Source organism: Erinaceus europaeus, chromosome 7 (assembly GCF_950295315.1).
Source record: "Erinaceus europaeus chromosome 7, mEriEur2.1, whole genome shotgun sequence".
NCBI lineage: Eukaryota > Metazoa > Chordata > Mammalia > Eulipotyphla > Erinaceidae > Erinaceus > Erinaceus europaeus.
The window spans coordinates 108,513,526-108,657,704 of NC_080168.1; the positions used below are offsets into that span (position 1 = coordinate 108,513,526).

At 41.0% G+C, this 144,179-nt stretch overlaps 6 protein-coding genes and 2 pseudogenes across 6 annotated transcripts; 1 reads left to right on the plus strand and 7 right to left on the minus strand.

The window, feature by feature from the left end:
* The first annotated feature begins 17,448 nt into the window (after nt 1-17,448).
* On the plus strand, nt 17,449-18,387 carry LOC103109204 (olfactory receptor 10P22-like). Its single transcript, XM_007518250.1, has one exon. It carries the CDS (start codon nt 17,449-17,451, stop codon nt 18,385-18,387), a length of 939 nt encoding a protein of 312 aa, XP_007518312.1.
* Nucleotides 18,388-25,759: 7,372 nt separating this feature from the next.
* Nucleotides 25,760-26,698, minus strand: LOC103109205 (olfactory receptor 10P1). The gene has a single exon (XM_007518251.1). The coding sequence runs from the start codon at nt 26,696-26,698 to the stop codon at nt 25,760-25,762; it is 939 nt and encodes a 312-aa protein (XP_007518313.1).
* A 32,560-nt stretch (nt 26,699-59,258) lies between these two features.
* Nucleotides 59,259-63,961, minus strand: LOC103109207 (olfactory receptor 2AP1-like). Its single transcript, XM_007518252.1, has 2 exons — nt 63,047-63,961; nt 59,259-59,441 (listed from the first exon to the last, which is right to left on the minus strand). Exons 1-2 carry the CDS (start codon nt 63,959-63,961, stop codon nt 59,259-59,261), a joined length of 1,098 nt encoding a protein of 365 aa, XP_007518314.1.
* A 1,674-nt stretch (nt 63,962-65,635) lies between these two features.
* On the minus strand, nt 65,636-66,242 carry LOC103109077 (large ribosomal subunit protein uL13-like; annotated as a pseudogene).
* A 29,280-nt stretch (nt 66,243-95,522) lies between these two features.
* LOC103109208 (olfactory receptor 2AP1-like) lies at nt 95,523-96,458 on the minus strand. The gene has a single exon (XM_007518253.1). It carries the CDS (start codon nt 96,456-96,458, stop codon nt 95,523-95,525), a length of 936 nt encoding a protein of 311 aa, XP_007518315.1.
* Nucleotides 96,459-105,714: 9,256 nt separating this feature from the next.
* LOC103109078 (olfactory receptor 6C4-like) lies at nt 105,715-106,644 on the minus strand. The gene has a single exon (XM_007518084.3). The coding sequence runs from the start codon at nt 106,642-106,644 to the stop codon at nt 105,715-105,717; it is 930 nt and encodes a 309-aa protein (XP_007518146.2).
* A 9,158-nt stretch (nt 106,645-115,802) lies between these two features.
* On the minus strand, nt 115,803-116,732 carry LOC103109209 (olfactory receptor 6C4-like). Its single transcript, XM_060193466.1, has one exon. It carries the CDS (start codon nt 116,730-116,732, stop codon nt 115,803-115,805), a length of 930 nt encoding a protein of 309 aa, XP_060049449.1.
* Nucleotides 116,733-134,164: 17,432 nt separating this feature from the next.
* LOC103109079 (olfactory receptor 2AP1-like) lies at nt 134,165-135,152 on the minus strand (annotated as a pseudogene).
* Between the last annotated feature and the right edge of the window lie 9,027 nt (nt 135,153-144,179).

The window sequence follows — 144,179 nt, forward strand, 5'->3', positions numbered from 1 at the left end:
TTTAGTGCTCAGATATGGAAGGAAGGCAGTGTACAGTTGAACTTGTTTACAATCCCACTGCTTTTGATCTGTTTTTGACCCAACTTATGAAAATGTAGTAGGCAAAAAATCCTATGCTTCCTGCTATGTATCAGCATAGCTGTCATTCGTCCATTGTTTCTATGCTAACATAAATCCACTGTGGCCACTCAATAATGCTCTGAGATGTTAAGTTCAACATATTCATATTTATGACAATATGAAGCATGCCCTCACCCCATTGAATTTTCCCCCTGTTCTGTCTTGCGACTGAAATGTGGTCCTTCTGATTTTATTATACACTGAAACAAATTTTAAATGTTCTGTTCAGAGGAGGGTAGAGATAATCAGCTGAAGAAAGAAATGAGCTACCTCTTGGGACCCAAATTCAGAATTTGCTAATGATCCTTATTTGTCTAGAAGTCTGGCACTAAACTTTTAATAGGAGATTGGGGAGGAAGTCCAAAAGATATAGAGAAAGGAACTCTAATACACTGCTGGTGGGAATGCAAAATGGTACAACCATTATGAGAACAGTATGTAGAATCCTTAAGCAAATACAGATGGAAATACCTTACAACCCAACAACTCCACTCTTAGGCATTAATCTAAAAGAGATAATACCCCTAATTCAAAGGGATATATGTACCCCCACGTTCATAGCCACATTATCCACAATAGCAAAGCATTGGAAGCAACTGAAATACACTTGACAAATGATTGGAAACAAAAATTATGGGACAGATACTCAATGGAGTACTACTCAGCAATGAAAAGATGACCTTACATTCTTTGGGATAAAATGGATGGAACTTGAGAACTTTATGATTAGTGAAATAAGCAAAGAGGTAAAGGAAAACTACAGGATGGTCTCACTTATATGTGGAATTTAGAGAACACACATACTTAAACAAGCAGACACAATACAGCCTGTATTTAAATTGGAAAACTATAGTGGTTACCTGGGGGGTGGGGGGCACAGACTTGGTGTTGGGATAGATGTGAAATTTTAGTCCTATTACTGCCTAGTGAATTCTGCTTGAAGTTCTTCTTTTAAGCTTTGTAGCTTCTTATCACATCCTGTTGTGAGTTCCTGTTTTGTGTGTCTTAATTCCAAAGTAAAATGCTCTTTCAATTCTTGCTTAAGTTCTTGTAGAATTCTCATAAACTTTCTTTTTTAAAAATTTATTTTAATTATCTTTATTTACTTATTGGATAGAGACAGTCAGAAATTGAGAGGAAGGGGGAGAAAGGGAGAGAGACAGAAAGACACTTGTAACCCTGCTTCACTACCTGCAAAGCTTTCCCCCTGCAGGTGGGGACTGGGGGCTCGAACCTGGGTCCTTGCGCATTGCAACATGTGTGCTCAACCAGGTGTGCCACCACCTGGCCCTCTCATAAGCTTTCTATAGTCTGTCTCTGAGAGACTCTCCGTGTCTGGAATTTCTTGGATTTTGTCTGATTTGCTTGCCTCTATTTGTTGTGGCATATTAAGCTGCTTGCCTCAGTTTCCACAAGTATGGTGTTGGTTATTGTTGGCCAGCAGGTGGTGCTGTTTTGATCTCTGGGTTTCACTTATTTGTATAATTGGAGGCTGTGGGTGGGGGAGGGATGTTTTGAGTTATCTTGTGGACTGAGTTTTGTGTCCTTAAACTCAGACTGAGGGAAACAAGCAAACAAACAAGCAAACAAACAAAGAAACACACACCCTGAGCCAAAGATTGAGAGATATTAAACTCCAATTTCTTTTCTTCTGGGGAGGTCTGATAACTGTACTACTGTCCAAGATGGCTCAAGTTGGTACTGCACTTCTTCTTCTAGCGTTTGCCCTTCTTCCATAGCCAGTCAACAGCGTCAGGTTGAAAGCTGTCCGGAGCTGCTTGTTGCTGGTTTTGAAAGTGACTGGGATCCATGTGGATTCAGTGGGCTAGGAAGGATCGTCAGTTTCCCCAATGAATGGGTACTCACGGGATGCACCATGAGAAGGTCGATCCAATGCATCCGCACTACCTGCCGGGAGCTCTGGTTTTGACTGTGCCTTCCAACCCACTCCCCTATTTCCCCCCAAGTTTGCGTATTTGCACCCACCTGAGGCTGTAGTTTTTTTTCAGCTGTAGATTATGTGTCCAATTTGATTTCTTGTTGTGTTCAGTAGAGATGAGGTCGTTTGGCTGTCCCATAAGCCATGCCTCCTGGGATTCGATGGCGCAGGCTTTCTAGTCCTGGCTTTTAAAAAAATTATTATTCTCTCCCTTTCCTTCTTTCTTTCTTTCTTTCTTTCTTTCTTTCTTTCTTTCTTTCTTTCTTTCTTTCTTTCTTCCTTCCTTCCTTCCTTCCTTCCTTCCTTCCTTCCTTCCTTCCTTTATTGGATAGAGACAGCCAGAAATTGAGAGGAAAGGGTAGGATAGAGAGGCAGAGAGACAGAGAGACACCTACAGCACTGCCTCACCATTCATGAAGCTTTCCCCCTGTAGGTGGGCACTGGGAACTTGGGACTGGGGACTCAAACTGAGTCCTTGTGCATTATAACATGTGTGCTAAACCAGGTGCACCACCACTGGGCCCCTAGTCCTTGCTTTTAACCTACTTAAATCCCTGGATTTGAAGAGAGTTTTTAGTAGACAACACTAGGTAACATTTTTCTTTTGATTTTCATTAGTGATTTTACAAGTGTTTTATAGGAATGTAAGGTTTCAGTTATTAAATATAATTTCATACTCACCTGTGGTATGTGTAAGTCCCTGCACCCTCCACCAAAGTCCTAGGATCCATCCCCTGGTAAATGCCATGTCTCTCACAGAATATAAGACATAGTTTGGTTAGCATTTTTTGACTGACCAGCAATTAGGTAACTGAGGAAATATCTACCCAGTCAGTTGTATTTTAATGATGTGTTTGGACCCTTTTTATTTAATATAATCACTGATATGTTTGTATTTATGTTCAACATTGCTTACCGTTTCCTCCAATTTAGTTACTCTGTTTTCATGCCTGAATGGGGTCATTTTAAATTTGTAGATTTCCATAAATTTTACCTATTTATTTTTACTATGATTCTGCCCCTTTGTTAATTTTGAGTATCCTTTCTATAAGACTTAGAATATCTGTGCTTTGATTTTCTGAGTTCATTTAGCATGAATATTTTACCAATTTACCCTCCTCAGATATAGTTCTTTGCCTGCCCATTTTGATGACCTTTAAGAGAGCCATTCACAGATGTTTTGGATGCTATTTTCCAAGGTAACTTAGGCAGTCCTTTCATGTTGAGTCTCTTCAGGTTCAGCTTCAAAAATTTCTCTGGTGCTTAAGCACATGCTTCTAGGCTGGACTATTGTCTCTATGGCTTCAAGATTCTAGTTCTTCTGATTTTTTTCTTTTGGGTGTCTGTTCTGTTAGTTTTTTCCTTTCTGTTTCATGACTGGGAATGGAGTTTGTGTGGGAAATTCCAGTGCTGCAGTTAGAAATGCTTTTAATTTGCATGTGTAAGGAAGTGACAGTTTTAGCCTTGACAGAGCAAAAGCAAGGAAAATTGTCTCAGAGCCGAGCAAAGATGGCGTTTATTGAAAAAGGAAGTAACTCCATTCAGATGTTCCTTTCTAGCACTCACACTAACAACATTATCTAGCACTACTTGTCCCAAATTTTTTGTGGGGGGCCTATCTCTGCATTCTATTTTTACATATTAAAATCTAATTACAAATATAAAATCTATAGTTTATTTTGGATCAAAATACTATTTTCAACACAAATAGAATTAAAACTATATTTCAAAATAGCAATTAAGAATTTTTGAATTAAATTTGAGGCTCCACAGTTTCCAGGTTTAATCCCCTGCACTGCCAAAAGTAAGAAAGAGTGGAGCAGTGCTCTGGTAAAAAATAAAACACGAAAACAAATGAACAACCTTCTAGATTATTTGTTGCCAGGGATTGGAGAAGGACAGTTGAGGTGTGATTGCTGAGGAAATGGAGTTGCTTTTTGAACTGATGAAGATGTTCTGGTAGTCCTGGAGTTGGTGCAGTAGATAGGGCACTGGATTCTCAACCATGTGGTCCCAAGTTCAATCCCTGAAGCACATGTTCCAGAATGATGTCTGGTTCTTTTTCTCCTCCTATCTTTCTCATGAGTAAATAAATAAATTATAAAGAAGATGTTCTGAAATGAGACAGTGTCAGTGGTTATACAGCCCTGTGACTATAGGAGAACCCACAGAACTGCAAACATTTTTTCCCCTTTACTGGGGGGAGAGTAATGGTTTACATTCAATAGTAAAATACAGTAGTCTGTACATGTGTGATGTTTCTCAGTGTTCCACATAACAATTCAGCCTCCTCTGGGTCCTCCTCCGTCATCATGTTCCAGGACCTGAACCCTCTCTTACACAGAGTCTCTTACTTTGACACAGTACTTCAAACCCAGCCCAAATTCTGCTTTGTGTTTTCTTATTTTTCAACTTATTATTATTTTTATTGATTTACTAATGGTCAACAAGATTGTGGGATAAGAGGAGTACAATTCATACAATTCTCACCACCAATGTGCCATATCCCATCCCCTCCATTGGCAGGTTCTGTATTCTTTATCCCGTTGGGAGTATGGACCAAAGATCTCTATGGGGCACAGTGGGTTGGAGGTCTGGCTTCTGTAATTGCTTCTCTGCTGGACATGGGCATTGACAGGTTGAACCTTCCCCCCAGCCTGTCTCTACCTTTCTCTAGTGGGTCAGGGCTCTGGGGAGGTGGGGTTCCAGGACACATAGGTGAGTTCATCTGCTCAGGGAAGGCAGGTTGTCATCATTGTAGTATTTTTCAACTTCTGTCTATGAGTGAGAGTATCCCATATTCATCCTTCTCTTTTTGACTTATCTCACTTATTGTGATTCCTTCAAGTTTCATCCAAGATAAGGTAAAGAAAGTGAAATTAAAAATCACCATTTTTAATAGCTGAGTAGTACTCCATTGTTTATATAGACCACAAGTTTCATCTGCATGCTCAGCCACTCATCTGTTGTTGGACACCTGGGTTGCTTCCAGGTTTTGGCTATTACAAATTGTGCTGCTGTGAACATAGGTATACACAAATCTTTCTGGATGGGTGTATACACAAATCTTTTTGGATGGGTGTGTTGGTTCCTTAGGATATATCCCCAAGGAGAAGAATTGCAGGGTCATGGGTAGGTCCACTTCTAGCCTTCTGAGAGTCTCCAGACTGCTCTCCACAGGGGTTGGAGATTTACATTCCACCAGCAGTGCAGAAGGGTTCCTTTGTCCCTACACCCTCTCTGGCATTTGTTGCTGCTACCTTTTCTTTTTCCTCCCCCCCTTCTCTCTCTTTCTTTCAATTTTTAAAATATTATTCATAAAATAAAAAATTTCGACAAGACCATAGGATAAGAGGGGTATCCACCAACTTCCCACCACCAGAACTTTGTATCCCATCCCCTCCCTTGAAAGCTTTCCTATTCTTTATCCCTCTGGTAGTGCAGAAGATGGAAGGTCTGGCTACTGTAATTCCTTCTCTGCTGGACATGGGTGTTGGCAGGTTGGTCTACACTCCCAGCCTGTCCCTATCATTCCCTAATGGGGCAGGGCTCTGGAGAGGTGGGGTTCCAGGATATTTTGGTGAGGTCATCTGCCCAGTGAAGTCAGGTTGGCGTCATGGCAGCATCTGCAACTTGGTGGCTGAAAAAGAATTAAGATATAAAGCAGAACAAATTGTTTAATAATCAGGAACGTAAAGGCAGAAGTATAGCTACTGCCTTTTCTGATGTTATGACATTCTCACAGGAATAAAGTGGTATCTCATTGTTGTCTTTATTTGCATTTCTCTGACAGTCAATGACTTGGAACATTTTTTCATCTGTCTGTTGGCCTTTTGGATCTCTTCTGTGGTGAGTATTCAGTTCATATCCTCTCCCCATTTTTGGATGGGATCATTTGTTTTCTTGTTGCTGAGCTCTTTATATATTTTCGTTATTAGCCTCTTGTTTGGTGTATGGCATGTAAAGATCTTCTCCCATTCTGTGGGAGGCTTCTTTGTTTTGAGTGGTGTTTTCTTTTGCTATACAGAAGCTTTTTAATTTGATGTAGTCCCACCGCTTTGTTTTTGTTTTAGTCTTCTTTTAGCTGGATTTATATAATTGAGATGCCTTTAAAATTTAGATGGAAAATGGCTCTGCCAATATTTTCCTCTGGTTATTTGATAGTTTCTGGTCTAACATCCAAGTTCCTGATCTATTTGGAATTTACTTTTGTGTTTGGTGAAATGTAGTGGTTCAGTTTCATTCTTCTGCATGTTTTAACCCAATTTTTTCAGCACCATTTGTTGAAGAGACTCTCCTTTCACCATTTAATAGTCTGGGCACCTTTGTCAAAGATTAGATGTCCATAGGTGTGGGGAAGAACTGCAAACTTCAAAAGAGTGGATTTTATGTGCTGTAAGTTATATCTCAGTAAAGCTCCAAAAATAAAAATTGATATTATGTTCCTTCTTTGTCACATTAAAAAGACAGGAGAAATGATTTCCATCCTTGACTTTCAACTTGAGGGATTGTTATTGCCCAAGGACTAGTAGGGTATTTCTGGAGACATTTTGTTTGTGACAGTTGGGCAGAAGGGCAGACGGGTGTACTAGCATCAGGTGGGTAGAGGCCAAGGAGTCTGCTAGACACTCTACACCACACAGAACCCCCACAACAAAGAGTGATACTGCCCTCAAGGCCAAAAGTACTGAGCATGAGGAATCCTTTCCAAGAAGACAGAGCAGGGTGTGTGCACAGCTTATCTCTCCCTATGACCAAGCAGGTCCCTCACTTTGAGAGGCCCTAAGAAACTCGCTGTCAGGGCCAAGAAGGGGACATGAGCTCCTGTCAGCTCTTCAGGAGTGTGCTTGGGAGGAACTTCTGTCTGGTGGTAGCTCCCAGAGCAGCTGTGCTGCCTGAATCATCTGTCTGTTTTATTTTAGGGACTCTGTGAACTCTGGGGCTGACCACATTTTCCTTTCTGGGTTGAATTCTAAGCACATTGGAGCCAAACAAACTTCCACCCTTGGGAAAATGGTAGGTCATATGTTTAATGCTTCATTCTTGGCTTCACTTTATGTCCCCATCTTTTTAAGAAATATATATATGTTTTCTGGACTGGCAAAATAGCTCACTTGAATAGTGTGTTGCTTTGCCATAAGCACATCCCAGGCTGGAGCCCCGCCCCCAGCACACTGAGTGAAGCTTTGATGCTGTGGTTTCTTTCACTCTCTTTTGGCCTCCTTGAGTTCTCTTTCTTTATTTAAAAAAAAAACTTTTTTTTCTCTCTTTATCTTTATCCTTCTGTTTAGTCTTTGCTGTTTTGTATTATTTGATAAGTCTTATTATCCTGTTTTGCAACCAGAAATAAAGTAGTAAGTAGGCAAACATGAGCAATGAGTCCCTTAGCTCTGGGATAGAAGGGCTGGTAGAGGAAGGCAGATTTTCAGGTAGAGTTTGGGTGGTGTTTCAATGACTTGTGAGGCTGGTGTGCAGGGACTGACTAGACAGGCTAGTAATATGTACTGGCTTACCTCTAGAGATGAAGTGAGGAAGGGAATTGTGGTAGTGCTCTGCTCATTGCTAGGTTGCAAACTTTTTTTTTTAATGTTGAGAGAAAAAGAATTGGGGAATCATTGTGGCTGTGACTACTACTGTGCTCATGGTTACGTGTTCATTTGGAGCAGGTAATTACTGTTGCAGAGGCAGGAGGTGGTGGTGGTGGTGCTGTGGATCTTGGGAGCAGACTTGATTGGGCAACAGATTTGGCAAAGCCCTGGGGATCTAATTAAAGTTTACACAGAATCAGGGAGGTGAATGTTTTTGTTAATCATATAGTCGCACCCAGATGTATACAAGTTACTGCTTAGACTTTCAGAGTTAAAAAGATCTCAAGGGGTCCTCTGCCTCAGGGTATCTTGGGAGCTATTTGTATCCATGAGATGTTCACTCACCCATGTTTCCTACAAAGAGAAACCTTGGCCCTGGAGGGTCACGAGGCCTGTAACTCAGAGTCAGTTGGGCTTCCCAGACTTGTGTGAGGTTCATTTCATGGTTCCTGTGGAGGAGGACATCACAATTCTAGTTTCTGAGACTAATTGCAATGTCTTCAGCTACAGCATGAGACCAGTTTCATCTTCTGTACTGTGTGGAGCTAGACTGTCAGTCACTGAACCCTTTCTTTTGTTTTAATATTATTTTTCACTTCATTTTCATTCTATTTTGGGCTCTCCTCATGTTTTACCACCAAAACATACTGCAGATATTGCAGCCAACCAATCCCTATTTTCAACTGAATAAAAATGTTCTGTGAAATTTCATAGTGCATGAACAAATGTGTCCCTTTGCTCTAAGTCTTCTATTCACTGAAAGAAGAAAATTTCAGTCTGCTTTTCTGCCAATCCCATTCTTTCTCTGTTATTTTTTATTATCTTTATTTATTGGATAGAGACAGTCAGAAATAAAGAGAGAAGGGAGCTATAGAGAGGGAAAGAGACAGACAGACAGCAGCCCTGCTTCACCACTTGCAAAGCTTTCCCCCTGCAGGTGGGGACTGGGGGCTCAAACCCGGCTCCTTGCTCCCTGTAATGTGTGTGTGCCACCACCCGGCCCCTTCTCCATTCTTGATCTCCTTTAGATTTGAAGTTTTATTGCCTTTCCTCGTCAGAGTGGAAATGGCTATCATAAACTCACTTTTCCTAATATTTCCATATTTGTGTGAGAGAATGCTGATTTTCATCCTACTCCAGACACTGTGCTCATTGGTTTTCATAATTGTTAGTTACTAATTCCTGCATCAGCACTGTAAGGTGGGAGTTATCTTTGTTTTATAGGTGAGAAAAATGGAGTCTGTGAGAGGCTAAATAGTATGTGCAGAGTCACACAGCTTATAGGCAGCAAAACTAGGGCTCTAACTGGTCAGTAGCAGGCTTGAGGTAGAAAAAGCTTGGGTCTGAATCCTGTCTCTGTCACTGAGTACTGGGACCTCTACTAAGTGACAGTACCTCTCAACTTTAGCTTTTTCATCAGGAGAGGAAATAAAATGATTGTATCATGTGGTCCGGGAGGTGGTTCTGTGGATAAAGCACTGGTCTCTCAAGCATGAGGTCCCGAGTTTAATCCCTGGCAACATATGTACCAGAGTGATGTCTGGTTCTTTCTTGCTCTCCTCCTAGCTTTCTCATTAATACATAAATAAAAGGCTTTTTTAGAAAAGAAAATATAATGTCTGTTTCACTATGCATGATGGCATTTAACTAAGTGATTACTAAGCTTGGTGCTAGACTTTGTAGACGCTGGGACCACTGCCCACTGACAGAGGGGCAGCACAGCTGACCCTCAGTGCTCTCACCCTCTGGTGTTTGTGCTCACATAACTCCTACCACTTGAGCAGGAGACCCACCTCCATTGCCTCTCCCTAGCACAACTGCAAACATGGCAGATGCCCTCCTCTAAGTGAGGGAGGGGAAGAGCGAGAGAGAAGGAGGAAGACACAACTGTACTGGGGGAGATGGTGCGGCAGTTATGCAAAAAGACTTTTGTGCTTGAGGTTCTAAAGTTCAGTCCCCTGCATCACCATAGGCCAGAGCTGAACAGTGTTTTGGTAAAAAAAAAAAAGAAATTACGGGAGTACTTACTTACCCCTTAGGAAAAAAAAAGACACAAGGCACAGTATTTTTGGTGACCTGGGACTTTAGCAGTTAGAAATAGTGATTCATACTTAAGAGTGCACAGCAAAAATTGAGGTGATGTCACTTTTGAAACCGTGACGTGACATCCATCTTGTTTTCCTTCTTCAATCACTGGCTTGTTGGGGGTGGTGGCATGGTGAGGGTGCGGGGATGAAGGCAGCGCCATGGTGTGAGCTGTTTTATGGAGATGCCTACATTGGGCACCTGAGACCCATTAATAAATCTGTGAGTGAACTTAGAACAAGACCATTTTATAGAGGAATCCTGACATAAGAGCAGCTTGACAGACATCTTGCTTTGTTGTTTTGGGAGAATCACAGGTGCCCAGCTAAGCAACACCCAGATTTCTGACTCAGAAACTCTGAGATAGTAAGTGTTTAGTCTACATTATGAGATTATACAACGTGGGTGACTGGGGTCATGTGTCTTCTTGAGGGGACTAGTGGAGACTTTTCAGAGGAAGTGTGTCGGGCTGAGCTTCACTGACAAGAGACAGACATCTGGGACTCATGGTTGAGCTGTACACAGTATCTCTTTATTCATGCAGGACACAGCACAATCTAAGCTGAGCTAAGCTAAACTAAAAACTAAACTAAAACGAACAATGTTGTCTTTATATATACTTCCCAAGTAGGGTGTGAACAGGATGTGACATAGAGAGGGTGGAGAGAAAAGTGACTGGTGAAAATCAGGGTGTGACAAGGAGAGGGGGCGGAGCAGGTGAGAATTCTACCATTGAACCACCAATGCCTTGGAGGGAGGGTGGTGCTTTATGTAAATGTAAAAGTGATTTATGTAAATAGACCGCAGCTTTGAGTGGGATCAAACTAATCTCATACAGACATACTGGTGTTTAAGCCGGGGGAGCTGGCATACTATCCAACAGAGGTGTGCCTATGCTGGACCAGGAAGGGTGAACAGGAAGTAAATTTGAGGAGAAGGAGGAAAAAGATTCTACAGCAGGTGGATAGGAAACAGGACATTTCCAGCCTATGCTGGACCAGGAAGGGTGAACAGGAAGTAAATTTGAGGAGAAGGAGGAAAAAGATTCTACAGCAGGTGGATAGGAAACAGGACATTTCCTGGAAAGTGAAATCTGGTTTGGTGGAAATGGTCTCACCTGCATATGCCACTGGGTGGAAACTTCCTACATTAGGTGGGGTTGGGCTCATCCGTGCCAGGAGTACCTGTTTTCACAGGGCTGTGCCCCTTGTCTTATGTTGCCTCATGTCTTGCCCCTAGATGCTCTGGATGAGCTCACATGTATGGGGGTCGTGCCACCTCAGGGGCAGTAGAAAACCACTCCCTTATCTCTGACCATGCTTTCTCTTCTGCCACTGTTACTTCTTAAACCATTTCTGCCTACTTCTCACCCCAGCACCCATGAAGAGGCATTGAGTTCTGCTTCTAAGACAGATATATGGAAGAGGCTTCTTAGTGAGGGCAGGTCTTACTTCAGTTCCTTGTGTTTATCTTGGGAGCAGCAGGGAACTTGTGACTTGTGTTTATACCACAACACCCTAATGACCTCATTTATCCCTTTGAAAAGTGCACATTGGATTTCAGGGAAGTATGTTGCTGGATCCTTGGTCCCTGAGGGCCTCAGTTTTAGTACCTTACACTAAGGATGGACCCTTTCATCCTTTTCAAGGTACTATTTTTTTCCAGAGCATTGCTCAGCTCTTGTTTATGGTGGTATGGGGGTTTGAACCTGGGACCCTGGAGCCTCAGACATGAGAGTCTCTTTGTATAACCATCATGCTACTTATCCCTGCCCCTTTCATATTTTAAATGCTTAGATTTCTCACTTCGATCTTAGGTTCTGCAAAGAGGCAGGTAATGATTGAAGAAGCTTCTGTTACTGGTTAGGGTTGCTCTGGAGTTTTCCTGGGATCTCTTTTTTTTTTTCTTTCACTTTTTATAGTGCCACAGGGGTTATGCCTGGGGCTCGGTGCCAGCACTATAAATCCAATGTTTCCTGTGGCCATTCCCCCCCTTTTATCTATTTTTTTTCTAGATATGGCAGAGAGCAATTGAGTGAGGATGATAGTGAGGAGATAGAGAAAGGGAAAGACAAACACCTGCAGACCCTCTTTACCCTCTGCAGGTGGGGAGCAGGGGCTTGAGCCTGGGTCCTTGCACTTGATAATATGTGCTCTTTTTAAATTTTTAAAAATATTTATTTATTCCCTTTTTGTTGCCCTTGTTTTAGTGTTGTAGTTATTATTATTGTTGTTACTGATGTCATCATTGTTGGATAGAACAGAGAGAAATGGAGAGAGGAGGGGAAGGCAGAGGGGGGAGAGAAAGATAGACACCTGCAGACCTGCTTCACCACTTGTGAAGTGACTCCCCTGCAGGTGGGGAGCCTTGGGCTCGAACTGGGATCCTTATGCCAGTCCTTGTGCTTGGCGCCACCTGTGCTTAACCTGCTGCACTACTGCCTGACTCCCTGATAATATGTGCTCTTAACCAGGTGCGCCACCTCCCAGCCCCTCTGGGATATTTTTCTGTGTGTAGGATGATTTCTGCACCCATGTACTCCCCTCCCACATGAGTGTGTACTAAACACACACACACACACACACACACACACACACACACACACACACACACACACACACACACACACACAGAATTGTAGTAGATGGGTAGGTAGAATAGAGGCCTGGAGAGGGCTTTAGATGAGCAGCCTGGAGCTCTAGGTTCCTGCCCTCCTTCCCCTTGACTACTGAGAAGTCATAGCCTCTCCCCATCTCTGTCCTCTTTTGTGACTTAATGAAATTAGACCAACAATTTTCAGGGCTTCTTTCTGTCTAGATGTGGACACATGACAAAGATGTGAGGGGTGGCTTCTGGGCTTGTATTGTTCAGTTAGAATGGTTTTGGGATCAGGTAGACTGCTTGAGTTTTGACTCTGGTGTGTGAGTTTCACCCATTTATTTTATTTCTCTTGCTTGTTTCCTCATATGTATTGTGGAATTAATTAAACCCCGTTATGCCAGAATTAAGTGAGGTGATACATACATGTTATGCACTCTGACACATGTTACTATAGGTCTATTTATGTTTATAATCTGTATTTTAGCATACATTTTGTATTAGAACGTTACTGTTTTCAGCTCTGCCCTAAGTTCACAGAGCCATCTTGGGTAAATTGAATGAGTGTTTTTAGATCTCAGTTTCATCCTCTTGTCGACTGGAGTTTGGAAGAGCAGATGATCTTCAAGCCCCCTCCTGTAAGGTCTGCTCGCACATAGCTCAGGCATTGCAGGTAAATCTTTTGGAGATTCACCACACAAGGACAATGTGATTCCACTTAGAACAGATCTTAGAAAAATGTTGCTCTGAGACAGGCTGGGAGTATGGATCGAACTGCCAGTGCCCATGCTCAGCGGAGAAGCAATTACAGAAGCCAGACCTTCTACCTTCTGCACCCCACAATGATCCTGGGTCCATACTCCCAGAGGAGTAAAGAATAGGGAAGATATCAAGGGAGGGGATGGATATGGAGCTCTGGGGGTGGGCATTGTGTGGCAATGTACCCCTCTTATCCTGTATTCTTGTCAATATTTCCATTTTATAAATAAAAAAACAAAGAAAAATATTGCTCTTTTAGAAAGAATTTGCCTTCATGGGTCCAATTACTTTGCTTTTTCACTTATTAATTTTGAACATTTTTTCTTTCTTTCTTTCTCTTTTTATTAGTGATTTAATATTGATTTACACGATTGTAAGGGGTATAAGTATAATAGAGGTGTAATTCCATACAGTTCCTACCATCAGAGTTCTATATCCCATCCCCTTCATTGGAAGTTTCCCTATTTTTAAAAAAATTTTTAAATTTAATTTATTTATTCCCTATTTTTTTATCCCTCTGGGATTATGGACCAAAATTTTTTATGAGGTGCAGAAGGTGGGAGTTCTTGGTTCTGTAATGACTTCTCCACTGAATATGAATGTTGGCAAGTCGATCCATACCTCCAGCATGTTTCTGTCTTTCTCTAGTGGGATAGAACTCTGGAGAAGTGAGGTTCCAGGACACATTGGTGAGGTTGTTTGTCTAGGGAAGATAGAATGATGTCATGGTAGCATCTATAACTTGGTGGATGAAAGGTGGTAAAATATAGAGCAGGACAAATTGTTAAATAAACAAAAACTTAAAGGAAAGAATATAGCAGATGAAACTAAGGGTCTTCACGTGGAAAAAAGCTATGGAGTCTGTTTTAGGAGTTTTCCTAGGGGCCCATGTCTTTTATTTTATTTTACTGAATTAATAATGATCAAGAAGACTGTAGGATGAGAGGGGTACAATACCACACAATTTCCACCACCAGAGTTCCACATCCCATCCTCTTCATAGGAATTTTCCCTATTCTTTATGGGAGTATGGACCTAGGATTACTATGGAGTGTAGAAAGTGGGAGGTCTGGCTTCTGTAATTGCTTCTCGACTGGACGTGAGTCTTAGTAGGTTGATCCATACCCCCAGCCTGTTCTGTCTTTTCCTAGGTAGGCAGGGCTCTGGAGAGGTGGGTTATGTTGATGAGGTTGTCTTCCCAGGGAAGTCAGGTTGGTGTCATGGTAGCATCTGCAACTCGGTGGCTGAAAAGCATTAAGATGTAAGGCAGAACAAATTGTTTAATAATCAGGAATCTAAAGTTAAGAATGTAGCAGATGGGATTTGGGGTTTCCATTTTGGAAACAGCTAGGAAGTCTACTTTAGATATATTCCAAGTGGGCCAGGGCTTTACTAATTTTGCTTGAGCCTGACAGCTAACATGCAGGTGGGCTAAAGGTATTATCTGGAGAGATGGTGTCAGATAGGAAATAGGACTAGAAAGCCAGATCAGGGCAGAGAGTAGCTCCCAAATATGGGAAAGGTAAATAAATACTGTTAATTGTAACCCACAACGATCTGATCTGGAGCCCATGATCAGCACAGGAGCCTCTATAACCTCAGCATCCTTGTAAGTCTGAGCTTGCATTCTGTGGTCATAGCTAGGAACCTTCTAGGCTGCACTCATTGCAGGACCCGTCTTCCTCAGTGACAGAGTATGTTGACCCAGCCTCCCTTCAGAGTGGGGTGAGTCCCTACCATTGTTGTTCCACATTAAGGGCAAGGTCCTGTAGAGGCCCACAAGAGAGTCCACGATGCTGTTCCTGATGGAGATCACCACTGATGGTGGAGATAGGGATCTGCTGAAGGTCCAGGTCCATCATGTCTATGTGGGAATCCCAAGCTTTGGTGACTAGGGCCCCAGATGATGGGGTGGCCTGGTAGTGACCAAAAGAGTCATCATTAAAGTATTCCGGTCTCTTGCCCCTTTTGTAGTCCTTCTTTACTTTATCTGATAAGGTTAGCCTTAGGAAAGTTAGATAGAGGAAAGTTCTTTGCTTGAGCATGATAGCTAACATAGGGATGGACCAGATTGTCTGGGAAGATGGTATCTTCCCAGATTTGACAGTAGAACTTGGAAGCAGGATTAGGGCAGAGAGCTGCTCACAAACTTGAAGAAGATATATAAATGCAATTAACTACTTACCGTAATGATATAAGCTGGGACCCATATCTATTCATATTTAGACAGGAGCCAATACAACTTCTGAGTCCCTGTCAGACAGCTCCTAGTACATAGTCACAGCTGGGAACATTACAGGCTGCACTTATTTCAGAGTTAATCTTCCTCAAGTGGCAGAGTATGATGCCCCAGCTTCCCTTTGGAGAGTGGGGAAGTCCCTACCATTGTTATTTCCAAGTGAGGGTACAGTCCTGAAGAAGCTTACGAAAGGGTTTACAATGATATTCCCAGTGGGTGTGACCACTGATGGTAGAGAGAAGGATTTATAAGAGGTCTAGGCTCACATTATCCATGGGGGAGTTCAAGGACACCCTGTCTAGGACCCTGGGTAATAGGTTGACCTGATAGTGGCCAAAGAGGCCATGGTTAGTTGAGCCAGTCTCTTGCCCTTATCCAGCTTTTGTAGTCACTTTATCTGACATGCTTAGGCTTTCTTCCACTTTATAAAGCTTTGAGTGTAGTCTGTTGCATCTAAACCAATATTAGGCTTATGAGACCTGGCCTCAAGTTAGGGAGGAAATAGACTCAGGATATTTTTTTTAATATTTACTTATTTATTCCCTTTTGTTGTTCTTGTTGTTATTATTATTATTGTTGTCATTGTTGGATAGGACAGAGAGAAATGAAGAGAGGAGGGGAAGAGAGGGGGAGAGAAAGATAGACACCTACAGACTTGCTTCACCGCCTGTGAAGCGACTCCTGGGCAGGTGGGGAGCCGGGGGCTCGAACCGGGATCATTATGCCATTCCTTGCGCTTGGCGCCACATGCGCTTAACCTGCTGCGCTACCGCCTGTCTCCCGACTCAGGATTTTAATGGGGTCTCAGCCTCAAGCTTTTCTGCATTTGCTTGTTTGATGATTCTAACAAAGGCCATAGGGACAGTAATTGTCCTTTACTTGATGTGTAGTTTTTGCCAGTATGACTCTTGGCCAGTTGTATAGTGTTTCTTCTGAAGCTTATCAATAATACTGATGCTCTGTTAGAAGAGATTTAAAAAGATGGAAGAATATTTTTTACATAGTCCATTGAGAGAAGTGAAATATGGGCATGGTGGTGATGCACCTGGTTAAGTGCACATGTTACCATGCACAAGGACCTGAATTTGAGCCCCTGGTTCCCACCTGCAGGGGGAAAGCTTTGCGAATGGTGAAGCAGTGCTGCAGGTGCCTCTCTGTCTCTCTTCCTATCTTTCAACTCCTTCTCTCTCAATTTATGGCTGCCTCTATCTGATAAATAAATAAAGATGATACAGAAAAATAAAAAAAAATTCACTTCTCCCACTAAGACTGGGCACACTCAAGGTGGTATAGCAGCAGACAAGACTTAATTTCGCAGTCCAGCTTGCTGAGGGATCCAGATCCCTGTGCATTATGATGTCTTCTTGGCCTTGCAGTGCGGACTCCAGACTGTGGGTCTGACAGCAGGATGTTTAGAAAGACTTAGGCCACTGGTGGTACAGGTGTAAACTCCTCCCTTCCCCCTGGTCTCCAGACAAAACTCCCCTTTCCTTCTACATCTTCCTTACATTCCCTCCATCCAGTGCTCTGGGAATCAGTCTCTTGGGGGAAATGGAGCTACTGAGATGTGTTTGGTAGGGTTGGTGGGGGCGGGTGCCCTGAGAGCCTTGGGACCCATCTCTTTTTTGCAACTAAAAGCCCAACTGCCTTCTCTCCATGGCTTTTGATGCTGCATCACCTCTTTCTCTTTTTTTCTCTTGCTGTTACTCCAGCTTTCCTTCCTCTCTTAGTGGATCCATTTTTCTTCCAACCTCCTCTGCAGATTTATATATTCTGTCTGCTCACTCACCTTTCTGCCCTGATCTTTCTTCAACCACTTCCCCAAAGCGAGCTAGTTTTCTGGCCCCAGCTCTTTGCTCCTAGAACCCAGACCTCAGATGAGTGGGACAAAGCACCCTGGGGTCTTCCCAGGACCCTGTGTGAGGAAGGTCTATGTCTATGCCAGCTCCTCTCCCTCTTTCTCATCTGAAGGGCTTCTGGACAATATCACTAGAGTCCAGGTGCTCACCATCCAGGTCCTGATGCTGTGGGTGCTTGTGTGGACTCTTCCAAGCTTTTCCATGCAGTCTCCTGTGGCTGTGTGAGCCTTTTCCTGGCTCCTTCCATTCTAGCTCAGGGACATGGGGGGTGGCAATGGGACCACAGTAACTGAGTTTGTGTTACTGGGTTTCTCAGACATTGGTTCCCTCCTGGGCCTTCTGTTCTGGGGGGTGGTCTTCATTTACCTGGTCACCTTGATGGGCAACTCCCTGATTGTCCTCCTCACCCTGGCTGACCCAGCCCTGCACTCGCCCATGTACTTCTTCCTGCGCCACTTCTCCGTGGTGGAGCTGCTCTACACCTCAACCATCGTGCCCAGAATGCTGGCCGACCTCCGTTCCCCACGCCCCATCATCTCACCTGCAGGCTGCTTCACCCAGATGTATTTCTTTGCCCTGTTTGGAGTAGCTGAGTGCTGCCTGCTCACAGCCATGGCCTACGACCGCTATGCTGCCATCTGCCGGCCTCTGCATTACAACACCCTGATGAACAGGGGAGCCTGTGTGAGCATGGTGGGGGCCTCCTACCTCATGGGAGTGGTCACAGGCACCATCCACTCCATCTGCATCTTCACTTTGCCCTTCCAAGGTGACAACACCATTCAGCACTTCTTCTGTGACGTCTTGCCTGTACTGAGACTGACCACTGGGAGCACCTTGTGGGGTGAAGCAGGCAATCTTTTTGTCACGGTAGCTTTTATCCTGACCCCCTTCGTGCTGATCATTGTCTCCTATGCCTGTATCCTTGCCACCATCCTTGGAGTGGCAACATCTCAGGGCCGTTGGAAAGTCTTCTCTACCTGTTCCTCCCACCTGTTTGTTGTCGTGCTCTTCTTTGGGACTGCAACTGTCGCCTATATGAGACCTGGCTCAGACTCTACCCAGGACTCAGACCAGATCATTTCTTTTTTCTACACAGTTGTCACACCCATGTTTAATCCCTTTGTCTACACTCTGAGGAACGCGGAAGTCACAGGGGCAATGAGGAGACTTGTGAAAAGATACTTTGGGAGCCCTTGAACCTCTTGTGTTCTTGGAGAGGACTTGATTCTGCGACAGTTTAGATGAAGAAGGAGAAGCTGGGGACTTTAGGGTTGGTTTGTTCTGTGTGGCTGGGTATGGGGTCCCTGTCCTGTCCGAGGGTCCAAGACTCCTCCACACACCGAGAGCTCTGCTTAGGGCTTCTACTCTAATGGTGACTTGACTTGCTCATGGGTACAGACTTGGTGAGTAATCGACTTGAAGGAAAGCTGAGGAGAGAAGGCACATGTGGCCATCTTGTATGAAAACTGAGCAATCCCTGGTCTGTCCTGAGCTTCTGGGCACCTGCCTGGGGTCATAATTCCTGGAGACAGTTGACTTTCCTTCTTCTCCTCATTGCAGAGCACTTCTCTTTCACCTCAGTTGTTTCTGGTATCTTATAAGAGCTCCTTTACTCCAGGCATAAAGTCTGATGGGGAGACCTGGGGTCAGGGGACAGTTGGCAGCAGACTTTTAAAGCATGATTTTAATATTCACACAGTATCCTACTATATTGGATGTAATACTTTTAATATTCTATTTCTGGAATTATTCTTTCTTAGAACTTTTGCTGAGAATGATGATAGTACATTAATATTTTTGCACACATATATATATATATCTTATGCTTTTCTGTAGACAAAATTCTAGAAGTGGAATTGATAAGTCAAATCATTCTAAACTTGTAAGAAAAAGGATAACCAAACTATCTCTCAGACTTTGTGAGAACTATGATGTTTAGGGAGGGGGTGGAAACTTTGGTGATGGGCATGGTGAGGCTGTACCCCGAAAGTCTTATAATTTTGTAAACCAGTATCAACTCAACTCACTAAAATGCATACACACACACACACACACACACACACACACACACACACACACACTATTAGAGTTTTTGAAACACTGCTAAATTGACCATCAAGATTATTTTATACTGTTTTTTAGTCCAGCTGAGGGCAGTTCAATGTGGGTATTTAATATGAACATAATGCAGAAAAGATGTGACGAGAGGACACAGATTAACTTTTTCATATTCTACCAAGATCTGGGTGATACATAAGTCAGGCTGAAAGAGCAACTTTCAAAGCATCAAATCAAAGATCTAATAAAATGGCATCTGACCAAGACAAGAGAGAGGCTTTTACCTCACTGTCCTAAGCTGAAGTTTTGGAAGAGGAGGAGGACATGATGAGTTTGGACTGGCTTAACCTGCCTAGATTCATACTTCTCTCACCTGAGATGGTGATTGTCCATTCTGGATGCTGGGGTCCTCTTATGTTCCAGTCTGCACAGAGAGTTATAAGAAAAAACCCAAATACCTAGTTAAAATCGACTTTCAGATAAATAAAATATATATTTTAAAATTTTTTTATTACTGATTTGATGATGACTAACAAGATTATAAAAGATAACAGGGGTACAATTCCACACAATTCCCACCACCAGAGTTCTGTGTCCCATCATCTCTAATGGAAGCTTCCCTATTCTTTATCCCTCTGGGAGTATGGACCAAAATTCTTTTTTTTAAGTTTTTATTTTTCTTTTCTTTTATTTTGGCCTCCAGGGCTATCTCTGGAGCTCGGTGCTGGCACTGAGCCACTTCCGGCAGCCTTTTCTTTTCTTTTCTTTTCTTTTCTCTCCTTTTCTCTTCTTTTCCTTTCTCTCTTTCTTTTTATTCCTTTCTTCCTTTTCTTTTCATTTAATAGTACAGAAAAAGTTGAGCAAGGAGAGGGGGAGAGAGGAGAGTGAAAAGCAGACACCTGCAGACTTGTTTTACCACTTGTGAAGCGTCCCTGCTGCAGGTGGGGAGCAGGGGTTCAAACCAGGGTCTTTGCATGAATCCCTTGTGCATAGTACCATGTGCTCTTAACCAGGTGCACCACTGCCCACCCCCAGACCAAAATTCTTCAGTTTGTTTTTGTTTTTTACCAGAGCATTGCTCAGCTCTGGCTTATGGTGGTGCGGGGGATTGAATCTGAGACTTGGGAGCTTCAGGCATGAAAGTCTCTTTGCTATCTACCCCTGCCTAGACCAAAATTTTTTATGGAGTGCAGAAGGTAGAAGGTCTGGATTCTGTAACTGCTTCTCCACTGAACATGTATGTTGGCTGGTCGATCCATTCTCCCAGTCATATAACATAGTCTTTTAGTATCAGAATGTTTTTGACATATTTCACTAGAGGAACTTAGTATTACTTTTTTTTTTTTTATCAGAAAGCCAATTTTAACACAATGCCTTGTGTTTATATTTGCTAAATCTGTGAACTCTGTCCCCTAGTCCTTTTCAAGCAGACCATGAACTACAGATGGAGATAAGGAACTAAATGGAAAAGACCCACCATACTTATCAGGAGGAAGAAACTACTTGGGAAATAGAGTGATTTTTATCTTGTAGCAGTTCTTTATTTGACCAGAGATTCACTCTAAGTAGTTGTGTGAATGTTGACCCTCCTTAAATGCAGGAGAAGATTTGGAAGCCAGGGGGTAGAGGAGCCCAAGTCTGTGGGTGGGAATAGAGGCTAGAATAAAGGTCTGGGGAGATGTCTCAGTGTAGAACACTTGCCTCGTATGTGCAGGACTCTGAGTTTGATTCCTGCCATTGCAGAAAAACAAGGAAGACAAAACCAAAAGAGGGCTGGTAAAATAACTCACTTAGATAATACACTGTTTTGCCATGTGTGACACCCAGATCTGAGTTCGGTCTCCACTGCATTGGAGGACATTTTGGTGCTGTGGTTCCTCTTCTCCAACTATTGTCTGTCTGTCCGTCTGTCTGTCTGTCTGTCTCTCTCTCTCTCTCTCACTCCCTCCCTCTCTCTCTTTCTCTCTGCTGAGCCTGTAGTGGTGAAGCTCTAGAGGTGACCAAAAACCAGTGAATAAACAAACAGCATCTAAAATGGAGGAGTGGTACTCTGGTCTCTCTATCATTTAAAAAAAAGTATAGAGCTCTTTATTATTTATTTATTTGTCTCCAGGGTTTTTGCTGGGGCTTGGTGCCTTCACTATGAATCCACTGTTCCTGGAGGTTATTTTTTCCCTTTTGCTGCCCTTGTTATCATTGTTGTTATTATTATTGTTGTTATTGCTGTCATTGTTGTTGGATACAACAGAGAGAAATAAAGAGAGGAGGGGAAGACAGAGAGGGGGAGAGAAAGATAAACACCTGCAGACCTACTTCACCGCTTGTGAAGTGACCTTCTCATGCAGGTGGGGAGCCAGGGGCTTGAACCAGAATCTTTACGCCAGTCCTTGCACTTTGCATGTGCGTTTACCCCGCTGTGCTACCACCTAGCCCCCAGAGCACTTTATTTTATTGTAGAGTTTGAGAGGATATGGAGCTAGGTAAGGAAGGCTGACCAGAAAATTGGCTTACAGGCTGCTCTATGGCAAAGTAGTTTAATGTTAAGCAAGTCCAAGATCAAACACTGACTCATTTAATACCTCTAAGAACTTGGGAGGTTTCTTTATTTTAAAAAAGATTTATTCTATTTATTTTATGGCCTAAAGACACTATAAAGAGAGAAGTAGATGAGAGAGAGAGAGAGAGAGAGAGAGAGAGAGAGAGAGATATTGAGAAAGGGAGAATGTGGGAGACCAGAGCAGCACTCTAGTGCTAGGAAATGAACATGAGACTTCATGCAAGTCCAAACTCTTCTACTTCTTCATAATCAAATATTGATTATAATGATTTCTACCTTTCACAGGATTATTGTATTAAATGTATCCTTAGCCCGTCTTCCTATACCACATAATCTTTCAGCATTATCTGAAAATTTGCTTATAATTTTTCTTTCACTAGAATATATGTTCCATAAAGGTAGAGGTGCTGTCTGTGTTGTTCACCAGTGTTTCATCAGGGCTTTGAATAGTCCTGACACACAGTTTATGCAGGTAATATATTTGCTGAGTAGTGAAAAAAGTAAACAAATAAAATGTTTAAAAATATTTTCATTATTGGACAGAAACAGAATTTGAGAGGGGAGGGGAGACAGAGAGAGGGAAAGAGAGAGACACCTGCAGCCTTGCTTGTGAGGCTTTCCCCCTGCAGACAGGGAACTGGGACTTGAACCTGGATCCTTGCATGCTGTAATATGTGCACTTAACCAGATGTACCACTGCCTGGCCCCATAAATAAAACGTTTAGTAAAGTTCCTAGCAAATACTGAAGTGTAAACTAAACTATTTGGTTAGTACTACAGTTATTCTATGTTTTATAGAGAAAACACTGCTTGGTAAGACTTTTTTTTTTTTTTTTTTGTCCATGGATACCATTTTACATCTCCCCAGACAAATGCCAGTACACTAACCTACAGCCAAGTTGATGAGCATATTTTGATACTTTATCCACTGCATCACCTTCTGGTTATACACTTCTTTTTGAAAGAATTGAGAGAAAAATATAGATGAAAACAATGAAACATGAAACAAAAACAAAAAAATGAGGTAAATATAATTATTCCACATAGGGAAGTGAATTATAATAAGAATTCAAATTGTATTAAATATGTTAAAGATTTTGCATGTGGTCTAGGCACTTGGATTACTTGGTGACCTACTTATTATTATATATTCCAAAGATTCCAGCAATAACATCCCCCATCCCATATGAACTTCTGCAGTGAGGCCTCGCCATGTCCCTATAATAAGAAGTAGTGTCTAATTTCCTTTCCCCTTCAATCAGGTCTTAGTGACCCACTTGCAAGCAATCAGATCTAGTGGAAATGATGTTGTGTGATTTGCAAGGTTAGGTCAGAAGAAGCCTCACAGTTTTTATTGATCTCTTAGATTTTATTGATCTCTTAGATTTTATTGATCTCTTAGACTGCTTGCTTTTGAAATACTCCCTCTGGACTCCAGCTCTAATGCTGTGCAAAGCCTAAGTCACAGGGAAAGGACATGAATAAGTGGTCTGGTAAACAAACCTAGTTATTGTCAACATCTGACGAATGAAGGCATAGCTGATGACACAGTTGTCATGGAATGGAGACAAGCTATCTTTGTATCCTATCTAAATTCTAGATAAATAGAAATGTTTATGTGGGCCAGAGTAACCTGCTATTTTATGCAACTAGATCTGGGATGATTTTTCTTTTTTAAAATTTTTTACATTTATTTATTTATTCCCTTTTGTTGCCCTTGTTTTTTTATTGTTGTAGTTATTATTGTTGTCATCGTTGTTGGCTGGGGTGATTTTTCTGTGCAGCAATGATAACTTCAATACCACCCTGTTACAAAGAGGAGTAATTCACATAGACACATTTGAAAAAGATCTAGATTTCTTGACATCAAAGAAGGACACATTTTTTACAATCTTGGGGTTCACAGTCAACAATTTATACACCTTTCCCATATCTGAGAGCTATTCTCTTCTTCTTTCCAGCTTTCTGGTCCTTTTTCCAGCCATGACATTATCTCCCCAGACAATAACTTGGGTCCACCTGCATGTCAGATTTCAGGGTCAGGGGAAAGGAAAAAAAAAGGGAGGGAGGGAGGGAGAGAGAGAGAGAGAGAGAGAGAGAGAGAGAGAGAGAGAGAGAGGATATGGAAACTAGTATAGCCACAGGCCTTTGGAATATAACTAAAATATGCCTACCAGCTATCTACAAAATGGAGACCACCCACTCCCACTCTTCATCTGCACTATTCCAGCCGTTAGGTTCATCATTAGTTAACAATTTGTTTGGCTTTATATGTTAACTCTCTTTTCAGCCACCAGGTTCCAGATGCTAGCATGATGCTAACCAGACTTCCCTGGACAGACAACCCCATCAATGTGTCCTGGAGCTCCGCTTCCCCAGATCCCCACCCCACTAGGGAAAGAGAGGCAGGCTGGGAGTATGCAGTGACCAGTCAATGCCCATGTTCAGCAGGGAAAGCAATTACAGAAGCCAGACCTTCCATCTTCTGCAACCCACAATGACCTTGGGTCCATTCTCCCAGAGGGTTAAAGAATAGGAAAGCTATCAAGGGAGGGGTTGGGAGTTCTGGTGGTGGGAATTGTGTGGAGTTGTACCCCTCTAATCCTATGGTTTTGTCACATCCAATTAAGCACACATTGTACTAAGTGCAAGGACCTGTGCAAGGATCTGGGTTTGAGTCCTGGCTTTCCACCTGCAGGAAGGTTTGCTTCACAAGCCGTGAAGCTTGTTTGCAGGTGTCTATCTTTTTCTCTTATCTTCCCCTCCCCTCTCAATTTCTCTCCTATCCAATAAAAATGGAAAAAATGGCTGCCAGGAGCAGTGGATTGATAGCTGGCACCAAACCCCAGTGAGAACTCTGGATGCAAAACAAAACAAAACAGAAAACATCCAGTGCAGAAGACTAGTGGTATTTCTGGGAGAAAACTAGATAAAAGGTGTGGGTAGAGTCTTCTGTGGTTTCTGTATGGGTCACTTAGATGACAAGTTCATCAACATCTGCCATCCAGACTGATAAGGACCTCTGTCTAAAGGTATAGCCACAACAATCACCTTGCTCACCTTGGATTCAGAACAATCTAGAAGATGCTGGATGTCCTTCCCCACAGACAGCATTCTCTCTCATTCAAACTTGTCCTAACAACACATGCTCCAGTACTGAGTCTGGGGTGTTAGATAGGAGGTAAGAGAGTGATCTGCATGCATCTTTATTAAGCACTAATATTTTCTTTATTTTTTAATCTCATTTATTTACTTATTTTTTCACCACTCCTGTCACCAAATGTCTGTGTCCCCAACCACACTCCAATAGATAACCACTGTAGTTCTACCATGATCTTGAAAGTACGCTGATATTTTTTGTTTTCACATTTTTTGTAATTTTTAAAAAATATTTATTTATTTATTTATTCCCTTTTGTTGCCCTTGTTTTATTGTTGTAATTGTTGTTGGATAGGACAGAGAGAAATGGAGAGAGGAAGGGAAGACAGAGAGGGGGAGAGAAAGATAGACACCTGCAGACCTGCTTCACCACCTGTGAAGCAACTCCCCTACAGGTGGGGGACTGGGGGCTCGAACCGGGATCTTTATGCCAGTTCTTGTGCTTTGCACCACCTGTGCTTAACCTGCTGTGCTACCGCCCGGCTCTCTGTTTTCACATTTTTATATTCAGTTGTTTATATTCCATATATGAGTGAAATCATTCTGTAGCTGTCCTTCACCTCCTTGCTTCACTGAGCATAATCTCCTCCAATTCCACTTTATCCCAAAGGACACAATGTCATCCTTTTTACTGCTGCATAATACTCTGTTGAGCACTAACATTTTCTATTGGGACATCTTATTTCTTTGAAGACCTGTGTGGTTTGTCTTAGGCTGAGGTCAGTTTCAGCACCTGAAGGGTGGGAAGAGAAGTTAGCAAGAAAGCAGAGATTCCTCCAAGCGGAGATTGCTCCTTTAGGGCGAAGAGATCTGCCTTTTCACTAAATGCCTCAGTGCCCCTGTCACCTCCTTGTTCCGGAGTGTGTATATGATGGGGTTGAGCATGGGTGTGACGACTGTATAGAAAAGACTGAGGATGCGGTCTGTGATGACAGAGGAACCTGCGTGGGGCTGGATGTAGGTGATGCTGGCTGTTCCAAAGAAGAGGAAGACCACAAGAAGGTGTGAGGAGCAGGTTGAGAAGACCTTTCGGCGGCTCTGGGTGGAGGCCATTGCCAGGATGGCACTCAAGATTCGGGCATATGAGGTGACAATCAGAGAGAAAGGGATCATGATGAAGACGACAGTGGCTGTCATAACAGAAATCTCACTCCTGTGCTTCCCAGCACTTGCCAGCCTTAGGACTGGCAGGATGTCGCAGAGGAAGTGTGGGATAACTGGGTGGCTGGGAAAAGGCAAAGTGAAGATAAGGGAAGAATGAGTGGTGGCTGTGATGATGCCCATAAGCCAGGAGGTGCCCACCATGGTTGCACAAGCCCGCCAGTTCATGAGGGTGGAATAGTGCAATGGCCGGCAGATGGCAGCATAGCGGTCATAGGCCATGGCTGTGAGCAGGCAGCACTCTGAGATGCCCAGGACAATGAAGATGTACATCTGGGCTGCACAACCCTGGAATGAGATGGCCCGGGGGTGTAAGGAGGCCAGGTCAATCAAGGTTCTGGGCACAATGTCGGTGGTGTAGAGCAGCTCCACCACTGAGAGGTGGCGTAGGAAGAAGTACATGGGGGAGTGCAGGGTAGGACTGGCCTGTGTGAGGAGAATGATTAGGGAGTTGCCCAGCAAAGTGACCAGGTAGACCAGAAGTACCAGCCAGAATAGGGGTCCCTGGAGTGTCCTGAGGTCGGAGAATCCCAGAAGGAGGAATTCAGGCAGAGACTGATTTTCCTTACCCATTATGCCACATGGGAACCTGTGGCACAAACAAGAAAGAGAAGTTCATATAGAAATAATCAGGAAAAAAAAAGAAATAATCAGGAGCCAGCTGATGGCACACCCAAGTGAGCGCACATATTTACATGTGCAAGGACCTGGGTTCAAGTCCTCAGTCTCTACCTGCAGGGGGGAACATTAATGAATGGTGAAGCAGTATTGTAGGTATCCTTTTCTCTCTCTCAACTTCCCCTTCTCTCAGTTTCTTTCTGTCTTACCAAATGAAATAAACATTTCCTTTAAAGAAAGAGACAATCAGCATTATATCCTGGGAGGTGGTACAGTGGATAAAATATTGGATTCTCAAACAGGGAGCTCCGACTTTGATTGTTGGCATTGAATGTGCCAGAATGGTGCTCTGGTTCTTTCCTGTTTCTCTTTTTCACAAACAAACAAACACAATATTAAAAAGAGACAATCTGGGGGCTGAGTGGTGGTGCACCTGGTTGATATCACATATCACTATGTACAAGACCTGGGTTCAAGTCCCCTAATCTCCACCTGCAGGGGGAAAGCTTCACTAGTGGTGAAGTAGTGCTGTACGTCTCTCTCTCTCTCTCCTTTTCTATCTCCTTCTTCCTTCTAAATTTCTCTGTCTCTATCCAATAATTAAGAAAAATGACAATCAGCACCTGTCATTTAGTAAAGTAATGCTCATCCAGACCCTTTCTTATCAGTTGAGACAGAGTCCCTACTTCACGGATGAACTCATAGATCCTAGCTCATAAATCATCAAGTTATGGTGGGGCTGACTCTTGAGTCTAGGTTTCTTGACTCCTAATTCCATCCCGTTTTCACTGTCCCCTATGCTCTGGCCCTATGTCCAGGGCTTTTTCCTGTGTTGAGACTCCAGCTCTATACTTTAGTCTTTCTCCAGAAGAGAGATGGAACAGTTATGATATCTTGGTTCCCTTTATATCCCCTGGATTGAAGCCCCAGCCTGGTGTCTAGTGATCATGAATTCAGAACTATCTGTCTCATGTCCAATTGTGTCTTATTTTGAGTTGCTACAGAAACTTTTTGTTTAATGGATATGGAATGGGCAGAGAGTGGCAATACTGTATTTTGTTCTTCTCTCATCTGGGATCAGCTATTCCAGCTGCTCTGTTTCAGCGTTGTTTACCCAGGTCCCTGCAGTTCCCTATAATGTGCCCTCTGCTGGGAGTGTTTTCATTTATACTATCAAGATGACACTCATGGCTGGAGACCTAGCTCACCTGGCAGGTCATAGGTCATATCCCTTGACTTATGTAAGGTCTGGATTTGACCCCACATGAGAGTTCTGTGGCACCATGGAGAAGTTCTTGTGCTGTGATCTTTCGGTCTCTCTACCTGTCTTCTCTCTTTTTCTATCTAAATGTAAAAATGACCTGGGAGCAGTGAACTTGTGCATGAGCAAGGCACCAACTCAACAAAAGAAAAACATATTCCACCCACTCAAAGTTTCCTTCAATCCTGGACTCAAATTCCAGTTCTCCAAATGGTAATTTACCTGTTCTTCATGGTCAGAAAGAAATACCCATGGCATTTCAAGATCAAAAGTGACCTTCAGGGTCATATATTTCAGACTGACAGTGCTGTGTAGCACCTGTTTGAACATCTGTGGTGATAGGGAACTCACTATTGAAGAAGTCCCATCTAGTTTTGCCTACTTCTAACTGATGAAAGGTGACTATTACATTGGTTTTGGCTAAATTCTTAGTGTTTAGTAGGCTGTTTGACCCTTCTTATATCAGATAGACTGCAAGTGTTTGAAGAATCACCTTCATCAGTCTACCATAAGACTTCATTTGTGCCCCATTCCCAACTTTTTAGAGAAGCCTTTTCACTAGAACAAACAGTTGCAGGACAAGTTAGAGAAGTGGTGGTGTGGAGCTGTCTGTTCTAAAATCTGCTGGTGTTCCCTAAGTGCTTCATTTCTCCCAGATTCCAGAAAGCTTATAATTCATTAAACTACAGACTCTTCATAGTTATTTTATAACAAAGACTTTATATTTCCTTCAGATGAGGAAATGGGAGACCTGATAGGATTAGAAAAGTTCTCAGTCACTGGGAGAGTTTGGACTCAAATCCAGCCTCTTTTTTCTCAAATAAGTCTGTGCTCTTATTAAAAAAATTACCACTTGTCTTAGAGACTCGTTTAATCACTAGAGCAGTTAGAATGAAACTTGAGGATACCAAATGTTCAACTAAATGTTTATTAGATAAATGATGACTGAATCCCAGGAACTAATGTAACAATAATTCTCTTTCCTTTTTTTTTACTTTTTAAAAATAATTTTTAAATATTTATTTATTCATTTGTTCCCTTTTGTTGCCCTTGTTTTTTATGTTATAGTTACTATTGTTGTTGTTATTGATATCATTGTTGTTAGATAGGGCAGAGAGAAATGGAGAGAGGAGGGGAAGACAGAGAGAGGGAGAGAAAGATAGACATCTGCAGACCTGTTTCACCGCCTGTGAAGCGACTCCCCTGCAGTTGGGGAGCTGGGGGCTCGAACCGGGATCCTTACGCTGGTCCTTGCTCCCTTCCCTTTTTAATGATTGCTTGAAACCTTTTGCCATGAGATCACACTATATTTGGAGTGATCCTTTTAAACTTTGTGTACCTCATTGAGTTTTTCTACTATTTCACAAATACTCTTCATACTTTTGCAATGTAAGTTCTCCCTTTTTTATTGTGATTTGAGATAATGATGCAAGTAATGTCATTGTGTAGGTCTTGCTTTGCGTCTGTTATCTTATTCCCTTAGGAGAAAGTTCCAGGAATGAGCTAACTGGCTAAGCTATGGGCATTTTTTTTCTTTATTGGGGGGGGGGATTAATGGTTTATAGCCAACAGTAAAATACAGTAGAGCTATGGACATTTTTTATGGGTTTTGCTACACATCTGTATGTGTTTTTGGATTTCCTTTAAAGGAACACAAATAGTTAAGTGCATCTATTACTATAAACAGGGACCCAGGTTCAGACCCTTGGTTCCCATCTGTAGATGACTTTCTGTCTCTCTCCCTCTCTATCTTCTCCACCCCTTTCAATTTCTCTCTATCCTATCACATGAAAACATATAACATATTGAAAAAAGGAACACAAATGACAATCCCAATGTTCCTTTCCTGAATGAAGAAGTTTTCACCAAGTCTTCTCTGTATTCTTCACACATCATCTTTACCCTTCTTTACTCAATCTTCACATGAAAATTAGCCCTATTCAGCAGAGAAGGAATTACAGAAGCCAAACCTTTCACTCTGCAACCATAATGACCCTGGGTCTATGCTCCCAGAGGGCTAATGAATAGGAAAGCTTTCAAGGGAAAGGGTGGGGTATGAAAATCCAGTGGTGGAAATTGTGTGGAATTGTACCCCTCTTATTCTGCGGTCTTGTTGATATTCTTTATTTATTAATAAAAAGAACTAGACCTAAGACTCTGAACTCTAGCTCCACTGGGACCCAGAGAGAGAGAGAGGAGGAAAAAAGGAGGGACATATGGATATAATAATAGGGCTATATGTGGCTTGAAGGGCAAGAGAGGACTGGATCTGGAAGAAAAAAGGGCAATTATATACAAATGTAGACAGATAGTTGTGGAGATAATAGTTAACCTATGTCTTGGGAGAACTGTGGTGGCTTACAATGGAGGGATTGGACATTCAGAACTCTGTGGTGGGAATGGCTGGAATTATGCCCACGCCATTTTGTAATTTTGTAAATCAATATGAAATCATTAGTAAAATAAAAAAATAAAATTATCCCTAAGAAATCATTTGCGAGGGTAAAGAGAGATGCCTCTCCTCAATTCTTCACTCCTTCCTGTATTTCTAATGTGCTTCTTTTATTTCCATTGTCTGTTGCTCTCTCTTCCACATTTTGAGAAACACTGGCAAAGAGAAAGACAGAGGCAAAGAGAAAGACAGAGCACCCATCTGGGTCATAGAGAGGGGCTGAAGTTTTTTAAAGTAATATTTTTATTGTCACTGGTCTCACTACTCAATACTGACTTTTTCAGATGTGGAATTAGAGATAGAAAGAGACAGAGTGAGAGGGAAAGACACTATGTCACCAGAGTTTCCTCCAGTGTGGTGGGGTCCTAGCTAAAACTGTGTCAGTCACATGGCAAAGCAGCACACTATCCACGTGAGCTATCTTGCTGGCCTTTTAAATTAAAAATTATGGTAAAAACACAATGTAAGATTTACCAACTTAACTATCTCAGTGTATAGTTTATCAGTTTTAGTTATATTCATGCTCTTGCAAAATTAAAACTCTTTATCTGTTTTTTTCTGCCAAGTCATTTAAAATTACGATTAATAGTGGTTTATGAGATTATCAGATTACATGGTATAGTTAGTTCCACATTGTGCCCACCACCAAAATTCTGTGCTTCACCCTTCCATAGAAACCACTATCATTTTCACAAAGTTTTAGAAACAGTTTGTTTACTTCTGAAAACTCTCTATCTGCTAAGTGACTCCCTTATTCCCCCTTTCCATGACCTAAAAAAAGATTTACTTATTAGGCTGGCAAGGTAGTTCACTTGGGCAGGTGCCTGCTTTGCAGTGCATTTGACCTAGGTTTGAGTCTAGTCCTCATTACACTGGGGGAAGCTTCCATGCTGTGATGTCCTCCTCTCTCTGTGTCTCTGTCTTTGTCTGTGTCTCCCTCTTTCCATTTGAAAAAATTGTCCCATAGTGGTGAAACTCTAGAAATAACAACAAAAAATATATTTTTTAATTTATTCATTTTGAAAGAGTGGTACATGGAGGGATGAAGGGAGGGAGGAGCATTATTCTGGTAGATAGATCATGGATTGTGGGGAAATCAAACCTGGGACCTCATGCCTGTAAGTTCTGTACTTTACATACTGAGTCATCTTCCCAGCTGCATCCAGAACTTTAAAACAAAACTAAAGACAGAGTAAAACCCTACCACTTTCGTAAGTCTTAGTCAGACCGATGGATAAACCGATCAGCTAGTGGGCATATATAGATGTATGGCTCATAGATATAGGTAGTGTTTAGGTGGAGGAAGGATGAGGATATGGAACAGGCAGCAGATCTTGAGGGATAAGCCTGTCATTTGGAGGGAAGGGGGATGGATTCTGGAGCATCATAGTAGATGTGAGAAATGGTGGTGGTGGTGATGGTGGTGCAGAGGACAGCCTTAGAGAAGTCTGGGGGAGCAAGGTCTGAAAACTGGACATTCTGTCAAACTTTTTCTTTCTTTCTTTCTTCCTTTCTTTCTTTCTTTCTTTCTTTCTTTCTTTCTTTCTTTCTCCTTTTCTTTCTTCTTTCTTTCTTTCTTTCTTTCTTTTGTTGTTGCTAAAGGTATGAATGGGAGTTGTGTATAGGTGTGTGTGTGTGTGTGTGTGTGTGTGTGTGTGTGTGTCTGTGTCTTTCAGTCTGGGAAGGTAGGCAGCAGCAAAGGGCTGTGGGCTCTGAGGTGGGAACCATTGACTGGATCCCATTAAAGACTGTCCTAAGTTCCCATCAGACACCAGACACTGGCCAGAGACAGTATAGAGGCTACAAGGGCCCACCTGACTTATAGGCCACTTGTAAATGTACAGACCTGCACATGTGACCTGCTTTATCCCTACATCACTCTTTACTCAGATCTCCTATTAGGCACACTGCAGATATGAAAGTCACTTGATGACATGGTACACGACACATCCCATAACACATCTACTCATACCACATATTCAAAGGTCTGTGGAGTCTTTGCATGTCTGTTCTTGCCTTGCTGGATTGTGTACTTTCATCTGGAAGAAACTGTCCATAGTTCCTGTCTCCTCCTCCCTTCTCCCTGCTCATCCAGATTGGTAGCATCTCAATTACTTACCTCTGTAAGTGCAGTAGTAGACATCTGTACATTCTGATGGACCATTTTCATGAGAGATTGTAAGGCTCAGAGTAGGTCCTGAAATTCTCACTATCCCCCTTCTGTTTCTGCTCTTGTTGGTCAAAGACTCAGGGCTGTTCAGATCTATGTGGAGGTACTTACCAAGGGAGATAGAAGCAGTCACCTCACTGGGGTAGGGGCTCTTGGCCACTGGTATGGACTTTGCTGTTCTGTCTTCCTCACTGCAAATCTCAGCCTCTGGGGTGCCCACAGTTATTCTCCACTTGGTGGTGTGCTTCCACTCCTTGGGGACTTGGGAGGCCCTGAGTCTTGGGGTTTCCCTGGGTAACCTTGAGCTGAGTAGCATCATGGGCTAGGTGATTCCATCTGGGTCCCTAATGCCTGCTGCATCCTCTGCCCTCTTTAGTTTCATTTCTCTTGGCCAATCTGTGTCCCTTGTCCTTTTGCTTCCTCACTGCAGTTTCTTTAGTTACAAATGGCCATAGGCGAGGCTTGAGAGTCTCCCTTTTTCCTGTTTAGCATCTCATTGTGGGCTTCATTTCTCTGCCTGGAATCTTGATTTATTGTTAAATGTAGATGCTTCTGGAAAATTCTAGAAGTTAATAAAATGAGTATGCCTTAGTCCTATTGATATCCTGTCGATGTTTTAGAAGCATCTCAAGCTTACATGTCTTCACTTGGTGGTGTGCCTCGCTCAAGCTTCTCCTACATAGTTGCTAGACAGTTTAGATAAAAAAGCTGTCTAATTCTCTTAACACCCTCATGCTGAATTTATTTTTCTTTTTCAAGGATGTAATTTTATTGCTACAAGTTCTTTATTATTATTATTATTTTATTTAACCAGAGCACTGCTCAGCTCTGGCTTATGGTGGTGTTGGGGATAGGACCAGGGACTTTGGAGTCTTAGGCATGAGAGTCTCTTTGCATAACCATTATGCTATCTACCCCTGCCCAGACAATAATACTTTTATATTGCATTAAACATACAGAGATCAACACAGAAGTGTTATTTTCATATTCCTAAACTATGTAGGACTGAAATCCATACATTAAATATTCAATTTTTTCTTTTTAATTAATTAATAAAAAGACATTAACAAAACATAGGATAAGAGGGGTACAACTCCACACAGTTCCCACCACCAGCTCTGCATATCCCCTCCACTCCCCTGATTGCTTTCCTATTCTCTAACCCTCTGGGAGTATGGACCCAAGGTCATTGTGGGATGCAGAAGATGGAAGGTCTGGCTTCTGTATTTGCTTCCCCGCTGAACACAGGCATTGAAGGTCAATCCATATTCCCAGTCTGCCTCTCTCCTTCCCTAGTAGGGTGGGTCTCTGGGGAAGTGGAGCTCCAAGACACATTGGTGGGGTTGTCTGTCCAGGGAAGTCTGGTTGGCTTCATGCTAGCATCTGGAACCTGGTGGCTGAAAAGAGAGTTAACATACAAAGCCAAACAAATTGTTGAACAATCTTGGACCTAAAGGCTGGAATAGTGCAGATGAAGTGTTGGAGGGGCCCTCCATTTTGTAGATAGTTAGTAGGCATATTTTAGTTAAATTCCAAAAGGCCTGTGTCTATAGTTTTTTTTTTTTTTCCTGAGCCTGAAATCTGATATGCAGGTGGATCCAAGTTATTATCTGGGGAGATGACGTCATGGATGGAAAAGGAACAGAAAGCTGGATCAGGGAAGAGAGTAGCTCCCTAATATGGGAAAGGGGTATAAGTATTGTTGACTGTAAACCCCATCGATTTGATTTGGTCTGGGGTCCATACTCAGCTTAGGAGCCTATGTTGTTGTTAAAATTCGGAGGCTCTTGCCGGGCTGGCTTGCTTCACGGGCGGGTAACAGAGACGCGGAGACAACGGCTGGGCAGGGAAGCTGTATTTCTTTATTCAGGAACAACGATTCATAAACTAAGACAAACTAATCACCAAACAGAACTCGGCTGTCTCTTTGCGGCGGCACAAGCACTCCCTCTTACTCTGTAACTCGGGAACTCAGGAACCCTCCAACTCTGGCACTCTGAAACTCTTCAACTGTGGAACTTTCTCTTACTCTGTCACTCTGAAACTCTCGAACTCAGGAACTCAGGAACCCTCTCTCGGGGTTCCTTGGGGCGGGGCCAAGCAGGCCCGCAAAATTAATTGGACTGATCCAATTCTCTTGGCAGGGGAGGGCTAGAACAAACCAATGTAAAGCATACGACACTATGTGACCTCTGAATCCCTTAGATCTGAGCTCACATTCTGTGGTCATGAGTAGGAACCTTCCAAGCTGCCCCAATATCGACCTATCTTCCTCAGGTATAGCATAGAGGATGGAACATTCTCTACTATTGTTGATCCAAGTTGAAGGCAAGGTCCTATAGGAGGCCCACAAAGGGGCCTCATGCTGAATTTCTTAGCAAATTCTGTCATAGATGCCTCAAGAAAACAAGCTTAAATGAGTACTTCTCCTCATGTTTCTCACCACCTCACCCTCAGGATCCAATCCAGGGCTTCATGTAAAGCATGTGCACCAACACTAAGTGACATTCCCCAGCCTTCCTGTCATCTTTACTGTTGAAGCCACAGTCCAAACTTTATATTTGCTATTTTCAATTCACAATGGGTACATCAGGAGGTAACATCATTGTAAGTTAACGAAGACCTGTGGTTTGCTGTTGGTACCATCTACATGATATATAAGACTGGATCTTCTTAACGTTTTTCTTTTTCGTTCTAGCTTACAGTGGTGACAGAGATCAAAACCTGGAATCTTGGAACTTTAGACATATAAACCTTTAAAGGTTGTAATAGATGAGTATGATTTCCTCATCTTGTAGCTGCCAAGACAAACGTGGTAAATAAAGTTTTTTGTTTGTTAAACTAGCCACCTGCCAACCTAGAGTGACATTTATTTTTTTATTATTTATTTTTATTATTATTGGAGACAGAGGTAACTGAGAGGGGAGGGGGAGATAAAGAGGGAGAAAGACAGAGAGACACCTGCAGACCTGCTTCACCACTAGTGAAGCTTTCCCCCTGCAGGTGGGGACCAGGGGCTTGAACCCAGGTCCTTGTGCACTATAATGTGTATGCTTACCTAGGTGCACCACCACCTGGCCCCAACTGACATTTCTTTGATCTCAGTTTATAGGAGCCAGTTTGTGAATCCGTACCATTTCAGTGGTTCCTTTGCTTGGGTTGATTGACAAGCCTCCCCAATTCCAGGCTGTGGGAACCCTGGGAGCTCATTATCTGATATCCATTACTGTGCATTTGTCCTGGAGACCTCAGGACAGAGACACTGGACCAGGTTTTATGCTCTTGAGATAGCACCCTTGTCTCATTTACAGAGCTATGAAATTGAAAGAGTTATGAAAGAAAGTTATGTCAAATTTCCCTGTCAATTAGTATGATTGTTAACAAATAGTTATATGCAAGAATAGAAACTCTTCTAGCCAGCAAGATGTACACTCATTTTCCCATTTCAAGTAATTCTTGTGTATTTACTTAATTTTATTAGTGACTTAATATTGATTTACAAAACTATGTCATGACAGGGGTATAATTTTTGCACCATTCCCACCACCAAAGTTTTGTATTCCGTTTCCTTCATCAGAAACATCAGTAGTTCTCCCAAGGTCACAGGGGATGGCTCTTATTTCTATAACTGTCTGTCTATATTTATGCACATTTACCTATTTTTAGATTTATTTATTCCCTTTTTTTGACCTTGTTTTTTTATTGTTGTAGTTATTATTGTTATTGATTTTGTCATTGTTGTATAAGACAGAGAGAAATCGAGAGAGGAGGGGATGACAGAGGGGGAGAGAAAGATAGACACCTGCAGACCTGCTTCATGCTTGTGAAGTGGTGCCCCTGCAGGTGGGGAGCCGGAGGCTCAAACCAGGATCCTTTTGCCGGTCCTAGTGCTTTGTGCCATGTGCGCTTAACCCACTGCGCTACTGCCCAACTCCCTTTTACCTATTCCCCCCCCCCCCCGTGGTCCTGCCTTTTCTTCCTTCATAGATCACTATTACTACTTCTGAGTGTCTTTCCTTTTTCCCTCTTCTGTCTTTGGATCCTGGTGGAATTGGAATTTAGAGCTCCCTCGTCATCTTCCCTAAACATTTCTCCCTCTCTGAGAGTATGGACCAAAATTCTTTTTTTTTAAAGAAAGGCATATTACCACATGCAGTGCCTCATTTGGATGTGTTTGGAGTCTTAGAAGCTTGACTACCCTACATTCTCCTACAAATGGACCTTGAGAGCTTGTTTGGAGGTTCTAGCAGGGGAGTGCAGCTCCTCCTATACCCTTGACTGAAGACCGATCCGTCTCTATTCGGAGACAGCCATCCTCTTAGACTGAGCATGCAGCTTTGGGAGGGACACACATGGAGCCATGAGGGAGGAAGGGGGACACCCGAGTAGGCAGCCAGATCAGCCAAATCAACCCTGGCGATTAATGGGGTGACAGATGTCACAGCCAGATCGCCCTTACATTCCCAAAATACTTTATAGGGTACAGAAGGTGGCAGTTCTGGCTTCTTTAGTTGCTTTTCTGCTAGGCATGGACATTGACAGGTCAATCCATACCCCCAGGCTGTTTCTATCTTTCCATAGTGGGGTAGGACTTTGGAGAGGTGAGGTTCCAGGATACATTGACAAAGTCATCACCCAGGGAGCTAGGATGGAATCATGATAACATCTGCAACTTGATGGCTTAAAGGCAGTAAGATATAAAGCAGGACAGAATGTTTAATAAACAGGAACCAAAAGGTAGGCAAAGAGATGAGAATAGGGATCTTTGGGTGAAAGGAAGCTAGGGATTCTATTTTAGGTGTGTTCCTTCTTCTTCTTCTAGCGTTTGCCCTTCTTCCGTAGCCAGTCAACAGCGTCAGGTTGAGCCTGATGTCTGCTTGTTGCTGGCTTTGAAAGTGACTGGGATCCATGTGGATTCAGTCGGCTAGGAAGGATTGTCAGTTTCCCCAATGAATGGGTACTCATGGGTTGCACCACGAGAAGGTCGATCCAATGCATCCTAAGGGTCCCTGACATTAGAATTTTTGCTTGAGCTTGATAGCTAACAAGGAGGTGGACTAAAAATATTGTCTGGGTTGTTATGTATTTACCATCTAAGTTAATACTTTTTATTTTGTTAAGTCAAGACTTTTACTACAATATGTTTTGCTAAAATGTTTGCAATTTTAGGATTGTATATGTGAAGTTACCACCTTTTGAATATGAAGTTTTATGTTTTTTTTTTTTGCCTCTAGGGTTATTGCTGGGGCTCAGTACAAGCACCACAAATTCACTGCTCCTGGAGGCCACCCCCCATTTTATTGTCCTTGTTGTTGCCATCATTATTTTTGTTGTTGCTGTTCTTGTTGGATAGGACAGAGAGAAATCAAGAGAGGAAGGGAAGACAAAGAGAGGGAAAGAAAGATAGACACCTGCAGACCTGCTTCACCACCTGTGAAGTGACTCCCTTACAGGTGGGGAGCTGGGGGCTTGATCTGGGATCCTTATACCAGTCCTTGCGCTTGGCGCCATGTGCGCTTAATTTGCTGCACTACCACCAGGCCCCCTAATATGAAGTTTTTATGTAGAAACACTAGGAATGGCAAACTAGAATGGTAAGAACTGTCCCACTCTCAGAAGGGAGGCTGGGTCATTCTATTCTGCCACTTGAGGATGATTAGTCCTATAATGAGTGCCTAGAGTGTTCCCAACCGTGAACTCAGACTGACAGGGATACGGAGGTTATACAGGCTCCTGTATTAAATATGGGTCCCAGGTCAGATCAATGTGGTGAACAGTTAATTGTTTTCATACATTTTCTTCAAATTTGGGAGCCACTCTCTGCTCTAACTCAGCTCTCAAGTTTTATTCTGTATTCTTTAAAAAAATTAATTAATTAATTAATTGATTTAAAAAAGGAAACATTAACAAAACCGTAGGATAGGAGGGGTACAACTCCACACAATTCCCACCACCAGAACTCCATATTCTAAGCCCTCCCTTGATAGCTTTCCTGTTCTTTATCCCTCTGGGAATATGGACCCAAGGTCATTGTGGGATGCAGAAGATGGAATATCAGGGTTCTGTAATTGCTTCCCTGATGAACATGGGCATTGACTGGTTGATCCATACTCCCAGCCTGCCTCTCTCTCTTTCCCTAGTAGGGAGGGTCTCTGGGGAAGCGGAGCTCCAGGACACATTGGTGGGGTTGTCTGTCCAGGGAAGTCTGGTTGGCATCATGCTGGCATCTGGAACCTGGTGGCTGAAAAGAGAGTTAAATACAAAGCCAAACAAATTGTTGAACGATTATGGACCTAAAGGCTGGAATAGTGCAGATGAAGTGTTGGGGGGTACTCACTGCAGACTATTGTGTATTTTTGCTTTCAGGTATATATTTTCCCCTAGTTTATGGGCACGTGTGAACATATGCTCTATCTCAGGGGACCTGGTCTACATCTAGGTTTTGGGACTTTGTTAGGAAGTGAACCACCTGGAATGGAATTAGAGAATACTATGAAAGGAAAGGTCTTACCTGAGTAATGAAGCTGAAGGGTTGTCATTCCACACCTGAAGTCTCTGGACACAGTCTGAAGTGAAGCATGCTGAGGTGGCACTCCTTGCATTGATAAGGTTGGGATCTGCAGATGCAGTATTATTTAATATGAAATGAGAGAAGCATGCAGGAAAGTGCGCCCCACCCTGAGGTTCCAGGACTGGGGGGAAATAAAAGCTTTATATTGGAAATGTGAGGTTCCTGCTGTCTTAGGGCTCAAAAAGACAATGGATAGTTATTGTTATCATCACATTATTTGGTAATTGGGTTAACTTTGAAAAATCCCTTTGTTAGGATTTGTTGTATAATACCCAGCATCTTGTATATAGTTGTGCCATTATTCTGTATTCTAATACCATCCTCCCAGACAATATTTCTAGTTGAACACCTTCTTGTTACCTATCAAACTCAAAGCAAAATTACTAAAGTCCTGGGGTCCTAGGAATATACTTAAAATAAACATCCCCCACCCTAGGGTTCCTATTCTCATTTGCTCTATTTCTACTTTTTGGTTCCTGTTTATTAAACATTTTGTCCTGTTTTATGTCTCACTGCCTTTCAGCTACTAAGTTCCAGATGCTACTATGATTCTGCCCTGGACCTTCCTGGGCAGGTGACCTCATCAGTGTGTCTCAGAACCTCAGTTCTAGAGTCCTACCCTATGAGGAAATGATACAGAGGCTGGGGAAGGGTATGGATTGACTGGTCAATGTCCATGGCCAGCAGAGAAGCAATCACAGAAGCCAGAATGCCTTCCTTCTGCACCACCGAATTTTGGTCTATACTTCCAGAGGGGGAAATGTTAGAGGAAGATTACTGAAGGCTCTGAATCCCAGTTCCACTGGGAGTCAGAACTTTTGTGACCTTTGTTTTTGTACCATCACTGAAAGGGAATAGAACACCTGAGGAAGTTAAGTGCTATTTCTCTTAACTGAGAGGGAAGAGGAAAAAGCAAGGGCACCAGGAATTGTAATAGGTTTAGGTCTGGCTTAGAAAGGAAGTGAAAGTAGTGCCTTAAAAGTGAGTAAAAATGGGCATTGGCTTCCATATGGGGTCAATGGTTTTTTTGCCCAAATGTCCTGCATGCTTCTCTGGTGCATGCCCTTTTCATTTTCCTGATTAAAACTTTAAAATATTGGGGGGAGAAACCCTGTGAGGGATACTTGGAGTAAGGGGGAAATAAAAAAGCCTTTAACAGGGGAATAAAAATCAGAAATTTGAGTCTTTTAAGTAAAAAAAGTCACGAGACATATATTCAATGGAGTGCTACTTAGCAGTTAAAAAGAATATAATATGTCCTTTGGTACCAAATGGATGGGACTGGCAGTGATTATGATTAGCAAAATAAGTAAAGAAGTGAAGGACAACTATGAGGTGATTTCACTCATAAGTGGAACATGGAGAATTGAAGCACATAAACTTGTAAAACAATAGTGGCAGCAATGTAGAACCAAAACCAAAAACAAACAAACAAACAAACAAAAAACTGTCAACCCAAATAGATGTCCTTGGGAGAATTATGGTGGCTACTGTTGGAGAGGGGTGGTGGTGGGAGTCATGTGGACTTATACCCCTCTTATCTTATAAATCTCTATTAAGTCACTAATAAAATCTTTGTTAAAAATGAACACTAAGAGTGTGCAACTATTTACGATTAAAAATTACTTCTGATGTGTTACTAAAAATTCCTTAATTACTTTTTTTAATATTTTACTTTATTTATTTATTCCCTTTTGTTGCCCTTGTTTTTTTTTTATTGTTGTAGTTATTATTGTTGTTGTCGTCGCTGTTGGATAGGACAGAGAGAAATGGAGAGAGGAGGGGAAGACAGAGAGGAGGAGAGAAAGATAGACACCTGCAGACCTGCTTCACTGCCTGTGAAGCGACTCCCCTGCAGGTGGGGAGCCGGGATTCGAACCGGGATCCTTATGCCGGTCCTTGTGCTTTGCGCCACCTGCGCTTAACCTGCTGCGCTACAGCCCGACTCCCCCTTAATTACTTTTTAAAAAAGATTTATCTATTTATGAGGCAGGGAGGGAGGAAGAGAGAGAGAGAAAACACAAGAGCATCAGTAAGGTGTATGCACTGCCAGGGACTGAACTCAGGGTCTTTTACATGAGAGTGTAACCTTTTATTCATTGAACCATCTCTCAGGACATAATTTTTTTTAAAAATTATTTTATTAGTGATTTAATGGTGACTAACAAGATTGTAAAATGACAGGGGTACAATTCCCACCATGAAAGTTCCTTAGCCCTTTTCCTATTCTTTTTTTAAAAACAGATTTAAAACATTTTTTTAATATTTATTTATTTGTTGTATAGAGACAGTCAGAAATTGAGAGGGAAGGGGGTGACAGAGAGACAGAGAGACACCTGCAGCACTGCTTCACCACTTGTGAAGCTTTCCCCCTGCAGGTGGGGACTGGGAGCTTGAACTTGGGTCCTCGCACAGTGTAACACCACGTGGCCCCCTCTCCTATTCTTTATTCCTATATATCTTTTGAACAAAATTCTTTTTTTTTTTTTTGCCTCCAGGGTTATCACTGGGGCTCAATGTCTGCAGTATGAATCCACTGCTCCTGGAGGCTATTTTTCCTATTTTGTTGCCTTTGTTACTGTTACTGCTATTGTTGCCATTGCTATTGTTGTTGGATAGGATAGAGTGAAACTGAAAGAGGAGGAGAAGACAGAGAAGGAGAGAGAAAGTCAAACACCTGCAGACTTTCACCTGTGAAGCAACCCCCCCTGCAGGTGGGGAGCCAGAAGCTCGAACCCGGATCCTTATGCCAGTCCTTGTGCTTTGCTCCATATGTGTTTAACCCGGTGTGCTACCACCTGGCCCTCAAAGGACCAAAATTCTTTATGGGGTGCAGAAGGTGGAAGGTCTGGTTTCTGTAATTGCTTCTCTGCTGAACATGGGCAGAGAACATTGATAGTTGATCCATACCTCCAGCCTGTTTCTATCTTTCCCTAGTGGGGTAGGTCTCTGGGGAGGTGAGGTTCCTGGACACATTGGAGAGGTCGTCTGTCCAGGGAATTCAAGATGGCATCATGGTAGTATCTGTAATTTGGTGGCTGAAAGGCATTAAGATATAAAGAAGGACAAATTGTTTATAAACAGCAATCTAAAGGTAAGAATAGAGCAGATGAAACTAAAGGTTTTCATGTGGGAAAAAGCTAGGAAGTCTATTTTAGGTATATTCCAAGGGGCTAATGACTTTAGTAATTTTTGCCTGAGCTTGATACACAAGAATCAGGAGTACAGTGCTAGGGAGTGAACCTCACAGGACCTCACATAGGCACAATACAGCCAAATGGCCTCCCCAGCCCAAATGCTTTTTATCTGTACACTTCAAAAGACACACACACACACACACACACTTCAGAGAGACATCAAAACACCACTGCTTAGATACTTACATATATTGTCAGGAAATGGACTAGTCTCATGCATACATAGTAAGGTTTCTCCCAGCCTGCAATCTCCTTAAATGCCTTTTTTTAAAAAAATCAAATTCTTAAAGGAATTTATCACAGTGATTTTTGTTGTTGTTGTTTGTTTAGAAGCTGCTGAAAAGTTTTCTCAACTCTGTAGTCTTATAACTACTGTTTTCAAAGAGATTTAAAGTTGTTTAAGGTTCTCAGAAGTTCTGTTCTATTTGGAGATTTAAGTATAAATTCTTTAGCAGCATGTGTGCTCAACCAGGTGCGCCACCACCCAGCCCCCAAGTATAAATTTTTAAAACGTACTTTATGAGGGGTCAGGCAATGGTGCTCTCCATTGAGCATACACATTACCATGTGTAAGGTGGTTCGAGTCCTTGCTCCCCTACAGGAAGGAAGCTTCTCAAGTGGTGTGTTGGTCTGCTTCTAAATTCTGCTTCTAAGACCCCTTCTGTTTCATTGGTTTAATTCCCCCCTGCTTAACACTGTATTCTATTTACATAACCACTGTTAACTAAGCACCGCCCTGCCTCCAGGGCATTGGTTTAATCCTCAGTTTTGCATGCTTTTTCCTTCTCCCCACCCCCTATCCTACTTACATCCTCTTCAGACCTCACACTTCCGCCTCAGGATATATAAGGACAGGATTGTTATTAGAGATAGCTGAGATTGCAATGCATTCCACATGAATAAAGACTGAACTGCATACCACTCAGCCATGAGTCCTTGGTCATCTGTCTCCCGCCTGTGAAGCTAGACTGGAAACTGGGAGCAGTGTGGCAGGTGTCTCTATTTCTTTCTCTCTTTACCCCCCCCTTTTCAACTGTTTCTCTCTGTCTTATCAAATGACATAACTAAATAAACTGGAAAAAATATATACTTTACAAAGCATTCATGAAGGTGCAATAAACATTTGTGCATTTTTTTTTCTCTGCAGGAGTGGACTGAGGGCTTGAACCCAGGTCCTTTTGCATGATAACATGTGCACTTAACCAGGTGTATCACCTCCTGGCCCCATATACTTTTCTTTTTATTGGGGGGATTAATGGTTTACAGTCAACAGTAAAATACAGTAGTTTGTACATGTGTAATGTGCATTTCTATTAAAAAGATGACTGTGGGGTCAAGTTCAATGTGATGAGCACAGGTGTCTGTAGATTAAAAAGTATTTATTTACAACTGAGGACTGTTAGGCATGTACAAATTATTGTATTTACTGTCGAATGTAAAACGTTAATCCCCCAGTAAAGGGAAAAAATAAATGAAAAAATATTTATTTACACTGTAAACCGAGGCAGTGAATAGAGAGAGAAACCGAGAGAGAACGGGAAGCTGAGTGAGCCAGACTTGCAGTACTGCTCCACCACTTGTGAAGTTTCCCCCAGACAGGTGGGGGCCAGAAACTTGAACCCGGATCCTTGGCCACTGTAAAAAGTGTACACTCCAGATATGCCACTACATGCCATTCCATCTGTCGATTTTTGCCTCTAAGACTAAAAAGACTTAGCTTAAATGCCATTGAAAACAATCAATCTGAACGTGGTCTCTCTAGTGGGCTGGGCGGGTGGAGGGCAGAGGGAGGTCCCTGAGGAAGGCGGGTACCGGAACTCCCCCAGGTCTCCACCCACTGACCCGAGGCCTTGCACCCTGGTCGCTGTGCTGCCTGTGACTTGAGTTGTTCCCACCCGCTGTTCCACAGACCCTCGCCCCCAAGGATCTTCCTGGAGCAGCAGAGAACCTGCAGCAGGAGCGCAGCCTCCACGCGGAGCCGTGCAGGTGCCAGGCCGCCTTGCTCCTCCCTGCTTTGGGGCGCTGGAGCCGTGAGTGCGCGCAGACCGGCCTGTCCGCTGGCCCTCGCTGCCTCCAGTGACCTCTGCTATTATTACCCGACTCCTTCCAAGTTTGTTATTGTGGGAACAGATATGTGAAGTTGCAGCGCCTGAATAACTGGTATGAGGGTTTACCATTACTGTTTCTGTCCTTAGAGAAACAGAGCACTTTATTATTTTTAAAGTTGGGATTAATGACTTACAGTACATACAGTTGTTGGTACCTGTGTAAAATTTCTCAGTTTTCTGCAAAACACTCTCACTCCCAGCCTAGGTCCTCCCTCGCCGTCATGCACCACACCTTTTTCTTTTATCTTTATTTAAAATAATTCTTTAAAAAACTATTGGATAGAGACAGAAATCTCGAGGGAAGGGGGAGATAGAGAGACAGAGACACCTACAGTACTGCTTCACTGCTGGTGAAGCTTTCTCCCTGCAGGCGGGGACCAGGGCCTGTAACCCTGGTCCCTGCACCCTGTAATGTGAGCACTTAACAGCTTGCACCACTGCCTAATTCCAGCACATTTCTAGTATTTTTTTTTTAACCAGAGCACTGCTCAGCTCTGGTTTATGGTGGTGCAGGGGATTGAACCTGGGACTTTGGAGCCTTGGGCACGAGAGTCTGTTTGTATAACCGTTATTCTATCTACCTTCACTCCAGCACATTTCTTTGTAAAGTCTGTTTTGTTTTGGTACCAGACTTGATACCTTTCTAAACGAAAAAAGCAGGTCGTTTTCATGATCCTGCCACTTAGAGGAACTACAGACCAAAGTCAAAGATCTTTGAACGGCCATCAGTAGTTGCCGATGTTGTTTTAGTGTTAATTCTCTCTATATTTTTTTGCCTCCAGGGTTATTGGTGGGGCTCAGTGCCTGCACTATGAATCCACTGCTCCTGTGGCCATTTTTTCCCCATTGTTGCTGCTGTTGTTGTTCCATAGGACAGAGAGAAGTTGAAAGATAAAGGGAAGATAGGGAAGGAGAAAGACACCAGCAGACCTGCTTCACTGCTTGTGAAGCAACCCCTCTCTAGGTGAGGAGCTGGGGGCTTGAACTGGGGTCCTTGTGTTTTGTGCCATATGCTCTTAACCGGGTGCATTAATAGCTCAGCCGTTAATTCTGTTTATTTATGTATGTATTTGTTTATGAGAGAGGGAGAGATACCACAGTCCCAAAGCTTCCTTCAATGTCTAGCACTCTCACACTCTGGGTGAACAATCTTGCATAACTTCAGCTTACTTCTAGAGAAAAGTTCAAGCCTGTAAAGCAAATTTGGCTTGAGATCCTGGCTCTTATATTAAGTATACAGAAAAAAATCCTGGGTGGTCTTAGTACAACTATTTTTAGCCAATCTAATTTGTCGCAAGCATCTAATATGACCAGAAACCAACTATATGTTCATTTCTTTTTTTCATGTACCAGGGTTGCCTCTGGCCCCCAGTGTACACATGAACTTCAGTTTCAGTGACCATTTTTTTCTGCCTGGATAGAGATTGAGGGATGGATAGAGGTTGAGAGACAGAGGGGAGATACCTGTAGCACTGTTCCACCACTCTGAAGCTTCCCCTACTACAGCAGGGACCAGGGACTTGAACTCAGGATCCTTGTGCATTCTGCCAGGTGCACCATCCTTGGCCCCCATACATTCATTAAATTAAAAAATTTTTTTTTTACAATTTATTTATTTAAATAAAATAACAATGACATTTATTATTTTATTAGTGATTTAATATTGGTTTAAAAATTGCAAGATAGCAGGACTACAACCCACACCATTCCCACTACCAGAGTTCTGTATCCCCATTCCCTCTATTGAAAATTGCAGTGGTTCTCCCAAGGTCACAGATATGGGCTGATTATTATTTCTATAATTATCTATCTATCTATCTATCTTTTTGCCCATTTTCTTCCCCTATGGTTTTGCCTTCTATTCCTTTCTAAGTCACACCTACACCTACTACTACTTCTGGAGGTCTTTCTTTTTACTTCTTCTCTTTCTGGGTCCTGATGAAATTGGGTTTCAGAGTCCTCCAGTCATCTTCCCTTAACATTTCTCTTCCTCCCAACCCCCACAAGGAAGTATGGACCAAAATTCTTTTTGGGGAGCGGAAGGTGGGAGTTATGGTTTCTGTAATTGCTTCTCTCCTGGTCATGGGCATTGGTTGGCAGGTTGATCCATACCCCCAGCCTATTTCTGACTTTCCCTGGTGGGGTAGGGCTCTGGAGAGGTGAGGTTCTAGGACACATTGGTGAGGTCATCTGACATACATTCATCTTTTAAATAGAATTAAACCTTTTTGGGAACTGGGCAGTAGCACAGTGGGTTATGCGCACATGGCACAAAGCTCAAGGGCTGACGTTAGGAACCCAGTTCAAGTTCACAGCTCCCCACCTGCAGGGGATTCGCTTCACAAGCGGTGAAGCAGATCTGCAGGTGTCTGTCTTTCTCTCCCCCTCTTTGTCTTCCCCTCCTCTCTCGATTTCTCTCTGTCCTATCCAACAACAACAGTTATGATAACAGTAACAACTACAGCAAGGGCAACAAAACGGGAAAAATGGCCTCCAGGAGCTAGTGCAGGCACCGAGCCCCAGTGATAACCGTGGAGAAAAAAAAAAAAAAAAAGAACTAAACCTTTTTATTAACACAGAGGCAGAGAAAGCACAGAGAGAGATACCACAGCACCTAAGCTTCCTTCATTGTGGTGGGGGCAGGGCTTGAAACAGGGTCTTGCACACTGCTTTTGGTCTTTTTTCAAAAAAGAAGTAGGATAAGATAATTAGCAAGAGAAAAGAAAGATTATTTCAGGCTAAGGTGCATGTGGTTGTGGTAGTATACAGATTCACCATTATTATCTGGGAAACTTCACATTAATTGATTAGTTAAAATTTCCACTTTTTTTTTTCTTGGTGTCTGGGATCAAATTTCTGACCTTGGATTTACAAAGCATGAGCCCAATCACTGAGCTATGTCCTTTTTGCTTTTGAGAGTGGTTACAACTGCATTTAAGTTAGGTATTAAGTCTAGATGGGACTTGGCATGAAAACTCCATTTTGGGTCTCTTGTTTCTTTTTCAAATAAAAAAAGAATCAGAAGTTCTGAGTGTCACTCTCACTCTGAGCCTTGGAGGATGCCTTGACACCTGTTGTCATGAAAAGAGGACAAAATATTTCATACTAGGGAATGAGGTAAGAGCTGATATCTAGTCAGTTGTGACTATTTTAAAATTTATTTTTATTTTATTTTTTTGCCTCCAGGGTTGTCGCTGGGGCTTGGTGCCTGCACTATGAATCCACTGCTCCTTTGGCCATTTTCCCCCATTGTTGTTGCTGCTATTGTTGTTGGATAGGACAGAGAGAAATCTAGAGAACAAGGGAAATGGAGAGAGGAAAGGAAGACAGAGAGGGGAGAGAAAGATAGACACCTGCAGACCTGTATCACCACTTGTGAAGAGACCCCTTTGCAGGTGGGGAGCCAGGGGCTCCACCCGGGATCCTTGGTACTTTGCACCATGTGTGCTTAAGCCGCTGTGCTACCCACCCGGTCCCCAGTTATGACTATTTATTTTTACAGATTTTATCGTGAAGGAATAATAATTTATAACTAGCTGTAGAATTAACATATGTACCCTCTTTTTACTTTTTTGGTTTTAGTATTTATTTATTTAGGAGAGGTAGAAATTGAGAGTGAAAGGAAGATGGGGATGTATGGAAACCCATAGTACTTATTTCATTACGTGTGAAACTTACACCCTTGGGACGTAGGGGCCTGAACCTGGGCCCTTGCAGGTGTGCCGCCTCTCAGCCATCAGGTGTAGTTTCTTCCCAATTGTATGTATCATGCCACTCTACCACCAAATGGTCAATCATCACCTGTCATTAATTAATGGATCTGCACCAGGACTCGAAAGTTCTCCCTTCCCCCAGAGCCCTTTAATTTAGTTCACTATACCAAACCCAGGCCAAGTTCTGCTTTGTGTTTCCCTCTGTTCTTATTTCTTTACTTCTGTTCATGAGTGAGATCATCCCATATTCATTCTTCTCTTTCTGTCTTATCTCACTTAACTTGGCTCCTTCAAGCTCCATCCAAAATTTGAGGATTTATTATGAGTCCTAAAGACTCCTAGGGGAAATTGCATCCTAGCAGATTTCCTTACTCTGTGAGTACTCAGTACACTTCAGTTTTGGATAATGTATTTCCTAAATCAAAATCTAATCAGAGTGAAATGTCTGCCAGAGGGAGGTGCTTGCTTGGATTATGCAGGGGATAATGAATGGTTTCTATTGAACATTTAAATCTGTTCAAAGCGTTTTAACCTGTAGTGTATGCAACATTATAGAAACAGAGAATTCCTCTAGAGGGTGATATTTATCCAGTTTTTTCCCCTCAAATATAGCTTCTATGTGTTGACAAATTAGTTTCTTGTACATACAGTACATATTACAAGTCATGTCCTGTTATGTAAATCCTTTTCCCCTAGTCCTTAATTTATGAGTGGACTGGGATCTCACAGGAATTAACTTCATATTCTAATAGCTTGTGAAGGCAGAATTAATTTGCAAGTCATCCTGCATATTAGTGCTTGACCTGGGGTTGTTTGTTGTGAACACACAAAGCATCTGTCTTTTTTTAAATTTATTTTTTTATTTAAGAAAGGATAAATTAACAAAACCATAGGGTAGGAGGGGTACAACTCCACACAATTCCCACCACACTATCTCCATATCCCATCCCCTCCCCTGATAGCTTTCCCATTCTCTATCCCTCTGCAAGAATGGACCCAGGGTCCTTGTGGGTTGCAGAAGGTGGAAGGTCTGGCTTCTGTAATTACTTCCCCGCTGAAGATGGACGTTGACTGGTCGATCCATACTCCCAGTCTGCCTCTCTGTTTCCCTAGTAGGGTGAGTCTCTGGGGAAGTGGAGCTCCAGGACACATTGGTGGGGTCTTCAGTCCAGGGAAGCCTGGCCAACATCCTGATGGCATCTGGAACCTGGTGGCTGAAAAGAGAGTTAACATACAAAGCCAAACAAATTGTTGAACAATCGTGGATCCAAAGGTTGGAATAGTGGAGAGAAAGTGTTGGGGGAGTACTCACTGCAAACTCTAGTGTACTTCTGCTTTCAGGTATATATTTTGCACTAGTTTATGGATACGTGTGAACATATACTCTCTTTCTCACAGAACCTGGTCTATATCTAGGCTTTGGGACTTTGTTAGAAAGTGAACCACCTGGGATGGAATTAGAGAATACTATGAAAGGAAAGGTCTCAGCCGAGTAATGAAGCTGAAGGGTTGTCATTCCAAACGTGAAGTCTCTGGACAGAGTCTGAGCTGAAGCATGTTGAGGTGGCAGTCGTTGCGTTGATTAGGTTGTGATCGGCAGATGCAATATTATTTGATATGGATTGGGAGAGGCATGCGGGAAAGTGGGCCCTATCCTAAGGTTCCAGGACTTGGGGAATTTTAGGCTCTATAGTGGAGATATGAGGTTCCTGATGTCTTAGGGTTCAAAAAGACAATGGATAGTTAATGTTATCATCATATTATTTGGTAATTGGGTTAACTTTGAAAAGTCCTTTTGTTAGGGTTTGCTGTCTAGTACCCAGTATATTGTATATACCTGTGTCACTGGTTGCTTCTGATCTACTTGGTCTAGGCTTTTGAGAGAGTCCGCATATCAAATATACAGCCTATATATTAAAAAGACTCAGTCTGTGTTTTAAAAACTTTGAGACATACAATTAATTTTCCCCCTCTCATATTAATTAACTAGTGATTTATATGACTACACTTTCCTAGGAGTATACATAAACACCATTCCCACCAGCAAAAGACTGTGTCCCATCCCATCCACTCACCTCCACCCCCCACCGGCCCAGGAAGCCTCATGTCTGCCTCTCACCACAGGGTTTTTACTTTGGTGCCCTACTTTCGATTTAGTCAGATCCTGCTTTTAGTTTCCCTTTCAGATCTTCTTTCTCAACTTCTGTTGAAGAATGGGATCGTCTCATACTCATCTTTATCTTTCTGACTTAGCTCACTTAACATAATTCCTTCTAGCTCTGTCCAAGATGGGCCAGAGAAGGGGGTTCATTGTTCTTGATAGCTGTATAGTATTCCATTGTGTATATATACCACAGGTTTCTTTTCTTTTTTTTTTTCTTTTTTTTTTTTTTTCCTCCTCCAGGGTTATTGCTGGGCTCGGTACCTGCACCATGAATCCACCGCTCCTGGAGCCATTTTTCCCCCCTTTTGTTGCCCTTGTTGTAGCTTCGTTGTGATTATTATTATTGCCCTTGTTGACGCAATTCGTTGTTGGATAGGACAGAGAGAAATGGAGAGAGGAGGGGAAGACAGAGAAGGGGAGAGAAAGATAGACACCTGCAGACCTGCTTCACCACCTGTGAAGCGACTCCCCTGCAGGTGGGGAGCCGGGGGCTCGAACCGGGATCCTTACTCCGGTCCCTGCGCTTTGCGCCACATGCGCTTAACCCACTGCGCCACCGCCCGACCCCCAATACCACAGCTTTCTCAGCCACTCATCTGTTGCTGGGCACCTGGGTTGCTTCCAGGTTTTAGCTATTATGAATTGTGCTGCTATGAACATAGGAGTACACACCTCTTTTTGCTTGGGTGTTATGGAGTCCTTGGGGTATAACCCTAGGAGAGGAATTACTGGATCATATGGAAGGTCCATGTCTAGCCTTGTGAGAGTTTTCCAGACTGCTCTCCATAGAGGCTGGACCAATTTACATTCCCACCAGCAATGCAAAAGGGTTCCTGTGTCCCCACAGTCCCTCCAGCATTTGTTGCTGCTGTCCTTTTTGATGTATGCCATTCTTACAGGAGTGAGGTGGTATCTTTGTGTTGTCTTAATTTGCATTTTTCTGACAATCACTGACCTGGAGCAGTTTTTCATATGTTTGTTAGCCTTTTGGATCTCCTCTGAGGTGAATGTTTTGTTCATATCTTCTGCCCATTTTTGGATGGGGTCATTTGCTTTTTTAGTGCTAAGTTTGCTGAGCTCTTTGTATATTTTGGTGATTCGTTTCTTGTCTGATATATGGCATATGAAGATCTTCTCCCATTCTGTGAAGGGTCTCTTTGTTTGTTTAATAGTTTCTTTGGATGTGCAGAAGCTTTTCAATTTGATGTAGTCCCATTGGTTTGTTTCTGCTTTAGTCTTTCTTGCAATTGGGTTTATTTCATCAAAGATATCCTTGAGATGTAGGTGGGAAAGTGTTTTACCAATGTTTTCCTCTAAGTATTTGATTGTTTCTGGTCTAACATCAAGGTCTTTGATCCATTTGGAGTTGATTTTTGTTTCTGGTGAGATAAAGTGGTTCAATTTCATTCTTCTGCATGTTTCAAACCAGTTTTCCCAGCACCATTTATTGAAGAGAGCCTCCTTCATCCATTTAATACTCTGGGCCCCCTTATCACAGATTAGATGTCCATAGGTGTGGGGATTTATTTCTGGGCTTTCAGTTCTGTTCCACTGGTGCCTATTTTTGTTCCGGTACCATGCTGTTTTGATGATGATAGCTTTATAATATAGTTTGAGATCTGGGAGTGTGATGCCTCCTTTTCTGTTTCTTTTCCTTAAGATAGTTTTGGCAATTCTAGGTGTTTTCAGGTTACAGATCAATGACTGTAGTGTTTGTTCTATTCTCTTAAAGAAGCTTGGTGGAACTTTGATGGGTGTTGCATTAAATTTGTATATGGCTCTGGGGAGAATATTCATTTTGATGACATTTATTCTTCCAATCCATGAGCATGGGATGTCTTTCCATTTCTTGGTATCAGTTTCTATTTCCTTGAGTAGTGACTCATATTTTTCAGTATACAAGGCTTTCACTTCTTTGGTCAACTGTATTCCTAGGTATTTGATTGATTTTGCAACAGTAAATGGGAGTGATTTCTGGAGGTTTTCTTCAGATTTAGTGTTTCCATAAAGAAATGCGACTGATTTTTGTACATTGATTTTGTAGCCTGACACCTTGATATATTGCCTAATAACTTCCAGTAGTTTTCTTCTGGATTCTTTAGGTTTTTCTATGTGTACTATCATATCATCTGCAAATAGTGTGAGCTTGACTTCTTCCCTTCCAATCTGTATTCCTTTGATTTCTTTCTCTTGCCTGATTGCTATGGCAAGAACTTCCAATGCTATGTTGAAGAATAACGTTGACTGTGGACAGCCCTGTCTAGTCCCCAATCTGAGGGGGAATGCTTTCAGCTTCTGTCCATTGAGTATGATGTTGGCTGTAGGTTTGCTATATATGGATTCCACTATCTTGAGGAATTTCCCATCTATTCCCATTTTTTTGTAGAGTTTTGAGCATGAATGGGTGTTGGATTTTGTCAAAGGCTTTCTCTGCATCTATTGAGATAATCATGTGGTTTTTGGCTTTGCGTTTATTGATGTGGTGAATGACATTGATTGACTTACGGATGTTGAACCAGCCTTGCATTCCTGGGATGAATCCCACTTGGTCGTGATGAACAATTTTTTTGATGCGTTGCTATATCCGGTTGGCCAAAATCTTGTTCAATATTTTGGAATCTATGTTCATTAGACATATTGCTCTGTAGTTTTCATTTTTTGTTGTCTCCCTATCTGCTTTTGGTATCAGGGTGATGTTGGCTTCATAGAAGGTGGAAGGGAGTATTCCTGTTTCTTCAGTCTTATGGAAAAGCTTAAGAAGTATGGGTACTAACTGTTTCCTGAAAGTTTAGCAGAATTTGTTTGTGAAGCCATCTGGTCCAGGACTTTTGTGGTTGGGGAGATTCTTGGTAACAGTTTCAATTTCTTTGTCTGTGATTGGTACATTTAGGTTTTGTAGTTCTTCTTGGTTCAGTTTTGGAAGGGCATATGTTTCTAGGAATTGTTCCATTTTTTCCAGATTCTCTAGCTTGGTGGCATATAGTTCTTCATAGAAGTTTCACATGATTTTCTGGATTTCTGTGGTGTCAGTTGTGATATCTCCTCCATCATTTACAATTCTATTAATTTGAGTATTCTCTCTTTTTTGTTTGGTGTGTCTGGATAGGGGTTTGTCAGTTTTGTTTAATCTTTCAAAGAAGCAACATTTGGCTTCATTGATCTTTTGTATGGTTGTCTTATTTTCGATGTTGTTTATTTCTTCTCTAATTTTAGTGATTTATGTCCTTCTGGTTGCTTTAGGGTTCCTTTGTTCCTCTTCCTCTAAGTCCATGAGGTGTACAGTACGGTCTTTTATTTGAGCTTTTTCTTGTTGTTTAATATGTGATTGTATGGCTATAAATTTCCCTCTCAGTACTGCTTTAGCTGTGTCCCAAATATTTTGATATGTTGTGTCTTCATTTTCATTTGTTTCCGGGAACATTTGAGTTTCTTGCTTGAGTGACTCTCTGACCCAGTGGTTCTTAAGGAGTATGTTGTTTAGTTTCCAAATTCTGTGACTTTTAATAATTTTCTGTTTGTTGCTAAGTGTTAGTTTTACTCCATTGTGGTCTGAGAAGATACTTGGGATGATTTCAATGTTCTTGAATTTATTGATCCTGTCTTTGTAGCCGAACATGTGGTCTATCCTTGAGTGTGTGTTATGTGGATTTGAAAACAATGTGTCTTCCAGTTTTTTTTGGGTGAAGGACTCTGAAAATTTCCAAGAGGTCTAGTCTGTCAGTCTCTTCATTTAATTCTCTTGTATCTTTGTTGATTCTCTGCTATGTAATGTCCTTACCTATGTTTTATTACTTTATTTAATTTAAAATCTATTGTGTCTGAGATGAGAATGGCTGTTCCTGCCTTTTTTGTGGTCCGTTAGCCTGTATGATAGTTTTCTACCCTTTCAGTTTAAGCCTGTGTTTATCTTTTTGTGTCAGATGGGATTCTTGCAAGTAGCATATGGTTGGGTTATGTTTTCTGATCCATCCCCCTCACTCTTTGCCTTTTGATGGGTGAGTTTAAGCCATTGACATTTATTGGTATTATGGATTTAATCTATTGTAGTGCCATCATTCAACAAATTTTTATTTGCTCTGATATATTGCAAGTATTACAGTGATGTTCTTGTTTATAAGAGGTCTTTTAGAACTTATTTCAGGGCCGGTTTGGTGATGGTTGCCTCCTTTAACTGTTGTTTGTCTAAGAAGGTTTTGATCCCTCCATCTAGTTTGAATTAAAGTCTAGCAGGATATATTATCCATGGTTGAAACCCTTTTTCATTCAGGGCTCGATAGATATCTTGCAATTCTCTTCTGGCTTTTAGTGTTTGAGTGGAGAAGTCTGCTGATAGTCTTATGGGTTTTCCCCTGTATGTGATTTTTTGTTTTTCTTGCAGCCTTTAGGATCCTTTCTTTACCCTTACTTCTTCTCTTTGTGACTATGATGTGCCTTGGTGTCTTCAGGTCTGTGTTGATTCTGTTTGGAACTCTCTGGGCCTCTTGAATCTTGATGTCCTTTCTGTTATTCAGCTCTTGGACGTTTTCTTCTATAATTTCCTCTAGAAGGTTTCCTTTCCCTTCCTCTGATTTTTCCTCTGGCAGGCCAATTATGTGACTGTTACTTCTTTTGATATCATCCCATATGTCTCTGTTGTTGTTTTCAGTGTCTCAATCTTTTTGGGGGCTCTTTCACCTCTTTCTTAGTTTTCTCTAACTCATCCTCTGTCTGACTAATTCTGTTTTCTGCTTCTGTTAGTCTTCTTTCCCTTGCCTCAGCTTCTTTCCTCAGATCAACTGTTTCAGCTTTCAGTTCTCTAATTGCCTCAAGATAATCAGTATTTTCCTTGGGGGTCTCAACTGTTGTTTCCCTAATACTGCCATTCCTTTCCTTCAACGTTGTTTTCATTTCTGTGATGAATAAGTTTATTATTGCTTGCATACTTTTCTTATCTATGGCTGATTTGTAGTTTCTTCTGGGCTCTTGTCTTCATTCATTGTAGTAGCAGTTTTATTTGCTCTTGATCTACCCATTTTTTTGATTTATGTGTTTCTTCTTTTTATGTTCTGTTGTTCCTCAGTTCTTGTGTTTTGAGTACAAGCAACAGTGTACTAAATAAATACCTTTATGACAAATGCAATCACCAACCTCAGGAATTACAATAGCAACTGAAGCAAGGATTGAAGCAGTTTAATTACTACCAGTTAGTCAAACAATGTCTCCAGTCTGTGAAAAAATAGCAGCCAAGTCCAAGTGAAGAAGAAAGAGAAATGAAAGAAGGGATAGCAAGAATAGACAATTATGCAAATCTACTATCCACTATATATTCTAGGGGTAGCAAGAGGAGAAAGAGAAGTAGAATAGAGATACACACATAGAGAGTCCACTCTGATTCAGATTTCTTCCCCCAAATAATTCACAAATGAATATCAGTGAATTCAAAAACCCAAAGAAGAAGGAACGAAGAAAGGAAGACAAGATAAAAAAGAGAAACAAGAGAGAGAAAAGAAAAAAGACAAGAAAAAGTGCTGTAATAAAATATCAGTGAAAGGATAGTTTTTAAATTGATTAATTTATTTTTTATTTTATTTTTTTTTAATTAGCTAGGAGGAGGGAGAATGGGAGAGTGGGTGAGGAGGTCGGAGTAGTGAAACAAGTTCCTCTTGCAATGGATAAGACGCCCAGTCCCCTAGCAATGGAAGATACCCTAAGAGTTAATTCTGGTTAACCTAAAGGATGGGGGGAAAGAGATGATCCACCTTTATATAATATTAATAATAAGATAGAGTAGGGTAAAAAGCCTGTTCCAGGTTGCCTCAAGCCTCCTGAGCAGAGGCAGCTGATTATTAAGATAGTAAAACAAACAAACAACAACAACAACAAAAACCGGAATAAAAACACCTCAGGAATAGACAAGAATAGGAAGAATAGACAAGAATAGCAAGAATAGACAGTTATGAAAATCTACTATCCACTGTATATTCTAGGGGTAGCTAGAGGAGAAAGGAAGTAGAGCAGAAATACACGCAGAGAGAGTCCACTCTGAGTCAGATTTCTTCCCCCAAATAATTCCCAATCGTGTATCAGTGAATTCAGAAAGCTGAAGGAGGAAGGAAGAAAGGATGACAAGAATGAGAAAAAGAAGAAAAAAAAAGGGAGAAAAGAAAAAAGATAAGAAAAAGAACAGTGGGAGTCGGGCTGTAGTGCAGCGGGTTAAGCGCAGGTGGCGCAAAGCACAAGGACCGGCATAAGGATCCCGGTTCGAGCCCCGGCTCCCCACCTGCAGGGGAGTCACTTCACAGGCGGTGTAGCAGGTCTGCAGGTGTCTGTCTTTCTCTCCTCCTCTCTGTCTTCCCCTCCTCTCTCCATTTCTCTCTGTCCTATCCAAAAATGACGACAACAACAATAATAATAACTACAACAATAAAAAAACAACAAGGGCAACAAAAGGGAATAAATAAAATAAAATAAAAAAAGAAAAAGAACAGTAATAAAAGAGCAGTGAAAGGAAAGTTTATTTATTTATTATTTAATTAGCTAGGCGGGGAGGGAGAGTGTGTAGGGGAGGTAGAAAGAGTGAAACAGGTTACTTTAGCAGTGGATAAGACATCCAGTACCCTAGCAATGGAAAATACACTAAGAGTTAATTCTGGTCAACCTGAAGGAGAGGGGCAAAGGGATACTCGTTTATCTAGTATTGATAATAAAATAGAACAGAGTAAAAAACCTGTCCTGTCTTTAGCTTGAATGGCTCCAGCTTGCCTCAGGCCCCCTGAGCAGAGGTAGCTGATTGTTGAGAAGATGAAGCAAACAAAAACCAACCAACCAAACAAACAACCTCTGGCAGTCTTTCCCTGTCTGAGTAAGGCTCTGCTTGGTGGAATATTTGTAGCTGGAATTGACCATTTAGAAAGAAAATAGGCCAAGGGTTTCAGAAAGGAATAGAATTGTAATTAGGAATGACACCCCCTGGTGGGACAGGAATCTTGGTAAAGAAAGAAGCTCCTCTGGGGAAACTGCTAGGAGCAGATCTCTGCCCCCCAGGGACTGGTTATGGGGGGGGAGGGGGCCAGGGTTGCGCTTCTGGGAATAATAATTAAAAAAATTTTTTTCCTTTCTTTTTACTCTATTTTCTAACCCAAACTGAGTTATAATAACCTTCTTGGTGTCACCGCTAGGACCCCTTATTGACTGTCCTGCTAAGGGCAAAAATCCTACTGTTTCCAGTAGATGTGGTCGGACCTCAAGCCATTAGCAGCTTCTCAGTCTGCCATCTTCCGGAATCCTCAGCATCTGTCTTATTTGAATCTGATCCACAAATTGTGTGTTATTGCTAGGTTTGGAGTAAGGAAAGAGATATATTTGATTCTCATGCCCGAGGCTCTGAAGTCCTAGGTTCAATTCACACCACCATAAACCAGAGGTAAGCAGCACTGTGGTAAAGAGAAAAAAAAGAGGGAAGACTGGTTTGGCTTTGATGTATAGAGGTACAGGGTGGAACTGTACCCCTGTAACCTTCGACTCTTGTAAACCACTAGTAAATCCTTAGTAATAATTTTAAAAGATCTGTTCAGGGTGAAAGGGAAGTGGCTCAGTGTTAAGAGTTGCATGTATAAGGTCCCAACATGCTGATTTTCATTCTTTTTTATTAATAAGTAAATACTTCTAAAAAAAAAAGGTGTCCTCCTACCTGACTTTGTCTACAACTTTAGAGAAATCCGTACTCAGAATGTATAGTGCTGTGTCTCTGTTGTGTGGACTATCACTTTCATCTGAGAATTTTACTTCTCTAGGGACAAAGTCCCTGGAAAGCGATGCCCCAGAAATATTCCTGACAAGAATGGGGAGACTTGAGGTCACAAGTAACTTCTGGGCCTTCTAGGAAACTTTAAAACTTCATTTTACATAGACATTATGTAAAAAATTTTTTACATATGACATTATGTCAGGCTTATTGGGAGAAGACTTTCAGAATCTGTCAGCCAGCTTCTCTACCTGGGTCTTTCTTCAGGGACCATATTTACCAATAAGGAAGGTGCTAAGTGCCTCCTCTCTCCCAAGACAAACAGTTCTGAAGCCTAGTCTACCTCTTGTGTAGGGTCCATTTCTTGATAACATCCTGAAATTCCTACGACCTGTGACAGTTGTTTGAGAAGCGAGCAAGCTCTCTTTCCTGACTCAATTAAATAATCTTTAGCTCATTTGGGTAAAAAATCTGTCCCTTATGTCCTAGGCCTAGATTCTTAGCAGGGAACATCTTGTGTTTACTGTATGTGCTTATTTTTGATATAATGTTTAATTTTTGTGGAGAAATACACTACGCACTATTTAATATATTTTTATTTTAATGAGGGAGAGACACAGAGAAAGATCAGAACACTGTTAAACTCTAGCTTATGGTGATGTGGGAGATTGGACATGAGACTTCAGAGTCTCAGGCGTGAAAGTCTTTTTTAATAATCATCATGCTATCTCCCTCACTCCCATTCACTATTTGGTGGCTAAAAACAACCACATTTATTTAGTTTTTGGCTCTGTGAGTCGGCCTGTTTTGTTGCCTCTTTTGGGCTAACAGATGTGGAGATAGCTTCCTCTATTTGAGGGGTGGCATGGTTGAGAAAGTGGATACAGGGTCATGGGTATGCTGAGTAGAAGAGAGTGGGTAATTTTGAATTTTGCTCTTTTCTTAAAAGTAGGTGAGAAGCTCACAATAGAGGGGAAAAAAGTGGGAAAGGATAGGGGTTTTGCTGAGATCATTAAGGTGGTTCTTTTTTGGTCTTTGATTTGTGTCTACAGCTGGTTACTGTTCATCTATAAATTTCTGTCTTAGAGCCAGCATGTGTTTGTGTGTGTCTATGTATCTCTTATGTTTAGTATTCTATCCCAGACTTGTTGATGTGTCAGTCAGAAGGTTTCAAGATTTTTCTTTCTTTCATTATATCATTAGTTTCAGGTGGTGTGAAGCAAAGCTCATTGTTGAACCTCAAGTGGATGTCTGAGGGCGCAGTTAGAATGACTACAGGGGGAACAAAGAATGTGCCATCGTTGGCAGTTTCTGATAGTCCATCATGTTTGACACTTGACTGCAATGAGTATTGAAATACAGGGGTAAACATAATCCAAGAGAGATTTTAAAAAAGGAACAGACAGGGAGTCGGGCAGTAGCACAGCGGGTTAAGCGCAGGTGGCGTGAAGCACAAGGACTGGTGTAAGGATCCGGGTTTGAGACCTTGCTCCTCACCTATAGGGGGGTCGCTTCACGAGTGGTGAAGCAGGTCTGCAGGTGTCTCTCTTTCTCTCCCCCTCTCTGTCTTCCCCTCCTCTCTCCATTTCTCTCTGTCCTATCCAACAACAATGAGATCAACAACAATAATAATAACTACCACAATAAGGGCAACAAAAGGGAAAATAAAAAAAAAAAAAGGAACAGACAACAGGGCTAAGTGACAGATTACAAGCAAGGGTTAAAGATGATACCAGGATGCACCAGAGAATGAAAGGATGGTGATGTCTGGGCATAAATGGTAATGTTGTGGAGCTGGTTTGAGGAGAGGCATCTCTGTACTCCTGTTACATTCAAAGAGATAACATGGTGGAGAACAAGGGCACAAAGGCAATATGGGCTTACCTCCTTGAAAGAGGGGCTTTTCTCTGGGGTGGGAGAACAAGAGACATTCTAAAGGCACAGACTTTTTTTTTAAGTTCCCAGTACTCAAAGAAAGGAAGTGTCTTTCCACACAAGTATGAAGTAAGGGAAGTTGGATTTGAACTAAGCCCTGCTTGACTCAGTGTGTGTGTGTGTGTGTGTGTGTGTGTGTGTGTGTGTGTGTGTGTGTGTGTGTGTGTGTGTGTGTGTAATCTTATGTGTTGTCTCTTTTGGGCTAACAGATGTACAAACAGCTTCCTCTCTGAGAGGGTAATCATAGTTGAGAAAGTAGATGCAGGCTCATGGATATGCTGAGTGCAAGGGAGTGGGTAATTCTGAAATTTGCCATTTTCAGAAGAGTAGGCGAGAAACTCACAGTAGAGGGAAAACAGTGGAAAAGGATAAATGTTAAGTGGCTCTTGAGAGAAATAATATCTGTGCAATAGGGGAGGAGCATATTTGACAGGAAGTAAAAAGGTGACTAATAGATTTCTATACTAATCTATACCAATCAGCTGTTAAGAGTGGTGAATTCACTCCTTCTTCACCTCACTTTGACTGGAACTTCAAGCAATCACATTAAGTTAGATAAGCCAAAAAGAGATGGATGAATATGGAATGATCTCATTCATTGGCAGAACTTAAAAAAAGGAAGGGAAAACACAAAGTAGAACTTGGACTGGCTTTAGTGTATTGCACTAAAGTAAAAGACTCTGGGAGATGGGTGGTGGAGTGATTCAAAGGCAGGAAACTTATAAGAGGAATGTTGAATATGGTTTTGCTGGGAAGAACTCTCACTTGGAATATGAGACTTTGGAGAAAAGTTGGTGGAAGAGACAAAAGACAGTGTAAAGATTACATCCTCTTGGGGCTTCGGTCATGGCACACCGGGTTAAGTGCACATATTATGAAGCGAAAGGAACTACGCAAGGATCCTGGTTTGAGCTCCCAATTTCCACCTGCAGGAGGGTTGTTTCACAGGTGGTGAAGCAGGTCAACAGGTGTGTATCTTTTTCTCCCCCTCTCTGTTATCATCTCCCCTCTCAATTTCTCTCTGTCCTGTCCAATAAAAATGGGGGAAAATGGCCACCAGGAGCAGTGGATTCATAGTGCCTGCACTGAGCCCCAGTGATAATACTGGAGGCAAAAAAAAAAAAAAAGATTACATTCTTCCTTGGGTTCATTCCCCTGTAGAGAGTCCATAGGATTCTGAGAGCTGAGGAGGACTGTGGACTTTGTTATTAGTGGGTTGGGAAGTAGCAATGGGGTTCTTACTGATTTTCTGAAAGGTGAACTTTTAAAAAATATTTTTTTGTGTATTCACTCATTTATTGAATAGAAACAGAAAGAAATGGGTGGAAGAAGGAGATGGAGCAGGAGAGAGAAAGAGGGACACTTGCAGCACTGCTTTACCACTCATGAAGCTTCCTCTCTGTTGGTGGGGCCTGGGGGCTTGAACCTAGGTCCTTGCACATGGTTACATGTGCACTTATCTGAGTGTACCACTGGCTGCCCCCTGAAGGGTGAACTAGCAACTTTATCTTAAGAGATTCTGGGGGCTGCAAGTGGCTGTCTTCTGTGGACTAGGTCTGCTTATGAGCATGGAAGGGACCAAAAAGAAGATGCCAGCAAGGCAGGTCTCCAACCCCATGGGACACCTTTTCTACCATTTCACACATTTCATTTATCTCCAAGTGAGCAAGTCAGATGTAGGTTCCTATATTTAGAATTGTTTTCATCCATTGAGTTTTTCTTTTTGGTTTCTTGGCTATAATAGAAAGAAGCATTTTTTGATAATTTGACATATCTCATTATGCTTAAATGTTCTCAACTCTGGGTGTTAATTGCATGTTGAGTCACTCAGGATTGCTTTTAAAAAACATGTACTTACACTGTTAATTAATTGTAATGGATATGATAATTTATACTGCTTATACTGAACAGCTCTCTTGTGGAGTGCCATGGGATCTTGACCTCAGTTTTCTTTTGTAAACTAAAGAGGTTAAGTCAGTAGGGTAGGTAGCCTCAGTAAAGCTCACCTGACTCATGCCCTTGCATATTCCCTCTTCTTTAGTGTGGGTTGGACCTAGTGAATTACTTCTAAGAAATGAAATCTACACAGTGGTCTGGATTCTGAGATTTAGTTATACAAAGACGCTAGGAGCAGTGGATTTGTCATATACTGAGCCCCAACAATAACCCTGGTGACAACAACAACAACAACAACAAAAACAAGTGGCTTCTATCTTGGGTACTCCTTTGCTCACTTAGTTTTATAGGCTCTAGTTACCATGTTATGAATTGCCTTGAGGAGGAGCCCATGTGGTATGGCACTGAGGGAGGTCTCTGGACATTGGCCTGTAAGGAAGTTAATTCTGCCAACAAAGAAGTGTGTGAACTCGATAGCACCCCATCAGCCTCATCATGATTTCTGGTGAGGCCACAGTCCTAGCTGAGAACTGCCTGACTGTGACCTCATGAGGTATCTATCTCCCTCAGAGTTATCCAGGTAACTGGCAGATTCCTAGCTCATGGAGCTCTGCGATAACAATTGTCATTTTTAGCCATTAGGTTTTGGGAGTTACTCATTAAGAACAATAGATAGCTGATAGAGATTTTAGTATCTGGACCTGGGGTGCTTCCACAAAAAATAAAATATGTGAGTGGCTTTGAGACCAGGGAATGGATAGAAGCTGGAGAAGCTTCAAGAATTTTGAAGAAATTATTAGTGAAACTTTCACCTGGAAAAATCCTTTTTTTTTGCCCATTTTTTTCTGCTGTCCTGCCTTCAATTCCTTTTTTAAATTTTTCTAAATTAAAAAAAAATTTTACCAGAGCACTGTTCAGCTCTGGCTTATGGTGGTACAGGGGCTTGAACCTGGGACTTTGGGGCCTCAGGCTTGAGGGTCTGTTTGCATAATCATTGTGCTATCTACCCTTTGGGCCCCCCCCCCTTTTTAAAAGAAATTTCAGACTGTGGGGAGGGCATTCATATCGCCCTGGAAGGTGACTTAGAAACTATTATTTATTTTGGAACCATACCATTTTTCGAACCAGGTCTTTCACTACTAGCTTAACTTGTTGGTTCCTAAGAGTGTAAATGAAGGGGTTCAAGAGGGGGGCAATGATTGTGTTGATTAGAGACACTCCTTTGTTGAGATCAACCCCCTTGCCTGGAGAGGGTTTGACATACATGAAGAAGCAGCTGCCATAACACACAGTAACCACAATGACATGGGAGGAGCAGGTGGAGAAAGCTTTCTTTCTCTCCTGGGCGGAGGGGATCTTGACAATTGTCCGGATGATCTGAATGTAGGACAAGGTTATCAGCACCAGAGTGCTGAGTAGCGCCACTAAAGCCAGGGTGAAATCCACCATCTCCAGCACTTTCGGCCCACTGCAGACCACCTCCATGAGGGGTGTGTAGTCACAGAAAAAGTGGTTGATGTGAGTGTCACAGAACGGAAGCTGGCTAGTCAGGATGACAGGCACGATGATGAAGGAGAACCCTGCCAGCCAGCAAGTTAGGATGAGCTGAGTGCAGACCCTGCTGCTCATGAGTACGTGGTAGCGGAGGGGCTTACAGATGGCGACGTATCGGTCGTAGGCCATTGCTGTGAGGAGGAAGAACTCTGTGGCCCCCAGGAAGATGTGGAAAAAATCCTGGGCGATGCAGCCAGCAAAGCTGATGGTCTTGGTCCCTGTGGCAATGTTGAGCAGCATCTTGGGCACAATGACGGTCTGGAACCAAATTTCTAAGCAGGACAGATTTCGGAGAAAAAAATACATTGGTGTCTGTAGGCGGGAGTCCAGCAAGGTCAGGCTGATGATGGCCAGGTTTCCAGAGACAGTCACAAGGTAGGCAAGCAGCAGGAGTAAGAAAACTGCCACCTGAAGCTCTTTGGTGTCTGTCAAGCCTTGGAGGAAGAACTCAGTCACTATAGTCTGATTGGCCATAGTAGGTCTCAGGCCTTTTCCACAAATGTAGGAATCTGGGCAAACAAGCATTAGGCATTAAGATGGAAAAGAGGAAAATTTCTCCCTTAACTTGCCTCCTGCTTTCTCTTAGATTCAGGAGAACAGAGCAGAAGCCTCAGGAGGTACTTCCCGTCACCAGGAAAGTCACCTCTTTGAGAATCTTTAGGGAATTTTTGAATGAATAACTTTTTTTTGGTGTGTTAATTTAATCATACAAATATTCATTTGTACAGTAAGGAAAAAAACCTCCTTATTTTCATTTCCTCCCAGACACTGTGAATTCTCAACACAAAAACCCACCCAGCTTTCTTTCTTTCTTTTTTATTAATGATTTAGTGATTAATAAGATTGTAGGAGAAGAGGGGGTACAGCTCCACATAATTCCCACTACCAGAGTTCTGTAACCCATTCCCTCCATTGGAAGGTTTCCTATTCTTTATCCCTTGGGAGTATGGACCAACATTCTTTATGGGTTGCAGAAGGTGGGAGATCTGGCTTCTGTAATGGCTTCTCCACTGGACATGGGTAGTGGCATGTTGATCCATACCCCCTTCCTGTTTCTATCTTTCCCTGACCCACCTAGCTTTCTCGCTGTACACCAATGTCCAGGTGGAGGGAGCAGTCACTCCTGCTCCATCGATCACTCAAGAAAACAAAGGAAGGGGCGCACCTGCTTAAGTGCACACATTACAGTGTGCAAGGACCCAGGTTCAAGCCTCTGGTCCCCACCTGCAGGGCGAAAGCTTCACAAATGGTGAAGCAGCTGCGAGTATCTTTGTCTCTCTCTTTCTCCCTCTCTCCCCGCCCCTCTCAATTTCTCTCTGTCTCTATCCAATAATAAAATTTAAAAAAAAAGGAAAAAGAAAAAGGAAGGCAGGGGTGAGCTGGGGCGTCGGTTTGCAATTCTGAACATTGGCACACCTACTACCCTCTCCTGCTGGGGCTCATACCGAATTTGGGGAAATATTGATTCTTCTGCTCACTTCCACTCTGGCCATCAGACCATACCACCGGCTGTCTTGGTGAGGGTCTCTCTAGACTGGAAGTATCTTTGATTAAGGTTATAGGCTGTCCTTACTGGGTGAGAGAGGCTGTTTCTTGTAGAAAAATGTACCGAATTTAACTGTCCCCATGACAAAAGGAAAAGTAAAAGAACTATCATGCATATGTGCACACATATCCACACATACCTCACTGCACACAGATTCTTCCCAAGTCTGAGACCCTTTTTCTCTTCCTCCACTGGGCTCAGTCCTCTAAAGGATGGGGCCTGCTGACCTTGTGGGTGTCAAACACAGGTGGTCTTGCCCAGAGAAAGCCCGTCATTTTGAGGAGTCTAGAGGAGCAGGGTCTACTGAGATTGAAAGGTAGCCTCAGCCACTCCACTAGACAGGGGAAGAGAGGGACCCTGGACATCGCTCAGAACTCAAATTACGGAGGGGGGTGTAATGAATGAGTGGTAGTGATACGCTCCTGACCCTGGGGAAGCCACAGACCACCCCTACTCCATAGCTTATTGATGCTTGCTGTGGCACTCGGCAAAGAGCTTGCCTCTATCAGTCTCTCTCTCTCTCTCTCTTTCTCTCTCTCTCTCTCTCTCCCTCTCCAGTCAAGTATATTGGGAAACATCAGTCAAGTATATTGTATATTGGGCTCAGACCAGGAGTCCATGGGTCTTAAGGACCTTTGTGAACTTGCAGATTTTTCTTCTCTGCATTCTTTTCAACCTGATTTCGTAGCCTAATGAGCTGCATTTTCTTGCAGTTATGCATCTTGGCCTTCTATTGCATTTCTACTCCAGGGTGGCTGTCACAGCCTGGCACTTCCATCCCAATTCATGAGCCAAGCATCCCAGATAGGCAGACTTTCTTGTTGGCTTCAGACATACAACCTTGAGGGCAGCAGGAACCACCATCCTCTTTTTCTTGGGAAGTGGGGTGCCATCAAACACCTTGAGACAGTCCAGGGCAGCCTGGCCCTGCTTGTTTTTGTGGGGCAGCTTGCCTTCCACGGTCCTCCAAAAGATGTGGTTGGGGGCTCGGAAGTGGTAGGGGCCATGGGAAGGGTTGGTGTTTATCCACTTGCAGAGGAAGGCTAGGTACTTCATCTTATTTCTGTAGAAGTTGCCAGAAGTGTTGTTGCCCTCACAATGCACTACAACCACCTTTTGGTCCAGAAGCACTTGAATAGCCATGTTGGCTGCCAGGTGGCCCAGGAGATGGCCTTGGCCATAGAGTATCAAGACCTGTCCTTCCACCATCTTTGGCAGCTGTCTGGGAAAGACAAGCTTGCCTCTCTTAAGGATGTGTATAAAAATGATTTGTTCTTGGAGGGAAGCCAACATGACTCGGGATAGTTACCTGGCTGGGTGAAATTGCCTATCGTAAAGGAGGAGCGGGGTAACCCTGGCAGGGCCAGACCCACTGATGGTGGCTTATGAAGCCCCAGGTGAACAATAGGCAGTAGCCCAGTCCTCCCTGGGAAATGGGGCAGGGGCACTGAGCTTGGGGCAGATGAGGAAGCAGGAAATCCAGGGTGGGGGTGGGGTATCAAGGCTTTTGTGATTCTGCCAGGGCTGCTTTGAGAGCCTTGTAAGTGAGGTGGATGGCTGCGCATGTTTGGGTTCCGAGTGGGGGTGTCCCAGGATGCTGGCACCACAAACGATGGCAGTCTGGATTATTAACAGGATCCTCAGGCAGAAGGCCAGAGTGAACTCCCAGCTTGGGCCATTGTTGGCCTGGGCACCTGGCAAGGGGTCCCCTCTGCCCTGCTGAAGCATGGGACACTCATTGTGTACATAGAAAGCAGGCTGGCCATTCCACTTTCCAGAGTGTATTCCTTCCTCCTTTTATTTTGGGGGTAGGTGGAGCGGCAAAGAGGGAATTTCATACATGATTTTCTCCCACTATCAAACTTTAAACAAACAAACAATCTCAGAATAGGATGAGAAGGAATAAACAACACAATTTTTGGAACTCAGACAGAGGCAGACCCTCACCCACACCCGGACTGTCTGATCACTTGCAGCCACTCGTCACCTGGTCTCCCTGTTTATCCCCCCCTACCCCTTGGGGGGATGAGAGGTGGTAACGGGTAGGTGAACCTGCAAAGGTTCCCTAGTCCAGATCCCAGGCTATAAACCAAACAAGGTATGTAGCTTTTTTTTCCTCTCCCCATTTTTAAAAATCCCTTTCTTGTCTTTCTTCTGAGCAAGCAAGTAGAGTTCTCTGTTGTTCCTCCTGTCATCATTAAAATTGGCAAACCCTGTCCATCTTCCAGATTCAGTTCAAATGTAACCTCTAAACAAGACCGTAAGTGTTAGCTTCAGGCTGACACGTCTGCATCTTCCTGGCTTCTGTCTTAGTTGGTGCTCATGCTTTGCTTCTGTAGCATCACTCATAGAGACTAGAGTTACCTTGCTTAACAGACAACAAACACCTTGAGCGTTTTCCTTCACCTGTGTATCTCAGTACTCACCCTCCCCATCTCAGCAGAGGCACTGCTTATTTATACTTGTATTCACAAAAAAAGCCTGCTGCTGGGGGCTGGGTGATGGCTCCCCCAGTTGAGCACGTGTTACAAAGTCAAGGTTCTGAGGTTGAGCCCCTGCTCACCACCTGCAGGAGGGATGCTTCATGAGTGGTGAAGCAGGACTGCAGGTATCTGTCTTTCTCTCTCCCTCTCTATCGCTCCCTTCCTTCTCAATTTCTCTCTGTCCTATCAGATGAAATAAAAATAAAGAAAGAAAAAAATGACTGCTAGAAGTGGTGGATTTGAAATACTGGCACTGAGCCCCAGCAATAACCCTTGGTGGCAATAAAACACACCCACGCACCTGCTTCTGACTCTGAAAACATCTCTTGTGTATGTAGCATGCAGTTTTGGAGTAAGAAGTGGTTTTTTATTCACCTTGCTGTTTGCTTCCATTGAACTGTCAGCAAAAACTGCCTGTATTTGCATCTAGATTATATTTGAAAGTAGAGAATTACTCATTTTTTGCTCAGACTGCTTTTCCTCCTCTCCTCTCCTGTCTTCTTCCCTTCCTTCCCCTCCCCTCCTCTTGTCATTCAGGGCTTCAATGCTTTGTTGACTTTCAGATAGAAGAGATAAAATGTAAAAGTAGAGAGATACAGAGAGAGAGAGAGAGACCCCATGGCAATGGAGCTTACTCCAGTGTGTTGGGTGCTGGGTTTAAACCTGGTTTGCGCACATGACAAAGCATACATCTTTGCAGGTGAGCTATCTTGCTGGCTGCTGTCTTTTTAATTTGAGTTCTTCTATCTCCTAGCATAGTTTCACTTTTTTTTTTTTGGCAGGAACATTTGGGTTCTACTAAAAAATTCTCAGTTATACAATAGTATTGATTCTCTTGGGCTGGAGAGATGGCTCATCCTGTTAAGTAACAACTTACATGTCTAAAACCTAGAGGCTGCAGGTTCAGTCCTGGGTACCACCTTATGGCAGAGTTGAATAGTGCTCTTGTCCTTTCTGTCTCCCACTACTCTCATTTTCTTCTCCCATAATAAGTAAATATTTAAAAATAAAAATTCTGTTTTATTTATGTTTTAAGATGCAATTATATACTTACATAGTAACACATGTAAATAGTTTAAAATTAATTAACACACATGTACATTGGGGCTACTTTTACCATTTCCTTAAAGTTTAAAGAATATTTTTGTCTAGGGATTTCCTGCCTCTCTCTCTTCCCACAACTAGCTGGCATTTGCAAGTAGGCCCCATTTCCTCTTTGGAGAGGAAAGCTAATCTTTAGTCTCAGATTTTCTTACAAGTTTCTGAACATGGGGGGGCTAGGTTTAGGTGCACTTGGTAGAGCAGGCATGGTATAATGTGCAAGGACCTGTTGGTATGCTTTAAAAAACCCCTTCTGTTTCATTTGGTTTAAATTCCCCCTGCTTAACACTATTCTATTTACATAACCACTTCATTCTATTTACATAACCGCTGTTAACAAGCACCACCCTCCCTCCAGGGCATTGGTTCAATCCCCACTGGTTCATCATATCTTTTTGCTCTGCCCCCTCTCCTTGTCATACCCTGATTTTCACCAGTCACTTTTCTCTCCACCCTCTCTGCATCGCATCCTGTTCCCACCCTACTGGGCTAGTATATTTATAAGGACAAGATTGTTTGTAGTAGTTAGTTGTTAGTTTAGCTTAGCTTGGTATAGATTGTGCTGCGTCTTGCATGAATAAAGAGATACTGCGTACAACCCAGCCATGAGTCCCTGGTCATCCGTCTCCCGTCAGTGAAACTCAGCCCGACAAGGACCCAGGTTCAAGTCCCTGGTCCCCACCTGCAAGGGTGTGTGTGTGGACATTTACAAATGAAGAAGCAGTGTTTCAAGTATCTATCTCTCTTCCTATTTGCATCTCCATCTTGACTTCTCTTGTCTCTATCCAATAAATAAATAAAATCTTAAAAGAGTTTCTGAGCTAGTTATTTTTCTCAGAATGAGCCTGATAGGAGCTCCTGGGGGCTGTTTGGAATTGTCAAGTGATCCAGGAGTATCTTAACTCATTTTTGATCTTTGCTCATTTTTAGGTATGGCGAGCTGTGACCTGCAATTCCCTCCTGTCCTGCACAGTGACTTCTTATCTGGGATGTAACCTTGGGCACTCATGGGCTCCTTATGTTTCTGATGATTTCCCAAAGAGAGAGCAAAAGTGTACACACCTGAATGTCATGTGTTTATGAAAAGAGCTCAGCTGTGCGGCAGAATGTGGAGGCAACTCAGCAGAAATAATGACAAGAGAACTTCTCCATAGAAATCTCTTCTTGACTCATTCTTCTTTTTCTCTCTGACATTTCCATACTTTTTGTTTTTACTCTGTCCGTAGACACAAAGACACAACTATCCAATTATACTATCCTGTTGCTCAGTCAGCATCTAAACCAGGTAGCAGCAGCATCCATGAGAGTCTGAGGTAGAGCTCATAGCTTCCCCTATACAATGACATACTGGTTTCTGGAATAGAAGAATCTCAAGTTTTGAGTTCCGTACAAGGCATCTGAGCAGGCTCCACCTGATGAAAAGAGTCATTTGCTTTATAGACTCTTATTCAGGCTCAGGGGATCTATACATGGAACAGATATGATGCCCAGGGGAATTTATGCTCAGAATTCACTAATGAGCTTAAGTTTCACTTGTGGTAGTCATAGATGTCAACAAGGCAATCCCGAGAGAAAAATGACAAGATGTAGAAGAACTTTAACCTAAGTGAATACGTCAATCACTATTGGTTGGCAATATATGTGGGTAGATATTTTTGAGACTTGATTAGTGGGTTGGAAGTTATTGATATTTATTTATTGCCTCCTGGCTTATAGCTGGGGCTCAGTGTCTGCACTACGAATCCACTGCTCCTGGAGGCCATTTTTCCATTTTGTTGCCCCTGTTGTTGTTATTATTGTTGCCATTGCTGTTGTTGTTGGATAGGGTAGAGAGAAATCGAGAGAGGAGGGGAAGTCAGAGAGGGGGAGAGAAAGATAGACACCTGCAGACCTGCTTCACCCTTTGTGAAGTGACTCCCCTGCAGGTGGGGAGCCGGGGGCTCGAACCGGGATCCTTCTGCTGGTCCTTGTGCTTTGCACCGTGTGCGCTTAAACTGCTGCACTACTGCCCAGCTGCCAGATATTTAATTTTTAAGCAATAACTATTTAATTTTCACTTCAATTTATTATTGGATAGAGACAGAAAAATTGAGAGGGGACAGAGAGATAGAGAGGGAGAGAGACACCTGCAGCTCTATTTCACTGCTTGTGAAGCTTCCCCCCTGCAGATGGGTGCCAGGGGCTTGAACTCGGATTTTTGTGAAGTGTAGTGTGTGCTTCACCAGGTGTGCCACTACCTGTCCCTGTGAGTTGGAAGTTATCAAAGACAACTTTGTCATCCTTGTTATTTTGACTGGCCCAATCACCAATATCTGTAACTGTTTTGTCTATTCATCAATTTAAGTAGGTTTTAAATTCAATGCTAAAAAATATATATATATATATTTAGATAGGCTATTATATTTTAGTATTTCTTCATGGAGTAAATGCAGTATACAAGTATATCTGAAGTCAGAAGACAGTTTCTAGTTCTAGTTCTGTTTCTGACATTTGAACTTGGATATTCTCGTTCCTTTGTTTTATGTTTTCCGTGTCTAACAACACATGTTACAGGCATGGTGGCATAAACTAGATATCTTTCAGCTTTCTAATTTTGATGTTTTTAAATAGCATTAGACTTTTCCACTGCTTAAATAGTTTTGAATATTGGGAAGAGATTTATGTTTACCCTTTCCTTACCTTTCATGATCCTATGTGATTTTTTTTTCAAGCACCACTGCCTTGGGCCTACTAGCTTAGGAATGTGGATGGAGGAGGTATAGTAGCTGCAGTTACTGATGGCTGTGAGGCCCATAAGGCACAGAGGAAATGCAGGCTTAGGCTCTGTGTCCCTATATCACAGAGGAAATACAAATCTCTACCAGGCACATAGATTAAAATACCTACATAGGGTGAGTTAGGAGAGTATGTGCTCTGTGTTAATCTATTTTTCCACTTCAATGCCTAGAGAATGCTTTATATAAAGTGACTTTTTCTTTTGTTTCTGGCATTCTTCATTGGCAACTCTAGTAATTGTTCACTGTGAATATATAATTGGTTTTTATAATATAAATAATTATATAATTATTAAGAAATTAAGAAATATAATTGGTTTTTGTTGTAATCTGATCTTTTAAAAATATGCTTATTAGTTTTAAAATTTATTTTATTATTATTTTATACTTTATTTATTTATTTATTCCCTTTTGTTGCTCTTGTTGTTTTATTGTTGTAGTTATTATTGTTGTCATCGTTGTTGGATAGGACAGAGAGAAATGGAGAGAGGAGGGGAAGACAGAGGGGGAGAGAAAGATAGACACCTAGAGATCTGCTTCACTGGTTGTGAAGCAACTCCCCTGCAGGTGGGGAGCCGGGGGCTTGAACCGGGATCCTTACGAAGATCCTTGTGCTTTGCACGTCGTGAGCTTAACCCACTGCACTATCGCCTGGCTCCTTATTTTATTTTTTAATTATCTCTATTTATTGGATAGAGACAACCAGAAATTGAGGGGTAAGAGGGTGATAGAGAGGGAGAGACACAGACACCTGCAATATTGCTTTACCACTTGCAGATGGGGACTGAGGGCTCCAACCTGGGTCCTTGTGCATTATATCATATGCTCTCAACTGGGTGTGCTTCCATCTGGCCCCAGCTTTAAATTTTTCATTTTAAATCACTATTTAATATTGATTTACAAAATTATGAGATAACAGGGGTATAATTCCACATCATCACCACCACCAGAGTTCTGTGTCCTCATTCTGTCCACTGGAAACTGTAGTATTTCTGCCAAGGCCACAGATGTGGATTGACTGTTATTTCTGTAACTACTGTTATTTATATGTTTGCCTATTTTTTCTATGGTTCTGCCTTCACTTCCTTTCTGTTTTTTTAAATTTATTTTTTATTTAAGAAAGGATAAATTAACAAAACCATAGGATAGGAGGGGTACAACTCCACACAGTTCCCACCACCCAATCTCCATATCCCATCCCCTCCCCTGATAGCTTTCCCATTCTCTATCCCTCTGGGAGCATGGACCCAGGGTCGTTGTGGGTTGCAGAAGATGGAAGGTCGGGCTTATGTAATTGCTTCCCCGCTGAACATGGGCGTTGACTGGTTGGTCCATACTCCCAGTCTGCCTCCCTATTTCCCTAGTAGGATGGGTCTCTGGGGAAGTGGAGCTCCAGGACACATTGGTGGGGTCTTCAGTCCAGAGAAGCCTGACCGGCATCGTGATGGCATCTGGCACCTGGTGGCTGAAAAGAGAGTTAACATACAAAGCCAAACAAATTGTTGAGCAATCATGGACCCAATGCTTGGAATAGTAGAGAGGAAGTGTTGGGGGGGGGTACTTCTGCTTTCAGGTATATATTTGCACTAGTTTATGAATACGTGTGAATATATGCTCTCTCTCACAGAACCTGGTCTATATTTAGGCTTTGGGACTTTGTTAGAAAGTGAACCACCTGGGATGGAATTAGAGAATACTATGAAAGGAAAGGTCTCACCTGATTAATGAAGCTGAAGGGTTGTCATTCCACACCTTAAGTCTCTGGATACAGTCTGAGCTGAAGCATGTTGAGGTGGCAATCATTGTGTTGATTAGGTTGTGATTGGCAGATGCAATATTATTTGATATGGATTGGGAGAGGCATGTGGGAAAGTGGGCCCTATCCTAAGGTTCCAGGACTTGGGGAATTTTAGGCTCTATAGTGGAGATGTGAGGCTCCTGCTGTCTTAGGGTTCAAAAAGACAATGGATAGTTAATGTTATCATCACATTATTTGGTAATTGGGTTAACTTTGAAAAGTCCTTTTGTTAGGGTTTGCTGTCTAGTACCCAGTATCTTGTATATACCTGTGTCATTGGTTGCTTCTGATCTACTTGGTCTAGGCTTTTGAGAGAGTCCGCATATCAAATACACAGCCTATATATTAAAAAGACTCAGTCTGTGTTTTAAAAACTTTGAGACATACAATTAATTTTCCCCCTCTCATATTAATTAACTAGTGATTTATATGACTACACTTTACTAGGAGTGTACATAAACAGCATTCCCACCAGCAAAAGACTGTGTCCCATCTCACCCTCCCACCCCTACTCCCCACTCCCCACCGGCCCAGGAAGCTGGATGTCTACCCCTCACCACAGGGTTTTTACTTTGGTGCCCTACTTTCAATTTAGTCAGATCCTGCTTTTAGTTTCCCTTTCAGATCTTCTTTCTCAACTTCTGTTGATGAATGGGATCATCCCATACTCATCTTTATCTTTCTGACTTAGCTCACTTAACATAATTCCTTCTAGCTCTGTCCAAGATGGGTCAGAGAAGGTGGGTTCATTGTTCTTGATAGCTGCATAGTATTCCATTGTGTATATATACCACAGCTTTCTCAGCCACTCATCTGTTGCTGGGCACCAGGGTTGCTTCCAGGTTTTAGCTATTATGAATTGTGCTGCTATGAACATAGGAGTACACACCTCTTTTTGCTTGGATGTTATGGAGTCCTTGGGGTATAACCCTAGGAGAGGAATTACTGGATCATATGGAAGGTCCATGTCTAGCCTTGTGAGAGTTTTCCAGACTGCTCTCCACAGAGGCTGGACCAATTTACATTCCCACCAGCAGTGCAAAGGGTTCCTCTGTCCCCACAGTCTCTCCAGCATTTGTTGCTGCTGTCCTTTTTGATGTATGCCATTCTTACTGGAGTGAGGTGGTATCTCAGTGTTGTCTTAATTTGCATTTTTCTGACAATCAGTGACCTGGAGCAGTTTTTCATATGTTTGTTAGCCTTTTGGATCTCCTCTGAGGTGAATGTTTTGTTCATAGGTTCTGCCCATTTTTGGATGGGATCATTTGCTTTTTTGTTGCGAAGTTTGCTGAGCTCTTTATAAATTTGGTGATTCGTTTCTTGTCTGATGTCTGGCATGTGAAGATCTTCTCCCATTCTGTGAGGGGTCTCTTTGTTTGTTTAATAGTTTCTTTGGATGTGCAGAAGCTTTTCAATTTGATGTAGTCCCATTGGTTTGTTTCTGCTTTAGTCTTTCTTGCAATTGGGTTTATTTCATCAAAGATGTCCTTGAGGTGTAGGTGGGAGAGTGTTTTACCAATGTTTTCCTCTTAGTATTTGATTGTTTCTGGTCTAATATCAAGGTCTTTGATCCATTTGGAGTTGATTTTTGTTTCTGGCTAGATAAAGTGTTTCAATTTCATTCTTCTGCATGTTACAACCCAGTTTTCGCAGCACCATTTATTGAAGAGAGCCTCTTCTTCCATTTAATACTCTGGGCCCCCTTATCACAGATTAGATGTCTATAGGTGTGGGGATTTATTTCTGGGCTTTCAATTCTGTTCCACTGGTCTGTGTGCCTATTTTTGTTCCAGTACTATGCTGTTTTGATGATGATGGCTTTATAATATAGTTTGAGATCTGGGAGTGTGATGCCTCCATTTCTGTTTCTTTTCCTCAAGATGGCTTTGCAAATTCTAGGTGTTTTCAGGTTCCAGATAAATGATTGTAGTGTTTGTTCTATTCTCTTAAAGAAGCTTGGTGGAACTTTGATGGGTATTGCATTAAATTTGTATATGGCTCTGGGGAGAATATTCATTTTGATGATATTTATTCTTCTAATTATTCTTCTAATCTTCTAATGGGAAATCTTTCCATTTCTTGGTATCAGTTTCTATTTCCTTGAGTAGCGACTCATAATTTTCAGTATACAAGTCTTTCACTTCTTTGGTCAACTGTATTCCTAGGTATTTGATTGATTTTGCTGAAACAGTAAATGGGAGTGATTTCTGGATGTCTTCTTCTTCTTCTTCAGATTTAGTGTTTCCATAAAGAAATGCCACTGATTTTTGTACATTAATTTTGTAGCCTGACACCTTGCTATATTGCCTAATAACTTCCAGTAGTTTTCTGCTGGATTCTTTAGGTTTTTCTATATGTACTATCATATCATCTGCAAATAGTGTGAGCTTGACTTCTTCCCTTCCAATCTGTATTCCTTTGATTTCTTTCTCTTGCCTGATTGCTATGGCAAGAATTTCCAATACTATGTTGAAGAGTAACGGTGACAGTGGACAGCCCTGTCTAGTCTCTGATCTGAGGGGCAATGCTTTCAACTTCTGTCCATTGAGTATGATGTTGGCTGTAGGTTTGCTATATATGGATTTCACTATCTTGAGGAATTTCCCATCTATTCCCATTTTTTGTAGAGTTTTGAGCATGAATGGGTGTTGGATTTTGTCAAAGGCTTTCTCTGTATCTGTTGAGATAATCATGTGGTTTTTGGCTTTGCGTTTATTGATATGGTGAATGACACTGATTGACTTATGGATGTTGAACCATCCTTGAATTTCTGAGATGAATCCCACTTGGTCGTGATGAACAATCTTTCTGATGTGCTGCTGTATCTGGTTGGCCAAGATCTTGTTTAATATTTTGGCATCTATGTTCATCAGAGATATTGGTCTGTAGTTTTCGTTTTTTGTTGTGTCCCTATCTGCTTTTGGTATCAGGGTGATGTTGGCTTCATAGAAGATGGGAGTATTCCTGTTTCTTCAGTCTTATGGAAAAGCTTAAGAAGTATGGGTACTAACTGCTTCCTGAAAGTTTAGCAGAATTTGTTTGTGAAGCCATCTGGTCCAGGACTTTTGTTGTTGGGGAGATTCTTAATAACAGTTTCATATTCTTTGTCTGTGATTGGTGCATTTAGGTTTTGTAGTTCTTCTTGGTTCAGTTTTGGAAGGGCATATGCTTCTAGGAATTGTTCCATTTTTTACAGATTCTCTAGCTTGGTGGCGTATAGTTATTTATAGAAGTTTTGCATGATTCCTGGATTTCTGTGGTGTCAGTTGTGATATCTCCTCCATCATTTACAATTCTATTAATTTGAGTCTTCTCTCTTTTTTGTTTGGTGAGTCTGGCTAGGGGTTTGTCAATTTTGTTTAATCTTTCAAAGAAGCAACATTTGGCTTCATTGATCTTTTGTATGGTTGTCTTATTTTCGATGTTGTTTATTTCTTCTCTAATTTTAGTGATTTCTGTCCTTCTGGTTGCTTTAGGGTTCCTTTGTTCCTCTTCCTCTATATTCTTGAGGTTTGCAGTAAGGTCATTTATTTGAGCTTTTTCTTGTTGTTTAATATGTGATTGTATGGCTATAAGTTTCCCTCTCAGTACTACTTTAGCTGTGTCCCAAATATTTTGATATGTTGTGTCTTCATTTTCATTTGTTTCCGGGAACATTTGAATTTCCTGCTTGAGTGACTCTCTGACCCAGTGGTTCTTAAGGAGTATGTTGTTTAGTTTCCAAATTCTGTGACTTTAAATAATTTTCTGTTTGTTGTTAAATGTTAGTTTTACTCCACTGTGATTTGAGAAGATACTTGGGATGATTTCAATGCTCTTGAATTTATTGATGCTGTCTTTGTGGCCTAACATGTGGTCTATCCTTGAGTATGTGGTATGTGGGTTTGAAAAGAAGGTGTATTCCAGTTTTTTTTGGGTGAAGGACTCTGAAAATGTCCAAGAGGTCTAGTCTGTCAATCTCTTCATTTAATTCTCTTGTATCTTTGTTGATTCTCTGCTTTGTTGATCTAAGTGTGAGAGTGGGGTCGTAAAGTCTCCCACTATTATTGTATTACTATTGATGTATTTTTGAAATTCTTTCAGTAGGTGCTTGATGTATTTAGATGTATTTAGATGGTCCCTCATTGGGTGCATAGATGCTAATGATTGTTAAGTCTTCTTGGCTAATTGAATCTCTAATAATTTTGTAATGTCCTTGCCTATCTTTTATTACTTTATTTAATTTAAAACCTATTGTGTCTGAGATGAGAATGGCTACTCCTGCCTTTTTTTGTGGTCTGTTAGCCTGTATGATAGTTTTCCATCCTTTCAGTTTAAGTCTGTGTTTATCTTGTTGTGTCAGATGGGATTCTTGCAAGCAGCATATGGTTGGGTTATGTTTTATGATCCATTACCCCACTCTGTGCCTTTTGATGGGTGAGTTTAAGTCATTGACATTTATTGATATTATGGATTTAATGTATTGTAGTGCCATTGTTCAACAAATTTTTATTTGCTCTCATATATTACAGGTATATAGTGATGTTCTTGTTTATAAGAGGTTGTTTTATGGGTTTTCCCTGTCTGTGATTTTTTGTTTTTCTCTTGCAGCCTTTAGGATCCTTTCTTTACCCTTACTTCTTCTCTTTGTGACTATGATGTGTCTTGGTGTCTTCAGGTCTGGGTTGATTCTATTTGGAACTCTATGGGCCTCTTGAATCTTGATGTCCTTTCTGTTATTCAGCTCTGGGACGTTTTCTTCTATAATTTCCTCTAGAAGGTTTCCTTCCCCTTCCTCTGGCAGGCCAATTATATGAATGTTACTTCCTTTGAGATCATCCCATATGTCTCTGTTGTTGTTTTCAGTGTCTCTCAATCTTTTTTTGGGCTCTTTCACCTCTTTCTTAGTTTTCTCTAACTCATCCTCTGTCTGACTCATTCTGTTTTCTGCTTCTGTTAGTCTGCTTTCCCTTGCCTCAGCTTCTTTCCTCAGTTCAGCTATTTCAGCTTTCAGTTCTCTAATTGCCTCAAGATAATCAGTATTTTCCTTGGGGGTCTCAACTGTTGTTTCCCTAATACTGCCATTCCTTTCCTTCAACGTTGTTTTCATTTCAGTGATGAATAAGTTTATTATTGCTTGCATACTTTTCTTATCTATGGTTACTTATGGCTGATTTGTAGTTTCTTCTGGGCTCTTGTCTTCATTCATTGTAGTAGCAGTTTTATTTGCTCTTGATCTACCCATTTTTTTTGATTTATGTGTTTCTTCTTTTTATGTTCTGTTGTTCCTCAGTTGTTGTGTTTTGAGTACAAGCAACAGTGTACTAAATAAATACCTTTATGACAAATGCAATCACCAACCTCAGGAATTACAATAGCAACTGAAGCAAGGATTGAAGCAGTTTAATCACTACCAGTTAGCAAAACAATGTCTCCAGTCTGTGAAAAAATAGCAACCAAGTCCAAGTGAAGAAGAAAGAGAAAGGAAAAAAGGATAGCAAGAATAGACAATTATGGAAATCTACTATCCACTGTATATTCAAGGGGTATCAAGAGGAGAAAGGGAAGTAGAATAGAGATACACACATAGAGAGTCCACTCTAAGTCAGATTTCTTCCCCAAATAATTCACAATAGAATATCAGTGAATTCAGAAAGCCAAAGAAGAAGGAAGAAAGGAAGACAAGATAAAAAAGATAAACAAGAGAGAGAAAAGAAAAAAGATAAGAAAAAGAGCTGTAATAAAAGAGCAGTGAATGGAAAGTTTTTAAGTTGATTAATTTATTTTTTATTTTTCTTTAATTAGCTAGGAGGCGGGAGAATGGGAGAGTGGGCAGAGGAGGCAGGAGTATTGAAACAAGTTCCTCTTGCAATGGATAAGATGCCCAGTCCCCTATCAATGAAAGATACCCTAAGAGTTAATTCTGGTCAACCTAAAGGAGGGGGGGGAGAGATACACCTTTATATAATATTAATAATAAAATAGAGCAGGGTAAAAAACTTGTCCCAGTTTGCCTCAAGCCTCCTGAGCAGAGGCAGCTGATTGTTAAGAAAGAAAGAAAAAAAGAGCCTCAGGACTAGACAAGAGTAGCAGCAATAGACAGTTATGCAAATCTACTAATGATGGTATATTCTAGAGGTAGCTAAAGGATTAATGGAAGTAGAGCAGAGATACACGCAGAGAGAGTCCACTCTGAGTCAGATTTCTTCCCCAAAATAATTCCCAAACGTGTATCAGTGAATTCAGAAAGCTGAAGGAGGAAGGAAGAAAGGATGACAAGAATGAGAAAAAGAAGAAAAAGAGAGAGAGAAAAAAGAAAAAGATAAGAAAAAGAACAGTAATAAAAGAGCAGTGAAAGGGAAGAGTTATTTATTTATTTGTTTTTTATTATTTAATTAGGTATGCGGGGGGGAGGGTGAGGATGAGTCGGGGCCATAGGAAAAGAAAAACAAGTTATTTTAGCAGTGAATAAGACACCCAGTCCCCTAGCAATGGAAAATACACTAGGAGTTAATTCTGATCAACCTGAAGGAGAGGGGTAAAGGGATATACGTTTATCTTGTATTGATAATAAAACAGAACAGAGTAAAAAACCTGTCCTGTCTTCAGCTTGGATGACTCCAGATTGCCTCAGGCCCCTTGAGCAGAGGCAACTGGTTGGTTACTTAAAAAGAAAAAGGCCAAAGGTTTCAGAAGGGAATAGAATCAGAATGAATGACACCCCCTGGTGGGACAGGAATCTTGGTAAAGAAAGAGGCTCAGCTGGGGAACCTGCTAGGAGCAGATCTCTGGTCCCCAGGGTTGGCTATGTGGGGGGCAAGAGGGGAAGGGGTGCGCTTCAGGAATAATAATTTAAAGAAAAAAAATTTTCCCTTTCTTCTTACTCTATTTTCTAACCCAAATTGAGTTATAGTCACCTCTTTGGTGTCATCGCTGGGACCCCTTATTGACTGTCCTACTAAAGGCAAAAAATCCTACTGTTTCCAGTAGATGTGGTCAGAGCTCAAACCACTAGCAGCTTCTCATTCCGCCATTCCGGAATCCCCCTCTTCACTTCCTTTCTAAGTTACACCTACACCTATTGCTACTTCTGAATTTCCTTATTTCCTCATCTCTGTGTCTTCATGGAGTTGAAATTCAGAGCACTTTGGTCATCTTCTAACATTTATACCTTCTGGGGTACTTTTAGTAACTTTTTATAGACTCTTTGGAAATTTTTATGTTGATAATCATGTGCTTTCTCTTTTTTTAAACATTTAAAAAATATTTAATTTATTTTCCCTTTTGTTGCCCATGTCTTTTTATTGTTGTTGTAGTTATTGTCATTGTTATTGATGTTGCCATTGTTGGATAGGACAGAGAGAAATGGAGAGAGGAGGGGAAGACAAAGAGGTGGAGAGAAAGACATCTGCAAACCTGCTTCACCACTTGTGAAGCGATTCCCCTGCAGGTGGGGAGCCAGGACCTTGAACAGGGATCCTTACTGCAGTGCTTGTGCTTTGCACCATGTACGCTTAACCTGCTGCGCTACCGCCTGACTCCCAATGATGTAGTTTCTCAATAAAGATAGTTGTTTTTCTTCCTTTTTAAGGTTTTTTTTTTTCCATGTTTTAATTCACTGGCTAGGACTTTGGTTACAGAGTTGAATGTGAAGGGTAGCAGTGGATATTCCTGTCTAGTTTCTAATCTTAGGTGAAAGACATTTAGTCTTTGGCATTACAGTTGATGTTAGTTGTTCATTTTCTGGTGCCAGTTACAGCTACAATAAAATTATTAGTCTTTTTATAGCCTATTTTATATAACAATATACTTCACATGTGTAACGATATTCTTGAATTTTTCCTTTTTTTGGTTAAAATTTACTTATTTATGTGAACTAGAGAAGGGGAAGAGAGAGGAAAGTCACAGCACCACTCAGACTGCCACATGTGATGCAGAGCCTGAACTTGGGATCCCATGCTCGAGAGGCCATTACTTTAGTTACTCCGCCACTACCAGAGCTGCGGCTTGTATTTTTTCCATCTGGTTTTTATATTTTAAAACTTTATTTATTTATTTTAATTTTTAGATTTTTCTTTTTATTTATTTATTTTTGGACAGAGACAGAGAAATCGAGATGGGAGGGGAGATAGAGAGAGAGAGAGAGTCAGACACCTGCAGCCCTGCTTCACTACACATGAAGTTTTCCCCCTGCAGGTGGGGACCAGGGGCTTGAACCCCCGTCCTTGTGCTCTGTGCTTAACCAGGTGTGCCACCACCTGGCCCCCATCTGGTTTTTATATTGATGCTATTATACATTTTTTGTTTTATTTATTTTTTTATCATTAGCAATATTGCTTTATTTTATCAGAATATACTGTTAACAAGAGATCATAGAACTTGTCTGCCATCTATGGTACTCCCATTTTGTTTTCATTCTTTAAATTTTTGTATTAGTATTTTAACAGTTTAAAAAAGTTGTAAGATTTCAGTGATATAATCCCATACTCACACATAGAATGTGTAAGCCACCACACCATCCACCAAAGTTTTGTGGTTGTATATTTTAATTTGCATGTTATAGATTCTACAAAATATTACTACAATTTTTGTTTTATATATTTAATTATCTGTTAAAAGATATTTACTTTTTATTTTTTTATTTATTTTTATTTTTTATTTAAGAAAGGATTAGTGAACAAAAGCATAAGGTAGGAGGGGTACAACTCCACACAATTCCCACCACCCAATCCCCATAACCCACCCCCTCCCATGGTAGCTTTCCCATTCTCTAGCCCTCTGGGAGCATGGACCCAGGGTCGTTGAGGGTTGCAGAAGGTAGAAGGTCTGGCTTCTGTAATTGCTTCCCCGCTGAACATGGGCGTTGACTGGTTGGTCCATACTCCCAGTCTGCCTCTCTCTTTCCCTAGTAGGGTATGTCTCTGGGGAAGCTGAGCTCCAGGACACGTTGGTGGGGTCTTCAATCCAGGGAAGCCTAGCCAGCATCCTGGTGGCATCTGGAACCTGGTGATTGAAAAGAGAGTTAACATATGAAGCCAAACAATTTGTTGAGCAATCATAGATCCCAAGCTTGGAATAGTGGAGAGGAAGTGTTAGGGAGGTACTCACTGCAAACTCTAGTGTAATCCTGCTTTCAGGTATATATTTTGCAGTAGTTTATGGATACATGTGCACATAAGCTCTCTCTCACAGAAACTGGTGTATATCTAGGTTATGGGACTTTGTTAGAAAGTGAACTACCTGAGATGAAATTAGAGTGTACTATTAAAGGAAAGGTCTCACCTGAGTAATGAAGCTGAAGGGTTGTCATTCCACACGTGAAGTCTCTGGATACAGTCTGAGGTGAAGCATGTTGAGATGGCAATCGTTGCTTTGGTTAGGTTGTGATCGGCGGATGCAATATTATTTGGTTTGGATTGGGAGATGCATACGGGAAAGTGGGCCCTATCCAAGGGTTCCAGGACTGGGGGAAGTAGGGCCTCTATAGTGAAGCTGTGAGGTTCCTGCTGTCTTAGGGTTCAAAAAGACAATCAATATTTAATATTATCATCACATTATTTGTTAATTGGGTTAACTTTGAAAAGTCCCTTTGTTATGGTTTGCTGTACAGTACCCAGTATCTTGTATATAGCTGTGCTATTGGAAGCTTCTAATCTACTTGGTCTAGGCTTTTGAGAGAGTCCGCATATCAAATACATAGCCTATATATTAAAAAGATTCAGTTTGTGTTTTGAGAAACTTTGAGACATACAATTGATTTCCCCCTCTCATATTAATTAACTACTGATTTATATGTCTACATTTTGCTAGGAGTGTACATAAACACCATTGCCACCACCAAAGGACTGTGACCCATCCCTCCCGCCCACTCCCACCCCCCACTGGCCCAGGAAGCTACATGTCTACCCCTCACCACTGGGTTTTTACTTTGGTGCCCTACTTACAATTTGATCAGGTCCTGCTTTTAGTTTCCCTTTCCGATCTTCTTAGTCAGCTTCTGTTGATGAGTGGGATCATCCCATATTCATCTTACCTTTCTGACTTAGTTCACTTAACATAATTCCTTCTAGCTCTGTCCAAGATGGGTCAGAGAAGGTGGGTTCATTGTTCTTGATAGCTGCATAGTATTCCATTGTGTATATATACCACAGCTTTCTCAGCCACTCATCTGGTGTTGGGCACCTGGGTTGCTTCCAGGTTTTAGCTATTATGAATTGTGCTGCTATGAACATAGGAGTACACACCTCTTTTTGGTTGGGTGTTATGGAGTCCTTGGGGTATAACCCCAGGAGAGGAATTATTGGGTCATATGGAAGGTCCATGTCTAGCCTTGTGAGAGTTTTCCAGACTGCTCTCCACAGAGGCTGGACCAATTTACATTCCCACCAGCAATGTAAAAGGGTTCCTCTGTCCCCACATCCTCTCCAGCATTTGTTGCTGCTGTCCTTTTTGATGTATGCCATTCTTACAGGAGTGAGGTGGTATCTCAGTGTTGTCTTAATTTGCATTTCTCTGACAATCAGTGACCTAGAGCAGTTTTTCATATGTTTGTTAGCCTTTTGGATCTCCTCTGTGGTGAATGTTTTGTTCATTTCCTCTGCCCATTTTTGGATGGGGTCATTTGCTTTTTTGCGGCTAAGTTTGCTGAGCTCTTTATCTATTTTGGTGATTAGTTTCTTGTCTGATGTCTGGCATGTGAAGATCTTCTCCAATTCTGTGAGGGGTCTCTCTGTTTGTTTAATAGTTTCTTTGGATGTGCAGAAGCTTTTCAATTTGATGTAGTCCCATTGGTTTGTTTCTGCTTTGGTCTTCCTTGCAATTGGGTTTGATTCATCAAAGATGTCCTTGAGGTGTATGTGGGAAAGTGTTTTACCAATGTTTTCCTCTAAGTATTTGATTGTTTCTGGTCTGACATCTAGGTCTTTGATCCATTTGGAGTTGATTTTTGTTTCTGGTGAGATAAAGTGGTTCAATTTCATTCTTCTGCATGTTTCAACCCAGTTTTCCCAGCACCATTTATTGAATTGAGCCTCCTTTTTCCATTTAATCCTTTGGGCCCCCTTATCAAAGATTAGATGCCGATAGGTGTTGGGATTTACTTCTGGGCTTTCAATTCTGTTCCACTGGTCTGTGTGCCTATTTTTGTTCCAGTACCATGCTGTTTTGATGATGATGGCTTTATAATATAGTTTAAAGTCTGGGAGTGTGATGCCTCCATTTCTGTTTCTTTTCCTTAAGATGGTTTTGGCAATTCTAGGTGTTTTCAGGTTCCAGATAAATGATTGTAGTGTTTGTTCTATTCTCTTAAAGAAGCCTGGTGGAACTTTGATGGGTATTGCATTAAATTTGTATATGGCTCTGGGGAGAATATTTATTTTGATGATATTTATTCTTCCAATCCATGAGCATGGGATATCTTTCCATTTCTTGGTATCAGTTTCTATCTCCTTGAGTAGCGACTCATAGTTTTCAGTATACAAGTCTTTCACTTCTTTGGTCAACTTTATTCCTAGGTATTTGATTGATTTTGCTGAAACAGTAAATGGGAGTGATTTCTGGATGTCTTCTTCTTCTTCTTCAAATTTAGTGTTTGCATAAAGAAATGCCACTGATTTTTGTACATTGATTTTGTAGCCTGATACCTTGCTATATTGCCTAACAACTTCCAGTAATTTTCTCCTGGATTCTTTAGGTCTTTCTATGTATACTATCATATCATCTGCAAATAGTGTGAGCTTGACTTCTTCCTTTCCAATCTGTATCCCTTTGATTTTTTTTTCTTGCCTGATTGCTATGGCAAGAACTTCCAATACTATGTTGAAGAGTAACGGTGACAGTGGACAGCCCTGTCTAGTCCCCGATCTGAGGGGGAATGCTTTCAGCTTCTGTCCATTGAGTATGATGTTGGCTGTAGGTTTGCTATATATAGACTCCACTATCTTGAGGAATTTCCCATATATTCCCATTTTTTGTAGAGTTTTGAGCATGAATGGGTGTTGGATTTTGTCAAAGGCTTTCTCTGTATCTATTGAGATAATCATGTGAACAAAGAAATATAGCTTCCCTGCCCAGCCGTTGTCTCCGCGTCTGTTCACCACCGCGAAGCTATTAGTTAAAAAGAAAAGGGGGAATTGTTGTATTCTTTACATTGGTTTGTCCTAGCCCTCCCCCCGCCAAGAGAATTGGATCAGTCCTGTTAATTTCGCGGGCCTGCTTGGCCCCGCCCCAAGGAACCCCGAGAGAGGGTTCCTGAGTTCGAGGGTTCCTGAGTTCGAGAGTGCCAGAGTTCCTGAGTTCCTGAGTTAGCCAGAGTTCCTGAGTTCCTGAGTTAGAGAGAGTTCCTGAGTTCCGGAGTTCGAGAGTTTCAGGGTTACAGAGTAAGAGAGAGTTCCACAGTAGAAGAGTTTCAGAGGGTTCCCGAGTATGAGAGTTCATGAGTTCGAGAGTAAGGGAGAGGGTTCCTGAGTTCGAGAGAAAAAGAGAGAGTGCTTGCGCTGCCGCAAAGAGACAGCAGAGTTCTGTTTGGTGATTAGTTTGTGTTAGTTTATGAATCGTTGTTCCTGAACAAAGAAATACAGCTTCCCTGCCCAGCTGTTGTCTCCGCGTCTCTGTTACCCGCCGTGAAGCCAACCCGGCTGGCAAGAGCCTCCGAAATTTTAACAACAATTGAGATAATCATGTGGTTTTTGGCTTTGCTTTTATTGATGTGATGAATGACATTGATTGATTTACGGATGTTGAACCAGCCTTGCATTCCTGGGATGAATCCCACTTGGTCATGATGAACAATCTTTTTGATGTGTTGCTGTATCCGGTTGGCCAAGATCTTGTTTAATATTTTGGCATCTATGTTCATCAGAGATATTGGTCTGTAGTTTTCCTTTTTTGTTCTGTCCCTATCAGCTTTTGGTATCAGGGTGATGTTGGTTTCATAAAAGGTGGAAGGGAGTATTCCTGTTTCTTCAATCTTATGGAATAGCTTAAGAAGTATGGGTATTAACTGTTTCCTGAAAGTTTTGTAGAATTCGTTTGTGAAGCCATCTGGTCCAGGACTTTTGTTGTTGGGGAGATTCTTAATAACGGTTTCAATTTCTTTGTTTGTGATTGGTGCATTTAGATTTTGTAGTTCTTCTTGGTTCAGTTTTGGAAGTGCATAGGTTTCTAGGAATTGTTCCATTTCTTCCAGATTCTCTAGCTTGGTGGCATATAGTTCTTTATAGAAGTTTCGCAGAATTCTCTGGATTTCTGTGGTGTCAGTTGTGATATCTCCTGCATCGTTTACAATTCTATTAATTTGAGTCTTCTCTCTTTTTTGTTTGGTGAGTCTGGCTAGGGGTTTGTCAATTTTGTTTAATCTTTCAAAGAAGCAACATTTGGCTTCATTGATCTTTTGTATGGTTCTTTTATTTTCGATGTTGTTTATTTCTGCTCTAACTTTAGTGATTTCTGTCCTTCTGGTTGCTTTAGGGTTCCTTTGTTCCTCTTCCTCTAGGTCCTTGAGGTGTGTAGTAAGGTCGTTCATTTGGGCTTCTTCTTGGTGTTTAATATGTGATTGTATGGCTATATGTTTCCCTCTCAGTACTGCTTTCGCTGTGTCCCAAATATTTTGATAGGTTGTGTCTTCATTTTCATTTGTTTCCAGGAACATTTGAATTTCCTGCTTGAGTGACTCTCTGACCCAGTGGTTCTTAAGGAGCATGTTGTTTAGTTTCCAAATTCTATGTCTTTTAATAATTTTCCATTTGTTGTTAAAAGTTAGTTTTACTCCACTGTGTTCTGACAAGATACTTGGGATCATTTCAATGTTCTTGAATTTATTGATGCTGTCTTTGTGGCCTAACATGTGGTCTATCCTTGAGTATGTGTTATGTGGGTTTGAAAAGAAGGTGTATTCCAGTTTTTTGGGGTGGAGGAGTCTGAAAATGTCCAAGAGGTCTAGTCTGTCAATCTCTTCATTCAATTCTCTTGTATCTTTGTTGATTCTCTGCTTTGTTGATCTAAGTGTGAGAGTGGGGTATTGAAGTCTCCCACTATTATTGTATTACTATTGATGTATTTTTGAAATTCTTTCAGTAGATGCTTAATGTATTTATATCGTCCCTCGTTGGGTGCATAGATGTTAATAATTGTTAAGTCTTCTTGGCTGATTGATCCTCTAATCATTATGTAATGTCCTTGCCTATCTTTTATTACTTTATTTAATTTAAAATCTATCGTGTCTGAGATGAGAATGGCTGTTCCTGCCCTTTTTTTGTGGACCGTTAGCCTGTATGATAGTTTTCCATCCTTTCACTTTAAGTCTGTGTTTATCTTGTTGTGACAGATGGGATTCTTGCAAGCAGCATATGGTTGGGTTATGTTTTCTGATCCATCCCCCCACCCTGTGCCTTTTGATGGGTGAGTTTAAGCCATTGACATTTATTGATATTATGGATTTAATGTATTGTAGTGCCATTGTTCTAAAAAACAATTTGTTTACTCTGATAAATTGCAAGTATTATAGTGATGTTCTTGTTTATAAGAGGTCTTTTAGTACCTCTTTCAAGGCCGGCTTGGTGATAGTTGCCTCCTTTATTGTTGTTTGTCTAAGAAGGTTTTGATCCCTCCATCTAGCTTGAATGAAAGTCTAGCAGGATATATTATCCTTGGTTGAAACCCTTTTTCATTCAGGGCTTGATAGATATCTTGCCACTCCCTTCTGGCTTTTAGAGTTTGAGTTGAGAAATCTGCAGATAGTCTTATGGGTTTTCCCCTTTATGTGACTTTTTGTTTCTCTCTTGCAGCCTTTAGGATCCTTTCTTTATTCTTACTTCTTCTCATTGTGACTATGATGTGTCTTGGTGTCTTCAGGTCTGGGTTGATTCTGTTTGGTACTCTCTGGGCCTCTTGAACCTTGATATCCTATCTGTTATTCAGGTCTGGGAAGTTTTCTTGTATTATTTCCTCTAGAATGTTTTCTTCCCCTTCCTCTCTTTCTTCCTCTGGCAGGCCAATTATACGAATGTTACTTCTTTTGAGATCATCCCATATGTCTCTGTTGTTGTTTTCAGTGTCTCTCAATCTCTTTTTAAGCTCTTTCACCTCTTCTTAGTTTTCTCTAACTCATCCTCTGTCTGACTAATTCTGTTTTCTGCTTCTGTTAGTCTGCTTTCCCTTGCCTCAGCTTCTTTCTTTATTACAGCTATTTCAGCTTTCAGTTCTCTAATTGTCTCAAGATAATCAGTATTTTCCTTGGGGGTCTCAACAGTTGTTTCCCTAATACTGCCATTCCTTTCCTCCAATGTTGTTTTCATTTCTGTGATTAATAAGTTTATTATTGCTTGCATACTTTTCTTATCTATGGTTACTTCTGACTGATTTGTGGTTTCTTCTGGGCTCTTGTCTTCATTCATTGTGGTAGCAGTTTTATTTGTTTTTAATCTACCCATTTTTTTTAATTTATGTGTTTCTCTCTTTTTTTATGCTCTGTTGTTCCTCAGTTGTTGTGTTTTGAGTACAAGTAACATTGTACTAAATACCTTTATGACAATTGCACTCACCAACTTCCGGAATTACAGTAGCAACTGAAGTAAGTATTGAAGGAGTTTAATCGTTACCAGTTAGCCAAACAATTTCTCCAGTCCGTGAAAAAATAGTAACCAAATCCCAGTGAAGAAAGAGAAAAGAAAGAGAGGATAGCAAGAATAGACAGTTATGCAAATCTACTATCCAGTGTATATTCTAGGGGTAACAAGAGGGGAAAGGGAACTAGAGCAGAGATACACACATAGAGAGTCCACTCTGGGTCAGATTTCTTCCCCAAAGTAATTCACAAATTCAGAAAGGCAAAGAAGAAAGAAGTGTATGACAAGATTAAAAAAAAAGAGATAGAGAGAGATAAGAGAGAGAAAAGGGAGAAGATAAGAAGAAGAGTTGTAATTAAAGAGCAGTGCGAGGAACTTCCCAAATGTGTATCAGTGAATTTAAAAAAAAACCAAAAAACACCCTGTTTGGTGGTATGGGGTATCCTGCTAGTAGCTGGTCCCAGGCACTGCTTATGGGGTGGGGGGCAGCGGGAAGGATGTATGCTTGAAAATTAAAAGGAAGAAAAAAGAATTTTTTTTCCCTACTCTAATTCTTAACCCAAATTAAGTTATAGACGCCTCCTTGGTGTTACCGCTATGGCCCCTTATTGGCTGGCCTGCTAAAGGCAGAAAATCCTATTGTTTACACGAGATGTGTCCGGAGCTCAAAGGCTAGCTGCTTCTCAGTCCGCCATCATCCGGGAAACCCCCCCCTCCAGACTTTTTTAAAGGATTTCTCAAAAATGAAAACTAGCTCCAAGTCCTTTGATCCAATGAGAGCTATACTCAAGAAGTCTTTGGATCCGCCCTCAGGGTCGCGGTGGACCCTGGAGACTCCCAAGTGGAAGCCCCCGAGCTAAAGTGCTCTCTCGGGGTCCTCTGCCCGCCGCGCTCTGCAACCGGCAGAGGAGCCGCCTTCCTGGGCTGGCGGAGGACAATGCCCGGCGCACTCGCCTTGCCCGGCGCCGCCTGGGAATTCTGGCGCCCCGCTAGTCCGTGTCACCTTTACTCTAATTCTTAACCCAAATTAAATTGTAATCACTTCTTTGGTGTCACCCCTTATTGACTGGCTTGCTAAAGAAAATCCTACCGTTGTCGACGATGCGATCAGAGCACTCGTTGTTAGCGACTTCTCAGTCAGCCATCTTCCTAACTTCCTACTTTTTTTTTTAACTAGAGCACTGCTCAGCTCTGGCTTATGGTGGTGTGAGGGATTGAACCTGGGACTTTGGAGTCTCAGGCATAGAGTCAGTTTGCATAGCGATTATGCTACCTACTCCCACCCTTAATTACTTATTTGATAGAGAAATTGAGAAAGGAGGGGAAGATAGAGGAGAGAGAAATAGTGACACCTGCAGCACTGCCTCACCACTCATGAAACTGCACCTGCAGGTGGGGACTGAAGGTTTGAACCCAGGTCCTTGCATACTGTAACTCATATGCTCTATCAGATGCATCATCGTCCACCCCCTACTCAATTGCCTTTTAAAATGATTTAGAATAAGACAAAGTGTCTTAGTAGCCTGGAGATATTCTGCAGTAGAGAACAGGACTTGCATGCATGGGGCTGTGGGTTCTATCCCCACACCACATTTGTGTCTCACTCACTTGTAAACATAAATATTTAACAGCAGTGTCTTTTATATTCTTTTTATATTCTTATTTCTATTCTAAATATTTAACAGCAGTGTCTATATTCTAAATATTTAACAGCAGTGTTTATATTCTTATTTTGTTTATATTCTTATTTCTATTCTAAATATTTAACAGCAGTGTCTTTTATATTCTTTTTATATTCTTATTTCTAGTAGCCTTCATTTCTTTGTATAAGTTGAAATTTCTGTTGGCAAGATGTTTCTTCTGGTTGATTTACTTTAATATTTTATAGCATAGGTATTTTATCAGTGTATTATATCAGCATTTGTTTGCTTTTCATGGTCTTTATTTTGACTTAGTTTTAGAAAGACTTATTCACCAGACATTGAAATTCTGGGTCGATATACTCTCACTATTTGAAAGCTGCTAACCTATTATCTGTCTGGCATAATTTCTTCTGGGAAATCTGCTGAAATTCTTATTTTTGTCCCTTTTATGTAGTTCATTTGAAAATATTCTTTACAAGATTCTTAAAAGCTGTTTATGCTCCCCCCATGACTTCAAATATTTCCTTTATATTTGGTCTCTAGCAGTTTGACTGTAGTGCATCTGTGTGTGAATGATTAGCAAACATTGACCTATTATGAGTCCCAGAACCCTAAAGGGGAGAAACAGATACTGGCATGGAATAGGAACATTTGATTGATACCTCTAAAGATTTTGATTTTTCATTTTTCTATGAACACAGGATTCACAGAAGTGGCTAATTCTTCTAGAATAAACCAACTGAAGGATGCTTCTACACAAGACACAAGATGTTTCTCTCAGGAGTTGTTTTCAAGACTTTATTTTATTTTATTTTATTTATAAAAAGGAACCACTGACAAAACCATATAAAAGAGGGGTACAACTCCACACAATTCCCACCACCAGAACTCCTTATCCCACTCCCACCCTTGATAATTTCCCTATTCTTTAACCCTCTGGGAGTATGGACCCAAGGTCATTGTGGGATGCAGAAAGTGGAAGGTCTGGCTTCTGTAATTGCTGCCCTGCTGAACATGGGCATTGACAGGTTGATCCATACTCCCAGCCTGTCTCTGTCTTTCCCTAGTAGGGTGGGGACTCTGGGGAAGTGGAGCTCCAGGACACATTGGTAGTGTTGTCTTGTCCAGGGAAGTCTGGTTGGCATCTGGAACCTGGTGGCTAAAACCAAACAAATTGTTGCCTAATCATGGACATAAAGGCTGGAATAGTGCAGCTGAAGTTGGGGGGTTTCCATTTTGTAGATAGCTAATAGGCATATTTTAGTTATATTCCAAAGGGCCAGTGGCTCCTAAGCTGAATACAGGCCCCAGATCACATCAAATCGATGGGGTTTACAGTCAATAATATTTATACACTTTTCCCATATTTTGGAGCTACTCTCTTCCCTGATTCAGCTTTCAGGTCCTTTTTCCAGTCATGACATCATCTCCCCAGACAATAACTTAGAGCTACCTGCATGTTAGATTTCTGGCTTAGGGGGAAAAAAGAAAAAAAAAAACTAGTATAGTCAAGTCTTCTCTTATAAACCAATTGGAGTTAGATTTCAACTAACTCCAGGTGGGGCCATGGTGGGCTTATGAAAGAAAGAACTTTTTTAAACAAATACATAATTTATTTTAATTAATTAATTCATTAATTAATTTTATTTAAGAAAGGATAAATTAACAAAAACATAGGGTAGGAGGGGTACAACTCCACACAATTCCCACCACCCAATCTCCATATCCCACCCCCTCCCATGATAGCTTTCCCATTCTCTATCCCTCTGGGAGCATGGACCCAGGGTCATTGTGGGTTGCAGAAGGTCGAAGGTCTGGCTTCTGTAATTGCTTCCCCGCTGAACATGGGCGTTGACTGGTCAGTCCATACTCCCAGTCTGCCTCTCTCTTTCCCTATTAGGCTCACTTTATTTTATTTTAATGATAGAGGACATACACAAGAAAAGACACAAGATAAGGGAAAGGGAGAGGGAGAGGGAGCTGGAGCCCAAGACCACACACAGCACTGCTTAATTCTGGTTTATAGTGGTTACTGAAGTTGGGACTTCAGAGCTTCAAGCATGAATGTATTTTGCATAACTATTATGTTGTCTCCCAAAAGCAGAAGGAAATAATTTTACATGAAAAATAATTGAAAGAGAGGTGGTGTTCGGACAGTATCGTAGTGGGTTAAGTGCACATGGCGCAAAGCACAAGGACCGGCGTAAGGATCCCAGTTCGAGCCCCTGGCTCCCCACCTGCAGGGGAGTCACTTCACAGGCGGTGAAGCAGATCTGCAGGTGTCTGTCTTTCTCTCCCCCTCTCTGTCTTCCCCTCCTCTCTTCATTTCACTCTGTCTTATCTAACAATGATGACAACATCAATAACAACAATAATAACTACAACAACAGTAAAAAATAACAAGAGCAACAAAAAGGGAAAATAAAAAAAAGAAAATAATTGAAGGGGTTGGACAGCTTGTACTGCCAGAAGTCAGAAAAAAGTTCCTGAGATCATCTTTTTTAAAATAATTTTTTATTGGTGGATTAATGATTTACAGTAAATTTGGATGTTGTACATGTGTAAAAATTTTCAGTTTTCTGCAAATACTCTCACTCTAAGCCCAGGTCCTTCTTCATCATCATGTACCAAGACCTTATTCTCCCTTGGCTAGTTCTTTGCATTGGTGCAATACGGAAAACCCAGTCCAAGTTCTGCTTTGTTTTTCCCCTTTCTCTTCTTACTTCTCAGTTTCTGTCCATGAATGAGATCATCCCATATTCAGTCGTACCTTTCTGATTATCTTACTTAACATGGATTTCTTCAAGTTCCATCCAAGACAAAGTGAAGAATATAAAAAACTAAATTTACATGACCTCTGACAAGGGTTAATAGCCAATATATAATGACTCATACAATTCAGCAACAAAAAACATAATACCTCAATAAAAAATAGAAGAACTAGAAAAAAAATGCTTCCTTCGAAGAAGATATACAAATGAGCCACAGGAACAGGAAAAAACTGTCATAATCATTTCTTACTAGGGAAATGCAAATCTGAACCACAGTGAATATCTCTTCACACCTGTGAGAATGGTCTTGATCAAGAAGAGCACAAACAACGAGTGTTGATGAGATTCTGATGAAAAAAGAACTCTTGTATAAAGTTGGTGGGAGTGTAATGGACCCAGTCTATGGGAAACACTATGAAGGTTTTTCATAATATTAAAAATAGTCTACCATATTATCCAAGAATTCCACTCTGGGTATCTATCAAAAGGATATAAAAATAGTCATTTGAAAAGATACATGTATTCCGGTGCTGGGCAATGGTGCACCTGATTGAATGCACACATCACTGTGCTCAAGGATTGAGTTTCAACCCCACTGTCTCACCTGCAGGGGGAAATCTTCACAAGAGGTAAAGCAGTTTCTGCAGCTTTACTTTCTCTCCCTCTCTACCCCTTCATCCTTTCCTTCACTCCTCCCTCTTCCTTATCTCTCAATTTCTGTCTCCAATAAAAATAAATAAAAGAGGGGGTTGGGTGGTAGCGCAGCGGGTTAAGCACATATGGCCCAAAGCCAAGGATTTGCTTAAAGATCCCGGTTGAAGCATTCGGCTCTCCCGCCTGCAGGGAGGTTGCTTCACAAGCAGTGAAGCAGGTCTGCAGGTGTCTATCTCTCACCCCTCTCTGTCTTCCCCTCCTCTCTCCATTTCTCTCTGTCCTATCCAACAACAATGACAGCAATGACGACAATAATAATCACAACAATAATGATAAACAACAAGGGCAACAAAAGGAAAAAAGTAGCCTCCAGGAGCAGTGGATTCATGGTGCAGGCAGCCGTGACCCAGAGATAACCCTGGAGGCAAATAAATAAATAAATTAATTAATTAATAAATATGTGCTCATGTGTATATATATTCACAGAGAGTCTAGATACTGCAGTACCTGAGTGCCAGGTGGAGATGGTTGGATAAAGGAGATGTGTTATATATTACATATACATAATGGAATACTACTTCACTATAAAAGTGATGAAATCTTGCCATTTGCAACAGTTTGTACAGGATTGGAGGGGATTATGCTAATCAAAATAAGTCAGATGAAAACCAGATAGTTTCACTCATATGTGAACTATAATGAGCACTCCAGCATTTGTTGTTGGTATCGTTTTGATGTGTGATATTTCTACAGGAGTGAAGTGGCATCACCTTTTTATCTTTAGTATAATAACTTTTAATCAAAAAGTTCTTTTTTGGATGAAGTGTATTGATATTATTTTAAACTTTATTAAAATATCTCTACCAGAAAAAGATCTCCAAACTGATCACCTTTAAATGTTCATTTGTTGAATTTTGAAACAGAATTATGCAGAATCCATTTATCTGAGAAATCTTTTTTTTTATTTAAGAAAGGATAAATTAAGAAAACCATAGGGTAGGAGGGGTACAACTCCATACAGTTCCCACCACCCAATCTCCATATCCCACCCCCTCCCCAATAGCTTTCCCATTCTCTATCCCTCTGGGAGCATGGACCCAGGGTCCTTGTGGGTTGCAGAAGGTGGAAAGGTCTGGCTTCTGTAATTGCTTCCCTGCTGAACATGGGCACTGACTGGTCGGTTCACACTCCCAGTCTGCCTCTCTCTTTCCCTATTAGGGTGGGTCTCTGAGGAAGCGGAGCTCCAGGACCTCTATTCTCTAATTCCATCCCAGGTGGTTGACTTTCTAACAAGGTCCCAAAGCCTAGATATAGACCAGGTTCTGTGAGAGAGAGCATATGTTCACACGTATCCATAAACTACTGCAAAATATATACCTGAAAGCAGAAGTACACTAGAGTTTGAGAAATCTTTTAGTAGAATATTTCAGGGGCTAGAGAGATGCTTTACTGGGAAGAATCCTAGCCCTGCATTGTGTGTTGCCCAGGTTTGAGCACTGGTACCAGATGGGAGATGCCACTGGCACCAGGAGTTCTAGTGCTGTGATTTCTCTCTATCTGAATGAAAAAGTAGCCTAGGGTTATGGAAATCATTGTCAGACCCTGGACACACACACACACACACACACACACACACACACACACACAGCCCTAGAGGCCCAAATTTTCAGCTGAAGTAGCATAATAAATGTTCTCCAAAATTTATGTATATTTTTTGAGGCCATTAACATGAATAAAGGTGCACTATTTTTCTAGATACATCCTTGAAGGCCTGCTTTACTTGCTTATTCCTCAGAGTATAAATGAACGGGTTCAGTAAAGGGGCAACTAAGGTATTGAGCACAGCTACTCCCTTATTAAAGGCAACTCCATCTTTTGCTGAGGGCTTTGTGTACATGAAGATACAGCTGCCATAAGAGATGGAGATGACAATCATGTGGGAGGAGCAGGTGGAAAAGGCCTTTTTCCTCTGTTGAGCAGAGGGGAAGCTCAGAATGGTTTTGATGATGTTTGCATAGGAGATAATCACCAGCACAAGGGTGACCACCAAGGTCACAATTGCTAAAAAAAAGTTAAGAAGCTCCAGGAATGTTGTGTCTGAGCAAGATATTTCCAAGAGTGGTCCATAGTCACAAAAAAAATGATTCAGGATGTTGGAGGCACAGAAATCTAGCTGACTGGTCACTATGATAGGGGATATGATGATTAAGAATCCAGCCAGCCAAGAGCAGAGGACCAGCTGGACACAGACTCTGCTGCTCATGATGGTGGTGTAGTGCAGAGGTTTACAAATGGCCACGTAGCGGTCATAGGACATGGTGGCCAGAAGGTAACATTCTGTGGATCCAAGGAATATGTAAAAGAAATACTGAGTGAAGCAGCCGGCAAAGCTGATGTTCTTGTTTCCAGTTGAGATGCTGAACAGAAGTCTCGGGGTAAAAGTGGATGTGAAGGAGATTTCCAGGAAGGAGAAGTTCCGGAGGAAGAAATACATGGGAGTCTGTAGGTGGGAATCTAGGAGTGTGAGGATGATGATGGTCATATTACCTAGGAGGCTGAATATATACGCAAGGAAGAGGAGTGTGAAGGCGACTATTTGAAACTCTGGGTTGTCTGTTAGTCCCAGCAGAATAAATTCAGCCAAAGTCTGGTTTCTCATTGTAATGCTTGCTATCTGTGAAGCTAAGAAAGAGAGAAAGAAGAAGTAAGAAGGACCACGAAGCTCAGGAGGATTGAGGGGAAGGATGTTGATTGTCCTTGAAATTTGTTCACAATTTCTCTGATCACTGCCCTTTGCCCCCACCCTCCCCACCTCGACTGCCTTTTAGAACAGTCTGTTCTTTCACAAATCTATGTACTAAAGTTTTTGTAGAAATCTTTGCATCAGGGGCTGGGTAGTCACGCACCAGGTTCAGTGCACATCGTGCTTAAGGATCTGGGTTTGAGTCCCTGGCTCCCTGCGGGTGGGGGAGTGGGAGGCTATCCATAAGCGATGAAGCAGGTCTGCAAGTGTCTATCTCTCTCTCTCTAAATTCCCCATCTCTTTCAATTTCTCTTTGTCCTGTAAAGAAAGAAAAAAAAGGACAACAGGAGTAGTGGATTTGTAGTACAGGCACCAAGCCCCAGCAATAACCCTGAAGGCAAAAAAAAAAAAGTTATTTTTGCATTGGAGACTTACTTTTCCAGAACAGCAGAATGACTACCTAGACCTCCTTAATGCATCTTCTGAATTTTAATTTTGCATTCCTTTGTCCTTTGCCTTTTTTCATGTTTGTCAACTCTTTCTCTTATGGTCTTGGTAGGAATGCCTCATCCATCAGTGCCTCTGTTTAATATACTGATCACCTGTTCTATTTTTTTACTCTTCCTTATAACCACCCCCACTCCTCCTGGGGCAGGAGTGAATGCCTGTGTGTGTGTGTGTGTGTTTTGGCCTTTGTGATTGGTATTCGGCTAGGGAAACCTTGACAGCTGTTAATTTCAGGAAAGGTTTCTTTTTTTAAAAAAAATTAATTAATTAATGAATTCCCTTTTGTTGCCTTATTTGTTTTATTGTTGTAGTCGTTGTTGGATAGGACAGAGAGAAATGGAGAGAGGAGGGGAAGACAGAGAGGGAGAGAGAAAGACAGACACCTGTAGACCTGCTTTACCGCCTGTGAAGCTATTCCCCTGCAGGTGGGGACGCGGGGTTTGAACCGGGATTCTTATACTGGTCCTTGTGCTTTGCATCACGTGTGCTTAACCCACTGCACTACTGCCCAACTCCCCAGGAAAGCTTCCTTTAACAACTTTAAACACCAAGGATCCCTCCTCATGCTTGTTCAATGTTTAGGACACAGGAAACTAGAGAAGGATCAGCCTGGTCCTTTACTATTAAGTGTACCTCCGAGAAAAGACAGGGTCCAGGTCTCTTATTGAGACAGAGAAATAGGGAGTAATAGAGAAATAAAAAGATAGAAGGAACATTATTCCACCGTTCTGGGAGGTTCCCCTGATGCTATAGTGTTCTTACGTGGTGCAGGGGCTTGAACCTGAGGCCTAACACACAGTAAGCAGTGTGTTATATCTCTTGACTCTCGGGAGATGATTACGACACAGATGATTACAACAGATGGGTGGCTGCCCATGACAGAAGTCTGATTTTAGCTATGTGAGGAAATGGAGATTTATGTTTATTCTTAACTGCATAGAAAACCATCTGGAAGAATACAAAAGGATAAAATTGAGTTCTTTCTGAAATGTCATTGCATAAAGGATAGAGGCTTTCCTCCTTTTATTTTACACCCATGTTGATATGTGAGAACACAAAAAAACCTGAGTGACATTTTAATGTTTAAAAAAAAGCATTCATAAGGATCTCATAATAGATCATCATAAAGAGAAAACATATGAACAGAGGACTCTGAACTCCAGGTTCATCAGGACCTGGAGAGAGAAGAGGAAAAAAGGAAGGCCATTTGGAATTTAGTAATCGGTGTAGGTGTGACTTAGAGAGGAAGAGAAGGGGCCGGGTGGTGGTGCATGTGGCTGAACACACATGTTACAGTGCGCAAGGACCCAGGCTCGAGCCCCCAGTCTCCACGTACAGGGGGAAAGCTTTGCAAGTGGGGAAGCTGTGTTGCAGGTGTCTTTCTGTCTCTCTTCCTCTCTATCGCCCCCTTCCCTCTCAGTTTCTGGCTTTCTCTATCCAATAAATAAACAAAGATTAAAAATGAAAAAAAAAAAAAAAGAGAAAGGAAGAGAAGATGGGACTATGGGAAAAATGGGCAAATTTATATAATAGTGAACCCATCCATATCTGTGACCTTGGGAGAACTACTGTCGCTTCCAGTGGAGGGAATGAGGATACAGAGCTCTGGAGGTGGGAACAGTGTGGAATCATAATCCTTTTATCTCTGATTTTGTAAATCAATATTAAGTTACTAATAAAATTAAAACATATAAAGGGAAACATCAATGAACTATGGATGTACTCACCTTTTGACACTCAGAACAGATGCTGATGTTGAGGGATTTTATCTCTAGAAGCCATATTGGCTGGATTGAAACTGAGAAGTTAGATGTGGATGAAAAGTGGAGTAAAGAAACACATCCTTTCTAGTACTAACTCATGTCCTGTCTTCTTACAAATGTTACCTGCTTCTGGGGCACTAGTTTGAGAAGAACTAGTTCCTGGCTCCTCTCGCCTAGGAAAACTAATTATTTGTGATTGCTTCTTCTGTAGTTGGTCCAAATTAGCTGGATTCATAACTCCTGAAGATATTGCCTTATTGAGATCAGTGACAGGGCTGAGGAACATGTAAGTCTTAAAAGTCTGACTTTATCCATTTTGTCTGAAGTTTGGTTATGGATATCTTTGCAATTTTAATTTTTTTAGACCAGAGCACTGCTTGGCTCTGGAGTGTTGTGATGCTGGGTATTGAACCTGGGAGCCTTGGACATGAAAGTGCCTTTGAAATTTTAACCCAGTGTGAGTGGTACCTATTTTATCTAGTTTACCAAAGACTTTGGGGGATAAATTATTGCCTTGGGGCCCCATGTCTAGAAAATTTTAATGAGCACCTTAGCAAAACAATCCTGGGAATTAATTTTTGATGAGTAACAAGGGAAGATGTTCCAGGCAGACCCATGAGGAGGTTGCCACAAGAGTACGAGTTACAGAATAAAAGCCTGTGGGACCTGAAGCAATAATGAATGGTGATAGCAATAGTAACAAAAATGCAACATCAATTTTTTGAACAATATACCTGAGCTGTGAAGAGCTTTGCTTTTCTCTTTAGCAATTTCTTTTTTTTATATGTAATTTTTATTTATAAAGAAGAAACACTGACAAAAACCATAGGATAAGAGGGGTGCAACTCCACACAGTTCCCACCACCAGAACTCCGCATCCCATCTCCTCCCCTGATAACTTTCCTATTCTTTATCCCTGTGGGAGCATGGACCAAGGGACATTATGGGGTTCAGAAGGTTGAAGGTCTGGATTCTGTAATTGCTTTCCTGCTGAACATGGGCATTGACAGGTCGATCCATACTCCCAGCCTCTCTCTCTTTCCTTGGTTGGGTGGGGCTCTGGGTAAGTGGAGCTCCAGGACATATCGGTGGGGTCCTCTGCTCAGGGAAGTCCAGTTGGCATCACAGTAGCATCTGTAACCTGGTGGCTGAAAGAAGAGTTAACATATAAAGCCAAACAAATTGTTGACTTAACTATGAACCTAAAGGCTGGAATAGTGTAGATGAAGATTTGGGAGTTTCTGTTTTGTAGATAGTTAGTAGGCCTATTTTAATTATCTTCCAAAGGGCCCATGACTATATTCGTGTCTTCTTTCTTTCTTTCTTTCTTTCTTTCTTTCTTTCTTTCTTTCTTTCTCTCTTTCTTACTTTCTTTTTAAAAAAATTTTATATTTATTTATTTTCCATTTTTTTGCTCTTATTTTTATTGTTGTTGTTATTGATGTCAGCGTTGTTAGATAGGACATATAGAAATGGAGAGAGGAGGGGAGACAGAGAGAGGAAGAGAAAGATAGACACCTGCAGACCTGCTTCACCGCCTGTGAGGTGACTCGGAGCTGGGGGCTTGAACCGGGATCCTTACATAGGTTTGGGCTTTGTGCCACATGTGCTTAACCTGCTGCACTACTGCCCGACCCCCCCCCCCCATTTTTTTCTGAGCCTGACTTCTAGTATGCAGGTAGATCGAAGTTATATTGTCTGGGGATATGATGTCATGACTGGAAAAAGGACCAGAAAGCTGTATCAGGGAAGAGAGTAGCTTACCCAAATAAGGGAAAGGTCTATAAAGGTTGTTGACTGTGGACTCCATCGATTTGATGTAATTTGGGGCCCATATTCAGCTTAGGAGCCTATGTGACCTCTGCATCCCTATAGATCTGAGCTCACCTTCTGTGGTTACCAGTAGGAACATTCCAAGCTGCCCCAATATCAGAACCCATCTTCCTCAGGTGAAAGATAGAGTATATTTTCCAGACTCCCTTAGAACACTTGAAGCAGTTGCTGTTACTAGCCTCTTAGCGCTTCCATTTATTAAATGTGCTACCTCTACCAAGTTGTCTCATTTGTGAATCCAGGTAAAATAGTACTTGCACCATAAATCTGTCATATGAGTCACTTGAACCCCCACCCCACCCCTGTCTCCTGCTCTGTGACACAACTTTCTTGTCCACTCAGCTGCTGTGCACTTTGGTTGTTCTGTATCTTGGCCATTGCAGGTAGTACTGCAATGAACATAGGTGTGCATCTACTTCCTTAAACAAGTGTTTTTGTCCTTTTTAGCTAGATGACCAAAATAAGATTTGCTAGATTGCATGGTGTGTCTATTTGTCACATGTTGAGGAATCTTCACACTGGTTTCCATAGGGTTAGGATAGTTTACATTCCCACCAGCAGTGAAACAGTGTTCCCTTTTTTCATGTCACTCATATGTGGGATTTAAGAAATAAAACAAGGGAGAAGACAGGGTGAAACATTAACAAACCCATGTATGTAAGGTATATACAACTATATACCTTAGGTTATGAGAAGGTGAAGGGAAATGGAACGGAATTAGGGAGGAATGAAGGGGATAAAGGCATGTGGACTACAGTTAAGGAGAGTAGCACTTTGGTGGAGGGCTAATATGTACTAATACGTATTTTGGGAAGATGTGAAAAAGTACTCCTAAGACAACACGGTCTAGCACAACAGGATTTCCTCAATAAAATCGATGTTAATATTATACTGTAAGAGTATTAGGCTGTGGGAAAAGTCATGATGTATGTTTACATAGAAAAACATAGAAAACAATACAGTATGACTTTCCCAACAACTCAGCAATTAAATAACACTTAAAAGGAAGGTTGTAACAAGGCCTAGGGTGAAAATACTTTGAAGAGAAATGAGACTTTTTGATAACATACTCTATTCCATATCAGTGAGAGAGTCTCTGGAAAAGCTAACACAGAGTCACCGGATAAAGTTGCAAGAGGCCAGTGAAAGCATGGATATTTACAGGATTAAGTGACATTATATTAATCATTGAATGCAGAGACACTCGGTTCTCTTCTGTATCACTTGACTTTGAGAATACCAACAATGGAGCCATGTGGTGGTGCACCTGTTTAGACACACATGCTGTAATGTGCAAGGACTTGGGTTCAAGCCCCTAGCCCCCACCTGCAAGAGGACAGTTTTGCGAGTGGAGAAGTGATGATGCAGGTATCTCTCTCTTCTTTTTTTTTTAAGCTTGCATTTATTTATTTATTTATTTATTTTCCCTTTTGTTGCCCTTGTTGTTTAGCATTGTTGTGGTTATTGATGTCATTGTTGTTGGATAGGACAGAGAGAAATAGAGAGAGGAAGGGAAGACAGAGAGGGGGAGAGAAAGATACCTGCAGACCTGCTGTACCACCTGTGAATTGACTCCCCTGCAGGTGGGGAGCCGGGGGCTCGAACCAGAATCCTTATGCCAGTCCTTGCACTTTGCACGACGTGCCCTTAGCCCGCTGCGCCAGCGCCCAACTCCCTCTCTCTCTTCTTTTCTATCACCTTCTTCCCTCTTGATTTCTGGCTGTCTATATCCAATGAATAAATAAAGATTAAGAAAAAAAGAGAGAGTAACAACCCAATCATTATACTCACGGCAAAAGGATCAAATACACTTTGAGGCATCTAGCAAGCCCAAGAAGAAAGACCTAAAAGTACTGACAGAGTGATATTCTGTAACAAATGTCCAGAAGAGTTATCTTATAATCAAATTCCCTATTTCCATTTGTGAAACAGCTTCATTGAAATCACTTCTTTTTTTAATTAGTGATTTAGTAATGATAAAAAAGATTGTGGGATAAGAGGGATACAATTTCATAGTTACCACCACCAGAGTTCTGTATCCCATCCCCTTCATTGGAAGCCTCCCTATTCTTTATCCTTCTGAGAGTATGAACCAAAGATTATGGGGTGCAAAAGGTGGAAGGTCTGGCTTCTGTAATTGCTTCTCTACTGGACATAGGCATTGTCAGGTTGATCCATACCCCCAGCCTGTTTCTATCTTTCCTTAGTGGTGGGGTAGGGCTCTGTGGAGGTGGGGTTCCTGGATACATTTGTGAGGTCATCTGCCCAGGGAAGTCAGGTTGGCATCATGGTAGCATCTGCCACTTGGTGGCTAAAAAACATTAAGATATAAATCAGGATAAATTGTGGTCTTCATGGTGGAATAAGCTGCAAGTCTTTTAAAAAGTATATTCCATGGGGCCCATGACTTTATTTTAGGTATATTCCTAAGGGCGTATGGCTTTACTAATTTTTGCCTGAGCCCGACAGCTAACATGCAGGTGGGCTAAAACTATAGTCTGTGAAGATCGTGTCAGAGTTGAGAAGAGTTGGGTCACGGCAAAGATCAACTCCCAAATATGGGGGAAAGTATATAAATACTGTTAACTGTAAACCCCATCAATCTGACCTAGGGCCCATGTCTATTCATATTTAGCACAGGAACCTGTGTAATCTCTGCATTCCTGTTGGTCTGAACTTGCATTGCATGGGCATAGCAGGAACATCTTAGGCTTCTCTCATTTCAGGATCGGTCTACCTCCAGCAGCAGAGTATGTTGACCCAGTCTCATTCCAGAGAGTGAGGCAGTTGCTACCACTGTTACTCTACATTGAGGGCAAGATCATGTAGAGGCCCACAAGAGGGTTTATGATATTGGTGCTGTTGGATATGACCAGCGATGGTGGAGAGAGGGATCTGTTAAAGGTCTAGGCTCATCATCTCTGTGTGGGAATCCCATGATTCTCTGACTAGGGCCTCAGATGATGGGGTGTCCTAGTTGTAACCAAGAGGGGCCATCTTTAAAGTTTACTGGTCTTTTGCTTTAATCCAGATTTTGTTGCTTTTACTTATCTGATAGGGTTGATCAGTTCTCTGGTTAAAAAAAAAAGGAGTCGGGTGGTAGCACAGCAGGTTAAGCTCACGTGGCGCGAAGCGCAAGGACTGGTGTAAGGATCCCAGTTTGAACCCCTGGCTCCCCACCTGCAGGGTAGTCACTTCACAGGTGGTGAAGCAAGTCTGCAGGTGTCTATTTTTCTCTCCCCCTCTCTGTCTTCCGTTTCTCTTTGTCCTGTCCAGCAACGATATCAATAACTACAACAATAAAAAACAAGGGCAACAAAAAAGAATAAATAAATAAATATTTAAAAGAAACAAAGTATTTGATTAAGTACTTTATGGTCTCTTTTTTAGGCCTTTCTACTTGCTTGTTGGGCTAATTGAGTCACTGCAGATTATTGCACCCTTTGACTTCACGGTATATATTTTCCCTAATTTATGAATACATGTGCACATGTGCCCTATCTCATGGGTCCTGGTCTGTACTTAGGTTCTGTAGCTTTGTTAGCAGGTGTGCCATCTGAAATGGAACTAAGGAGTCTTATGAGCTAGGAAAGGTCTCACCGGAGTATTGAAGTTGGAGGCTTGACATCCCAGAGCTGGTGTCTCTGGACACAATCTGAAGTGAGACATGTTGAGCTTTCACTGGCTGCGGTGATTTGATTGAGACTACAGATGCAGTACTGAATAGTGTGAGTCAAGAAAAGAATGGAGGAAAATGAGCAAATCACCAGAGGTTCCAGGACTGGGAGAAATCCAGGTTTTATAGAGAACAAGGAAGGTTCTTTGCTGCCTTAGAGTTTAAATAAATAGCCGAGTTATTTGGGAACTTCGTTTAGACTACACCTGCTTACCTGGGGTTACTAAAGGAGAGGAGGTGAGGGGACTTACATTGAGGAGGACCACTGTGGACTAGAGTGGATAGTGTGTGGCATTTGGCTGGAGTGAGAAGTATACTAGCACATATTTTGGAGTAATGTGAGTTGTAGCCTTGAGACAGCAGTCTTATAAAACTATTTCCTCATGAAAGAGAAAGAAATACGACTAAATAAAGAAACAAAAGCAATCAATGCAGACACTGAGATCCAGGCATAGAATGATATCAGCAAAGTGGGAAGGGGGAGAGAGTGAAATGGGCAGTGGGAGAGGACAGTTGGAACATTGGTGGTGGGTATGCGGTGTGGTAGTTCATGATCTGATGAGAGGTGCAGGTGCATTGCTAACAGTCTTCCAGTAAGCCAACTTTGGCTTAAGTAAGAAAGAAAAAGAGAAAAAAAGATAGGTAGAAAGAAAGAGGAAATTGCCTCAAGACTAAGAAAAGATGGGTGGTCTTATTGTAAGCTATAATTTATAACTTCTGGAAAATATCTAGCATTTCTGATGGGGAACTTTCTTACAGACTTCGTTAACTTAGAGATTTCATTTATAAAACTGTGTTTTACTAGTAAGTACAGGATTATTATCGCTGTGGCATTTCTAGCAAATTGATTCAGGTATTCTTTTTTTTGTACTCAGACTGATGGCAATCATCTAGCTACTTATTTTGGTAAAAAGTTTATCTTTTTTATCCTTTCAGAGGATGGAACATTCTCTACTGTTGTTGATCCAAGCTGACGGCAAGGTCTTATAGGGGGCCCACAAAGGGGTTTAAGTCTGTAATTTTTATCATATGAGAAATTAGAGAACCGAGAATATAAATATATGCACTAATTTTATTTAAAAACTATACTATATTGTTAGTAAAAATGACACTTATTAGAAGAAGTTGCTGAACATAGCATTGTATTCCATTTTAAGAATATTCAACAATGTTTGCTCAAAATGAATATATCAGAAAGAGATTGAATGTTTATTTTGACAATTTCTCTCTCATTGGCAAGTTTGATATATAACTTAGCACTACTTCATTGAAAATTCATCAGAGATGTTGCATTTACAAGGAGACTAGTAGACAAACTGTCTGATTTTTCTGTGGGAAAGAATTTCATGAATATTCTTCAGGTTTTCCTTTGAGTTTGAGGTCTTTATGTTTATTATAGATTCACAATCTTCCTAGTCACATCCTTGAAAGCCTGCTTTACTTGCTTATTCCTCAGAGTATAAATGAACGGGTTCAGTAAAGGGGCAACTGAGGTGTTGAGCACAGCTACTCCCTTATTAAAAGCAAGTCCTTCTTTTGCTGAGGGCTTTATGTACATGAAAATACAGCTGCCATAAGTGAGGGAGATGACAATCATGTGGGAAGAGCAGGTGGAAAAGGCCTTTTTCCTCTGTTGAGCAGAGGGGATGCTCAGAATGGTCCTGATGATGTTTGCATAGGAGATAATCACCAGCACAAGAGTGACCACCAAGGTCACAACTGCTAAAAAAAAGTCAAGAAGCTCCAGGAATGTTGTGTCTGAGCAAGATATTTCTATGAGGGGACCATAGTCACAGTAATAGTGATTCAGGATGTTGGAGGCACAGAAATCCAGTTGACTGGTCAAGATGATGGGGGATACAATGATTAGGAAACCACTTAGCCAAGAGCAGAGGACCAGCTGGACACAGACTCTGCTGCTCATGATGGTGGTGTAGTGTAGAGGTTTACAAATGGCCACGTAGCGGTCATAGGACATGGCGGCCAGAAGGTAAAACTCTGTGGCCCCAAGGAATATGGTAAAGAAATACTGAGTGAGGCAGCCGGCAAAGCTGATGCTCTTGTTTCCAGTTGAGATGCTGAACAGAAGTCTCGGGGTAAAAGTGGATGTGAAGGAGATTTCCAGGAAGGAGAAGTTCCGGAGGAAGAAATACATGGGAGTCTGTAGGTGGGAGTCCAGGAGTGTGAGGATGATGATGGTGAGGTTCCCAGTGATGCTGAATATGTAGGTGAGGAAGAGAAATACAAAGATAATGGGTTGAATCTCTGGTCTGTCTGTTAGTCCCAGTAGGATGAACTCTGTCCTGGAGGTCTGGTTTCTCATTTCTCACCTTTGCTGCCTGTGAAGGAAGAAAGGAAAGAAGTTGAACAATCATGAACGTAAAGGCTGGAATAGTTCAGATGAAGAGTTGGGGTTCCTCCATTAAGTAGTAAGCTAGTAGGTATATTTTAGTTATATTCCAAAGGGCCCATGGTTATACTAGTTTTTTTTTCCCCCGAGCCTGACATCTGATATGCAGGTGGATCAAGTTATTGTCTAGGAGATGATGTCATGGCAGGACAAAGGACCAAAAAGCTGCATCAGGGAAGAGAGCAGCTCTAATAAGGGGAAGGGGTATAAATATTATTGACTGTAAACTCCATCGATTTGATTTGGTCTGGGGCCCATATTCAGCTTAGGAGCTTAAGTGAGCTCTGCATCCCTGTAGATCTGAGCTCACATTCTGTGGTCATGAGTAGGAACATTCCAGGCTGCCCCAATATCGACCCATCTTCCTCAGGTTTAGCAGAGTATGTTGTCCATCCTCCCTTCAGAGGATGGAACATTCTCTACTGTTGTTGATCCAAGTTGAGGGAAAGGTCCTATGGGGGGCCCACAAAGGGGTCTATTTTTTTGTTCCTGATAGAGATGACCAGTAACAATGGACAGAGGGAATTATTTGAGATCTAGGCCCATCATGTCTGTTTGGATATCTCAGGACTCCCCAAGTAGCGCCCCAGCTTATGGGGTGGCCTGATAGTGACTAAAGAGTCATTAAAGTATGCCAGTCTCTTGCCCTTATTCAGCTTTTGCAGCCCTTGGTTTGCTAAGGTTAGTTTTGGCATGAGTGAGAGAACTGTAATAGGAAGTAGGTGAGGAGAGTATCTAGGTCTAATGAGAGACTATTTCATTAAGGACTTTGTACTGACACACTGCAGGCTATTGTGTACTTTTATATATATAAAAGTATATACTTTTTTATACTCATGAGGGAGGAATCCTAAATCCTTTAAGTCTCCTGCATGACGCATCTCACTTTCCAGTGCAGAATCCAGAAAGGGGTCAAAGAGCTTTAGTCACAATATTCTTTTTCAGAAAATTGCTGTTTGTCCCAGAAAGAAGCCTCACATGTGCAGAGACCCCTGGACATCTTCATCTTGTTCTGATCTTCTCGCACCCCATACATATATATATATGTATGTATATCCTTAATTTATGGATACATGTGAACATATCTCTTGGGACCTGGTCTATAGCTAAGTTTTGGGCCTTTGTTAGGAAGTGAACTTCCTGGAATTAGAGAATACTATGAAAGGAAAGGTCTCACCCGAGTAATGAGGCAGAAGGGTTGACATTCCACACCTGACGTCTCTGGTTCATGATTGTTCAACAATTTGTTTGGCTTTGTATGTTAACTCTCTTTTCAGCCACCAGGTTCCTGATACTAGCATGATGCCAACCAGACTTCCCTGGACAGACAACCCCACCAATGTTTCCTGGAACTCCACTTCCCCAGAGCCCCACCCTACTAGGGAAAGAGAGAGGCAGGCTGGGAGTATGGATCAACCTTCAATGCCTATGTTCAGCGGGGAAGCAATTACAGAAGCCAGACCTTCCACCTTCTGCATCCCACAATGACCTTAGGTCCATACTCCCAGAGGGATAAAGAATAGGAAAGCTATCAAGGGAGGTGATAGGATGAGGTGTTCTGGTGGTGGGAATTGTGTGGAATTATACCCCTCTTATCCTATGGTTTTGTCAGTGTTTCCTTTTTATTAAAAAAAAAGGGAAAAAAAAGAAAGGAAAGAAGTTAGGAAAGATGATGGCAGAAGATCTCAGCAACAGTTATGTGAGGGTGAGGTTTCCCAGCCTAATGCTTCACCTGCCTTTTATTTTGCCAGTTCGATTTAATGTGTGTGCTCTACAGAATGTGCCACCAGGCAGCCTGCTCCTTGTTAGTTTGACTTAAGTGAGATTTCTTTTGTTGGATAGACTGTGGCTTTTCATAAGAAGTCTTGTCTTAAATTACACAAGGATTTTCTCTTTCTTTTCTTTTTTAAAAACATTTTATTTTAAGGAGAAAGATATGGAGAGAGACCAGAGCACTGCCTATCTCTGGCTTATAATGGTATTGGGGATTGAACCAGTGAGCTGAGGCATGAGCGTCTTAAATAACCATTTTGTTGTCTCTCTTGGTCTTTTTTTTAAATTTTCTTATTTTTTGCATAAAAATGGCACAGTTCCACACAATTTCCACCACCAGAGTTCCATATTCCATTCCTTCTATTGGGAGCTTTCCTATTCTTTATTCCTCTGGACACATGGACCCAGGATCATTATGGGACGCACAAGGTGGGAGGTCTGGCTTCTGTTACTTTTTCTGCTGGACATGGGCGTATGTCAGTCTCTTGTCCTGATTCGGCTTTTATAGTCCTTACTTTTTTTTTTTTTTTAAAGGTTAGCCTTAGAGTGGATGAGGGAAGTGAAATAGGAAGTAGGTAAGGGGGGCATTTAGGTCTGAGGAGATACTATTTGATAAAGTCCTTGATGGCTGCACTCGTTTCAGGAATAGTCTTCCTCGAGTGGCAGAGGATTCTGATCCAGCTTCCCTTCACAGAAGGATTTTTTCTATGCTTCTTTTTCAATGCATCTTCCCTGTATTCCTTTAAGATCAATATCCACTTTTTAATTTTAATTTGCTATTTCTATTTTTTTTCTTTATTGCCACCACATTTATTGTTGGGGCTCTTTGTCTGTACTGTCAACCGGCTGCTGAGAGCAGCTGTTTTTCCGCCCATTTTTTTTCTATTTTATTTGACAGGACAGAGGGAAATTAAAAGGGGAGGGAAGGTAGAGAAGGATAAAGAAAGACACCTTCAGACCTGCTTCACTAATTGTGGAACACTGCCTGCAGGTTGGGAGTGGAGGCTGGAACCTGATCCCTGAACACAGTGACATGTGGACTTAAGCAGGTGCACTATCTCCCACCCCCTTGCGGTTTCTATTGCTTCCTCTGCACATTAGCTGTATTTTTATTATATTTGCTAACTTTGGCAGGGCTGTTACATTACTATCCCTTACTGAGTGACCAAACATTTACAGTACAGATGGGTTGTTGACAGATGGGTACAATTTCTCATCTCTCTGTGACATGTGTCTGTCAAACACACATTTTCAACTTAAGTCCCCTTCTACTCTCATGGACCAGGTATTGCCATCACATTGTAGGTCTCAGTGGGAGAAGAAGGGCTAATTTTTTTAACCCACACTGAAGACTCATGAGGGAGGAATCCTAAATCCTTTAAGTCTCCTACATGACGCATCTCACTTTCCAGTGCAGAATCCAGAAAGGGGTCAAAGAGCTTTAGTCACAATATTCTTTTTCAGAAAATTGCTGTTTGTCCCAGAAAGAAGCCTCACATGTGCAGAGACCCCTGGACATCTTCATCTTGTTCTGATCTTCTCGCACCCCTGAAATAAATGCTAAACTTTATGTGCTGTAACCCATGACTGTTCACCTGTGTTCCCGGGACACCAGCTGTCTATCCATCTTCACTGTGATAACCAAGTATGTCTTAGTTGCCTGGGTGTTTGGAATGAGATCTTCATCCAGTGATCTGACTGTTTAGGTTATCAACATCTTGATCATTAACTTTTGGTTTTTGGTGACTAGCTTATGTTGCTATTCAAAAGTTCACATAATTAAAAATCTTTTAAATTAAAAAAATATATAGAAAAATATCTGTATCACTGCTCACCACTTGTGAAGTTTCCCTTCCTGCAGATTGGGACAAGGAATTTAAAGTTTGTTCTGTGCATGGTAACATGTTCTCTACCATGTGCAGCACCAGCCTGCCCCACACAAATTTTATAATAATTCTGCCTCAGAATCTTCACAAAGCGATTTCTCATATTATCTCTTGTAAATGCAAGCAGTTAGAAATGATTTAAATTGGGGGTCCGGCAGTGGCGCAGTGGGTTAAGCGCATGTGGTGCAAAGCGCAGGGACCGGTGTAAGGATCCCGGTTCGAGCCCCCGGCTCCCCAGCTGCAGTGGAGTCGCTTCACAGGCGGTGAATCAGGTCTGCAGGTGTCTAACTTTCTCTCCCCCTCTCTGTCTTTCCCTCCTCTCTCCATTTCTCTCTGTCCTATCCAACAACGAACCACATCAACAATGGCAATAATAATAACCACAATGAGGCTACAACAACAAGGGCAACAAAAAGGGGTAAAAATGGCCTCCAGGAGCGGTGGATTCATGGTGCAGGCACCGAGCCCAGCAATAACCCTGGAGGGGAAAAAAAAAGAAATGATGTAAATTTCCATCAGTAGGGAAGTGACTTAATGCGTTGGCACATGCGACTTCCAGAGTAAAATAGACCCATAACTTGATAGGAAAGGGCTCCGTGATGGCTCGCCTGGTAGAGCTCGCACATTACTATGGTGAGAATCCAGGTCTCCACCTGCAAGGAGGGAGCCTTGGAAGTTGTGGAGCAACGCTGCACATCACATGTCTCTCCTCTTTTTCTTTCCCTTCCTGTATCTCCCTATCTCTTACCCTCTGTCAAAGAGAAGGAAAAAGCAAAAACAAGAACAAGAACAAGAACAACCCCTGGGAGGGGTGGACACTTTGTGTAGGCACTGAACCTTTGCAATAACCTTGGTGGAGAAATAAAAGAAAAACAAGAGAAAAGGCACAGATTTCTGTGAACTCACCTGGAAAGATTCATCTGATCTACTGCTCAATGCAGAGAGTAAGGTGATAAACAGCTGGGTGTTGTGTGTAATCCCATTTGTGTATAAATACTTCAGAGAAATAATAACAACGGCATTTTCCACACAATCACATATATTCAGAAAAGAAGGAGTTAGAAATATTGTTTTCATGTAGTTAGGATGTAGGAGCACACACTGACCTGTGTCTTTAGCCCTGTGTATGTAAACTTCAGTGTCATCAACGTCAAGAGATACTTTTCGATTAAATAAGAACACCCTCCCCCCACATTCATATGCCCTCATGCTCCATCTTCACACACAAGTACCCTACATGACTAGAAGCAGTCAATGTACTTACATTTGACTTTCAGGGTAGTGAAATTTTGCCCTTTCCCAAACGTGGGGTGACTCCCAATTTAGTGCTCAGATATGGAGGGAAGGCAGTGTACAGTTGAACTTGTTTACAATCCCACTGCTTTTGATCTGTTCACCCAACTTATGAAAATGTAGTAGGAAAAAAATCCTATGCTTCCTGCTATGTATCAGCATAGCTGTCATTCATCCATTGTTTCTATGTTAACATAAATCCACTGTGGCCACTCAATAATGCTCTGAGATGTTAAGTTCAACGTATTCATATTTATGACAATATGAAGCATGCCCTCACCCCATTGAACTTTTCCCCTGTTCTGTCTTGCGACTGAAATGTGGTCCTTCTGATTTTATTATACACTGAAACAAAATTTAAATGTTTTATTCAGAGGAGGCTAGAGATAATTAGCTGAAGAAAGAAATGAGCTATGTCTAGGGACCCACATTCAGAATTTGCTAATGATCCTTATTTGTTTAGAAGTCTGGCACTAAACTTTTAATAGTAGATTGCGTAGGAAGTCCAAAAGATATAGAGAAAGGAACTCTAATACACTGCTGGTGGGAATGCAAAATGGTACAACCATTATGAGAACAGTATGTAGACTCCTTAAGCAAATACAGATGGAAATACCTTACAACCCAACAACTCCACTCTTAGGCATTAATCTAAAAGAGATAATACCCCTAATTCGAAGGGATATATGTACCCCCATGTTCATAGCCGCATTATCCACAATAGCAAAACATTGGAAGCAACTAAAATACCCTCGACAGATGATTGGAAACAAAAATTACGGGACAGAAACTCAATGGGGTATTACTCAGCAATGAAAAGATGACCTTACATTCTTTGGGATAAAATGGATGGAACGTGAGACTTTACGATTAGTGAAATAAGCAAAGAGGTAAAGGAAATCTACAGGATGGTCTCACTTATATGTGGAATTTAGAGAACACACATACTTAAACAAGCAGACACAACACAGCCTGTATTTAAATTGGAAAACTATAGTGGCTACCTGGGGGGTGGGGGGCACAGACTTGGTGTTGGGATAGATGTGAAATTTTAGTCCTATTACTGCCTAGTGAATTCTGCTTGAAGTTCTTCTTTTAAGCTTTGTAGCTTCTTATCAAATCCTGTTGTGAGTTCCTGTTTTTTTGTGTGTTAATTCCAAAATAAAATGCTCTTTCAATTCTTGCTTAAGTTCTGGTAGAATTCTCATAAACTTTCTTTTTTTAAAATTTATTTTAATTATCTCTATTTACTTATTGGATAGAGACAGTCAGAAATTGAGAGGAAGGGGGAGACAGAGAGAGAGACAGAAAGACACTTGTAACCCTGCTTCACTACCTGCAAAGCTTTCCCCCTACAGGTGGGGACTGGGGGCTTGAACCTGGGTCCTTGCGCATTGAAACATGTATGCTCAACCAGGTGTACCACCACCTGGCCCCAGTCATAAGCTTTCTATAGTCTGTCTCTGATAGACTCTCCATGTATGAATTTCTTCATTTTGTCTGATTTGCTTGCCTCTATTTGTTGTGGCATATTAAGCTGCTTGCTTCTTTGTTTCATGAGTATGGTGTTGGTTATTGTTGGCCAGCAGGTGGTGCTGTTTTGATCTCTGGGTTTCACTTGTTTGTATAATTGGAGGCTGTGGGTGGGGGAGGGATGTTTTGAGTTATCTTGTGGACTGAGTTTTGTGTCCTTAAACTCAGACTGAGGGAAACAAACAAACAAACAAACAAACAAACAAAGAAACACACACCTTGAGCCAAAGATTGAGAGATATTAAACTCCAATTTCTTTTCTTCTGGGGAGGTCTGATAACTGTACTACTGTCCAAGATGGCTCAAGTTGTTACTGCACTACCTGCCCGGACCTCTGGTTTTGACTGTGCCTTCCAACCCAAGTTTGCGTATGGGAAGTCACCTGAGGCTGTAGTTTTTTTCAGCTGTAGATTATGTGTCCAATTTGATTTCTTGTTGTGTTCAGTAGAGATGAGGTCGTTTGGCTGTCCCATAAGGCACACCTCCCGGGATTCGATGGCACAGGCTTTCTAGTCCTGGCTTTAAAAAAAATTATTATTTTCTTTCTTTCTCTCTCTCTTTCTCTCTTTCTCTCTTTCTCTCTTTCTTTCTTTCTTTCTTTCTTTCTTTCTTTCTTTCTTTCTTTCTTTCTTTCTTTCTTCCTTCCTTCCTTCCTTCCTTCCTTCCTTCCTTCCTTCCTTCCTCCCTTCCTTCCTTTATTGGATAGAGACAGCCAGAAATTGAGAGGAAAGGGTAGGATAGAGAGGCAGAGAGACAGAGAGACACCTACAGCACTGCCTCACCATTCATGAAGCTTTCCCCCTGTAGGTGGGCACTGGGAACTTGGGACTGGGGACTCAAACTGAGTACTTGTGCATTATAACATGTGTGCTAAACCAGGTGCGCCACCACTGGGCCCCTAGTCCTTGCTTTTAACCTACTTAAATCCCTGGATTTGAAGAGAGTTTTTAGTAGACAACACTAGGTAACATTTTTCTTTTGATTTTCATTAGTGATTTTACAAGTGTTTTATAGGAATGTAAGGTTTCAGTTATTAAATATAATTTCATACTCACCTGTGGTATGTGTAAGTCCCTGCACCCTCCACCAAAGTCCTAGGATCCATCCCCTGGTAAATGCCATGTCTCTCACAGAATATAAGACATAGTTTGGTTAGCATTTTTTGACTGACCAGCAATTAGGTAACTGAGGAAATATCTACCCAGTCAGTTGTATTTTAATGATGTGTTTGGACCCTTTTTATTTAATATAATCACTGATATGTTTGTATTTATGTTCAACATTGCTTACCGTTTCCTCCAATTTAGTTACTCTGTTTTCATGCCTGAATGGGGTCATTTTAAATTTGTAGATTTCCATAAATTTTACCTATTTATTTTTACTATGATTCTGCCCCTTTGTTAATTTTGAGTATCCTTTCTATAAGACTTAGAATATCTGTGCTTTGATTTTCTGAGTTCATTTAGCATGAATATTTTACCAATTTACCCTCCTCAGATATAGTTCTTTGCCTGCCCATTTTGATGACCTTTAAGAGAGCCATTCATAGATGTTTTGGATGCTATTTTCCAAGGTAACTTAGGCAGTCCTTTCATGTTGAGTCTCTTCAGGTTCAGCTTCAAAAATTTCTCTGGTGCTTAAGCACATGCTTCTAGGCTGGACTATTGTCTCTTTGGTTTCAAGATTCTAGTTCTGACTTTTTTCTTTTGGGTGTCTGTTCTGTTAGTTTTTTCCTTTCTGTTTCATGACTGGGAATGGAGTTTGTGTGGGAAATTCCAGTGCTGCAGTTAGAAATGCTTTTAGTTTGCATGTGTAAGGAAGTGACAGTTTTAGCCTTGACAGAGCAAAAGCAAGGAAAATTGTCTCAGAGCCGAGCAAAGATGGCGTTTATTGAAAAAGCAAGTAACTTCATTCAGATGTTCCTTTCTAGCACTCACACTAACAACATTATCTAGCACTACTTCTTTCCAATTTTTCCTATGGGGGGGCTATCTCTGCATTCTATTTTTCCATATTAAAATTTAATTAAGAAAATAAAATCTATATAATGTTTTGGATTAAAGTACTATTTTGAACACAAATAGAATTCAAACTATATTTAAAAATAGCAATTAAGAATTTTTGAATTAAATTTGAATTTTATTGCTTTTGAATTAAAAAAATACCTGATTCAGAACTTATTTTGCTAGAAGGAAATATTGGAATTGTATTTTTAAGATTTTCACCTCATTAGTAATTTGGAAAGGTAACTTTGATAGTTGTCATTAACTGATTAACAGAGATACTGGTTTACCAAGGAGGTCATTCAAGATGGTCTCTTGGTATTCCTGGGGAGGAATTACTTGAATATTATTCAGATTTTCCATTTCAAACTATTGAATTTATTTTAATAGAGAGATAAATTGAGAGGGAAGTGCTAGATGAAGCGGGAGAACTATGTATAGCAGCATTACTTCACTACTTGCAAACCTTCTATCCTACAAATGGGGACCAAGGACTTGAACCTAAGCCCTTAAGCATTGTAACCCATAGCTCTACCTGGTGCAGCAGCACTAAGCTCCAGTATTTCCCTTTAATTAATATTCCTTACAGTTTCACAATTTTCCTACTCACATCCTTGAAGGCCTGCTTTACTTGCTTATTCCTCAGAGTATAAATGAATGGGTTCAGTAAAGGGGCAACAGATGTATTGAGCATAGCTACTCCCTTATTAAAAGCAACTCCTTCTTTCGCTGAGGGCTTTATGTACATGAAGATACAACTGCCATAAGAGAGGGAGATGACAATCATGTGGGAGGAGCAGGTGGAAAAGGCCTTTTTCCTCTGTTGAGCAGAGGGGATGCTCAGAATGGTCCTGATGATGTTTGCATAGGAGATAATCACCAGCACAAGGGTGACCACCAAGGTCACAACTGCTAAAAAAAAGTCAAGAAGCTCCAGGAATGTTGTGTCTGAGCAAGATATTTTCAAGAGGGGTCCAGTGTCACAGTAATAATGATTCAGGATGTTGGAGGCACAGAAATCCAGTTGACTGGTCAAGATGATGGGGGATACAATGATTAGGAAACCACTTAGCCAAGAGCAGAGGACCAACTGGACACAGACTCTGCTGCTCATGATGGTGGTGTAGTGCAGAGGTTTACAAATGGCCACATAGCGGTCATAGGACATGGCGGCCAGAAGGTAAAACTCTGTGGCCCCAAGGAATATGGCAAAGAAATACTGAGTGAGGCAGCCGGCAAAGCTGATGCTCTTGTTTCCAGTTGAGATGCTGAACAGAAGTCTCGGGGTAAAAGTGGATGTGAAGGAGATTTCTAGGAAGGAGAAGTTCCGGAGGAAGAAATACATAGGAGTCTGTAGGTGGGAGTCCAGGAGTGTGAGGATGATAATGGTGAGGTTCCCAGTGATGCTGAATATGTAGGTGAGGAAGAGAAATACAAAGATTATGGGTTGAATCTCTGTTCTGTCTGTTAGTCCCAGTAGGATGAACTCTGTCCTGGAGGTCTGGTTTCTCATTGCTCACCTTTGCTGCCTGTGAAGGAAGAAAGGAAAGAAGTTAGGGAAGATGATGGCAGAGGCTCTCCATAACATCTATGTGAAGGTGAGGTTTCTCAACTTAGTGGTTCACTTGCCTTTTATTTTGCCAGCTTGATTTAATGTGTGTGCTGTACAGAATGTGCCACCAGCCTGTGAAGTCTTAAGTGAGTCTTTTTGTTGGATAGAATGTGACTTTTCATAAGAACTATGTCTTAAATTATAGAAGGATTTTATTTCTTTTTTTCCTTTTTTTTTTTTTTTAAAAAAAACATTTTCTTCATTTTATTTTAAGGAGAAAATTATGGAGAGAGACCAGAGCACTGCTCAGCTCTGGCTTATAATGGTGTTGGGGATTAAATCTGGGAGCTGAGAGCCTCAGGCATGAGAGCCTTTTACAAAGCCATTATTCTGTCCACCAGCCCTCTATTACACACACACACACACACACACACACACACACACACACACACACACACACACACACACACTTGGATAAGAGTGGCACAGTTACACATAACTTCCAACACCAGCGCTCCACATCCCCTCTCCTCCAGTTGGAGCTTTCTTATTCCTTATCCCTCTGGGAGCAAAGACCCAGGATCATTATTGGGTGCAGAAGGGGGAAGGTCTGACTTCTGTAATGTTTGTCCACTGGACCTGGGTGTTGGCAGGTCAATTCACACTCTCAGCCTTTTTCTATCTTTCCCTATTGGGGCAGGGCTCTGGAGAGTAGGGTTCTAGAATATGTTGTTGAGGTCATCTGCCCAGGGAAGTCATGTTGGTGTCATGGTAGCATCTGCAACTTGGTGGCTGAAAAGAATTAAGATATAAAGCAGAACAAATCAATTAATAATCAGGAACCTAAAGTTTAGAATATAGCAGATGAGATTTGGGGTGTTCATTTTGGAAACAGCTAGGAAGTCTATTTTAGATATATTCCAAGTGGGCCATGACTTTACTAATTTTGTCTGAGCCTGACAGCTAACATGCAGGTGGGTTAAAGGTCTTGTTTGGGGAGATGGTGTCAGAGTTGGAAATAGGACTAGAAAGCTGGATTAGGCAAAGAGAGTAGCTCCCAAGTATGGGAAAAGTATGTAAATACGGTTAGCTGAAAACCCCACTGTTCCAATCTGGAGCCCATATTCAGCACAGGAGCCTGTGTAACCTTTGCATCCCTGTAGGTCAGAGCTAGCATTCTGTGGTCATAACTGGGGACATTCTAGGCTGCACTCATTGCAGGATCTGTCTTCCTCAAGGAGCAGAGTATGTTGTCACAGCCTCCCTTTGGAGAGTGGGGCAGTCCAGTCCCTACCATTGTTGAATCACATTGATGGCAAGGTCCTGTAGAAGCCCACAAGAGGGCCCACTATGTGTTCCTGATGGAGAGGACCTGCGATAGTGGAGAGAACGATCTATTAGTGGTCTAAGCCTGTCATATCTATGTGGGAATCTCAGGCTTCCCTCTCTAGGGTCCTAGATGAAGGGCTGGCCTGGTAGTGACCAAAAAGGGTCATCTTTAAAGTATGCCGGTCTCTTGCCCTTACCAGCTTTTGCAGTCCTTACTTTATCTGACAGGGGTAGCCTTAGAGTGATTGAGGGAAGTGAAATAGAAGTATCTGAGAAGGGTATCTCGGTCTAAGGAGATACTAATTGATTAAGTACTTTATGGCTGCACTCATTTTGGGACCAGTCTTCCTCGAGTGGCAGAGTATGTTGATCCATCCTCCCTTTACACAAGGATTTTTCTCCATGCTTCTTTTCAGTGATTATCCCTGTATTACTTTAAGATCAATATCCACCTTTTTTTTTTCTTTTCAATTTGCTGTTTTGTTTTTTTCTATTGCCTCCAGGGTTATTGCTGGGTCTTGGTACTCACACTATTAATCAGCCACTGAGAGGGCCATTTTTTCCATCTTTTTTTCTATTTTACTTGACGGGACAGAGGAAAATTGCAATGGGAAGAAGGCAGAGGTGGAGAGAGAAAGACACCTCCAGACCTCCTTTACCACTCATAAAGCACCCACCTGCTTGTCGGGAGCAGAGGCGGGCACCTGGATCTCTGAGCACCTTCCTGTTATTTCTATTTTTATCTGCACATTAGCTATATTTTTATTATATTTGCTAACTTTGACAAGGGTGTTTCATTACTATCCCTTACTGAGTGACCAAACATTCACAGTTTTTTGAGCTTTGGGGTTTCCAATTGGTTAAAAATGAGGGGTCTATTTTAGATATATTCAAAGGCGGCCTATAACTTTACTAATTTTCCTGAGCTTGAGTCTAACATTCAGGTGGGCTAAAAGTATTGTCTGTGAGATGGTCTCAAAGTTGGGAATACTACTAGAAAGTTGGGTCAGGGAAGAGACATGCAAACAATGTGTTGTTGATAGATTGGTACAGTATCTCATCTCTCTGTGACATGTGTCCATCAAACACATGCACTTCCAACTTAAGTCTCCTTCCCCTCTCATGCACCAGGTATTGCCATCACTTTGTGGGTCTCAGTGTTTTAGCTTATACTTGAAGACTCAGGAGGAAGGAATCCTAAATCCTTTAAGTTTCCTGCATGACACATCTCACTTTCCAGTGCAGTATCCAGAAAGGGGTCAAAGAGCTTTAGTCACTATATTCTTTTTCAAAAAATTGTTGTTTGCCCCAGAAAGAAGCCTCACATGTGGAGAAACCTCTGGACATTGTCATCTTGTTCTGATCTTCTCGCACCCCTGAAATAAATGCTAAACTTTACGCGCTGTAACCCATGACTGTTTACCTGTGTTCCCGGGACACCAGCTGTCTATCCATCTTCACTGTGATAACCAAGTATGTCTTAGTTGCTTGGATGTTTGGAATGAGATCTTCATCTAGTGATCTGATTGTTCAGGTTATCAACTTCTTGATCATTAACTTTTGGTTTTTGGTGACTAGCTTATGTTGCTATTCAAAAGTTCACGTAATTAAAAATTTTTTAAATAAAAAATATATAGAGAAATATTTGTATCACTGCTCACCACTTGTGAAGTTTCCCTTCCTGCAGATTGGGACGAGGAATTTAAAGTTTGTTCTGTGCATGGTAACATGTTCTCTACCATGTGCAGCACCAGCCTGCCCCACACAAATTTTATAATAATTCTGTCTCAGTATCTTCACAAAGCGATTTCTCATATTATCTCTTGTAAATGTAAGCAGTTAGAAATGATGTAAATTTCCATCAGTAGGGAAGTGACTTAATGCGTTGGCACATGTGACTTCCAGAGTAAAATAGACCCATAACTTGATAGGAAAGGGCTCCGTGATGGCTCGCCTGGTAGAGCTCGCACATTACTATGGTGAAAACCCAGGTCTCCACCTGCAAGGAGGGAGCCTTGGAAGTTGTGGAGCAACGCTGCACATCACATGTCTCTCCTCTTTTTCTTTCCCTTCCTGTATCTCCCTATCTCTTACCCTCTGTCAAAGAGAAGGAAAAAGCTAAAACAAGAACAAGAACAAGAATAACCCCTGGGAGGGGTGGACACTTTGTGTAGGCACTGAACCTTTGCAATAACCTTGGTGGAGAAATAAAAGAAAAACAAGAGAAAAGGCACAGATTTCTGTGAACTCACCTGGAAAGATTCATCTGATCTACTGCTCAATGCAGAGAGTAAGGTGATAAACAGCTGGGTGTTGTGTGTAATCCCATTTGTGTATAAATACTTCAGAGAAATATTAACAACTGCATTTTCCACACAATCACATATATTCAGAAGAAAAGGAGGTAGAAATATTGTTTGTCTGGGAGTATGGATCGATCTGTCAATGCCCATGTTCGGCGGGGAAGCAATTACAGAAGCCAGACCTTCAACCTTCTGCAACCCACAATGACCCTGGGTCCATGCACCCAGAGGGTTAAAGAATTGGAAAGCTATCAATGGAGGTGATGGGATACAGAGTTCTGGTGGTGGGAATTGTGTGACGCTGTACTCCTCTTATTCTATGGTTTTGTCAATGTTTCCTTTTTTATAAATAAAAAAAATTAAAAAAAGAAAGAAATATTTTATGGAGTTAGGATGTAGGAGCACACACTGACCTGTGTCTTTAGCCCTGTGTATGTAAACTTCAGTGTCATCAATGTCAAGAGATACTTTTCGATTAAATAAGAACACCCCCCCACATTTATATGCCCTCATGCTCCATCTTCACACACAAGTACCCTACATGACTAGAAGCAGACAATGTACTTACATCTGACTTTCAGGGTAGTGAAATTTTGCCCTTTCCCAAACGTGGGGTGACTCCCAATTTAGTGCTCAGATATGGAGGGAAGGCAGTGTACAGTTGAACTTGTTTACAATCCCACTGCTTTTGATCTGTTCACCCAACTTATGAAAATGTAGTAAGTAAAAAATCCTGCTTCCTGCTATATATCAGCATAGCTGTCATTCACCCCTTGTTTCTATGTTACATAAATCCACTGTGGCCACTCAATAATGTTCTGAGATGTTAAGTTCAACATATTCATATTTATGACAATATGAAGCATGTCCTCACCCCATTGAATTTTTCCCCTGTTCTGTCTTGTGACTGAAATGTGGTCCTTCTGTTTTTATTATACACTGAAACAAATTTTAAATGTTTTATTCAGAGGAGGCTAGAGATAATCAGCTGAAGAAAGAAATGAGCTACGTCTAGGGACCCACATTCAGAATTTGCTAATGATCCTTATTTGTCTAGAAGTCTGGCACTAAACTTTTAGTAGAAGATTAAATAGAGGAGGAAGTCTAAAAAAAATACAGAGAAGGCTGAGAAGAGATCATTAATTTAGTGCAAATGCCTTAAAGAGTTTGTAAAACAAGATGATTAAATTAGTAACAGTGAATAGAACATCACTTTTTTCTTTTTAGAAGTTTATATGTTGTGTTTAATACTAAACAACTTACTATTAATATTATTTAATCATAATACTGGACAATATGCCTAAACTATTTGTTTATTGTTTATAAAAGCATATTCTTCCTTAAGAGTAGGGTGATAGTTTTTGGGGTTATTGCTTTCTGTTGCAGTTGTGATTTGATTGATTAAACAACATAAAAATTTCAAGTAATTGACATTTTCCCCACTGCCGCTATCTTTCTCATTATTCTTTTGTGTCCCAATAAATGTTCTTTTATGAAAGACGTGAAGGCTGGTGTTGACCTTTCTTTATTCTGTAAAGCTTTGAAAGCACTCTTCTACTTATTCACTGCCATTTTTGTCCATACCATTACATCCATACATTCTTAGTCTCTAAACTCTTACATGGAAACAGCCATTGTCATGTAAATATCCCTCCCCCAGTTTAGAAATACATATCTACATGATAAAAAAAGATCTGATTGAGTGGAGGAGAACAACATATTAGAGGTATCAAAAATGCCTTTGGCAAAGTCTACACATATACCATGGATTTTCTGTTTATTAGTTACAATGTTCTTTTATTGATGTAACACAGATTTATAGAATAGTTTGTGCGGTAGGAATATCATTTCAGCTTCTTCAGATTGTGTGCTACCACACTGAACCCACTACCAAAGTGCCTCTTCCTCTATCACAGTCCATTTAAAGCCCTTTTCTTTTTTCCCTTCCCATCTCCAAATACACAGTCATAGGCTAGGGAGTTATTCATACTTGACATTATTTCTGTAGGTGACACACTTTAGTGTGTTTATTTGGCATTTTCCTTTCTCTTTCTGACTTATTTCCCTTAGCATGACCCTCTCCAGTTTCACTTCTATTGTAGTAAAAATGGAAATTTGCCTTTTATTATTGCTGAGTAGTATTCCCTTGTGTGTGTGGAGTATAGTTTCCTTAGCCATTCATCTTTTGTTCAACACTTGTGTTTTTTTCAAATCTTGGCTATTGTAAGTAGTAGATTTTTATTTTTATTTTTTGATAAGTGTTCTTTTGTCTTATGAGTATATACCTAGGAGTCGAATTTCAAGGTCATATAACAAACTTGTTCTTTTTTTTTTTTTTTTTTTTTTTTTTTAGAAATCAGCCTAATGTCTCCAACCATGGTGAACCAATTTATATTCATATCAGTGGTATATAAAGGTTTTCACATCATTTGTGAAGTTTATTTCTAGGTGCTCAATTCATTTAAGATGATTATAGACTGACTGTTTTCTTAATTTCTTTCTCTTTTAGTTTATTATTGCATATAGGAATGACATATTTCTGTGTGTTGACTGTTCATTTTCTGCTGTATTAAATTATCGTTTTAAAATAATTTTGGTGAAATCTTTTGGGTTTTCTGTATATTCTACAGTGCCATTTATGGAGCCCCTGTATTTTGCCTTATTCTTATGGGTGGGACTTCTGATTCACTGTGAAATAGTTGTGGTGAGAGTGAATATTCTTATCTTCTTCCTGAACTTCAAGGAAAAGCATCACCATTAAGTATGGTGCATAATGTGCAGAAGAAATAAATTCAATATACCAGAAAGATATCTAACCCACATGTTCCTAAAGCATTCTTCTAAATTGTAAAGGTATGGGAGCAAAATTTAAGTTTCCATTAATAGAAGACACAAAATGGGCAATGGATACAGGAAGAAGAAAATAGTTAATCATCATGAAAATGTCAACTGTTAGGTCTTCATCTTCATTCAATATCTTCTCTATTTCCCTGGATGCTTCCTCTTTCCTTCACGATTTTTTTCCTCCAAATGTAACCAGGTTTTAACTGTAAGTCATTTTTTACTCTATATGTGCCAGGAGCCATTTCTCTGCTTTATAGATGATAAGCTTTGAGACAACGGAACCCCTCAAGACAAATGTTAATTCCCCCCTGGGCAGGCCATTTCCCCTTAGGTAAACCATTTATCAGTAATCAAGTGAGTCAACACACAGTTTGGTTCCTGCCATTTGTTGCAAGGAACATTCCTCTTTGAAGTTTGCTCCCCCTTCCCCTCCTCCAGCATTCCCTCTCCTTCCCCAAAGCCTTATAATGCCTGTATTCTCAATAAAATTTAGAGCTTGATCAGAAACTTGACTTGCTCTCGTTCTTCGCGTCTCTTGTCCCTATCATTTCAGGTCTCATTGGGTTGCTAGCCCCTGCTCACCGCCCTGCTGGTCGGGGCATAATGGCGCCCAACGTGGGGCAAAGAAGCCTTCTGAACCTAGAAACTCCGCTGATCGAGGGGGTAGGCCTACCCGAATTCACAGAGTCACCGCGGCCCGAGGGGGGTAACGCAAAGACTCGCAGAGATCGCCACGGAAATACCCGCCCGTGAGTCGCATCTGGGGAAGAGTGTCACAGCGGCTGAGGTAAGCAAACCATGGGACATGAATTCAGCAAACTATTTATTCATTAAAGGACTCAAGGAGTCACTCAAGACACGAAGAAATAGGGTTAAAAAAAAGAATTAAAGAAGTTTTTAGATTATATTGGAAATATTTGCCCCTGGTTCCCCCAGGAAGGCACTATAGATGAGAAGCGTTGGAGGAGAATTGTTGATTGTCTTAATGATCACTATCAGTCTTTTGGTCCTGAACGTGTACCTGTTTCTGCCTTTTGTTACTAGAATTTAATTAATGATATCTTAAAAATCTATAATAATCACCCTGATATTAAAAACCTTATTACAGAGGGTGAAAAGGTCCTCCGGCAACTTTCTTGTCCGCCGTCCAGGACAAAGACCCCATCTCCATGCCCTTCTGTGGTTATTGATCTTGATCCCCCAGTACCCAGTCAAAATAAAAGCCTCCCAACACCCGATGAAAGTAAAAGCCCTGTTTCCCTCCCTACAGGTCCCTCCTCACTTACTAAAGTTCCCTCCATTGACTCTCCTATTGCTAATTCACATGAGAGTGAAACCCAGCATTCTTTCCCCCGCCTCTATCCAGTTTTACAAAACCTCCCACAAAACCCCCCCTCTCCTGAAGCACTTCCCGCAGAGGATGAGGCTTTGCTAGAAAAAGAGGCTGTCAAATATCACAATCCTGATTGGTATCCTCCTCCCTTTAATCTCCCTCCCTATATCCATGCTCCCACTCTCCAGCCTGACCCTCTCCTTGACAACCCCTCCGTCAGGAGGGCATGCTCAGGAGCCCTTACAGGAATTTCCACTCTCCACAAGGTCCTTGCTGACCAGAGAGAGCAGCTTCAATTAATGAAAGAAATAGCTGCAGTTACAGAAGAGCTTACATTTTTAGCCTCACCAAAAAACCCAATCCCTAAAACTAAAACTAAGACTAAACCATCCAAATCAAACCCGGTTTTGGCTTTCCCTGTTACTCGGAGCCAGGCTCAAACTGGCTAACCCTAACCCCTACGCTCTTCCTTGTCCAGACTGCCTCCCTACACCACCGTCCCTCCGTTTTGTGCTCTGGTCCTTGACTTGGCCAATAATACTGATTAAACCACCAAGGCTAAAACTCAACTAGCACGAAAAACAGCTTCCCTTAGAAAATTAGTAGAAAAAAAAAATGAGAACATTTACAATTAGTTAAAGAACTGTGGGCTCTTGATTTGGCATTATCTTAAAACTAGTCAGCCAAAAAAGATCCAGCTTTTTTCCCTCTACTCTCAGAAAGCTTAAAACCAGTTCTGAGTGAGATCTTATCTGGCTAACAAGCTATTCCTTAGAGAAAGAATGAAATCAATCAAACAAGATGTTCTCTTTAACTTAAAAGCTATTAACCAGAAAACCAGTACACACTTTTGATAGAAATTTAATTTTTTATTTCTTTAAAACTGTAAAATGTACCTTAGCCACAAACGCCCCTCCTGGATAGATAGGCTGTGAGTTAGGAATCCAAAAACCAAAAGCGGTTTTTCAAAGGGAAAATTTTCCTTTCACCAAGAATGTATGTTTTAAGTCTGTGCTAACCTTGTTTTCATTAATGTGTGTTAACCCCTAAGTAACTAAAGTTTGTTTTAAGTTTTAAATTAAGATTTAGTTAAGCTAAATGTGGTTTTAAAGATCCAGACTCATAGAGTTGGCACACCTTTACCAGAGTAAAATACAAGACAATTTCGTCCTTCTGATAGCTAATATCAGCATCAATTCATTAGTTAAAAAGATTTTCTGAGATATCTAGACATGGTAAAATGCCTCTGTAGTCTCTCTCACTCTTGTGAAAATTGTAGATATTACCAGCACCTCAATATCAACTGCCACTGTTTGTTAATTTAATTCCATCCTTGAACTGACTTTCTAATAACCCAGTCAGTATAGAGCAGTGGCCTTGCCAGGAAAAAAGGGTTAAATGTGGTATTCCTGGCCTGATAAAAATTTTTCATTTGGTAGATGTGATTCAACAAAATTATTTAGTGTAAAATGGTCATCTAAAAGAAATGTTAACAGTAAAAATTTATTTTAACATTTCAGCTTTAAGGTTTATCTTAGCTTTTTAAGTTACCTATCTAAATCAAAGTGAAAGATCAATTAAGTTGTGTACCCACCCTTGTTCATAGCTGCCCTAAGGGTGTGATAGCTTTGTGATAAACAAAGGTCCTTAACAAACAAAGTTTAACATTTTACTCAAAATTGTTTAAGTGATTTCAAAAAAAAAAAAAAAAAGCTTTTAAAATACTTTCTCAACTAAACAGGCAAAACTGGCTTGGGTTAGTAAAAGATAACACAATAGTTATGTTAATTATTTACATGCCAGAGGCTCTTGCGCTGGTTTTCCTCTTTATATCTTTCTGCTTTTAAAAATTATCTGGTTTGTTTTAAGACACTGCCAGAGGTTTATTCTTGATAAATTAAGGTAATACATTGTGTTTTTGGTCTGATAGAAGATTTGTTTTGGCAAATCCTGATTTAACAAAATTAATATTTTGAATATTTAAACTATGAGGTTTTATTTTAGCCTTTTAAGTTGCCATATTAGAGTTCTAAAGAGTAAAATCTATTTATATCTATGCTTACTCATGATAGCCTTGTGATGAGTAAAGATCTTAGTAAACTAAAGGTATAATAGTGTACTTAAACTGTCTAATCAGTTTAAAATAATGCTAAAAAATGGTAAATATTTTATCATGTCAACACATTAGGTATTGACTTTCTATAACATATTGGTATATTCTAATGAAGAGCCTTCTAAAATCATAGAAAAAAAAAAGTCAATTCTAACCATTAGATCATCAATTAACTTGGTACAAGTTCTCTCCCTAAGTAAATAATTATAGGTACATCTGCACATGAAGAACTGACTGCTCATATGGTAAGATTTAAAAATAAACATTTTTAATTATTTATGGGTGTGTGATGACTCCTAAAGTCACTCATATCCTAAAATTTTTCTCATTTTTTTAACAAGCCTCTTAAAATTTTAACACTTGACCTGCCATAGTGAGAGCACTTTACTGGCTCCTGCATTATTTAATTAAGATCTTGCTATTCAGACTTTTAAGATTCATCTCCATTGATGAAAGCCAATGCTCTCTGACAGATTGATGTAATTCACCTGCCCATGTTTAGTAAACAAAAAAAAAAAAAACAACTTTTTCTCTCAGTTGATATTTTTTCTAAATTTATGTGGGCTACAGCTCAAACAAGAAAAACTAAAACCCTTAAGCTTAATTAATAATAAAAAAAAGAAGGGTAATGCACCCTCCAGTATTCAGTTGGCTAAAGTGTCAATGAAGTAACATACTAAATCTTTTTAATATTTACAAAAATTTGAATTGTCCATTTATTATATCTCATTGACAAAGCCACCCACTTTTCCAGTCACAGAGACATATTTCCTTTTTCTCTTTTTTCAACACTGGATGTCCATGTTTGTTTTCCTTTTATTATGGTGGATGACATTGCTCTTGCAAAATCCACAGAGTCCCTGTTGGCAAGTCCTTACCACAAAGGACGCCATGGCAGTATATACTCCAGCTAACCTCACCAGCTTATCCAAGTCTTCTCTTTCTGCTGACCTACCACTGCTGACTTCATCTTTGCATGCTTATTGACTGCTCACTTTTCTCAAAATATTCCTCAATGTTCAAGGAACCTCACCTTGACTTCTAATGTGTATGCACCTCCTCTGTGTTTTGGTAAACACCATCCTATATTTTCATGTTAATTCTTCTCTACCTGGTCCTTGCCTCCTAGTTTTGCTTGTTCCACAGCTGACAAGAAGAAGAAAATTTCATCAGTTGGCGCTGACCAGACCAGACGTGCTGTGTTTCTTCCCCTGGACATCACATCCACTGACTGCTTCCCTTAGACTTGCTGGTGACATGCTAGGACACTCTATATATTCCTCCCATGAATTTTCTGACAAATTACAACAGGTTATAGACTCCACCACAAATAGTCTTGAGTCACTACAGAGCCCCTTATGAGACCCTTATTAGTCTTTTGTTAATGATTACCTTAAGGACCCTTTATTTTTAATAAGATTACTGATTTTATAAAACAGCAGATTGACTCCTTGGCATTAAAACCTTTGCAAATACATTATCACAGACTTGATTTGGCTGACAGAGGCCTGGCTGAACCTGAGGATGACAGACCCCCTTTTCGGATGGCATAAAACTCAGAATTATGCATGGAGACATCCAACCTTGGCAGGGCAAGGACACCAGTAAGGGGTGTAAGGCAAAGCACTGCAGGGGGAGGACCCTACTGTCCGCCTCTGAGTCCCCCGTGAAGCAAACCTGATTTGCATGGAGGTTGGTGTCAGCAACAAAAATTGTTTCCCTAGAAACTGTGGCTCTGCCTCCCCTCCCCAAAAAGACACCAAGAGCCTTATAAGATGCGGGAAGGTTGGTTTTGCACCCACCCCGTGGGAGGATTCAGGTCAATACTTCCCTCCTCTGGTTAAGCCCACCAAACCTGCTGTCAGGGTCTCTGCTCCTCACCCACATTGCCTGCCTCAATTTAAAAATTATAACAAAGGGAGGATATATGTAGACATAAAAGGAGATACACATGGAAAATCATTTGAATCATAGAAACCGGTTTTTCACAACAAGCTCCAGGGAATCTAGAAAACTATAGGCCTCCACGGGGCCAGATAAAGTGGGCAAGGTTACAGACCAAACAGTCCCAGCTATAGCAGTATAATCATATTAGGTTAGCTTTCAGCAATACATTATTCTTGAATAAATTGCCTATTTTTTCTCATGCTATTCAGTCCAGGTCTCTCTTACAATAAAAAACAATGAATATTGACAGTCTAGCACAGTACATGGCACAAAGTCCATTTGGCTTAACCAATGAGTGGTTTCTTGGACCAAATTATATAAGAAAAAATACAAGTACTTTACTTTTGGTAGTTTTTCTGACATTTTTTTAGTCTTTAATTTTTCTGGGAGGGGATTCATGATTTATAGTAAATATTGTTGTTGTCATGTGTAAAATTTCTCAGTTTCCTGCCAAAACGCTGATCCCCTGCCAAAGTCCTTCTCCACCATTGTGCACCAGAGCCTGAAAGTCCATCACTCCCCATTGTGTTTACTTTGGTTGAATACAGCAAACACAGTCCAAATTCTAGTTTGTGTTTCTCCTTTCTGTTCTTACTCCTCAACTTCTGATGTTGAGTAAGAATATGGGATGAGTAAGAGGATCCTCCTATATTCATCTCATTGTGGCTTATCTTAGTTAACACCTTTCATGAATTTTGAGAAGTATGTTTCTTAATTTCTAAGCACTTGAATAATTTTGTTGTACTTTTTTCTGTAATACACGTGTTATTAATTTCAATATCAACTGAAAGCTGAGTTTATATTATTTCAGTTCTTTTAGATTTTTTAAGGTTTGCTTTATGGCCCATTGTTTATGTAGTATTATCTATTTTGGCAAATATTTTTTAATATTTATTTATTTATTCCCTTTTTGTTGCCTTTGCTTTTTATTGTTGTAGTTATTGTTGTTATTGATGTCATCATTGTTAGATAGGACAGAGAGAAATGGAGAGAGGAGGCGAAGACAGAGAGGGGGAGAGAAAGACAGACACCTGCAGACCTGCTTCACCGCCTGTGAAGCGACTCCCCTGCAGGTGGGGAGATATTTAACGCCGGTCCTTGCACTTTGTGCGTGTCACACGCTGCACTATCACCCGACTCCCTTTTGACAAATATTCCATGTAGTTTTGAAAAGACTTCATATTTCTTTTTTGGGTGGAGTGTTTTATAAATAGCAATTACTGATGGTTTTGTTCAGTGTTTTTATGTCCTTAATTTTCCACTAGTTATATCTACTGTTGAGAAAGGAGCAGTGAAGTCATTGATTATTATGTAATTTGAGCTTTCTATGTCTCTTTTCAGTTATTTCTGTTCTTACATTTATGTTTTACCACTATAGTGTTAAGTTACATACATTTAGGATGTTTTTGTGGTGAATTTACTCTTTTATAGTGTTCTTTTTATTCCTTATTGCTCTCTTTGCTCTGAAAACTGCTTGTTCTGCTACTAACATGACCGTTTTGTCTTTCTCTTGATCACTGTTGATGTGGCACTATTGTTTTAGCCTTTGCTTAAAAAATTTTCTTGAGTATAGCTCTCATTGAGTATAGCTCTCATTGAGTATAGCTCTCATTGAGTATAGCTCTCATTGAGTATAGCTCTCATTGAGTATAGCTCTCATTGAGTATAGCTCTCATTGAGTATAGCTCTCATTGAGTATAGCTCTCATTGAGTATAGCTCTCATTGGATCAAAGGACTTGGAGCTAGTTTTCATTTTCGAGAAATCCTTTAAAAAAGTCTGGAGGGGGGGGTTTCCCAGAAGCTGCTAGCCTCTGAGCTCCAAACACACTCCCCTGGAGACAATAGGATTTTCTGCCTTTAGCAGGCCAGCCAATAAGGTGTCCTTAGACACCAAGGAGGCGACTATAACTTAATTTGGGTTAAGAATTAGAGTAGGGAAAAAAAATTCTTTTTTCTTCTTTTTAATTTTCAAGCATACATCCTTCCCGCCGCCCCCCCCCCCCCATAAGCAGTCCCTGGGACCAGCTCCTAGCAGGATACCCCATACCACCAAACAGGGTGTTTTTTTCTTTTAATTCACTGATACACATTTGGGAAGTTCCTTGCACTGCTCTTTAATTACAGCTCTTTTTCTTATCTTCTCCCTTTTCTCTCTCTTATCTCTCTCTCTCTCTTTTTTTTTTAATCTTGTCATACACTTCTTTCTTCTCTGCCTTTCTGAATTTGTGAATTACTTTGGGGAAGATATCTGACTCAGAGTGGATTCTCTATGTGTGTATCTCTGCTCTAGTTCCCTTTCCCCTCTTGTTACCCCTAGAATATACACTGGATAGTAGATTTGCATAACTGTCTATTCTTGCTATCCTCTCTTTCTTTTCTCTTTCTTCACTGGGATTTGGTTACTATTTTTTCATGGACTGGAGAAATTGTTTGGCTAACTGGTAATGATTAAACTACTTCAATACTTACTTCAGTTGCTACTGTAATTCCGGAGGTTGGTGAGTGCAATTGTCATAAAGGTATTTAGTATAGTGTTACTTGTACTCAAGACACAACAACTGAGGAACAACAGAGCATAAAAAAAAGAGAGAAACACATAAATAAAAAAAAATGGGTAGATTAAAAACAAATAAAACTGCTACCCCAATGAATGAAGACAAGAGCCCAGAAGAAACTACAAATCAGTCAGAAGTAACCATAGATAAGAAAAGTATGCAAGCAATAATAAACTTATTAATCACAGAAATGAAAACAACATTAGAGGAAAGGAATGGCAGTATTAGGGAAACAACAGTTGAGACCCCCAAGGAAAATACTGATTATCTTGAGGCAGTTAGAGAACTGAAAGCTGAAATAGCTGTAATGAAGAAAGAAGCTGAGGCAAGGGAAAGCAGACTAACAGAAGCAGAAAACAGAATTAGTCAGACAGAGGATGAGTTAGAGAAAACTAAGAAAGAGGTGAAAGAGCTTAAAAAGAGATTGAGAGACACTGAAAACAACAACAGAGACATATGGGATGATATGTGGCACTATTGTTTTAGCCTTTGCTTAAAAATTTTTTTAAATATATATATATATATATATATATATATATATATATATATATATATATATATATTTATTTATTTTCCCTTTTGTTGCCCTGGTTGTTTAACATTGTTGTGGTTATTGATGTCATTGTTGTTGGATAGGACAGAGAGAAATAGAGAGAGGAGGGGAAGACAGAGAGGGAGAGAAAAAGATGGATACCTGCAGACCTGCTTCACCGCCTGTGAAGTGACTCCCCTGAAGGTGGGGAGCTGGGGGCTCCAATCAGGATCCTTATGTTGGTCCTGGCGCTTTGTGCCACATGCGCTTAACCCTCTGCGCCACTGCCCAACTCCCTAGCCTTTGCTTTTAACCTACTTAACATTGTATTTATTTGAAGACTGTTTCTAATAGATAATACTCGGTAACATTTTTCTTTTGATTTTCATTAGTGATTTAACAAATGTTTTATAGGAATGTAAGATTTCAATTATTAAATCTAATTTCATACTCATGTGTAAGTCACTGCACCCTCCACCAAAGTCCTAGGATCCATCCCCAGATAAATGCTATCACTCTCACAGAATCTAAGACACAGTTTGATTACTAAATAACATTTTTTTTTTTTTTGCCTCCAGGGTTACTGTTTGGGCTCAGTGTCTGCACTATGAATCTACTGCTCCTGGAGGCTTTCCCCCCCCATTTTGTTGCCCTTGTTACCCTTCCTGTTGTCATTATTATTGTTGTTGTCATTGCTGCTGTTGTTGAATAGGACAGAGAGAAATCGAGAGAGGGGGAGAGAAAGACAGACACCTTCAGACTTGCTTCACTGCTTGTGAAGTGACCCCCCTGAATGTGGGGAGCCACAGACTCAAACCAGTGCTGGTCCTGTGCTTTGTGCCATGTGCACTTAACTCTCTGTGCTACTGCCCGACCCCCTGGATAACATTTTTTGACATGACCAGCAGCTAGGTAACTGAGGAAATATCTACCAAGTCAATTGTATTTTAAATGATGTATTTGGACCATTTTTATTTAATATAATCACTGATATGTTTGTATTTATGTCCCTTTGTTAATTTTGAATATCATTTGTATAAAATTGGAATATCTCTGTTCTGATTTCTCCAGTTTCCTTTGGAATTAATATCTTACCAATTTACCTTCCTCACATATAGTACTTTGCCTGACCCATTTAATTAATTAATTAATTAATTAATTAATTAATTTATTTATTTTAATGGAAGTATGTTTCAGCTCTGGCTTATGGTGCTGGTGGAGTTGGTGAGGGGAGTTGGATTCAACTTGGGAATTTGGAGCCTCAGGCATGAAAGTCTGTTTGCATAACCATTATGCTATCTACCTTCTGCCCAACCTGTCCCTTTTGATGACCTTTTAAGAAAGCCATTCACAAATGTTTTGGATGCTATTTTCCAAGGTAACTTAGGCAGTCCTTTCATGTTGAGACTCTTCAGGTTCAGCTTCAAAAATTCCTGTAGTGCTTAAGCATATCTGTGGTCTGAACTATTGTCTCCATGGCTTTAAGATTAAGTTCTTCTGATTTTTTTCTTTTGAGTATCTATTCTGTTAATTTTTTTCCTTTCTGTTCCATGATGGGAATAGGAGACTGTGTCAGAAATATCAATGCTAGAATTTGCATATTTAAGGAAGTGACAATTTTAGATTTGACAGAGTAAGAACAAGGAAAATTGTCTCAGAGCTGAGCAAAGATGGCATTTATTGAAAAAGCAAGTAACTTTATTCCTAGATATTCCTTTCTAGCACATAGACTAACATTATCTAGCACTACTTCTTCCCAATTTTTTCTGTGGGGGGCTATCTCTGCATTCTATTTTTCTATATTAAAAGTTAATTAAGAATATAAAGATCTATATTTTATTTTGGTTTAAAATACTCTAATATTTTGAACACAAATAGGATTAACTCTGTATTTCAAAATATCAATTAAGAAGTGACACTGCTTTATAATAAATAATACCTGATTCAAAACTTATTTTCTAGAAGAAAACATTTGAATTGAATTTTTAATTTAATTTATAAAATTAAAAATTGAACATATTGATAAAAACCATAGGATGAAATGGGAAAAATTCCACACATTTCCCACCAGCAGAGTTCTGTATCTTATTCCTACCATGTGTTGTGGTAAATTAACTGAGATGTTGCTTTAATGGGGAGGCCATTCAACATGGTCTCCCAGATATTCCTGGGGAGAAATTTCATGAATATTCTTCCTGATTTGCCTGTTAAAATATCTTATTTATTTATTTGATAGAGACACCGATAAATCAAGAGGGAATGGGGAGATGGAGAGGTTGAAAGACATATACCAGGAGCATTGCTTCATAACTTGTGAAACTTTCCCCCTTACAAATTGGACCAGGGGCTTGAACCCAAGCCCTTGAACATTGTAACCCATAGCTGTACCTGGTACACCAGCACTAAGATCCAGTGTTTTCATTTAATTAATGTTCCTTACAGTTTCATGATCTTCCTAGTCACATCCGTGAAGGCCTGCTTTACTTGCTTATTCCTCAGAGTATAAATGAACGGGTTCAGTAAAGGAGCAACTGAGGTGTTGAGCACAGTTACTCCCTTATTGAAGGCAGCTGCTTCTTTTACTGAGGGATTTGAGTACATGAAGATGCAGCTGCCATAAGAGAGGGAGATGACAATCATGTGGGAGGAACAGGTGGAAAAGGCCTTTTTCCTCTCGAGCAGAGGGGATGTTCAGAATAGTCCTGATGATGTTTGCATAGGAGATTATCACCATCACAAGGGTGACCACAAAGGTGATAGATGCTAAAAAAAAGTCAAGAAGCTCCAGGAATGTTGTGTCTGAGCAAGATATTTCCAAGAGGGGTCCAGTGTCACAATAATAATGATTCACGATGTTGGAGGCACAGAAATCCAGTTGACTGGCCAGGGCAATGGGGGATATGATGGTTATGAATGCAATGAACCACGAGCAGAGAACCAGCAGGGTACAGACTCTATTGCTCATGATGGTGGTGTAGTGCAGAGGTTTACAAATGGCCACATAGCGGTTATAGGACATGGCAGCCAGAAGGTAAAACTCTGTGGCCCCGAGGAACATGGCAAAGAAATACTGAGTGAGGCAGCCAGCAAAGCTGATGCTCTTGTTTCCAGTTGAGATGCTGAACAGAAGTCTCGGGGTAAAAGTGGATGTGAAAGAGATTTCCAGGAAAGAGAAGTTCCAGAGGAAGAAATACATGGGAGTCTGTAGGTGGGAGTCCAGGAGTGTGAGGATGATGATGGTGAGGTTCCCAGTGATGCTGAATATGTAGGTGAGGAAGAGAAATACAAACATTATGGGTTGAATCTCTGGTCTGTCTGTTAGTCCCAGTAGGATGAACTCTGTCCTGGAGGTCTGGTTTCTCATTTCTCACCTTTACTGCCTGTGAAGGAAGAAAGGAAAGAATTTAGGGAAGGTGATGGCACATGAGCTCAAGAACATTTAGTTGAAGACTGGGGAGCTAGCATAATAGTTATGCAAAAATTCTTTTATGCCTGAGGTATCAAAGGTTCTGGGTTCCATGCCTAACACAACCAGAGGCCAGAGGCCAGAGGCTAGAAGTGCTCTAATAACAAACAAACAACATTTAGGTTAGTGTAAGTTTTCCTATCACAGTTATTTAACTATCTTTTCTTTTTTTTATGTGATTCAAACAAAAATTTTTTTTTGGATAGAAAGTGAGTTTTTTTTTTTTAATCGGTTGGATTAATGGTTCACACTTGACAGTGAAAGATAGTACTTTACATATGTAACTTTTGGGCACGGGTAGATAGCATAATGGTTATGCAAAGAGACTTTCATGCCTGGGACTCCCAAGTCCCAGGTCCAATCCCCTGCACCACCATAAGCCAGAGCTAAGTAAAAAACAAACAAACAAACAAACAAACAAAAAACCCCATATTTAACTTTTCTCAGTTTTCCACATAACAATTTAAATCCCCCTAAGTTTTCCGCTTCCATCATGTTCCAGCACCTGAATACCCTCTACCCTCACCCCAGAGTCTTTTACTTTGGTGCAATAAAGCAACACCAGTCCAAGTTCTGCTTTGTTTTTTTCCTTCTGTTCTTCTTTTTTCAACTTCTGTCTATGAGTGAGATCATCCTATATACATCCTTATCTTTTGGCTTATCTCACTGAACATGATTCTCAAGGTGCCTTTTTCACAAGAATTAAAAAAAATTACTTTATTACAAATGAGATAAAATTTCACAAGAGACAGACAAAGAACCGCTCTTGTATATGCTGCTGTAGGGTGGAACCAGGAACCTCATTCATGCAAGTCCTGTCCTCTGCCAGTTGAACTACTGCCTCTGCTACTAATTTCTTAGATTCCATTTAGAATCATCTTCTGTGTGGCTTCTTTTCAGATACTTTATCAAACTTCATATCATGCTTTCTAAACTAATAGCAAGATGTGTTTTTTCATTTTTCTTTTCTTTTTTTCTTTCTTTTTTTATTCTAACTTATGGTTACCAAAGTTTAGGATAACTTTCTTTTGATATTTGGATTTGAAGATAATTGTCAGTAATATCTGCAAGTCTCTAAACCTTTCCTCCTAGTTTCTGCTGTCTCCCAACTTCCTTCCACTTTTAGATGGCTTTACCATCGAAACAGATGACAAGCCAGTCTTCGCTCAGATTTCTGCTACCATTTTCTTCCATACTCATGTTTATTAACAAGCATGAAGTTTTCCTTTGGTGAGAAAAAGTAACCAGGTCCTGGTTTAGTGCACATGGAGGAACTCACACATTGCCACATGGGAGGACCCTGCTTCAAGTTGATTTTTCTTTTTCTTTCTATGGGCCTACCTGCAGCAGTGGGAGCTTTACAAGTGATGGAGCAATGCTGCAGCTCTCATTCTCACAGTCTCTCTCTCTCTCTCTCTCTCTCTATTTCTCTCTGTCTCATCCTCTATCAAAAGAAAAAAGGAAAAAGAAGTACTGTTGCTAGGAATGGTGGAGTTCTTGTACAGGCACTAATACCCAGTAGTTAACCAAGTGACAAACAAAAATAATAAGTAAAAAATAAAGCAAAACTAACTTCTGCACTTCAAAAACTGTAGAAAGGATATGTAGCACATAGAACACATATCATGGAATGCATATATCATATATCATGAACATATATCATAGAACATATATCATGGAACCAAGGTTCGAAGTGCCATGGTACCTTTGTCTCTCTTTTATTTTACTTTTTAGCTTTATTTTAATTGACTGGACAGAGATGAATTTAGAGTGAAGTGGGAGACGGAGGGCAAGAGGCAGAGAAACAGCTACAGACCTGCTTCACCACTTATGAAGCTGTCTTCCTGCCAGTGGGGACTGGGGCTTGGACCATGTCTGTATATACTGTAATATGTGCTTAGCCAGGTGCACCACCACCTGGCCACTTCTGTCTCTCTCTCTTAGAGAATGTAGAATAAAAGTCATCATAGTTTTGTGACTTTATGATTCACAATCACAAGCAGGTAGCATTATATAACTAAGGAGAAAATATCCTTACACTTAGCTTTTGGGCAGTTGTGTCTTACATGTCCAAGGACAACTCACAGTTGAGAAGTCACATGTGGAGGAAATGTGGCCTCAGATTTAACTTTCACACAAAAGTTTCCAAGTTTATGAATGTTGAGAAGGTATATGATACTCACCCTGGTATAATTCAGCTTCTCTGTCGTTCTCCATGTATTTCCACATTAATTGCATTTTCTTAGTAATTAGTACTTTGAGAAATAATGTGTAAGTATATACATGTCATAATAAAAGTACAACCCTATGTACCTTTGAAATTTTACTTCCTCTGCACTGACTTATTTGAGAGTAGATGTTTATTTCTGACTCTACACTAAGGCAAAGTATATTTTGAGTGTTGTATTCAGAGCAGATCTATCATAATTAGTTAAATGAAACAAAAGATCCCAGGGGCCCCACATTCAGAACACGTTAATGAGCCTTATTGGTTGTTAACTCTGGAATTGAACTTTAATAGGGGATTTCAGGAGAAGTCTAAGTTGTAGAAAAATTAACAGGGGAACATCTGTAGAGTACAAATACCCTAGGGAACTTGCTGCAAACTATGAGCAAAAGAACACCAGAGAATATAGCATGTTTATTTAAACTTTTACTTTCTATCTATAATTATTAATATATATCCTTTTACTGGTGGGTGAGATAATGGTTTACAGGACAGATGTTGACACTTGGACATAATTCCTTATCACTCTATACCCTTGATCTATGCATCCCTCTCTCAAAGTCCACTAGAACTTTCTACCATTCCAGCTCACTCTCTCTATCCCTAGCTTCTCTTAACAGTTCTGTAGTTTGAAAGCACATTTGTCTTCTTTCTGACTTTCTTGGTCCCTTTGTTTTGTTTCTTTATCTCCATCATATCAGAGAGAACATTTAGTATATATATTTTCAAATTGTCACAGAGTTATCACTGAGGCTTGATTCCTGCACAACAAATCCTTTGTTCCTGGTGACTGTTTTTTCCTCCTCCCACCCCTTTTTTTTTCTTGATAGAGACAGAGAATAATTGAGTGGGAAAGGGATGGACAGGTAAAGACACTTTGCAGATGCACTGTCTTCTAATTATTATTTTTCTAATTAGTGAATTAATAATTATTGACAAGATTATAGTATAAGAGGGGTACAATTCTATTTATTTATTTAAGAAAGGATTAATTAACAAAACCATAGAGTAGGAGGGGTGCAACTCCACACAATTCCCACCACCTAATCTCCATATCCCACCCCTCCCCTGATAGCTTTCCCATTCTCTATCCCTCTGGGAGCATGAACCCAGGGTTATTGTGGGTTGCAGAAGGTAGAAGGTCTGGCTTCTGTAATTGCTTCCCCGCTGAACATGGGCATTGACTGGTCGGTCCATACTCCCAGTCTGCCTCTCTCTTTCCCTAGTAGGGTGGGTCTCTGGGGAAGCGGAGCTCCAGGACATATTGGTGGGGTCTTCAGTCCAGGGAAGGCTGGCCGGCATCCTGGTGACATCTGGAACCTGATGACTAAAAAGAGAGTTAACATACAAAGCCAAACAAATTGTTGAACAATCATGGACCCAAAGCTTGGAATAGTGGAGAGGAAGTGTTAGAGGGATACTCACTGCAAACTCTAGTGTACTTCTGCTTTCAGGTATATATTTTGCAGTAGTTTATGGATACGTGTGAACATATGCTCTCTCTCACAGAAACTGGTGTATATCTATGTTTTGGGACTTTGTTAGAAAGTGAGCCACCTGAGATGGAATTAGAGTATACTATGAAAGGAAAGGTCTCACCTGAGTAATGAAGCTGAAGGGTTGTCATTCCACATGTGAAGTCTCTGGACACAGTCTGAAGTGAAGCATGTTGAGGTGGCCATCGTTGCGTTGATTAGGTTGTGATCGGCGGATGCAATATTATTTGATATGGATTGGGAGATGCATACGGGAAAGTGGGCCCTATCCAAGGGTTCCAGGACTGGGGGAAGTAGAGGCTCTATAGTGGAGATGTGAGGTTCTTGCTGTCTTAGGGTTCAAAAAGACAATGGATAGTTAATGTTATCATCACATTATTTGGTAATTGGGTTAACTTTGAAAAGTCCTTTTGTTAGGGTTTGCTGTACAGTACCCAGCTGTGCTGTTGGTTGTTCTGATCTACTTGGTCTAGGCTTTTGAGAGAGTCCGCATATCAAATACACAGACTATATATTAAAAAGATTCAGTCTGTGTTTTAAAAAACTTCGAGACATACAATTAATTTTCCCAAGAGGGGTACAATTCTATACAATTACCACCACTAGAGTTTTATATCCCCTCCCCTCCATTGGAATATTTCCTATTCTTTATCTCTCTGGGTGTATGGACAAACTGTCTTTATGCAGTGCAAAAAAGGTAAGGCCTGACTTCTGTAATTGCTTCTCAATTGAACATGGACATTGGCATGTGGATCCATATGCCCAGCCTATTTCTATCTTTCTCTGATGGGATAGTACTCTGAGGAGGTCAGGTTCCAGGACACATTGGTGAGGCCATCTGTCCAGGGAAATCAGGTTGACATTATGGTATAATCAGCCACTTGGTGGCTGAAAAGCAGTAAGCTATAAAGTAGAACAAATAGTTTAATAACAGAACCTGAAGGTAATAGTAGAGCAGATGGACCCTTATAAGGGTCTTCTGGTGGGAAGGAGCTAGGAAGTCTATTTTAGGTATATCAAGGGGCCCATGACTTTACTAATTTTTGCCTGAACCTAACAGCTAACATGCAGGTGGGATAAAAGTATAATTGGGAAAGATGGTGTCAGACTTGAGAATTGGACTAGAAAGATGGATCAGCGCAGTGAGTATCTCCCCAATATGGGGAAAGTATATAAAGACTGTTAAGTGTAAACCACACCAATCTGACCTAGGGCCTGTGTCTGTTCGTATTTAGTACAGGAATCTGTGTAACCTCTGCATCACTGTCATTCTGAGGTTGTAGTCCGTGGTCATAGCTAGTACATTCTAGGTTTCACTCATTTTAGGACCAGTCTTTCTCCAGTGGCAGAGCATGTTGATGCAGCCTTCCTTGAGAGAGACTGGGGCAGTTTCTACTACTGTTGTTCTGCTCTACATTGAGGGAAAGTTCCTGTAGAGGCCCATAAGAGGGTTTATTATGTTGTTCCTGATGGAGATGAGCAGTGATGGTGGAGAGAGGGATCTGTTAGAGGTCTAGTTGGCAGCAGTACTTTACTGCTTGTGAAGCTTCCCACTTGTATAAGGGGACTGGTGGCTTCAAACTGGGTCCTTACACCTGGTAATGTGTATGCTCTTTAGTGGTGAATTTTTTAAAAATTTATTTATAAAATAAAAAATAATAAATATCGATAAAACCATAGGATAAGAGGAATAAAATTCCACACATATCCCACCACCAGAGTTCTGTATCGCATCCCCTCCACTGGAAGCTTTCCTATTCTTTATATCTCTGGGAGCATGGACCCAGGATCATTATGGGGTACAGAAGGTGGAAAGTCTGGCTTCTGTAATTGCTTCCCTACTGAACACGGTCATTGGCAGGTCTTTCCATACTCCCAGCCTGTCTCTCTCTTTCCTTAGTGGGGCAGGGCTCTAGAGAGATGGGATTCCAGGGTACATTGGCAGGGTTGTCTGCCTGGGAAAGTCAAGTGGGCGTCATGTTAGCATCTGCAACTTGGTGTCTGAAAAAACATTAGATATAAAGAAGAACAAATTGTTTGATAATCTGGAACCTAAAGGCAAAATATAGCAGATGAGATTTGGGGGTCCCCATTTTGGAAAAAATGGGTAGGTTTACTTTATATATATTCCAAGGGGCCCATGACTTTACTAATTTTTGCCTGAGCCTGACAACTAACATGTAGGTGGGCCAAAGGTATTATCTGGGGAGATGGTGTCAGGTTGGAAATAGGACTAGAAAGCTGGATCAGGGAATAGAGTAGCTCCCAAATCTGGGAAAAGTATATAAATACCATTAACTGTAAATCCCATAAATTTGATCTGGGGTCTATATTCAGTACAGGAGCCTGTATAACCAATGCATCCTTGTAGGTCTGAGCTCACATTCTGTGGTCATAGATAGGAATGTTCTAGGCTGAACCCATTACCAGACCCATCTTCCTTTAGTGGTAGAGGATTTTGGTGCAACCTCCCTTCTGAGAATGGGGCAGTCTCTACTATTGTTGATCCACAGTGAGGGCAAGGTCCTATGGGGGCCCACATAGGTGTCCATTATGTTCTTGAAGGAGTTGACCAGTGACAGTGGAGAGAGGGATCTATTAGAGGTCTAGGCCCATCATGTCTGTGTTGGAATCACAGGATTCCCTGACTAGGTCCCCAAGAGATGAGGTGGCCTCGTAGTAAGCAAAAGAGACATATTAAGTTTACTGGTCTCTTGCCCTTATCCAGCTTTTGTAGTCCTTATTTTGTAGTCCTTATAAAGGTTAGCCTTGGAGTAATGGAGGGAAGCAAAATAGGAAGTAGGTGAAGAGAATATTTAGGTCTAAGTTGAAACTATTTGATTAAGTATTTTATGTTGTCTTTTTTAGGTCTTTCTGCTTGCTTGCTGCATTTATTGAAAACTGAAAACTATTGTGTACTTTTGCTTTAAGGTGTATATATATTTCCTATAACTTATGAATACATGTATACATGTGTTCTATTTCTTGGGCCCTGTTTCATATCTAGATGGTGAGGCTTTATTAGGAAGTGCACGACCTGAGATGGAATTAAGGAATCTTATGAGCTAGGAACAGTCTCACCAGAGTATGGGGGTTGAAGGGTAGACATTACAGATCTGTAGTCTGTGGACACAGTCTGAAGTGAAACATGTAGAGTTGGTACTGGTTGCATTGATTAGGTTGAGATCAGCAGATGTAGTATCAGTTGGTATGGGATGAATGAATCCTGCTGAAAAATGAGCCATGCCCCAGAGGTTCCAGAACTCAGAGAAATATGAGTTTTATAAGAATAGGGAGGGTTCCTGCTGACTTAGAGTTTATGAAAGCAATAGATAGTTTTTATTATAACCAAGTTATTTATAAATTTGGTTGACTTTGAAAGTCTCATTGTTAAAATTTTCTGTATCATACAAGATCTCACCATGATTTATGTCATTTAATGCTATTTACATGTGATGCAGCTAGTTGCATATGGTCTCTCTGGTCTAAAACTATAGTTGATTTAATATTTAAAAAACTCATTATTAGAAATGTATTAACAATTTAAGCCCATAATTAAAATTCAGTCAGGCTACCAATTTGAAGCCTTTAAGTGCTTAAAAGAATATATACTCAGAACTGGGATCTATGCATCAAGAATTTTGAGATATTCAATCTATTTTTCCCTTCTCATATTGATTAAATAGTGAATTATAAGACTATAAATTAATAGGAGTGTGTATTAACAGCATTCCTGCCACCGAAGTTCTGTGTCCCCTACCCGCATGTCCCCTATAGTGAAGCTGAAAAAATACCCTCCTCCTCAGAGTTTTTTACTTTGGTGAATACTCCAAACTCAGTCAAATTCTGTTTGGCTTTTCCATGTCTATTTTTCTCTCTCAACTTCGGTTTGTGGATGGGATCATCCCATACTCGTCTTTCTCTTTCTGACTTATCTCACTTAACATGATTTCTTCTAGCTCCATCCAAGATGGTTCAGAGAAGGTGGGTTCATTATTCTTAATAGCTGAGTAGTATTCCATGGTATATATATACCACAACTTTCTCAGCCATTCACCTGTTGGTGGGCATCTGGGTTGTTTCCAAGTTTGGGCTATTATGAATTGTGCTGCTATGAACATAGGTGTACACATATCTTTTTGGATGGGTGTGATTGAATCTTTAGGCTATATCCCTAGGAGAGGTATTACTGGGTCATATGGAAGGTTCCTTTCTAGCCTTGTTAGTGTTCTCCAGATTGCTCTCCACAGGGGTTGGACCAATTTGCATTCCCACCAGCAGTGCAGGAGGTTTCCTTGGTCTTGACAACCTCTCCAGCATTTGTTGCTGCTGTTGTTTTTGATATATGACATTCTCACAGGGGTGAGGTGGTATCTCAATCTTGTCTTTTTCTGCATTTTTCTGACAGTCAGTGACCTGGAGCAAGTTTCGATATGTTTATTGGCCTTTTGGATCTCTTCTTTGGTGAATATTCTGTTCATATCCTCTGCCTACTTTTGGATTGGGTCATTTGCTGTTTTGATGCTGAGTTCTGTGAGTTCTTTATATATTTTAGTTATTGGCCTCTTGTCTGATGAATGGCATGTAAATATCTTCTCCCATTCTGTGAGGGGTCTCTTTGTTTGGGTGATGGTTTCTTTTGCTGAGCAGATGTTTTTCAATTTGATGTAGTCCTGAAAATGAAGACATGAGCTATCATAATATTTGGGACACAGCTAAAGCAGTACTTAGAAGGAAACTCATATCCATACAAGCACACATTACAGAAGAAGAAATAGCTCAAATAAAAGGCCAAACCTTAAAGACTTAGAAGAAGAGGACAATGGAATCCTAAAGTAACCAGAACGACTGAAATCAACTAAAATTAGGTCAGAAATAAACAACATCAAAAATAAGAGAGCCATACAAAAGATCGATGGAGCCAGATACTGGTTCTTTGAAAAAATAATCAAAATTGAAAATACCTTAGCCAGACTTGCTATAAAAAGGGAGAAGACTCATATAAATAGAATTGTAAATTTTAGGGGAGATGTTACAACAGACACCACAGAAATCCAAAAAATAATCATGCAAAGCCACCAAAATGGGTAATCTCAAGAAGTGGAAGAATTCCTGGAAACATATACTCTTCTAAAACTGAACCAGGAAGAAATACAAAACTTAAATGGATCAATCACAGACAAAGAAATAGAAGCAGTCATTAAGAATCTTCCAAATAATAAAAGGCCAGGACTAGATGACTTTACACACGGATTCTACAGA

What these genes read in the sequence shown, in the direction of transcription:
- LOC103109204 (XM_007518250.1), top strand. Translation starts at nt 17,449, where the DNA reads ATGGGGGGTGGCAATGGGACCACAGTAACTGAGTTTGTGTTACTGGGT.
- LOC103109205 (XM_007518251.1), bottom strand. Translation starts at nt 26,698, where the DNA reads ATGGGTAAGGAAAATCAGTCTCTGCCTGAATTCCTCCTTCTGGGATTC.
- LOC103109207 (XM_007518252.1), bottom strand. Translation starts at nt 63,961, where the DNA reads ATGGCCAATCAGACTATAGTGACTGAGTTCTTCCTCCAAGGCTTGACA. An exon ending in AAGACCTGGTTCGAAAAATG is followed by an intron (nt 59,442 to 63,046) that starts GTATGGTTCCAA and finishes TACTCATTGCAG; the next exon opens with TCAAGTGTCAAACATGATGG.
- LOC103109208 (XM_007518253.1), bottom strand. Translation starts at nt 96,458, where the DNA reads ATGAGAAACCAGACTTTGGCTGAATTTATTCTGCTGGGACTAACAGAC.
- LOC103109078 (XM_007518084.3), bottom strand. Translation starts at nt 106,644, where the DNA reads ATGAGAAACCAGACCTCCAGGACAGAGTTCATCCTACTGGGACTAACA.
- LOC103109209 (XM_060193466.1), bottom strand. Translation starts at nt 116,732, where the DNA reads ATGAGAAACCAGACCTCCAGGACAGAGTTCATCCTACTGGGACTAACA.